The sequence below is a fragment of the Daphnia pulicaria genome, chromosome 1, assembly GCF_021234035.1.
Source record: "Daphnia pulicaria isolate SC F1-1A chromosome 1, SC_F0-13Bv2, whole genome shotgun sequence".
Lineage (NCBI taxonomy): Eukaryota > Metazoa > Arthropoda > Branchiopoda > Diplostraca > Daphniidae > Daphnia > Daphnia pulicaria.
Genome location: NC_060913.1, coordinates 31,864,470 through 32,006,381, shown reverse-complemented (window position 1 = coordinate 32,006,381; position 141,912 = coordinate 31,864,470). Strand labels below are relative to the sequence as shown.

The 141,912-nt window shown below is 40.8% G+C and overlaps 12 protein-coding genes and 1 long non-coding RNA gene across 17 annotated transcripts; 9 read left to right on the top strand and 4 right to left on the bottom strand.

The window, feature by feature from the left end:
- The first annotated feature begins 12,336 nt into the window (after positions 1-12,336).
- Positions 12,337-14,263, top strand: LOC124320887 (DNA-directed RNA polymerase II subunit RPB1-like). Its single transcript, XM_046783791.1, has 6 exons — positions 12,337-12,989; positions 13,060-13,133; positions 13,205-13,259; positions 13,318-13,353; positions 13,420-13,544; positions 13,602-14,263. Exons 1-6 carry the CDS (start codon positions 12,425-12,427, stop codon positions 14,097-14,099), a joined length of 1,353 nt encoding a protein of 450 aa, XP_046639747.1. The 5' UTR covers positions 12,337-12,424; the 3' UTR covers positions 14,100-14,263.
- An 8,949-nt stretch (positions 14,264-23,212) lies between these two features.
- On the top strand, positions 23,213-33,303 carry LOC124329805 (lachesin-like). Of its 2 annotated transcripts, none has more exons than XM_046788667.1 (10): positions 23,213-23,358; positions 27,897-28,183; positions 28,517-28,650; positions 29,498-29,660; positions 29,896-29,918; positions 30,133-30,319; positions 30,537-30,710; positions 31,257-31,373; positions 31,664-31,834; positions 31,898-33,303. In XM_046788667.1, the coding sequence occupies exons 2-10, from the start codon at positions 28,099-28,101 to the stop codon at positions 32,299-32,301; spliced, it is 1,458 nt and encodes a 485-aa protein (XP_046644623.1). In that variant the 5' UTR covers positions 23,213-23,358; positions 27,897-28,098; the 3' UTR covers positions 32,302-33,303. The 2 variants fall into 2 exon arrangements, with proteins under 2 accessions (XP_046644623.1, XP_046644622.1); XM_046788666.1 differs by having other exon boundaries at positions 27,894-28,183.
- Positions 33,304-45,036: 11,733 nt separating this feature from the next.
- Positions 45,037-82,340, top strand: LOC124321775 (mucin-19-like). The gene is made up of 7 exons (XM_046784249.1): positions 45,037-45,139; positions 47,399-59,085; positions 76,679-77,654; positions 77,698-77,740; positions 77,824-78,036; positions 78,646-79,469; positions 81,069-82,340. The coding sequence occupies exons 1-7, from the start codon at positions 45,128-45,130 to the stop codon at positions 82,338-82,340; spliced, it is 15,027 nt and encodes a 5,008-aa protein (XP_046640205.1). The 5' UTR covers positions 45,037-45,127.
- Positions 82,341-104,824: 22,484 nt separating this feature from the next.
- Positions 104,825-107,155, top strand: LOC124321007 (succinate--CoA ligase [ADP-forming] subunit beta, mitochondrial-like). Its single transcript, XM_046783921.1, has 8 exons — positions 104,825-104,986; positions 105,165-105,439; positions 105,519-105,681; positions 105,741-105,843; positions 105,903-106,064; positions 106,122-106,265; positions 106,330-106,610; positions 106,677-107,155. Exons 1-8 carry the CDS (start codon positions 104,927-104,929, stop codon positions 106,839-106,841), a joined length of 1,353 nt encoding a protein of 450 aa, XP_046639877.1. The 5' UTR covers positions 104,825-104,926; the 3' UTR covers positions 106,842-107,155.
- Positions 107,156-107,285: 130 nt separating this feature from the next.
- LOC124321006 (zinc finger protein 3 homolog) lies at positions 107,286-111,589 on the top strand. The gene is made up of 12 exons (XM_046783919.1): positions 107,286-107,583; positions 107,986-108,114; positions 108,168-108,258; positions 108,403-108,596; positions 108,732-108,823; positions 108,890-109,091; positions 109,194-109,520; positions 109,590-109,748; positions 109,811-110,119; positions 110,179-110,289; positions 110,361-110,538; positions 110,594-111,589. Exons 1-12 carry the CDS (start codon positions 107,452-107,454, stop codon positions 111,115-111,117), a joined length of 2,448 nt encoding a protein of 815 aa, XP_046639875.1. The 5' UTR covers positions 107,286-107,451; the 3' UTR covers positions 111,118-111,589.
- A 130-nt stretch (positions 111,590-111,719) lies between these two features.
- On the top strand, positions 111,720-112,181 carry LOC124312718. Its single transcript, XR_006910633.1, has 3 exons — positions 111,720-111,859; positions 111,925-112,028; positions 112,094-112,181. It is a non-coding gene; the product is annotated as an uncharacterized LOC124312718 (long non-coding RNA).
- A 74-nt stretch (positions 112,182-112,255) lies between these two features.
- Positions 112,256-113,931, top strand: LOC124321077. Its single transcript, XM_046783985.1, has 6 exons — positions 112,256-112,408; positions 112,474-112,633; positions 112,697-112,917; positions 112,986-113,108; positions 113,204-113,352; positions 113,438-113,931. Exons 1-6 carry the CDS (start codon positions 112,406-112,408, stop codon positions 113,703-113,705), a joined length of 924 nt encoding a protein of 307 aa, XP_046639941.1. The 5' UTR covers positions 112,256-112,405; the 3' UTR covers positions 113,706-113,931.
- A 136-nt stretch (positions 113,932-114,067) lies between these two features.
- Positions 114,068-115,490, bottom strand: LOC124321076. Its single transcript, XM_046783984.1, has 3 exons — positions 114,601-115,490; positions 114,397-114,542; positions 114,068-114,335 (listed from the first exon to the last, which is right to left on the bottom strand). The coding sequence occupies exons 1-3, from the start codon at positions 115,376-115,378 to the stop codon at positions 114,150-114,152; spliced, it is 1,110 nt and encodes a 369-aa protein (XP_046639940.1). The 5' UTR covers positions 115,379-115,490; the 3' UTR covers positions 114,068-114,149.
- A 1,870-nt stretch (positions 115,491-117,360) lies between these two features.
- On the bottom strand, positions 117,361-118,875 carry LOC124321263. Its single transcript, XM_046784179.1, has 4 exons — positions 118,073-118,875; positions 117,855-118,000; positions 117,762-117,775; positions 117,361-117,702 (listed from the first exon to the last, which is right to left on the bottom strand). Exons 1-4 carry the CDS (start codon positions 118,818-118,820, stop codon positions 117,531-117,533), a joined length of 1,080 nt encoding a protein of 359 aa, XP_046640135.1. The 5' UTR covers positions 118,821-118,875; the 3' UTR covers positions 117,361-117,530.
- A 3,061-nt stretch (positions 118,876-121,936) lies between these two features.
- LOC124326127 lies at positions 121,937-125,526 on the top strand. Of its 3 annotated transcripts, XM_046784793.1 has the most exons (11): positions 121,937-122,034; positions 122,147-122,418; positions 122,480-122,947; positions 123,040-123,099; positions 123,410-123,521; positions 123,590-123,852; positions 123,929-123,972; positions 124,047-124,255; positions 124,324-124,456; positions 124,525-124,703; positions 124,773-125,526. In XM_046784793.1, exons 2-11 carry the CDS (start codon positions 122,394-122,396, stop codon positions 125,074-125,076), a joined length of 1,797 nt encoding a protein of 598 aa, XP_046640749.1. In that variant the 5' UTR covers positions 121,937-122,034; positions 122,147-122,393; the 3' UTR covers positions 125,077-125,526. The 3 variants fall into 3 exon arrangements, with proteins under 3 accessions (XP_046640749.1, XP_046640741.1, XP_046640758.1); XM_046784785.1 differs by having other exon boundaries at positions 121,940-122,418; XM_046784802.1 differs by lacking the exon at positions 123,040-123,099 and having other exon boundaries at positions 121,940-122,418.
- A 112-nt stretch (positions 125,527-125,638) lies between these two features.
- LOC124345115 (solute carrier family 25 member 40-like) lies at positions 125,639-127,429 on the top strand. Its single transcript, XM_046798280.1, has 8 exons — positions 125,639-125,875; positions 125,951-126,144; positions 126,213-126,504; positions 126,561-126,659; positions 126,717-126,814; positions 126,882-126,960; positions 127,042-127,152; positions 127,238-127,429. The coding sequence occupies exons 1-8, from the start codon at positions 125,770-125,772 to the stop codon at positions 127,324-127,326; spliced, it is 1,068 nt and encodes a 355-aa protein (XP_046654236.1). The 5' UTR covers positions 125,639-125,769; the 3' UTR covers positions 127,327-127,429.
- On the bottom strand, positions 126,994-130,360 carry LOC124344960 (TRAF3-interacting protein 1-like). Its single transcript, XM_046798265.1, has 10 exons — positions 129,968-130,360; positions 129,741-129,858; positions 129,496-129,669; positions 128,814-129,430; positions 128,693-128,738; positions 128,598-128,633; positions 128,325-128,526; positions 128,044-128,254; positions 127,766-127,968; positions 126,994-127,698 (listed from the first exon to the last, which is right to left on the bottom strand). Exons 1-10 carry the CDS (start codon positions 130,100-130,102, stop codon positions 127,539-127,541), a joined length of 1,902 nt encoding a protein of 633 aa, XP_046654221.1. The 5' UTR covers positions 130,103-130,360; the 3' UTR covers positions 126,994-127,538.
- Positions 130,361-130,773: 413 nt separating this feature from the next.
- LOC124328657 (neuronal acetylcholine receptor subunit alpha-10-like) lies at positions 130,774-141,397 on the bottom strand. 2 transcript variants are annotated; one of them, XM_046787459.1, is made up of 12 exons: positions 139,921-141,397; positions 136,845-136,958; positions 136,667-136,737; positions 136,486-136,573; positions 136,289-136,419; positions 136,081-136,200; positions 133,635-133,851; positions 133,243-133,377; positions 132,088-132,623; positions 131,804-131,999; positions 131,509-131,704; positions 130,774-131,444 (listed from the first exon to the last, which is right to left on the bottom strand). In XM_046787459.1, exons 1-12 carry the CDS (start codon positions 139,955-139,957, stop codon positions 131,366-131,368), a joined length of 1,920 nt encoding a protein of 639 aa, XP_046643415.1. In that variant the 5' UTR covers positions 139,958-141,397; the 3' UTR covers positions 130,774-131,365. The 2 variants fall into 2 exon arrangements, with proteins under 2 accessions (XP_046643415.1, XP_046643421.1); XM_046787465.1 differs by having other exon boundaries at positions 131,804-131,996.
- Positions 141,398-141,912: the final 515 nt, after the last annotated feature.

Here is a 141,912-nt window from a genome sequence, read left to right as displayed (position 1 = left end):
TTCGTTAAGTGAACGACTTGGAAACTACCCAATCAACGTTGCCAAATGACACGTGACAATGTTTCTTAGCCAATACAGAGTAGAGTTTTCTAGCAATAAACGCCAGACCTCTTTCTCTCTTTCATTTTTGATGAGAAAGAAGTGATGCGAACTACAACTTTTGTTAAGACGATATGGCAGCGCTGTAGCCAACAAATAAAATCTCTTTTTTTTCAAACTTTTTGCAGCCGAAAATTACGAAGAAAGTCATGGCGTTAGAAAAATCTCCGATCTTCGTATTTTTTAGTATCAATTGACTTGGACATTTCGTATATTGAGTTGTAAAATCAAGTTTATTTAATAAGACACTAAAAAAATTTTCTTCTGACATGCGTCGTCGTTTTTCCGTCAAGCAAAATACGTAAATTCCCTATTGTTTTTAGACTTTGTTTTCCTACTACGATTACATTTTCTTAAATCTGGCAATGCCACAAAACGAAAAAAAATTGTTCACTTAACGAACCCCAGTGGGTATTTTCTAAGGGGTTTCAAGATTAACCACCAGTTTCGCTAGTGAGGGAGGCTGATCGCCTCTCAGGGGCAATTTTTAGTATTTTTAACAAGCGATCTACGACTCAAATAGACCGAAATCCCGGAGCGGCTTTCCAGATCTAAATCCGGAAAAGGCCTTACGAATATATAAAAAAATATAATCATGTTCGTCTCTGCAGGTCGGATTTACCTGTGTCTGCAGAAAGACGAAATGCCCACCCGTTTACAAGATATTCAGCGTTAAAGTTTGGGTTTTTTAAATTATGTCAGAAATGGGTGGTATTTTGACATCGCTTTTCTGAAAAGCGGGGGAGCTATAGAAAAACTACTTGTACAAAAAGGTTTATTGCTATCTCAACCACCAAAATCCAAAAGGAATTTTCTTTCCGGATTTTATTGGTTGAGATATGACTAATTTACTGAGAGGCTCATTTTTCCCTTTTCCCTCTCTGCCTGGCAGCCATTTTTTTGTACTCTCCGCCACGCCCCTTGCGGAATCCAGCTTGGTTCCACTAAATATTAAGGCCCATGTGACTTCTATTGGTCTAAAATTAAGGCCAACAGATAAAACCTTCTGCTTGCTTCCGCAAGGAGCGCGGTGGAGAGTACAAAAAATTTTTAGTAATTTTATCGAAAACATTCAATCGGCTCCCATGATGCCAGCTAGAAGCTAGTTTGAAATTTTGAACGTCGGATGTTACGATACTTACCGTCAAATCTCCTCCCCCCTCTGATCTTGATTTAGGAAGATGAAAAAAAGGCCAGTTTTTTCTAAATAATATGTCTTGCTTAACAGAGCAACCAAAAGGCAACCACGCAAACGAAATTTTCTACTGGAGACTATCAGACGCATTCTTTGACTTGCAAGCGCCCAATAGGTAGGCGCAGAGTAGATTTCCCCTGCATTTTTTTTCAACCTCAGGCTTTCTGACATCGTTAGTCGGCTACTGAGAGACGAGGCCAGCAGTCTGATATCTGCGGTTCACCATGAGTTCATTATCATCAACCTAAAAGCAATATTTAAAAGTTATGAAACACTTAACAAAATTAAATAATTCAATCAAGATTATTGATCTATGGGGTTATAAGAAATAGATATTATAAATGAAGGAAAACAACAGAAGTTTGTGCTGATTATAGTTATTTATTAATACCAGAATGAACTAATGGTTCCTTTTGTATTATTATTTTTTTATAACTTTCTTTCTTACAATTTTTAAACTGTATGATTTCATCTCTATGGAAGTGTTCAATTGCAATTAGTACTGGAAGCACTTCTTTCGAATAAGGTTCCATATTTTTTTATGATGGAAACCCTTGAAAACCTAAATTTTGCCTTTTAATAATTTGATAATAATCATATATATGGGATGGCGGTTATGAGAGGGCTTAATGCTGAATGCTCGCACTTTTTTTGCACGGTGGGATTTATTCCTCAATAATTCTAGAAACTCTCGATAGATTGGATTAAATTAACTCACATCTTGATGTGATTCATGTCGCATTATAAAGAGTCAAGATTGGTGAAAGGTACTGACTTGCCTTCCCTGCCGTCCCATCGGCCAAAAGTCAGTCTTGTCGACGCATATTTTATCGAAAAATATAAAAAATTTAGAAATTTTTTTTATTTTATTTTTAAAATACCATTACCTCTACCATAGCAGGGATACTGCAGGCTGCAGTGGTATCTACCTGCTCCTCCTCTTAGAGAAAAAAAATTTCCCGGACCGAGATGACGCTCTATCACACAACGTGTATTATGCACGTTGTAGTGGCCCCATCTCCCCAGATCCAGGCTCTGGACGTATGCTGTGAAATTGGGGCCTGTGGTGACCCTAGGTCCATTTAGGGTCACCACGCCTAAATCAACTAGGTGATTCATAAAAATCGTGGCAGCCTCCCTTTTATTGTCAGCAACGTAGTTATCCCTGGTAGAGTAGCTGACCACAAAGGGATCACCTGAAAAAAATGAGAAATAGCTAATAAATAACAAGATAAAAATAAATTAAAAAAGTAATAAACCTTGAACGGTTACTGTCGTAAGATAGCCCTGTTCCGTTTCGACACTGCGTACGATGGGCGCTGTCCCGACTTGGTGAGTAAGGAAGTTGAACAAGTCATATGAGACCATCATATGACATGTTAAGTGTGGCTGGCCCCGTCCAACGGGTGGAGCAGCTGCGCCGGATGGTAGAATCTCCCGTCTAATGGGCGGAGCATCAGCGCCGGATCGTAGAGGCTGGCCCCGTCTAACGGGTGGAATTATATTTTTAAATGCTTTACCCGACACTGATGTAAAAGAAGACAAACTACTTGGAACTTCAAGATGTTGAACTTCATGAGATGTCTCCAATACTTTAATTTTACTGCATGGTACAGACTGTGCAGTACCATGCGAAATAAATGGTCCAGAAAAGAGAAAAGTAATACGCGAACCATATAGTGAATTTTTATTCGTATACTCAAGTTGTCTACGACGTCCATTGTGATAGTAATAAGAAATGTTTTAAAACTGGCGCCAACCCAACAAGAGGATCAAAAGATTCGTGTGTCCAATGTACGAAGCCGCCACCTATTTTTCTTCAGACGAGTCTGTTGAAACAAACTGAAATGAATGAAAACAGTTATCACATACACTTTAAAATTAACTCCTATTGATCAAACAGTGTTCTTCTGATCAGTGAGCAGATGACTTCACATTAAAAATAGGTATTCACACCTGATTGGTAGAATTCAAAATTTGCTCCGTTTGCTAGTTGCCCAGCTGAGGATTTTGTGGTGGTCCTCTTGGGATGTCCAATGATTCCGATAACTCCAGATCCGGCTGGTATCCGTGGACACACCAGCAGAGATCGCCCCTCGGGCATTCACCATGTTCTCGGAAATTGGCGCACTCAACCCGGCGGAACCAGGGCGGAGGGACGATCATGGCTGGGGCAGGGGCTCCGACCGGCGGCAAATCAAATCCGGGAGCCACGACAGGGGGACGAGAAGACGGACGTCTCGACGGTGATCGACTGCGATCGTTTCTTCTGTTGCTCGATCCGATCGTTGCATGATCTCTAACGCATCAAACAACGAATCTAACGCAATCAAATGCTGTTGGATCAAGTGGGATCCTCCCAGGGAAATTCCATTTCCCTACTGATTCTTTTGCGGGACAAGGCAGCTGTTGCTTACTTCGCCACTAATGCTGCTGCATACTGACGATGCCGTAAAAACCACAAAATAATTTTTTAAATAAAACTGAGCAGTATAACTTTTATTAAATCTTTATGGAATTCATCAGGAGTTGCAGCTAGATTTAACGTTGCCATTATGTAATGAAAGCTATAATTTCAAAAGCGGAATTACCGATTCAAACGAAATTAAACGTAACTCTTCTATCAGTTGCGGTAATACAAAATAACTCAAGGCCATTACTACCTTACCTGAACGTTTTCGAGATATTGACTCGGTTCAACCTTAGCAAGGCTAGACAAAGCCAAATGGATATGAACGATAAAATTTCGTTCGTAACAATTTGATCTTGCCAATCATTGATAAGAGTTAGAAAAACTGTGTAGGGAAGGGTGGTCCTTGAATAGTACTAACGTCTGAAAAATAAAATATTACATGTATTTTCTGTATTTTCTGGCTTTTGATTTAAGCACATTCAAATTTATGATGGCCGTCTCGGTGTGTAGTACCCCGGGGTAAAAAATTCCCATCCTTATTCTGTGTGCGCCTGATTCAGCTTCACACTTCTACTGAAAAGGGCTGTCAGACAGTCAGTCGCTTTCCCCTTCAAGACGTGTCAAGTTGTAGGCCTATTAAGACTGTAATTTTGAAATTAATTTCAATAATTTTTTTTCATAATTGTTATTAAGAGCTTTTTTTTAAATTTCGAAGAAAATAGAACAAAGTGCTTCTTCGTCTGACAAACCCGATTAAGATCCATAAAAAAAAATTTATTTTTTTTATGTTTTTTTATCCAATTATGTGTTTTTGATAGTTGTCTCTCTTTTTTCTTTCTTCTCTTCTTTTTTCCCTTCTCTTTCTTTCCTTGTTCTTTGTTTTGTTCGTTTTCTTTTTTCTTTTTCTAACTTGCAACGTTTCCCTCGGCGGACTTGCATTTGTGGAGTTGGATTGGGATCGGATTGAAAAACAAAGCTACCAGGATTCATGAGCTTAAATGTATTTCAATATGTAGGCTTACAATTCTGAAAAAAACCTTTAGATATCTAGCAGTGGAGAAAGTGGGCCGTATCTTCTTCGAAACCTAATTTTTCCCGTATTCCTATATTCGTTTCGTTGAAGACTGGTTTAAAGTCTCTATTTAATAATTTACCTTATGTTTTTTTTCTTTGCTCGTGTTTTACAGAAAGTTTTAAGACTTTAGTGGGGTAGCCGAAAATGCCAAGAACTCAGCGACATTTCAAGCCAAAAGAAGGAGGAGGAAAAAAACAGCTGCCGGTTATAATCACAAATGTTCTGATATTAAAGATAAACTTCTCGCAAAAGAACCTTCTCTTTCCAGTGACTTGTAGTTTGAGCCAGTCGTCATAGCTTCCACCTTTGTCAAAATGATATTTCACACTGTTAAAAAAAGGTCCGAATTCAGGACTTTAAAAAGCCAAATGACGGGTACGCCAGACAGACACCCTAAAATCGGGCAATAAAAAATTTATAAAAAAAGAAAATAAATAAATATAAAGAATACAAGGTAAAGCCCTTAATACAGACCCAGCTATACCTTCTGGTCGACTATAAATGCTCTTAATTTGTAGCTCTAATCAAAGCTAGTATAGTTTAAAAACGAAAAACAGCAAATAAATACAGCAGCTATCATTCTGTATTGTCAAAATAAATGAACAAGCACGAGAAACAAGCAATAATGAAATTCAAAACTTCCAAAGATACAAGACATTTTCAAAATCAATAATGGAAACGACAATAAAACAAACATAATAGAAATGCATTAGAGCAATGATCGTTGCAACTGAAAACAATAAGAAATAAATTTCAATTCTATACTCTAGTCGTCTTGTAGTTACATTAGATGTTTCTTTCTTCTTGTCTAGCTTGAATATCATTAAATTGTTAAAACAAAGACGTTTGTATTGTAAAAACGTTACTCCTTCGAATCAACAAAGTTACAGATGGCTCCCTCTAGACTGTTTCATTTTACACTTTTTTTTTAAATTTTGAGAGAGACGTTTAATATATCTTGCGCCTAGGTAAAAAAATACATTCCATGAAAAAAATAAAAAAAAAAAATATTTTTAGCACCCACGCCGACGAAAAAACTAAAGAAACAGAACAAAATTAGCCTTTTTTTGCAAAATCTCGGGTTCAATCAAATATTTTCAACCCGACGCTTAATGTGGAAAAAGGCGTTTTTATCGGCGTTCCCAAAAATCCAATTTTCGTCGGATTGCAAAGAATTTTTTTTTGGCCGTAGCCATTGATGGGTAGCATAACGCTGTTTTTTTTGTTTTATTTAGATTTTTCCTATCTATAAGGACAGGGTCACTTTTAACTCGAGCCCTAAGTTTGGGAACGCCAAAGTCAATTGTGAATTGAAAATAGTTTTAATTTTTTTGCCCGTGTTTGTCCTTTTCTTCCCCCCTCTTTCCACCCACGCCAGGTTGTCGCCACCTCATAAGCGCGTTTTTCTCTGTTTAACAGAGAAAAAGGCGCGCGGGGTGGAAATGGGGGGGAAGAAAGGGACTAGAACGGAAAAAATAATAAAAACTGTTTTCAATTTACAATTGACTACATTCAATATCACGATGTGTTAAAAACGGAAACACTTTTTCGCGCGGAAAAAACGGGTTTTACGTTAGATTTTTTTTTGCACACTAAATTTATTCATAATTGCACCAAAATTGGTAAATTCAGAGAATGAAAGATTTACAATTTCAAATTTTTAAAAATCTTAAATTTCCACCAGAAAAAGTGTTTACACGGGTTAAAAAAAAAAAATTCAAATAACTTTTTAAACATGTTCTACACGATATTTTTCACAAGGATTTTGAACAAAATTAAATTTTATGGTATAAACAGTGCTCACGACCGAAATAACGGTTAATAATTTGTTTGGGGTCAAATGGCTTATTTGACTATACTACAATACTTTTATATATATTCCCACCCACTGAGGGGGTTGTCGCCCCCTCATAAGCGCGTGTTTTCTCTGTTAAACAGAGAAAAAGGCGCGTGGTGTGGGAATGGGGAAGAAAGGGACAAACACGGGCAAAAAAATTAATGATATTTTCAATTTAAAAATGCCGTACATTATATATGACGCAAAAATTCTGAAAATGAAGAATGTTGTTCAGCTAGTGAACTTCTTCATTTCAAAGTTTTCCGCGTCTTCCTAGCTCTACCCGTTCTGTAGTTATTTCCCTTCAAAGTACCCTAATTTGCATATAGCTCTACAGAGCGTTCCCAAACTTAGGGCTCGAGTTAAAAGTGACCAAGCCCTTGATAGGAAAAATATAAAAAACATCAGCGTAATGCTACCCATCATGGCTACGGCAAAAAAAAAATTCGTCGCAATCCGACGAAAATTGGATTTTCGGGAACGCCGAGAAAAACGCCTTTTTCCATAAGGTTCTCTCGCGCGTTCCCAAACTTTAGTTAGGTACTGTATCATTTTCTATTAGTTCACTGCCACATTCAATCACTTCACCGGCAAGTTGTTACATTTCGCTGTTGCCTTCCGAATAAAAAAGATCCAAGTCCTGATGATAATGCAATGCGTGTTAATTGAGAGTTATAGCGAAGACGAGGTTATTTAGCTGTGAAGGAGCCGCTCCCTCCCTCCTTCACCCCCTCACCGGGGATGACGATGGGCAATATTGCTCTGGACTCAAATTCTGAAAGAAGTTAAAAGGAAAACATCAGTGAATTGCAATTTATTATTAATTTAAATGAAGAGTTTGTTTTTACCTGAACCTTCTTTCGTTCCCCTAGATTTCTTAGAATTGAGAAGTTGCAAAGCACGTTTTTTGTGGGCTCCTGGCAGCCTTGATAATGTGTTTTGCAGAACTGTTCCACTTGTCCCTAAAATTCTCAGCAGTTTTTTTTACCAAGTACTAAGTCTACATTTTCCATGAAAAGCTAAACAAATAAATACATGTAATAAAAATTAGCAAGACATTAAGAATATCCAAATAAGGTAACTTACTTCGAAAAAATGTTTCAAAAATGGGCAGGTTTTCTTGATGAAGCTTTCCAGACAACCTGCTTCAATTCTCTTTTCCGTCTAGTGAAAGTTAGTCTCGGTAGTGTATCAACAGCATTGCTGAAAGGTTCAAAAGACTTCTCGCTTCTACCACTCGCTGGTTGCCCCATGAATTCAGCACGTCTCATTCTCTGCATTATCCTCTTTAACTTGATATTGTCAGGTGAAATGCCTGATTAGTATTGCAATCCACTTCTATAAAGTAAATAGAGAATAAATAAATATAAAAAAATAAGAAAGGGAGTAATACTAAAATTGGGAGTGTGGATGGTGTGGATGGAGTTTACCGCAACACCCATCTTAACAATGGTACCAATATAATTTTGCAACCAAAGAAACAAATCCATATTTTGTTAATGATGGAGACCTAAATTTCACCATAAGATAATTCGATAATGCCCATAGAGACTTGTAGTTTTCTGGCCAGTCGTCAAAGCTTAATGCAACTTTGTCCTGATTATATTCTAAGCTTCATATGTTAAATAAACAGCCACCAGGCCTACTGAGACGACTTTTCAGACTGATGTCAATTTCCTAATTTGGAGAAGGTTGAAACTTTGATTCAATGTTAGCGCCAATTTATTGCCAACCTCAAGTTTCGCTACGTTTATTGTAAGTTGTACAACTTCATTCTGGACTGTCGGACTGATGGGGTAGCTTCGATAGGGCGGAGATGAAATTGTAGGCAGCGGTTGCTTCCATTAAGCTCATGTCTGACAGAACCAATGGGAAATAAAATCGCTGTCCATCGCGAACATTGTTTTTCTTGTTAGGTTTCAAGTAATTATTCCAAATGTCAGCCATTACGAAGAGGTGTCGTATTTGTGTCTTACGAAGGGCTTGGGTCGTATTTGAGTTTTTTGCGTGTCTTCAACTAGGTTTTTTACAATCCCTTGGAATGCTTTGTCGTTGCTTGAAACTGATCTCAGAACTTGAATGTACCGTCTGATGGCTTAATGTTGTGACAAGAAAAACAGTACTTTATTGTTATCAACTTGTCCGTGTTGTGCTGCAAGTAATCTGTCTTGAAGAAGCTGAATAACATGCTCACTTCTATGATTATAGACATTGCAACCTCGGAATAATTTATGATACGATTAACCCACTAAAATATTTTGTAATTCCCGGAAGTTTTTAAATTGCTAGTATCTGTAACTGTGTATTGTACTGTAATACTAAACAGTTAAGTGTGCAGATTGATCTTTGTGTCTTCTTTTTGTCTTCCAGTCTTCCAAAATTATAATTCCCTTCTTGTTTCCATTCTCGACCTGCAGCTGTCATTGTGGGGCATTTATTGTTTATCACTTGTATGTTGAACGCTAGAAGGCTTAAACCAAGGATCTCGAAGCCATATTGTGTCTCCCACTTGATTTCTGTATCTTGAGCCGAAAATACTGTTAACACATGTTAAGCTTTGTTAACAATGGCTACTCATAGCGTTGGTTTAGTCAAATATTTATGTAAATTCCCTGGCCTCTGGCCTGTCTTTTTATCTTTCTTTTATCTTCATTCTTCAATTTTGTGTGGTTTTATCCACAACTCTGGATTGAGTTCACATTCGTTTATATAGTGGACACTGGGAATGACATTGGGTACTTTTTCTTATCCGCATACTTGTAGTGCTAGTTCTACTTCTATTGAAAACTTCCAGGAAAAGGTGATTAGAACTTTACAGAAAGTTATGCAAATATAGCTGTTTTGTATTTATTGCAAAATAATATTTAAAAAATACATTTAACAAAAAAAATTAAGTTTTGCTACAAAAAACTTTTTACGGTAATAAACCTAAGAAATGTAACGTGTTAGTTCTACTTGTAAAATAAACGAACGTTAATCTGGCATAATTACGACCACAAATGAAGCTTCATACTGGTAATGATAATCATATGTGGGAATATACTCAAGGTGGCGTTACCGCAAAGCATATGTTTATGAATTAGCGAAAAAACATTGCGATTATCGTAAATTAATTCAATTCATTTTTTTTAATGCTAAACGATGGAAGAAAATTTTCAGAAGAAAAAAATACGTTCAGTTATTTTCAAAATAAAAAATGCAATATTGATCGATTTATTTAGCGTGTTGTGGCATATGGTTTCCATTCTGGTAAACTAGGTTCAATCCTACTTAAAATTTCAATTACATATTTTTGTCATATTGACCTATCACGTAGTATTTTGTAAATTCATCGCATATCACTTGGATAATTTCATATTCTGTCTTATTGAGTTTCATATTTCAAATCACAATAATTTCAATTTTCATCATATTTAACAATTTTGAATTTTTCTGCAGGGTACTTTGCAAGTACACATCACACACAAAATCACGAGGAGCACAGACCTTATCTGAAGAAACGATGTTTGTCGTTAGAAGTGAGGAAGTTGTGCCCAATGAACATATTCAACTAGCCAAAGCCCCGCCAGTCTATAATAACACAGTAAGAAAGTAATCACATTTCTTAGCCGAATAGGATGCTTGTATTTTAATTATAATACTGTTGAAGAACTGGAGATGAAAATCGTTATCATTGCATTAAAAACTAGTAAATCGTTGCTAGAGGGGTTGAAGTCAGCATCATATTTTGGGAATCGATAAGCGTTTGATAACTAAGATCAATTTTGCAATGTCATCTAAGAAAGGTGTATAAATGCACGACACAAAAGAAATAGTATACCAAGATCGATTAGCTTGGTTATCGGATGGAAATGGGTCGGCCATTAACATAACGAAAACAGGAACAACGAAACGGGATGGAAAGTAGACGAGGTCGACAACGTGTAAAGAGCCCATCCATTGCATCATCAGAACATTATCCAAGTATGGATGCTGCAAGGATATTTTAATTTACCTAGATTCAGTGAAATTCTGATAGTCGGTGATAAAATCATCGTCGTAGCAGGTGTATTTTACGTTCCTTCCACTGACTGACAACATTTCTTTCAATTTCCCATTTCAAATTAGTTCAGTAGCATCTACAGTACCTACCTAAAGTTTGGAAACGCGCGCGCGCGAGAGAGAACCTTATGGCGTTTAGCTTTTTTTCTCGGCGATTCGAAAAATCCAATTTTCGTCGGATCGCGATGAAATTTTTTTTGGCCGTAGCGATTAGGAGTAGCAATAAACTGAATTTTTTTCAGATTTTTCCTACTAAGGGGAGGGTAGGTTTAAAATGGATCCCTAAATTTTGGAAACACGCTATAGTGCTCCATACAAATTAGGGTACTTTGAAGGGGAATAACTAATGAACGGGTAGAGCTGGGAAGACGCGGAAAACTCTGAAATGAAGAGCTACACAAGCTGAACAGAAGTCTTCATTTTCAGATTTTTCGCGTAATATTTAATCTAGTCAATTCTGAATTGAAAACAGAATTTATTTGTTTGCCCGTGTTTGTCCCTTTTTTCCTCCCCATTTCCACCCCGCGCGCCTTTTTCTCTGTTAAACAGAGAAATCGCGCGCTTATGAGGGGGCGACAACCCGGCGTGGGTGGAATGGGTGGGGAAGAAAGGGACTAGAACGGGCAATAAAATAAAAACCATTTTCAATTCAGAATTGACTAGATTAAATATTACGCGAAAAATCTGAAAATGAAGACTTCTGTTCAGCTTGTGTAGCTCTTCATTTCAGAGTTTTCCGCGTCTTCCCAGCTCTACCCGTTCATTAGTTATTCCCCTTCAAAGTACCCTAATTTGTATGGAGCACTATAGCGTGTTTCCAAACTTAGGGATCCATTTTAAACCTACCCTCCCCTTAGTAGGAAAAATCTGAAAAAAATTCAGTTTATTGCTACTCCTAATGGCTACGGCCAAAAAAAATTTCATCGCGATCCGACGAAAATTGGATTTTTCGGATCGCCGAGAAAAAAAGCTAAACGCCATAAAGTTCTCTCTCTCGCGCGCGCGCGTTTCCAAACTTTAGGTAGGTACTGTACTTATTTCTTCAATGATTTTATTTTTCATTAAACTTTTACTTCTTCTATTTTTACCAGACAGAAGATTTAACTCCACTCCTCTTTACCCTCATTTCAATCGAAGTAAACGCCTAGCCTTTTATTCTGTTACTACTCACTACATTATTCCCTTAGCAAGGTGTATAATGTACGTGTTGCCAGGATAAACATACGTTGAAGTTTATCGGGTGGAAAGCACTAGGAATTTCAACCTTAAATATTATTGTGTAAATATTTAAAAGCTACGGAAGGGCTGGACTTTGTACATAACACACGGGAGAAGGGAGCGTGTTGCGACGTGACAGACCTGAGCTAGAGTTTTAAATTTGTTGGGTTTTCAACCCCGTAAAAAGATCCAGAATTTCGTTTCAACAAAATGTAGTACCGGAAAACAACTTCCCTAACAAAGAAATGTCTAGTTCTGTACTGCTAAATATAAATATTTATGTGCCCTAGACCTTCAAGGAAACGCATTTGAAGATATTTTCAGAGTTTACACAGACGGGGAGGTATACTCACCCGCGCACTCACCCCCCACATACTGTTAATTGTTTATTTAATGCAGATGGCCGGAAAGGGAGAAAAGCAACCGGGGCCTCGGATACAAAAAGGGGAGAAGATCAAGTCATAGAGGTAGCAAAGATTTCACGCGGCCAGTTCTCTGGATGTCTTGGTGCACGACAGAAGCTCAGTCTTGATCTCAACCAAAAAGATGGGCCGTCCTCTCACCACTCGAAAGGTCGGATTAATCGTTTTTCTAATTTATATCATTCAGGTCAATGCCGAGCTGATCAGCGATGAATCGGCTGAAATTGGCGACACCAGTCAGTGCCCCAACAGCTACCTCAACAAAGATATGAGCTGGTTCAGACAGAATGCCCAAACTCTGCTCTTCATGGAGCATCTCGCGAAACGAGCCAGTCAAGACAATCTCTTTGACTGGAAGAAAGAGCAAGTATCGGACAAGTACAGATCGAAACTTCGAAGCTTGGAAGACCAGTTTGTCATGCCGGAAGAGATCCCCGATGACTGTTACGAAAAAATGCCCATTCCGCAGAAGATTTCTCAGCGCATTTCCTTTTTGGAAGATCGTTTGGAGGGTTGCGGAGCGGCCCAATCACAGCCCTGCCCTTACGCTGATGAACCAGCCGTTGGCGGGTACGGTTCCGGTTTAGTTCTCCGTCGTTTGTCCGCCATCCAAGCGGAATTGATGCGCCAAAAGAATGTCATACGCTTGATGAGAATGCGTCTGATGGACGTTAATCGCCAATGCGAAGGTAATAATGTCATTGAATACTCATTTTTAAAACTATTTAGTTGTTTTAAATGTGTCATTAATTCATTCAGATTTCATGGCTGCTCCAGAGAGAAATAATTACGAAAGTGATTGTTCTGGTGGAGTTCTAGAACAGGATAGAGACGTATGAACCAAATTTTAAATTTTATTTTAAATTGTTTTCTTATTAAATGTTTCATTGATTGCTGAAAACAGACTTCTCCTTGTAAGACTGCACCTCCTGGACCGCCAGGACCACCAGGTCCTTCGGGTAAGTTATAAGCTTCAATTTAACTTTATTTATTGCGAATAATATTTTTTATTCGTAGGACCGCCTGGTCCAGAAGGACCTCCAGGACCACAAGGTATAAACGAAGAAATGTGATACTTGTTTAACAAAATAAATTAATTGTAACGGTTCTGATCAAAAGGTCTTCCGGGTTTGAATGGCTTACCTGGTGAAATGGGTGCTAAAGGAGAGCCGGGCGGAAGCGAATGCGGTTCAACACGTAGCCCATGTGGACAACCGCCTATTCAACCACATGTCCCGCCTTTGGTAATTCATTATCAATTTATTCTTGTATCCATTCTGATTACTTTGGATTCTCCACAGATTCCATTTCAAATTCCTCCGCCGCTGTGCAGTCAACCACCGTGCAGTCCACCAAAAACTATGCCGTTTTATCCGAATCCGTGCCAAAACAAGCCAAACTGTTCTCCCTTTTACCCCTTTACTTCCAGTTCTTACGCGTCAATGCCTTCCTATTCCCCTTCATGGCCTTCGTATCCTGCCTATTCTTCTTACCCTTCTTACTCCCCCAGCTACGCCCCCAGCTACGCACCCAGCTACGCTCCTAGCTACGCTCCTAGCTACGCTCCTGGATATACTTTACCATCCTACGCTCCTGGTTACACTTTACCTTCCTATCAAAGTCAATCTCCTTCGTCCTTACCATCACTATCGGGCTTACCACCCGGTTACCCCGTGATCGATCCTGCGAACCCAAATGCAAATCCTAATAATTTCACCCAAGCACCTGTCAGTACGACAGTTGCTCCAGATACTCCATCGGATTCTTCCGAAGACACAAATGATTCAGACGATTTTTAATTCTTTTTAAACACAAGCTATTTGCTATTCCTTGAGTCAATTTTGACTGACCAGCGCGCGTTTTTTACTCGAAAACCAATGAAATATTTGGGATTTTAAAACAATAATTAGTGTCTTGAAATGTAGTGTATTGTTTTACTGTGAAATGAAATGATTTTTCAAACAACGATTGCAATTTTTATTCACATTTTGTCACACTGCATGTTCGTGGTCTATTGTTCATGGTTTTTGCAGTAAATTTTTTATTAATTACTAATTTGAATTCGTAGGTTTTTCCAGCATCTTAGTAAGTCAATGTGTGTGCTCCCTGGCAGAAAATCACCAGAGGCTAGAACTCAATTTCTCAATTAAATAATATTTAAGTATATTACACATTTAACTTGATCTGTGCCATGCCAAAAGCAGACGAATTTGCTCAAAATTTAAACCTATCTATCTCCCACTCTGTCTACCTCGGACACTGGATCACCTAAGTCAACAGAAACGTAGCTAGGCTTTTGAAGAGCTCACCAAATATGGACTCAACAATATTCTTCTCAGTTTTTTCCCCCCATTCTCCCTCTCTCTCCCCCATTACTCCTCTCGCCTCCCTTATTCTTCCTCTCGTCTTCCTTATTCTCCCTCTCGACTCCCTGACGACGGCTTCCATTGTCAGTTGCCTTACACAAGGTGTAATTTCTGCTACTGAGTCCCCGAAATCTGATGCCCTGGGCCTTCCGCATCAATCGACCATACCTTCCTAAGCCCAAGCCACCAGAGTTCACTGGTGGCCAGCCGTTATCAGCACCCTCCGACCGCATTTCCTTTGCCGTAATGGAGGAAATTCTTGAATATGGTGCTGGTGACCTGGTTTCCGCCTCTGTTCGACGGAAAACAATAACTTCTATATCGATCTCAGTATTTTCATTGAAAAATCATTAATTCATTTAAAAAAATATGAATAAAGTCGATTTTTTACGTTGATTCCAGCTCTATTTATGAATCTAAGTGAAATAAGCTAATTAACAAGATATTTGTAATTATTTTAGCGTTTCTTTAACTTCTACTAAGGATTTCGGTTTTTTTCAGTTCGTTCATTGAATGTGAATAATGAATAAGTCGTGACCTCATCGGAGTTTTTATGCCAATCGCCAGTTTGGAATGTTCTCGTGTAATTTACGTATTTTATTATCATGTACAGCACACATCCATTTTTGTTTTCCCCACCCTACTAACCCTCATTGTGTGTTACTTGGTCCGATTTATATTCATTCAGCCTATTCTCCCTCTCCCTCTCGCCTCGGTCCTTTTCCCTCATTCTACCTCTCTCTTCCCCATTCTCCCTCTCGTCTCCATTATTCTCCCTGTCGTCTTCCTTATCCTCCCTCTCGACTCCCTGACTATGGCCTACATTTTCAGTAGCCTATAACAAGGTGTAGCCTCTGCACTCTGATGCCCCCTCCCCCGGCCAGACCCAATTCCAAAACTCCCACTACCCGCCAACAAGAGTAAGGGAGACCGGACCCATATTGAACAGTTCCGGTTTTTCCCCCATATCTCCCATCCCCTTACGCGAAAGAAAGAAATTTCTTGCAAAAACACGCGAAAATAGTTTTCACACACCCATGATTTTTTTCAGTCACATTTTTACCCATGTCACATTGCATTATCAATTAAAACTACTTCATTCATTCATACGCGTCGCTTGATTGGCGACCTCCGTTGCCCTTGCGGTTTCCCACCGTCCAGTCGTGCTTGCTGTAGCTAGCCTGTGCTTCATTCCAATTTCCATTGCATTTCAGTATCTTCAAACTAGTAAGTAATTTACATTTTGTTGATTTGAGAGTTTGAAATGAATTTCCTAGCCTTTTATTACTTTGCATGCAAATTTTAAATTTACTCGTGCTCATTCCAAGGTCATTAGGTGTTACAGCCTGCCTTGCAATTGATTTCACCCAGTGCAGTTTCGATTGCCACACTAAAGCAGATTGAAGAGTCTGTTCTGCAAGCGTGTCTTCAACCTAGTAAGTAATTTACATTCTTTTTTGTTGATATTGAATCATTTGATTGGTTATGGCTTTTCCCTCCTCCTCTTTCCTCATGTAGTCATCTCTTTATTATTATCTTTCGTTTATATTCGTTATTTTTCTTTATGTGCAAATAAAATGGTAACGAGTGTCACGGGAACAATCGTCACGTACGGCCCAGCACTAGTTCTATACTAACTACACTAGTTCTATACTACTCTCTCTTTTTATTTGGTTGCATCGTGCAATAGAGCACCGGCCGGAATTGTCCACCTCCTCGACGACCATGAAGAAGAACGTGAACAGTGACAACAGCGAAGTGAACGACGTCTACAGTGTCAGTTCCCTGCGCTCCGACGAATGCGAAGAGGGGGCTAGCCTTAAGGATCTCAACTGCTCCTCCAGATCGTACAACACGGTCAACCTGAGCGGCGGCAATGATGCAGACAAGCCGTCCGGCAGAGCCACAAGGGCGTCAAAGGAGAAACGGGCGACGAAGAGTGTTCGGAAGGGACTAAAAAGTCCATCAGCAAGAGGTCAAGCAGAAAGAAAGATGGCGACGAAAAGTCGAAGAAGAATGAAAAGCCTACGTTCTCCTATAATGCCCTGATCATTATGGCCATCCAGAGCAGCGCCGAAAAGCGCGAGTCCACCAACGGTATCTACGAGTTCGTTATGAAGAACTTTCCGCACTACCGGGACGGCAAGCAACGATGGAAGAATGGCCTCCGCAGAAGTTTATATAAACACAAGTACTTCGTCAAGGTGCCACGCTACAAAATTGACCAGGACAAGGACAACTACTGGAAGCTCGATCAGTCCAGCCCAAAAAATCCTCCCCTCTGCCTCAGCCACTTAGTGCTTGTTCATCAGTTTTTTCCAATTCTTCTAAAAATATCATGAATTTATGCAAAAATGCCGTAATAAAAAAGACATAACAAGACCGAATGCATATGCTAATTTTTTCAACAAAAAAGAAAAAGCCAAATCGGAATACAAAAATGAAGAACCTGATGATGAAGGTAGACGAAAAATTTTTAAAATTGTGCGTGAAAATTCATCATCTGAAGCTGCAAGGCATTACTGCGGTAAGAAATCATTTTAAATTTATTTGCCTATTTTTTAATTGTTTTTTAATTCCTAGGAAAGCGAAGACTACACTTAGAAGATGTCTTAAAGGAAGAAGTGAAAGAAAAAAATAATGCCAATGGTTGTTCCTGCTGCGGCATGTATGGAAATTTAGCCTTCCAATGTGTGAAAGGTTACAACAACAAGTATTCTACATGCAGCGATTTATGGGCATCTATATACTCGCTGCTTACTGAACAACTGAAAAGTTAAAATTCAACACTACTAACAGGGACAGTGTCCCTGTTAGCAATTGTCCCTGGGACACCATTCCATCATGATGGAATAATTACATTATTTTATTTATTGTAACAAGTCCAATACTATTTTGTATATGTTCTATATTAATTTATTTGTCTTTCAATAACTATTCATTTTTTTAAATGGTTGTGTAACTAGTGCTAGGGAAAAAAGGACCTATTGCACGTCTTCCGAAAATGGGAAGTGGCTACCGCATTCCAATTAGCGGTGTTTTCGGACAGATTGACGTGAACAGCAAAGGACATGGTGTCTGGTGCCAGGACGATGGTAATCAAGGGCAAGTTGCTAATGTGGATATGTTTCGATAAATTTGCCAGGGATGGAAAGAAAACGGTCCACCAATAAAATCCGCTTCTTGAAAATGGGTTTTACCTCCCCGAAGTGTTCTGCAATCGTCGTCAAATGTTTTTTGTGTAGTTCTCACAACGAGATCGTCGTCTGGAACAGCAATTCCTGTCTCTTTTTTCACAAGAAACTGTAGTCAACAATGCTCCGTAATTTTTTGTTTACATTTAATGTTGTACAATCAATAATTGTTATTATTATTATTTTCAGGAAAATTAAAGCTTTTCTTCGAGAACAAACTGGACTTGTAAATGGAATTCATATAATCCAAGAATATGCTGCTCGCGGTTCAATTCTCAGCACTGATGAAACTCAAGTGAATCACGATCGCGCAGCTCCCGGTGAAGATGATTTACATCTTCAATTGGCTTACGTTTCTTCACTGTTTGTTTATCATTTCGCTGCAAATTGGAAAGTCGGTTACATGATGAACTATCCCGGCGATTATAATGGAAAAATTGCCAATTACGTATGTTATTTTAAGTTATTTGTATTTTTATTAGTTAGTATTTTATAAATGTTTTTTTTTTAATTATATTGCAAACTTGAAGAAACTTAGAAAGCAGGAATTTATCCATCGTCTGTCATTTTCATGAGTTGTGGAATCGAAGTTTCTGGAAATAGCGAAGAAAATTGTTTTGGTGTTCCGCAGAACTTTACCATCTTTACCGGACAACAATTGCTAGAAAAAAATCGTGATTATCAATTGTTAAAACAGTTACCGAACTCTGAAGAACCGAACGTCGATCGATTTCTTACTGCTGTTTCCAATAGTAAGGAAATAAAGTTTGTTTTCAATTTATTATTTTTATTCATTCCTGAATATCTATTTACTTTAGATGCATCTACTCGTATGACTAGAATTATTAAGTATCGCTAAACACAGGGGACATCCAAAAAGAAGAATTAAATTTTTGTTTTGTTTTCCTTTTTTTAAATCAAGATTTATTTTTTTAACTCATAAAGCGTACATTTACAACACGAAAGGTTATTGCAGCAATAAATGTTTCTAAGTTTTCAATTTCCATTAAATTTCTTATTTCTTAAATTATCAAATGGCATGATAAAAAAACAAAAGCAACGGAGGAAATAAATATCAACCCCGCTTATGTATCAATCCGTGTCGAATGGTTTTAGCAATCCGTGTAAATGTGGCAATCCGTGTTGATAGGAATAGGATGGGTAACACACCCGCTTGGTGGTGATTAGTACAGCCGCTACCCGCTAGAATGGGCTGCAAGCGAGTGTGTTACTCACTAATGCAAAACACTTAGGAAAATATGCAAAATTGGGGCCTAGAATAACCGATTTTCTTAGAATATCGGTTATAACTTCTAAACGAATGTCCTCTTTGGAAAAATACGAATGATTGTGATAGAATGATTATTTAGCTATCGAATGGACCCAAGGAACCCAAGAAAATACTGTTTAAAAAAAAAAAAAAAAAAAAAAAAAAACATTTTTCCCATAAGCGGCTGTGTTAAAAACGGAAACACTTTTTCGCGCGGAAAAAAATTGGGTTTTACGTTTGATTCTTTTTTGCACACTAAATTTATTCATAATTGCACCAAAATTGGTACAATCAGAGAATGAAAAATTTACTACAATTTCACGTTTTTTTTAATCTTTAATTTCTACCAGAAAAAGTGTTACACGGGTTAAAAAACAAAATAAACATTCAAATCACTTTTTAAACATGTTCTACACGATATTTTTCACGGGGATTTTAAACAGAACTATATTGAAATGATATAAACAGTGCTCAGGAACAAAATAACGGTTAATAATTTGTTTGGGGTCAAATGGCTTATTTGACTATACTACAATACTTTATATATATTCCCTACGCCGGGTTGTGGGTGGGAACCGTGCCCGTTGAGGGCGCCAGTGTTCTTTGTGCAAAAGATATCGCCAATAAATAAGTATTTCAAATTGTATAACTAATTAACAAGGCATGAGTAAAACTTAAAAATTGCACACGATATGCGCACAATCAAGAGCTATCAATGAGCAAAAAAAAAATTTCGAAGTTAACATATTTTCGCAAGGGCCTTTTAAAAAAAACGGGGGTACCGGTGCCATCTAGCAATCAAGCTCTTAAGCTCTTTTAATATACGAGCTTCAAGGTAAGAGATAGTTAGGCAGCTATGTCAAAGGAATAGAAATAAGAGAGTGGTCACTCTTTTTCTTTACACATCACTCTTTACAAAAGCTTAAGAGGTTTGGTTCCTAGGTGGCACTGGTGTTCCCCAAATTTCAAATTTTTAAGAAAATCGAAATATTTCAATAAATATAAATTTTAAGCATAGGACCATTAGGAACATTGGCAATTCAATACATAGTAATTTGTTTATTCTTATTCCAATATCCGTGGGGGAAAATGTACATGGTCTACATAGGAAACGTCGTGGAGTTCAATTCTATAATTAAGAGTTATCCACGCTATCCATGCAACTGTCGAGTCTGTTATTTTGCTACCATCAGGCATCAGCTACAAAGTTAAAAGTCGGGTGTGTATTTTTTTTTAATTCGATCTTTTTGTCGGCATTTTTGCATGACTAAGGAGTCTGCTTAAGGTAAAATAAAATTAACACAAGGAAGTTATATATTATGTTACTTATTTGAAATTTTAAAAAGATTATCTAGGTTCACAAAAGCGTGAATTGAAAAGACCGGAAATAATGACCGTCAAACAAATTGCCACATAAAAAACTTTCGGCAGGTAGTATATGTAAAGCTGCTGGAACTAAAGCTGGAAATGGAAAAAAAAATCTACTGAAAAATCTACGAAAAATACCTATGATCTAAAAATCTTAAATAAAAGAAATAGCGTTTTTTTAATTATTATTATTTGAGTTTAGTGGACACTTTTAGAACTGATTTTAAAACTGACTCAAAATCTAGCGCATCAGAACTAATGAGCTAATCGGGAAAAAAGGGTAGACATTTAAATGTTATTTATTTGCATTTTGGAGACATGTAATTCCATGAGAATGTATTACGTTTTTAGACTTCTTTATCATATATAGGTGATGGTAGCTTGGTACCATATATATACATATATACAGCATATGCTATGTTACTGCATAAATGTTCATTCTGTTCAGTTTAAGAAAAAGTTTCACAACATTTTGATTCTCAGCGTCTCCTTTTATTTTCGCGGTACGTAGGCTATATATTCTCGATTCTCGCGTATTGTTATTATTATTATTAATTTATTTCAACAAAAGCTTATGAAATGCGCTGAACAGATCCACGCCGATTCACACTCACCAAAGCACAATCGCTGGTGAATACGGTCCTCGATGGAACTTAGTCTCGCATCTTTCAGGATACGTGGAGGGTTTTGATAGAAACGACAAAAGTTAGTCCGGTACACTGGCGTGGCTCTTCTTTCTCTTTTTGTGTGTCGAGTCGAGAGAACAATTGCCGATCCAATGAAATCAAGGGGAAGGAGAAGGGAACGCTAGTCGTCGACTGCTTTCGAATTGGCTTCCCTCCTAACCACAATTGGGGGTAGGAAGATTGTAGCGGGAAGGGGAGGGAGAGAGGGGGCGCCTCGACTCGAACCTAAACGAGGCGCCATTTGACGATCGACAAGCGGCGCATAACAATGAAGATGAATCAAAAAGAAAACAGAAGCCAAAAAAAGGCAAAAATCAAAACAACGGGAAATGTAGAAAAGGAAGAAAAAAGATTTTCGGTCGAGTACATGCTACAACACTAGTATAGCCCAACGCTCTGATGCCTCGCAACCAAAAAAGGGTTTAATGGTGTGCGGACTTAGTTGGAATGGAAATGAAGGAAAATTTATTGACAATCCCAATGGGGGAGCTAAATAATCAGTTAAAGATTTATTGAAATAGGTCTACTTTTTAAAGCGAGAACGAGCATAAAATTGTAATAACATTTGACCAGTATTTGACATTCACTAATTGGTTTAGACTTTTTGGGAATGCGGTAAGAGCCTGTGTAACAGTCGGATTGACCATTATGTAAAAGATAAAGAATAAAAATATTCATCCTAATATTTCACCTAATTTACTATTTGGTGTGGCCGTGTTGGTGATTTTAGACTTGATGCTGCAACCGTAGGATCAAAATCTTTTATGACCAAACTCCTTTGAATAGACAAAGTAGAAGAGAAGCGAGCTAGAACGAAATATATAACAGACGTTTTCTATACAGCTGGCAAGTCCTGGTTTCTGATTCCGCATCTATATACGTAGGCCTATATATTATACCAAACACTTCGTGTACTAAAGCAGGCCTATACAACTTGTGCAAGCGATAAAGAAACGGGTTAGGGTGCATTGTCGAAATACGACACAGTACAGTTGCAGCACCGTCCCATCGCCTTATGGTTTTTGGTGTGCAACAACTCTGTCGAAATCCCCCGGCCGTTTGCTTGCAAAACAGTCGATTCCATCATGATTTGTTGCCGACTTTCTTTCTTTCTCTTTCTTTAAAGCCTGAGACGAGTGAGGGCTCTGCAAAACTGATCGTTCGCCTCCAACCACCACAGATTGGGACCCGGTATGGTAGGAGCGTGCAGACGCATCGGGAGCTGGAGCATATGCTTTCTGGTTGCCATAAAGCAGTGACGTGCCAGGAATCGTTGAACGGCCAGCTTCCCTCCATTTTCCACGTTCCTATAGCGTCGATAAGATTGGTCAACATCATCAGCCACCCTCCGTTGTTTCAGGTTTGCTTTTATTTTTGATTTAGATTTTCTTGTTTTAATGCTTTCTTTATTCTTCTTTTTATTTGGCGTTGCTGCTCGCTCCGAGTTGCTTCCGCCTAACTCTACCGAATCAAAAGCTTAGCGAATTACTAGGTATATAGAAAACGACGTATATTCACAAGTTTGCCGGATACGGAACTCAATGGATTGCAACCTGCAGCTGCATCGAACAGGTCACGATGACTTTTTCAATACGTCTAAGATATATACATGGTTGTTGGTTCCATTATTGATCAGATGATCAATTCCTCTGATTGTGAATGACAGGAAGACATGGCGATGACGTGATACGTTGGTTCTCCAAAGTTTTATGTACTGGGTCAGTGAGACGGACGAGGAAACGGGGAGAAGGCGTTGGGATCCAGCGGTGTGGATTTATATCGATGTCCACGTAATTATGCACTGGGATATCTACTTTTCTTATTCGTATAGCATAATACAGTCCGCCTTAGATTCGACGGGGGTATGTCGAATGCCCTTCCCCCCTCCCCCCTCTCCTCTACATTCTCCCACTGCCGCCTTCCGGTTTGTCCCTGGACAATCCAAGTTGATGTTGCAATATGCGCGCGCTGCTGGGGCTTTTCCCCATCGGTAAACCCATGTGAAGATACGTAGCGCATCTGACCCGTTTCAAGTCAGTCGCTTCTCATCTGTTATGAGACAAGGAAGCCCCGATCAAACGTTCAATATTCCGCCTGCCAAACATGAAAAGAATCGAGTGCCGGCATTGTCACCTTTAGCAACCAGTTACGCTCGCAGTCACTAATTCGACCAGGTAAGTGATAGCTTTCATGGTGCCAGATTTATCGCGCAATTCAAAAAAAGTGCGGACGTAACAAAAAAATTCTATTTCAAGTGCTACGTGACAAAACGTGGACATAAGACCTTTTAGCGCGTGCTGCTGCCTATTAGACTGTAAGAGATCTTGTCGCTGCGTATAAGTGCTTCGCTTAATGAGTAGTTATGCGAGTTGCACTCAATCAATCGTGTCTAATGAAATACGAGGTGGCCGAAATGATAAGATAAGAGATGAAAGGGTTGGCTGCGTTCGTGGAATTCCGGAGTATGAGTTTGTGACATTATTTGACATTGCTCGTCTCTTGCTTTGCTGCTTCCCAAGTCTGTCGACGCATCAGCGACAGCAAAAACCTCCGCGTGTCGGTTTACGGACTTCAATTAGACAACTGTTCTCTCTCTGCCTTGGTGTTTGTCCCATCCGAGTTGGCTTCGCCCACTCTCCCACTCTTGACGACGAACAATTGAACATTTCCCTTTTACCGTTTGAGTAGTATGTTCACCTCCGTTTTCGACTAGTTATTCGTTTCCCTACATTCTTGGGAATTGTATTTTTTCCCCCCCAATTTGACAAATAAGCCAAAGGAATTTTTAAAAAGAAAATCTTATGTTGGTAGATTTTCTTAACTCGACGCTCTCCCAACCCCTCTTTCCTCTGGTTATTAGGCCCTACCACGAACCTGTTTAAGCCAATTGATTTGTTATTCAAAGTACGTCGCGGCACGCCGCTGCGCTCGTCGCTCATCATCTGTGCCAACACCTTGGGCGACGGCTTTTCTAATGTTGGTTTTATTTGTCTCTTGTTTGGGTTGGTGGTTATGGAAGTACCACTGGCATCATCATTTCCCTTTTTAAGGCCCGACGCTTTTATGCCTCATATAAAAAAGCGTGTGGATTTGCCTTGAAATAGTTCCAATAAGAAAACAACTGCGTTCCCGCTCTTCGCAAAACCAGTCTTCTTCCTCCTCCCCCCCCCCACCCGCTCTATCTACTCCATTAGCTAACTGGATTATAGATGGAATCCCCGATGGAAAGATAACACAAGCCCACACATACATACATCAACGGTAGCAAGCAGCACGCGCCAGAAGCTGAGCGTCTTTGAATTCAGAGCGTTATTGCCTATCTACTTTTCGTCGCCGCTGTGTGTGTGTGCGCGTCTTATTCGCGTGTGTGCTCGCAACAGGTTGCATTATTATGTTCCCCTCATCTTATAAATAATTGACGAGTTTGTTTTATTCTTTTTAACTGGAAAAATTGAATATTCGTTCCGCGACCCTCTTTTTCCTCTGTCCCTGTTGAGATGAATGCAAATACTGTTAGTCTGTTCACTTATCCCAGAGCCGTCCTGGGGGAGAGACTGTAAGCACAAAGGGAACTAGAGGACCGTAAAGCTGAGAGGGAACGTCAGCAACAACAAAACAAGAAGCGAAAGAGAAAAAAAAACCTTCCACTTGCCATCGCTTTTACCGCTTACTTCAACGTCGAGGGGGGAAGTGTTGCCGAATTTGTTTTCTTTACAACATACAACCACAACAAAGGGATGCAAAAAATAAAAATCAACAACGAAATTGATTTCTTCTTTTAAAAAAAAATCAGTTCTAAGGCTTACATAATCGATAGACTTTGCAATACGGCGGTATTGAACATTGATTGGGAGCTGATTCTTGACCATCAGACCAAATGTCATTGGTATCACTCGACCTTTCACTTGCGAGTCACTTTTTCACTTTTTTTCTTCCAAAGGTAAAACATCTACCGCTGAAATAGTTCAGGTTCAACTGTGCTGTGCTTTCGGCGAAAAGCATGTCGCTTTTAACCAATTAGATTCGTTCGTGGAAAACAAAAGAAATGAAGGCCCAAACTTTTTTTTTTTAGTTCTCAACTGGTTATATTTTTGTTTTTTAAAGCGGAACCAAAATAGAAATGTCTCGGTAAAAGGGAAGTGAAAAAATAAAAGACCAACAACTGTTCGCATTCCCGATCAAGACGGGCGTGGCGATATTACACAGAATCATAGCGAAAGAAAAGGAGGGTTGGGGGCTCTTGTGTGTTTGCGTCTGAAGAAGGAGGAGAGACAAGCTGGTGGGGCGTTTATAAACGCTGGAGAAAAAAGAAAAGAAAAATAGAAAAGAAAGGGGGAGAGAAAAGATTCTATGGCTCAGAATAAGAGGACCCTTTGACGACTGAGTGTGCATATAAGGAAAGTTGCGCGTCACGGAACTTGGAACTTGGAACTCGTCCGCGAGTTTTTCGCCGGGGAAAAAAAAAGAAGTGGAGAATAAGAGACTGAGAACAGCCCAAAGATATAGAAAAGAGAAGAAACTCTAAGAAAGTCTAGTAACGTGTCGATCGAAAGTGGCCTAGCGATGAGAACCCGAGCCACTTGTGACGCGCTCCGGCTCCTTCCAGGCATTGAGCTTGCCGAGTTAAAACTGAAAGTGTAGCCTGTAGGAAAAGAAAAGAGGGAAAAGGAGAAGAGGTGACGGGGATGAACCATCTTACTCAGACAACTCTTTTTTTCCTTTTATTTTTTTTTGTCTCTCTCTTTTTTTTGCGTCCGGAAGCGGGAAAAGGATTGTTCACTTTGACAGACCAAATCAATTTACCCGACTGATCGAATATTGTCCTTAACTGTTGAAAGCTTAGTTCTATATAGAGACGGGTAGAGTTGCTGTCGACTGCCGCTTTCTTGTGATCCTTCATCGCTACATGTCTCAAACTGTGCGCTCTATGCTCTCCACACTCTCTGATGTTGGGCGACCGTCTCCGCTGATTACCACCGATGGTCGGCAAACCATATCTTGGCGGCATTAATCGTGACTGTGTACCATGCGACACAGGCGAGCTGCGGGTGTAGGACTTATAGCGATCCTCCCAGCAATCCTGAACCATAATCTTATGCAGCAGCATACCTTCATACTTTTCTAGTCGCCCTATTAACTTTTGGGCAAAGGGGGCAAGTCCTTTTTTTTTGTGCTCGTTGGCTTTCATTTTAAGAGTCACAAAAGCTGAAAGGGAATATTGAATCATTTCGGGTTCTTTCCCGCCTCTCTCATTGGCTCCTCATCTATATGGCCCCGGTCAAGATGCACTTGGGATTGATATAATGCTCGTTCCCTTTTGTCTTTTCTGACTTGAGAAATCCTCATCTTTCATCTTTTCTTTTTTCATTTTTTTTATTGTTCGCCGGACTATTTCAAAGCCTTTTTTTCATCCGCCTGCTTGTAAAATTTTGGTGAACCGTTTTTTTAGAAAACTGCCGTAATTCACGTTATACATTATAAACGCCAGATCACCCAGATGCGTCGTTTGGCGGATATGCGGATCGCCCGCGCCAGACATATAGGGACGAAAAGAAAAGACAAATGATGATGAGATGCCGTTTGTTTGGTTTTCTTTGTTTTCCATCCCCATCTCGGGTGTTAAATGACGCCAGTTTTTCATCACTCTCCGACGAGGGAGCTATAGTGGTGCAGACTTGAAAGTGGAAGCGAGCGCAACATCAGCCTCATGCATAATGCGCATTCACGTTCTTGTTGCTGCCTCGTCCGATCTGACAGCATCACGAGATGGCCCTATGCTGGTCCCAGGATCGTTAATAACTGTAATAAGAGCTTATAACCACTCTGGGTGATATTCTAAAGATCTCATAGACGTCTATCTTAGCTTCGTCTGTTAATACTTCCTTTATGTGTATAGCGGCCATTTATCGGGGTATAATGCTCCGTGCGCTCAGCCCAGCCGAGCCCAGCACCTTATATACCAAAGTATAGTAAATACATAGTATTTTAGATGGGCCCATAAATGTAAGGGAAAACGGCGCGGTGTTTTAGGAAGAGAGGCGGTTAATCGCAGCGGATCGTTATAGAATACATACATCCAACGAGGACGACTTGGGGGTACGTATGAAGACAAAAGGAGAGCGGATCGATTTCTTGTCTTTCATTACGACCCGCTTGACTGATATTGACAACATATTATGGCGTGCGCGGGAAAGCTGTGGCGGGAGACGGTTGCAAGAAGTCTTTATGGCAGTGTAATTTCGTTTGAAGCGCGCGGCCGTCGTCTATTATTCGGGATGAGACAGAAAGGCGAATATTATAACTACCCGAACAATATAATATCCACTGTATGAATAACCAATACGTGAACGACATGAACTGAAGATTGTAACACACGGCCTTTCTTGGATTTCTATATTTACCACGTAACAAGAAATCTGTATCGACCGAAGTTGAAAGGAATGGGCGGCTGACCTTTATCTCGGGCGCAACTTTCTCCTTCCGGAACCGGAAGTGAAAAATACAGAGAAAGCAGAAAAATAAAATAAAATAAAGAGGAGTAGCCTAACACGAAAAACTAGATTTCATTTTTGATAATAATTGGACGCGCCGTCGCTAATTGGGAGAGGAAATTTGAAACTAGCGTTTTTCAAACTATCTTAAGTGTATACTCTTATTGTGTTATAATTAATTATCTTTTCGTTTTTCTTTGCCGTTTCACACTTGTAAGCAGCCGGAAGAGTTGCAATCGTTGAGGCGTTCAGAGCTTACACGACTTGAGAGATTTCGCCATTAGCTGTCGCTTATTCTCTTTGGCGCCGACGTGTGAAAAGAGTCTTTCAGACAGCCAAGACACACAACTCACTCATCTCTTTGTTGGTGCGAAAAAGCAGACGAAAAGGAGTGACGACAAGATCGACCGCTCGTCGGAAATCATGGCCCAGCTGTTGGCTTCCAGCATCATCACTTGGATCTGGATCGGCACTTTCTGCTTCACTGCTACCGCTCCTTTGATTGCTGGTGAGTTTATCGCCTTTTCTCAGTCTCTCTCTCTCTCTCTGCTCTCTGCTCTGTCGTCCCACATTGAGGAATCGGCAGCATGGCGGATTTTAATTGGGACGGGCTCAACTTTAGCCGGCGTTCACGCGCTACTGGAGGTGGGGGCAGAGACTCTAGCACTGGAGACTTTTTAATGCTCCGGGAAATTTCCCAGCAACAGCGACGATTTAAAAGATTTATTTAAAGACTCCCGCGCGAATTTTGTTTGAATTTTTTCAGCATTTTTATAAACTTCAACCTCTCTCTCGATCTCTATTTTGTTATGAAATTTTATTTTTATCTTTTTTTTTGGAGCGGGTCGTGTTCATTCAGATGGCACCAGTTGGGGCTTCGAACCCGAATTCACTGACAGCATGACCAACGTGACAGTTGCCACTGGCCGGGATGCGGTACTGAGTTGCAGCGTCACCAATCTTGGTGGACACAAGGTAAAAAGAATTTGAGAATAAAAGGAATCCTTTGAGCTTTTTTTTTTCTTTTATATATATATATACTTTATACACTGCCGGCACACATATACGAGGTCTCTATAGATTATAGATGGACGAGTAGGTCCATCGCGGATATATAAAATATACGGCAACCTTATCCAACTAGCTAGTGTGTATATACAGTCAGTACAGTATATATAATACATATAAGATGGAGCCAACCGTAATGGATTGTGCTGAGCGCCGGTTATTGGATCGCAATAGTGTTTACCGTAAAAAATCGACTTGCGGTCAAAAACCATTGCGGTAAAGTGCTTCTTCCTTTTTTTCCTTTTTTTTTTCCTTTTTTGATTGTTGAAAAAGTTCACTGGGGATTTGAGAAGGGCGCCCATATTCGTCTTTGCGGGTGTGTAACTGTTTGCGACAGAGCCCTTTGATCTGACCTCCTCGACCGTGTTGTCACTGTCCGTTTCCGGTCATTCACATATTAGCCATTGATTTGATTGCTTCCTATTTTTTCCCTTCTTCTTCTTCTCTCAGTCAAAGTCTTTCGTTTTTCTCTGCTCTCTTTCAAATCCAATCAGTGTAGGTGTAACAAACAGTCCGCGTTTGTTCATAACGAATGATTGGATTTTTAGACCGCGTTAATCGTGCGTACTCTATGGAAGACTGAACATTTTGTGTGCAATAAGACGCGGTAAAAGGAGTTGCCCTCGTCCTTTGTCTAATACGATTTTTCTTTTTTTTTTATTTGTTTGTTTGTTTGCCGGGTTTTCTGGTTGGCGTCTGTGTGGGTGTTTGCGGCGGCCCGGGGTATTGTTGGTCTGTGAACGGACGATAATAGGTCGGTTGGGTGAAAGCCGACACCAAAGCCATCCAAGCCATCCACTTGATTGTAGTGACGCACAATCCGCGCGTTTCGGTCGAGCACATCGGCTCCAGTCAGTGGAAATTGATCATCAAGAACGTCCGCAAGGAAGACGCCGGGTTCTACATGGCCCAAATAAGTAAGTCCGTTTTTACAGCACACCCTCCCCCCCATCTCGGCAAGCAAGCCTATTTTGTGAGTCCTTTTTATTCATTTCCTATCCGTCATTTCCATCCCTTTAAGACCCTGTACACTTCCCCTTTTTATTGCGCCCTTGTTGCCCATGAAAATGTACATATTTATTTATTCATCATATAACGACCTTATTCTCTCCCTCGCTAATCACGCGCTAACTTGCAAATGACGCCCGGAAGACACCGACCCCATGAAGAGTCAGGTAAAACCTAATTTAAGATATACAATAATGCCTCGTTATTTATTCGTTTCATTTCTCGTGATTTTGCAATGCTATACGATGAAATTCAAATTGTCGTCATCGAATTTTTAAAGTTACTGGATTCGTTTTTGGGCCAAAGTATTTGTGGCTTCCATCTGTCGAGCTTATACGTATATCAATAACGCAAACGGTAAATCTGCAATTCTGATTTCAGGTGACTTACCTTGACGTGACAGAACCGCCGGACATTATCGACGAGCGGACGCCGGGCGAATTGCGAGTTCGGGAGAACGAAGCGCTCAAGTTGACATGCGAGGCCAGGGGGAATCCCGCGCCTCGGATCACCTGGAAACGGGAAGACGGTCACGATCTGCACCTGACCAGTCGAGACGAACATAAAGGTCAGTATTCAGTAGACGTATGTACACAGAAATGAGCGGATAGATTTGTGTGACTATTATTCATTATATGCACCGCGGGGTGGGATCAAATGGAAATATAAATTCGTGCAGTATATAAGGACGTTCAATGTAGACGCTGAGAATTTCCACATGTGCGTCTGCATATTGCATAATACTAGGCTGTCTCTTTTGTCGATGGAAAATGGTGTATGTGCAGGGACTGGAGGGTCCTTTCGGAATAAAAGTCACGGAGGCCCGTCTGTCTACAGCGTCGACGGCGAAACATTGCGGATCAACCAAGTCTCCAAACGCCATATGGGCGTCTACTACTGCATCGCCTCCAACGGCGTCCCGCCGTCCGTCAGCAAGCGGGTCGCAGTCACCGTTTTGTGTGAGTTCATTATTCGTTCATATCTGATTTATTTATTTCCATCGTTTTTCGTTGTTTATCTGGGATGTGTTTAGGGAGGTTTTCAGGGCTCCTGTCTCACCACATTCCAATAACCAAACCACCCGCATTTGATGGGGTGGAGAAGGGCGGGATGGGGGAGTTTGGTTTGGTTGTGGATTGGATGATCGATATTTTCTATAGGTAGTCAACGAAGAGGGCGGAATGATTTTGGCCCTTTTTTATTTTATTTTGTCTTCGTCTTCAGCCTCTTTCAATGTTGTATAGCTCTCTGTGCGGTTCGTTGCTCCCTCTCTCTTCCTCTATCCCCCCCAGCTCACCCATTTTCAATCGCCAAGCCTCCCGCGCGCTCCCCTGTCGATGCGTCGTGGAGGGAAGCGTGAAGGAAACTAGCGGGCGCCACCGCCACCAGAAAAGAAGGGAAAAGTCTACGCGACCAACGACGACGACGACGGCGACGACGGCGAAGAAGAGATTATATTGATTTGATGTGATTACCTTTTTTTTTTTTTCTTTTCTTCTTTCTAGTCGCTCCGACAGTAACGGTGGACAATCAAATTGTGGGCGTGCCTTTGGGGAACAACGTGACTCTGGGGTGTATCGTCGAATCCTCTCCAAAATCGATCAACGTCTGGTACAAAGATGGTAAATAGCCCGGCAGCAGCCTCATTTCTTTTGCACTCACTCAATCTGCATTCCTCATTCTCGTCTTTTCGCCTTCAGTCCTCTGAAGCAATTCCATCCCCCTCCAACGCTTTGATTTCTTTCAGCGCCCTGCTCAAGTGACCCGTAACCTTCCCGCTTTGTTTCAAATTGGATCGACAAAAGGAAACACTTTTCTTTTTTTTTTTCCATATTGGACCATATTTGCTGCCCCCGACTTGATTATCATCCTGCAACTCGAATGATTTTTCTTTTGTCTTTTCTCAAAACAGACAAAATGATAGCCAATAGCAGTCGACTGAGTTACGAGGAGAAGGTCGAATCGTCCTATCGAGTCCGCATGATCCTCACTATTGGACACTTCCGCAAAACGGATGTTGGCAAATACGAGTGTCGTTGTAGAAACGAGCTCGGAGAAGCCGAGGGAACCATCAAACTGCACGGTATGATATCATCGACGGAATATTAACAATTTTGGCTGAATTGATTTATTTATTAAAATTTAGATTTGAAGCCGCTGATTACGACGACGACTCCGCCGCCGATTTTTATGATGGGCGAGAACGACATCTACCCGCTGATCATCGGCACGACGGCGTGGACTCACGTCCTGCAGCGGGATCGAGTTTTGACCACCACGGGCCGGCCTCAAGATCGTCCCGACAGCGTCGGCGATCTGCCGACGCAACTGATCGGCGACGCCGAATTCCTTCCGGCCGGATCGGCATCCAGTAACAACCACAACCGACACGGTCACGAAATGATGAAGGCCACATTGCGACCGCGCTCGGGAGGTCACTCTTCCTCTGCAGCCTCGTCCACCAGGTTGGCCGTCGGCCGTCAATCCGCCGTGAGCGCAGCAGCCGTTGTCATGATGACGGCCACCGTCATCGCCCTGGTGTTGTCATAACAAAACCCCCGAAAAATCTGTTACCGTTACTCGCACTCTATAGCTATATATAACGCTATTTGTACGATATGTCATCATCATTCGCCAAGACAACTGATTCATCATTCCTCTCCTCTTTTGATTGTGTCGAGCCTTTTCCCGCCACCCGATCCGATCCGGACACACATGAACAGTGACAGCGTTATTTCGGACCATGCAACATGAAGCAACCGACAACTGGCGTACAGTAGTGCCATCAATGAGTTGGGGGTCACCGAGTTTATTATATCAGCGCAATCAAAGAAGGTATCGATATATTATTAATTATGCGCGCAGCCATCGTCGTCAAATTTGCCGACAGTATTAGGGAGAAACAACCCGGAGGAACGCCGTGCATTTTATTTGCCGTAATGTTAGCCGCGTTTGTTTTTCCCCTGGTTTGGCTGTGTGCAGCTGGTGCTGTTCTTGTACATTCATAAATCACTTCTCCTTCTCTCTCTCTTTTCTCTCTCCATTTCTTTGATTCTCTCCGGAGGATAAAAAAGAAGAGTTGCTTCTCTTCATACTTTATTATTCGAGATTGTGCGTAGCACTTTGGCTCGATCACCACACACATCAGCATCAACCAAACCATTTCGATTTTAGCGGGACCGCGAAGCGACAACATTTCGATGACGTCGAAAATTTTTATTTGACTACTTTAAATACGGCGCCCTTTTTTTTATTTACACCTTTCCATTGCCACTCATCGGTTTATCTTGTTCGTGCCAGTTTGGGAAAAAAAATTCAACACATCTGGGCATGTTTTGAGAGAGAATGATGTCAATCGCTAATAGTCCCGTGTACAGACAAAAGTATATTATTCAGTCTGTACTTATTAGACATTGAATTGGCGCGTGCGATTTGATCCTCATGTACAGTTATAAAATCATCGTCGCTTTTCTCTCTCTTTCTCTTTGTGTTGTGTAGACTTGTTCTCCTCGTCCCTTGTTATTCTTGTAATATATCAAAAAAATCTCTTTATATCATCTGTTTGTGTTGGTGGTTGTGTGTTGCTGATGGCTGTTCGATGGTATAGCAGCAGCAGATTGGTGGGAGAGAGGGATAGCTATGTAGTGGGAACTACCCTGCAAGGAGTATATATATAGTAAGCATGCCGCCTAAAAGGTTGGGCCCCGGCTGGATCATCGATATAATAACGTCACCGAAAACGGCCATCTTTCATCAGTTGATTGCTTTTACTCAGTGACTGGCAGAACGGACAAACAATAGCCGCACGGGTCGGGAGCGCTCCTGTCGCCGCTCCTTGCCGGCACACACACACACTGCTTGAAGGGGAAAGGGGGGGGGGAGGACCGGAGGAGGGGGCTGAACAAAAGAAAGAAAAAAAAGACGCAAAACTCTTTAAGTACAATATATATATTACTTGCTGCTGTATAGATGGAAGAAAAAAGAGAAGAAGACAAATTCGACAAATTCCTCCCTTTTCTTTCTCTTTTTCCTTGATTCTTTTTTTTTTCTCCTTCTTTCCTTGCTTCCTTTCTTTAGTTGCTATTCAGTCGAGATGGGAGACTTCAATCCATTAGACCGCATCGTATGCTCTCTCTCTCTTATATTGTACAAGTCCTTATGGCGTCTTTTATAGCAAACCCAAATTGTATGGAAAAAGAAAAAGATCCCACCGCTGTACCTATGTATGCTATAAATATATATATATATATAATAATACTGCTCTTGCTCTTGGCCGAGATGGAAACAAGAGGAGAAGACGAACGAGAGTCTTGACAACTCGAAAAAAACAAATACACTCGATATCAAAATCGTCCCTCGTGTTCATCCTGCCCTTTTCACTTTTCGCCATCAAAGGTATGTCTATACACACACAGACAACGCAGCAGTTAATGCTCCTATAGAATGCACACTGTATAGGATTGGAGCTGGTGTCTTTGTCACATGTATGTATACATACGGAGTTGGAAATCCGGGTTGGATAAGTGGGCATTATAAAGAATCTTTTGATTTCACTTTCTTCTTCTCTTTTATATTGTTCTCTCAAAAACATTAATCTTGATTTTGTAATCCGCAAATTTAGCGGAGGATTTCTTTCTGAGCGACGACGACGACGACATCAGAGGCAGATCTCATTTTATACCCACGTGCTGCTGGTATAGACTACTTATCGTGTTGACTCTCGACTTGAGAGCCGACGCGGTTGCCGCTGTTGCTATACCCGCTCGTGAGGAGGAGCGCTACATATAATACAGGCCCAGCAGAAAAATGAAAGAAAGAAAAAAAGAGTGTTTTGCGGGGGTGCGAGATCAGAAGAGCCGAATAGAAAGAGAAATAAGAGGGAGCGCCATCAAGCATGAGAAAGTGAGAGAGATGAGGAGGACGTTGCTGGCTGCGCTGCTGCGGCTGTATAGGTTATACTTGATGAAAGAAGGAACGAAGCAACAGAGGATTTCTATACCAATCTATATACTGTATAAAGTACATCTATATATATAACCTTGTGTTATCTGGCCGTTTGCTAATCAATCGAGAGAAGACGACGAGAGCGCGCCAGCAGCCAATCGGCTAATGGAATATGTATAAGATATTCTTTGGGCGCCAATCTAATATAACCGGACTGTTACGTCGCTAGTCAACTGTGTGCGCCCTGTGTGTACAGGAGGGCGGAATAGAGGAAAGGATAGACCATTCTCTCCTCTCCTGCTGCTGGATGGCCACACAATAGAGCGCAGGAGAAAAGAGACTCGACGCCATCCATTCCGCTTCATTGTAGAGTCGACTGGCGTTGCGTCGGGGGAACTCTGTTTCTAAACACAACCGCAAAAAGAAAAAAAAAAGGAGAGAGAAAAAAAAAGGAAAGGAAAGAGAATGATCTAGTATAATATAAAGCGAAAAAAGGAAAAATGAAGGAAAAAAAGGAAAACAGAGAGAAAGGTTATATAGGGCGAATGCGGGCAACTAAGAAACAGCAGGCGCGGACGCCGCCCCTGACTATATACCAAGTATGGTATGGTCACAGCTGAGGCATCTGTTTGTTTGTCGTGGTTGTGGTGGTTCGGCTGTTGCAGACCGACTCGTTTATCTGACACACACACAAAAAATACAAAAAATAAAAAAATAAGCAGGGCCGGTAAAGAAGGAGAGAATGAGCATCGGGGCATCGCAGAATCGGGACTTTGCCGTGTTGTGTGCTGCCGAGAGAAGAAAATCCGGGAAATCCGAAAGGAGAGTGTGCCAGCAGCGCGTTCGGATGACTGAGCATCCATATATACCGCCGCGACTGTAGATTAACATTAAGGCCGACAAGACGAATGAAACCTATTGGTCCTGTGTGATGGGGAGAGCCACCAGCCGACCACAGCAAATGCGCGGGGCTGCTGGCCGAACCAAACTATAGATGTGGGAAGCGGTTGAGGGTGTGCTGCCTATTGCCTACATAGCCGCGCCTGTATAGCACGGGGCTTTTTATACAGTCAGCACAGCACCGACGACAATATATTAGAAAAAAAGGATATCTAATTGCTCCCTGTGTGTGTGTGTGTGTGTGCATGTGCTATGTGTTGGCTGTCGAGAGCGGAGCGCTCGAGTGTGCATGTGCGCGTGAGGAACGACGCTTGATGAATTCCAGTGTAGCCGCCAGTTTCTGTACATGCGGCAGGGGGTGAGAGAGTCTATACTGGATAGTATGGACACAGATGTTGGCGGCCAATCCTCTGCGTCTAGCTGCTAGTGACTTGGCCACCAGCTGAGACAACCGACGGCGGCCGGCCGGCGCTCGCTGTGTCGATTGCCATTTATTTCGGTCGGTCGTTATCCGTCGGATTGTGACGACTGCGGTCGTGTACGTGTGCTGCTACGTGGTCGTCTGTGGAAACTCGGACGTGAAAACACCAGGCAAATAGTTATGTTCCGGCGGCTGATATTATTACACCCGAGATATTTGTGATTTCATGATCAACAACTAATAACTCGAGGCTTTTTATCGTTGGGGATCTGATTGATATTCAATAAACGAAAAGAGTTATGTCTTAACCAGCAGCTCCCGGTGCTAATGAATTGACGCTATCTAACGATATATGCCGCAGTAGTGTAACATTCGAGCGCGCTACAACCGATTGGACATGCGATTTACAACTTGGTGTTAATGGTGTTCCCGCCGCATTTTCCCGCGGTTAGCGCTTTAATCACATTTTGGTGTGGGGAAGCAGAGAGAGAGAGAGAGAGAAAAAAAAGGATCTAACGGCTCATGGATTGATGGATTCATCGCTAGATATATTATAGACATACAAAAAAAAAAACGTTTGGCGCGTCTCGGGGGGGAAGTAAAAAGGAATAAGGAAAAGAAGGGAAAAAAAAGACTAATTATCTATGGACACCCGTGCTGCTCGTCAGCTCGTCCTTATCTCGTCCATTTTTTTCCCGTCGACTGGTTTCTTGGACCCACGCAAAATCAGTCATGGCAGCGCTCTTATAAATGCGTCCATTGACATGTGTATATAGGACTTGGATATACGTCAACGACGACGGGAATGAGTGACTTTTATCGTCTCGTTTTGACATCATAGGCCTCATTAGTAACCGCGGACATAAATAAATGTTTCAAACCGCCGACCCCCTCCCACCCCCACCACAGGCTGTATGAGCCAACCGCATTCACCGCTCACCAGCAGCACACGTCATCGTGTTTGTAATAAACCAAGGAGAGAGTTTTTGAAGGGAAGGAGATCTGATAATTGGATGGCATGAGCAAGAGAAGCTGAGCCATTTTCCAATTCGAACTATTACAGAGTTTAATCACACAAAGTAGATTATATATATATAGCAGCCGTCGTGTTCTATTTATATGTATATGGAGTTCCGTGTATAGTATAGTATATAGCCTTGTAGTTTTGAGACTTTGAGTCAATGTGCCAGCTCTACCAAGAACTTCTTCCCTGACCGCTTTCTGTTTGTACACACAGAAGAAGAAGAAGCCGGAGCGAAATTCTGGCGCATCTAAAATATTGTGGTTCAGTATGCTACACGACGAAGCAGGCCAGCAACAGCACCAGACATGTATAGTACAGTATACACAGGCTTCTTCTTGAGCGGATTGATAGTCGTCCGAGATCTATCTGGCTGCGGTCGGGTCAAAGTTGACGTGATTAATAGCTGCCGATCGGCTTAAAGTCGTTTGGCAGATAGCCCCGCAACTGAGAGAACAAGAGTCTGGCTGTCGCATCTGCTTATTCGTTTCTAATGTCCCGCTCCCTATTTATATATAATTCCCCATTTTTATTTCCTATATAAACCGCAATCCATGGCGGTTAACTTTGATTCAATTACTGGGGGCGATCGGAATCGATTCCGACGGTGGATGTCACGTGGAGTAACTTGTTGTTTGCTCCTCCAATCTCTCGTTGTCGCGGTTGATATCTCGCGTTGCTGTGGGTCTATCCGAGGGTTGAATGATTGACAGCTGTGCCTGAAGAGGGGTAGAAAAAAAGGGAGGCACCGGCGTCATGCACGGCAAGTATTAAGATCGAATAACAGCACCACACACCTCCGCTCTTTCCGTGTTGCTAGAGACGCCATGTATAATTAATATTGAGTGACGCTAAGGGTTTTGACGGAAGTTTTTCTACACTATAGTTGACTAGGTCGGTGGATGCGTGAATCTATTGAAGTACCGTTATGAAGAACGCAATATATTTATTATTTCATCGTTAAAAATGAAAATAAACGCAAAGAAAATTATTTTTCTATCAGGGCATGGTGGATTGAAAAATCAAGGATTGTATGTAGATTGTAATGTATACTGTATTCCATCGGCAAATAAAAAGTCAATCAATATTATACGTCTAATTATAGAGCCCTTGAAATGGAAGGGCTGGAGCTTGCATTTAAACATGTAAATTGTTATTATGTAAGAATGTATAAAAGAGGAACAAAAAGTGTATGCACATTTGATTGTTCGCTCTCTTTAAACTCGACTCTGACAATCCATTAAAAAGACTTTGTGATGCTCAGAGTTTTAGGGCACACATAGGGGGTTTTCTATTAATGTGTTTGTATATTCATTCGGAGGGGTTGGGCGACAGGCGGCTTGCTGGTGGACTGATCGGATTTCAGAGCGCTCGTCAACAGCTTGGCAAACAACAGCCCTATATATATATTCAGGTCTATATAGGCCGCGCTTCCGCCTCGATTCCGTATCCGCACGACGTCGATCGGCTAACGATTACTCTGCCAGCTGATGAGGGGGGACGTGAAAGGAAAGCTGCATAGATTATGACGATGCTTTTTTAATTACGAGCGGATGAATAATCCGTGAGCAGGGATCGCGACTAATAAGGGAGCAATTCGTGCGCCCACAAAAACACCCCAAAACAAGAAGAATCTCCAGCTTTTTCTGCTGATGGTGTGGTGGGATCAGTCGGATTAGGTATCCATTTCGAGTTCCGACTACATAGAAGGCTATAGAAGTTCCAATTTCTAGGTGACTCATCCAACTAACAAGAGACCAGATGTCCAAGCAATACGAAGTAATATATACATTTTTTTTTCTTAACTGTTTTTTTTTTGTTTCTTGTTTCCAATTATTCTATAGGTCATTTAAAGTCCTCATAGTATTTAGTACATTATGTGGCTGTGGCACCACCAGTAAGCGCGCACTTATCATTAATAAGTGCGCTCGCAATATAATATTGAGCCGACTCATTGCATCATTGTGTTCTACTTCTACTATAGCAAATTAATATTTTTGGTTTGCGTTAAAATATAGTAATTACATGATGGCACTTGAATCCGAGACGAAATTTCTGTACTCTACAATTACGAAACAAATAACTACAAGTATCGTGCAATCGACTGTTCGCAAATGCAAGTGTTGTACCAGTTTCGATTTAACCGCCATAGAAGCGATATAACGTTTGCCGTTTGGCATTGCATATAGGAAAGGCGAGGAAAGGTATACATTACCAACCAGAAATTTGGAAACTCGCGAGAGAAGCTTATGTAAAAAGCCCATCTAAGCCAAGAGAGAAATGCCGTTCTATGAACTCGATGCCATCAAGTCGATGGGGTCGTTATGTTCTTCCTTATGTAGATGCCAGATTGCCAGCATAGCTTTTTTAAACACATAAAAAAATAGCGCCGGAAAATAGCAAGGTGCTGGGTAAAGCCATACTTAAAAATTTTATTGAGCAGGCAAATTGTCAGGGCCATTAACTATGGTTATCCGTCTCATATAGCGGAAGATTCTCTCGGTAGCGACGTCGTCTTGATAGGTCGCTTAGGACATGCCTTCTTCAAACGCAATTCCGCCCCCTACAAACAAGAAAGCTAAGCAATTGTACCTAAATTTTACGATGCAAACTGTTGCGGGGACCAAATATATATTTTTTTAAATTAGCCTGCTTAAATTTAATTAGTTTGAAACATTTTAAGTGGAAAACAATTAAGACAGCAAATCAAACCTGTAAAGATTAAGTAATAAGGTAATAGTGCCCAAACCTATCAATTTGTTGTAAATTTCAAATGGATGGCGAGTGACACATAGTGTTGTCACACACCCAGTAGGTGGCAGGATTTGTCGTCAGGCAATCAAGACGACGACACAAGCTAATGGAAGTAACCATGAAATACAGATCTGTATCTATAGGGGAGACTGGAGTAAAACGGGACACCGGGTCAAAAGGGACAGTGGGGGGAAAAATAGTAGATGTTAATAAAACTTTAAAATTTTTTATTATGTTATGTAAATCTGTATAATCTACTTTGGCATGAAATTTGGTTGATTTTTGTCAATAACTGCATGAGTTATTGACAAAACTAAAAAAACGGTTTTATTTTAGAAATTTTTGTCTCCGCCATTTTATGTTTATAGAAAGAAATAAACGCTAATGGCATGTAAATTTAATATGGAAATGAAGCTGATTCATTTCTTGATCGTTTAAAACAAAAATTAGAATTTTCGATCAATTCCTTTAGACAGTATAAACTTTAAAAAAAAAGAGTCAGAATCGGGAAATCGGGACAGCTGTTTTTGCCTAAAATGGGACAGTTACGGGCCAATCAGCGTACAGCATTTTAAAGAGGCTTGATTTCCTGACCTGGCAACGCAGGATATCCTACTGCTCCATAAGGAATTTTGTTATATAAGAAAAAAAATTTATTAACAAAATAATCAAATTGAAACATTTATAAACTCAAAGAGTCTATGCAGTGGAACACTTTTTAAATTTTTTTAAATTTTATTAATGAATTTTAAGGCGAAAACGGAGGACGTCCCTTACCACCCACCCCAGTGTCCTCACTTACCCCAAAAAATAGGCTCCTCCCATAAATCTGAGTAAACTTTAAAGGGTTTTATGGGGAAATGGTTTATTATAAAATTATAAAAAAAATATGGGGGATACATTACAATAGGGAATACATAAAATTTTTTTTTAAAGAAATTAAATGATCAGTTGGGGAGATATAGGGGGCAAACGAAAACCGTCCCGTTTTACTCCAGTCTCCCCTACTTTCATTCTTTAACGTTGAGACCGATAACTAAATGGCTAAAAGTAAATGGCTTTGAAATTACTCTATATGATTGTATTTAAAGTTGACGAAGAAATGATAATTTTTTGGTAATTTTAGAAGAAACGGTTTACTCTGTAACGAATTTTAAGATTTAACAAGCGTTTTAACACACAGAGACCGTTTTGGGTGTTTTTTATTTCGCGGAAATCGTCGCTGGGGGTTCTGAAAACTAACAAATAGATGGTTTTGGTGAAAAATCTTTCGCTAAGTCGATTGGTAAAAACCGCAATCGTGTAGCTTTTTTAGATTGGGAGATATTTAAAAAAACTGGGAGGGGTAGCCGAAATTTTGGCTTTTTTTCAGTTTTTGTGCAGCAGTTTTCGGCAGTTTTCTCGTCAACTGCTGAAAAAAGTCAAAATTTTGGCTAACCCCTCTCAGTTTTTTAAAAAATATCTCCCGAACTAGTGAAATAGGAAATTCAACTATTGAAGCTGGGCGAAGCCCTCCCCCCGTAGCGTCATGTGTGACACTGCAAAAATTTTAATTTTTTAGCCATCGCGAGCCCTTTATTATTTTAATATTGAAATATACTATATAATATATAATATTGAAAACCGACCAGGTAGCTGCATAATCGTCGTTCACTCATGTCGTTAATAGGCATTGTGCAAAAACTATGTTGGGTGACTGAACCATTTTTTGGAACTTCCCACGACAAAAAGGGAAAAGGGTTTTTTTTAGAAAGGTTAATTTCCTCTAGATTTCTAAAGTATTGCCACTTTCACGTAAATTGTGTTTATTCATTATCTATTTATTTTAAAATGTTTTTAAAATTCTCCTCTGCACTACCCGACCCCTTTACATCTCGTCTTTATCATGCCTGCTTGCTGTCTAAAACAGCACCCCAACCCCAAAACCCCTACGTGTAAATTAAACTTATCATTAACTTAGTTGTTATACTAATTGTTAAAAAAAAATTAAAGTATAGCAGAAATACCTGTATCAACAATGATTATTAAATTATACAAAATTTAACGCTAAAAGTTTAGAAGCCTGTATCTAGTGAACGGGAGGTTTAATTCTAAAAATGTTTATACAAAAACGTAAAGAAACAAACATCGTGGCATAATCGTCACTGTGATTTGTTGGTTTCAGGTGGACTGACCACAGATGTATTTTTCTTTTTCGATAATTATATTCTGATGAATAATTACTTTCGTAGAAAAGTTTGAAGAATTTTCATCGTTTTTGAAACTTCAGTGTCGTTGTTTTTGGTTGTGTATGCATAGTCACATGTGTGCATGCAAATGTGTAGCTGAAATAATGTGTAGCTCAAATGTTTCTAACAAGTGCAGTAGAATTGAACTGAACTGCAGCAAGTATGCTAAGCTATACCATTCCCCAGGCAGGTGTTCTTCAGCATATTGGGTTATTTTCCAAGCCCAATAGTGCGTATTACTCCATGATTAAAATGCTTGACACGTAAACCTAACGTATAATCTAGTTTTTTAAAAGTAGTTAGTTGAAATCAAGCTTATTTTTATTTTTTGGGACCAGAGTCATCAATATAATGTAATTTAAAAGATAATGTAAAATAATGTAAAAAGCCATCCTTCTAAAAAATTGTGCCTTTATTGAATTTAACTATTAAATTTATTTTTGTCTGGTAATCTATTCCTTCCGTTTCTTAGCTAAACTAGAGATTTTGAAAAATATAAAAAAATCAGCTCAATCGTACCCCTAATTGTTACGTCCATTGAAAAAAAAAATCGTCGCTTTCCGAAGAAAACTGTATATTTTGGAACGCCGAAAAAAAGCCTTTTTCCATAAGGTTTTCTCGTGCGTTCCAAAACTTTAGGTAGGTAGGCCTGTAATTAATAAAATAAATTGCTTAAGTGTTAAACAATTTAATTTTTCTTTACGGATAATAATATTCTGATAAACATTTACAATTTACTTTCGTAGAAAAGTTAGAAATATTTTCATCGTGCTGTTTAGGACACTTCAATGTCGTTGTTTTCGGTTTTGTGTGCATAGAAATATGTGTAGCGGAAATAATCGACACAAGTGTTTCTAAAAATTGGGTCTTTTGCAGTAGAATTGAACTATAGCAAGTATGGTAAGCTAAAAATTCTCCAGGCAGGTGTTCTGCAGCTCAATCCTACCCCTAATTGTTAAGTCCATTGAAAAACAAAATCGTCGCTTTCCGAAGAAAACTGTATATTTGGGAACGCCGAGAAAAAAGCCTTGTTCCATAAGGTTTTCTCGTGCGTTCCCAAACTTTAGGTAGGTAGGCCTGTAATTAATAAAATAAATTGCTGAAGTGTTACACAATTTAATTTTTCTTTACGGATAATAATATTCTGATAAACATGTACAATTTACTTTCGTAGAACAGGTTGAAATATTTTCATCGTGCTGTTTAGGAAACTTCAATGTCGTTGTTTTCGGTTGTGTGTGTATAGGAATATGTGTAGCGGAAATAATCGGCACAAGTGTTTCTAAAAAATGGGTCTTTTGCAGTAGAATTGAACTATAGCAGTATGGTAAGCTAACCATTCCCCAGGCAGGCGTTCTGCAGCAATGGGGATAAATTTCCAGCGCAACCTTAGTAAAAAAACATGTCCAAACTGTGCTTATAAACCCATGAATAATATGCTTGACACGCGAATCTAGCGTCCCTAGTTTGGCTCCAACTTTTTTAGAGTGAAAGTCTAAACTAGACTTTTTTTTTATTTCTTCGATGAATATTTCTCAAAACAGAATTTTAATCATTTACTTCCATTCACAGACAAAAAATTATACAAATGTCTATAACGTCTTTTCAAAATAAATATTTACGTACCTTAACTACTTAAACTTTCCACACTGCTGAAAGCTTATGGGAAACGGGTTTTTGGAAAAATCGCAAAAAATTCAAGTCTGTGTAAGAGTATAATGGCCAATGCTAATCTTATGGTAAACATGACTAATGAAAATATTACAATTAACATAATTGCCCATAAAAGAGAAATGAATATCCTTTCTTTATCATATTTTTATTAAATTTAAAAATATAAATCTAAGTCTATATTAGAAAAAAATAGAGCAGACAATGTCATACGTTTTTGGAGCGTAAAAATTCTTATTGTTCTCATTACTATACCGTTTGGACGATTTCAACAATTTTTTTAAAACGATGCGGAATTTAAACTAAAAAAACTGGTAGATTTTTTAAGGAATGCTACTCGTTGTTTACATGTCGTAAATCGAGAAGTGCCAACTTACCCAGTAGGAGAGACTTGAGTATGCCGGGACACCGGGTCAAGAGGGATGTGAGGGGACAAATAAAAAATATTAATTAATTAAAATTTTTTTTAGTGTAACATGTAAAAACATGTTATCTAATTGGGGTTGAAGTTTGGTGTGTTTTTGTCAATAAATGTTGGAGTTATTGACAAAATAAAAAAACGGCTTTTCGCTTGTCAAATTTTTCACCGCCAAAAAAGGTTTAACGGGAAAAATACAAAAAAATGAATACTATATTTACATGGATAGAAACTTTGTTCATTTCTTTATCGTTTACAAAAAAATGTGAATTTTAGACCCATTATTTTAGGAAATATGGACATTTTAAAAATAGAGATGTTTTGGGGAATTTGGTACACTAAATTGCAGTTGAGATTGGCAGGGAGATTTGAGGACGGAGCTAAGCTATTTTTTCATAAAATGCAAATCTCAATTTACACGATAATTCATTAATCTTTTTTACAGACATATAGAATCGATGTAGGGGAACACGATTTCAATTTTTTTGAAAAATTTTAAAAATTTTAAGGCTTATAAAGCAAACTTCCAACTCTCAGTGTCCTCACTTACCCCTCAAAATAGGCTCCTCCCACAAATTTTTGAAAACTTTAGCCGTCTTCTACTGGTAAACGGTTCAGGCTACTCTAAAATTAAAGAAGGCCTAAAATATAGGCCTTCAAACAAAAAATGTGATATTTATTTAATCAAATTCATATTTTTTGTTGGACATCGACAGCAGAATGTAATAATAAATTTTTTAGTAGCAACATGGGCTTTCACACCAGTTTTGTTGAACTACTTTTTATCTACTTACTTTTTCAATGCGGCAGGTACTCCAAAAGTGGGAGGGTACATAATACCAATTACTGAAAACCTGTGAAGCTCCTTCTGTTTACGTTTAAAGGTAGTCTGCATTGCGTTGTAACCCCAGAAAATATATATAAGAGCCGTTATCTATCTGGATAAAAATTATTACATGTTGTGCTTTCTCAGTTAGAGAGTAAATAATATAGTCTCTACAAGAAATTCAGAATTAAATATGAATTGTCTGGTATGTAAAAGTAATTTTCCCTACTTAATTAGCTTTATACCGTAATGCAAATTAGGACTTGTATATTAGTCTTTTGTATTTTTTAACGAGAAAAATAAGTCGATTAAAAAAAGTTGCATAGAAGTTATCATGCATGCAAAATGTCTATTTTTTATGGTTTAAAATCCACTTTTCAGAAAAGACAGTATAAAGAAGCCAAGTGGCTGATTGGTGGGGTGAAACCGGACCCATCTTGAACACTGCTCCTAGTTGAACAAGGCCGGGGAAAATAGAAAGAATAGTTTGAAACATTTCATTTTTCTACAGAAGTGATAAATTAACTGTAGCATGATGTTTCACGAAATCCCGTTGTTATTTCTTGAGATACATATAATATATAGCTAGTTATCCCAATTAATGTGCCGTTGTGCCCAAGTGTGACGAGTGAAAAACTCAGGCCATTCATTCGTACAAATTATTCCCACAAACATTTATTTTTTAAAAGTTTGATAGTTAGACGTAAATCATATTTTTAGTAAAATGTCATTTGGGACAAGAAAATTGGTCTATCTTGACGAGAGATTATTTTGTCATCTACATCCAAAGAAGTTGCAATTTTCATTCTCTATCAGTAATCTTTCTCAGTTTAAAAAAGCCATCCGCCACTGAAACAGCCCGTTTTTTTATTTTTTTTTATTTTGTGGAAATTATCGCTTGGGGTAATAAAAATTAACAAATAGACGGGTTCAATGCGAAATTTTTCGCTTAATCGATTTGTGAAAACCGCAATCGCTTAGCTATTGAAGTTTGGGAGATGTAAAAAAACTGCAGAGGGTAGCCAAAATTTTGACTTGTTTCGGTTTTTGTGTAGCAGTTTTCTCGTCAACTGCTGCAACTAAAAATAATCCAATTGTTTTAAATGATGGCATACCCACCTCTTCAGACCATTTCATATTTTTTCAAAACTCGGCATAGAAGCCGAGATATGAACGATTAAAATTTTGGAAAAATTCCTGAAAATTTCTTCTTTTTTTTGCCATGCCAGCCTTCATCCTATAAGCCACCTAGCGCTGTCAATAAAAAAATTTCCCCCTCTTTGCCTTTAGGGTGTTACATGCACCACCGACACCATGCGCCCGACCCCTTCTCGCTGGTGTAGGCTGACGTTATGAGGGAAGCCACCCCAACAGACCCTAAACGCAAGAGGGACCCTTTCCCTTAAAGAGTTTTCTTTCGCATCTTTTGGAACAAAAAAATCTTTCTAGCTATTTTCAAAATTTTTTTTCTCGATTTTAGAAAAAGCTGGTTTTCATTGAGACGTGGGGGTAAGCTCTACGGAAATGTCAAGTGTGCATGATTTTTAGATCTTCTTTCCTCCTCCTCGAGAAAAAAAGAAAAAAATTCTAACTCTAGCCGTTCAAAAATGATTGCAGTTTGTATTTATGATACACAAAGCGCCATAAGAATACAAGCCAAACGAGGGAGGTGTTTTCAATTGGCTGGTGGGTACTGCATATTGGTGGACAGCATATCGGCGTGCTCATTCGGTCTTTTTTTCTTTCTAATTTTCTTAGGGATTTTTTATGAAGAAAAAAGGGTCACGCCGGTATACTTTCTGCCAATATATTCATCCCACAGGTTGCTCAACCCCTCAAATTTTGATGTTTTAATCCCCCTCCCCCCCAAAAAAAGATCTCGTCAAATTAAGTCACGTCGAACAAAGAAGAAGCGACTTCTTCTCCCTTTTTTGCCACTCCCATATCCACTCCTCAATTTGCAGACGTCCTTCATCCAAATCACCGCAAATCACCCTTTTTTGTCGCTTTTAGACCTGAATAAGTGGGTTGTAGGCAGCACGAAAAGTGTCATTTAGATGATGGTCGTCTGCAAATTGATCATGCTTAAAGGACCGCCCACCAAACATGGCGGGAATCTGTTTTTATTTGGGGGGGGGGGGCTTATCTCAACCTTGAAGAGAGATGACGTGGGGAAATTATTATTTGAAAAGTAAAATAATAATAGCTACTGTGAGAATCAGCGTGAAAGAATGATGTGAGTCAAGTTTGTTTGATTTCCTCCATATCCCATATTGATGCAAATAAGACTATTATGTGCAGCATCGGATAGAACTCGAATTTTGTAATTTTTGTTTGAAAAATGATGACTAGTGTTTAAATTAGTTTACAAGTGATGGACCCTTAAAGAATTTACATATACATTATGAATGATGACGTCTTTTACAATGATAAAATTAATATAGAATTAAATTTATTTTTGTAGTTGGCATTTGCAATCATTTCAGTCGTCTTGGCAAATCCAATCGACCGACTAGATTTTATGAAAGATAAGCTGACAAAAGAACTCGATAAAACATCAAGCGTCAGTAATTATATGGTGGTACCCGATACCCGACAGATGACAGTGAAGCCAGTAACCACGACAACAAAAAAAGCTATAGATAATAAAAATACTGTTAAAACAACAACTAAGAAACCATCAACGACAATGAAAACCACTTCAAAAACCACTACTAAGCCGAAGTTATCCATAACAACACCAAAAACTTCAAAAACAACAACAAAACCAAAAATTGAGGCCTCAACACAAAAAAAATTTACAACAACAGGAAAATTAACAACAACAAACAGAAAAACTACTTCAAAAACTACAAACGCAAAATCGACAATTATTACGTCTAGTACTATTAAGCTAGCTGCCACAACAGCAAAAACAACAACCACTAAATCATTGGCGACAACAACATCCAAGTCCACAACAAAAGCAAAACCAACAACTAAATTAGCCACAACATTGAAGCCTTTGTCAACAAAAGTAACTACAACAGCCAAATCCACAACAGCAGTGAGATCAACGTTCACAACCAAACCGCCAATCACAACAAAATTAACGACAACCAAAAAGCCTTTAACAACTTCAACTAAACCAACAACGTCAACAAAAGCTTCCACCACAACCAAATTAACGAAAACGACAGCTACAACTAAATCAAAGTCTACGACAAAACCGTCGACCACAGCAATTAAATTGACAACCACAAAGCCTACAACAACTACAACAAAACCAACTTCAACCAAACCAAAAACCACAACTAAATTAACACCAACTACAAAGCCTTTAACAACTACAACTAAATCTACGTCATCAACCAAACCGTCGGCCACAAGTAAATTAACTACAACAACAAAGCCGACAACCACTACTAGACCAAAATCAACCAAACCATCAACTACATCTAAACCTACATCATCAACGAAAACAAGGACCACAACTAAATTAACGACAACCTCAAAGCCTTTAACAACTACAACTAAACCAAAAACAACCAAACAATCAACCACAAGTAAATTAACGACAACAACAAAGCCTTCAACAACTACAACTAAACCAAAGACAACCAAACCATTAACCACAACTAAATTTACGACACCCACAAAGCCTTCAACAACTACAACTAAACCAAAAACAACCAAACCATCAACCACAACTAAAAAAACGACAACCACAAAGCCTTCAACAACTACAACTAAACCAAAAACAACAAAACAATCAACCACAAATAAATTACCGTCAACCACAAAGCCTTCAACGACTACAACTAAACCAAAAACAACCAAACCATCAACCACAACTAAATTGACGACAACAACAAAGACTTCAACGACTACAACTAAACCAAAAACAACCAAACCATCAACCACAACTACTGAACAGCCAACATCCACAACAGCTAAGCCTACAACAACTAGGGAGGATCCGACGACAACAACTACTGAACAGAAAACATCTACAACAGCTAAGCCTACTACAACTACGAAAGAACCGACGACATCAACTAATGAAAAGCCAACATCCACAACAGCTAAGCCAACCACCACTACAGCTGAGACAACTACCACTACTGAACAGCCAACATCCACAACAGTTAAGTCCACTATAACTACGGAAAAACCGACGACAACAACTACTGAACAGCCAACATCAACAACAGCTAAGCCAACAACCACTACAGCTAAGCCCACTTCAACTACTGAACAGCCAACATCCACAACAGCTAAGCCCACTACAACTACGGAAGAACTAACGACAACAACAACTGAACAGCCAACATCAACAACAGATAAGCCCACTACAACTACGGAAGAACCAACCACAACAACTACTGAACAGCCAACATCCACAACAGCTAAGCCCACTACAACAACGGAACAACTCACGACAACAACTACTGAACAGCAAACATCCATAACAGCTAAGCCAACAACCACTACAGCTGGGACCACTACCACTACTGAACAGCCAACATCCACAACACCTAAGCCCACTACAACTACGGAAGAACCAAAGACAACAACTGCTGAACCGCAAACATCCACAACAGCTAAGCCAGCCACCACTACAGCTGAGACCACTACAACTACTGAACAGCCAACATCCCCAGCAGCTAAGCCAACAACCACTACAGTTGAACCCACTACAACTACTGAAAAGCCAACATCCACAACAACTAAGCCCACTACAACTACGGAAGAACCAACGGCAACAACTACTAAACAGCCAACATCCACAACAGCTAAGCCCACTACAACTACGGAAGAGCTCACTACAATAACCACTGAACAGACAACGACTCTTACAGAGTCAAAGACAACAGCAGCTGAACCAACAACTACCACGGCTAAACCCACGACAACAGCTGTTGCGACAACCACTACTGCAGAGAAAACGACTACTTCTGCTGAGCCAACTTCAACTACGGAAGAGCCCACGACAACAACTACTGAACAGCCAACAACCACAACAGCTGAGCCCACTACAACAGCTGTTGAAACAACTACTACTTCAGAGCCAACGACAACTTCTGCTGAGCCAACGACCACAACAGCTGAGCCCGCTAAAACTACAGAAGAGCCCACAATCACAACTACTGAAAAGCCAACATCCACAACAGCTGAGTCAACAACTACAACAGCTGAGCCCACTACAACAACCACTGAACAGACAACGACTGATACTGAGTCAACTACTACAACAGCTGAACCAACAACTACCACGGCTGAACCCACGACAACAGCTGTTGAGACAACCACTACTGCAGAGGAAACGACAACTTCTGCTGAGCCAATTTCAACAACAGAAGAGCCCACGACCACAACTACTGTACAGGCAACAACCACAATAGCTGAGCCCACTACAACAACCACTGAACAGACAGCGACTGTTACTGACTCAACAACTACAACAGCTGAACCAACAACTACAACGGCTGAACCCACGACAACAGCTGTTGAGACAACCACTACTGCAGAGCAAACGACAACTTCTGCTGAGCCAACTTCAACAACAGAAGAGCCCACGACAACAACTACTGAACAGCCAACAACCACAACAGCTGAGTCCACTACAACAGCTGTTGAAACTACTACTGCAGAGCCAACGACCACAACAGCTGTTGAAACTACTACTGCAGAGCCAACGACCACAACAGCTGAGCCCACTACAACTATAGAAGAGCCCACGACAACAACTACTGAAAAACCAACATCCACAACAGCTGATTCAACAACTACAACAGCTGAGCCCACTACAACAACCACTGAACAGACAACGACTGTTACTGAGTCAACAACTACAACAGCTGAACCAACAACTACAACGGCTGAACCAAAGACAACAGCTGTTGAGACTACCACTACTGCAGAGCAAACGACAACATCCGCTGAGCCAACTTCAACAACAGAAGAGCACACGACAACAACTACTGAACAGCCAACAACCACAACAGCTGAGCCCACTACAACAGCTGTTGAAACTACTACTGCAGAGCCAACGACCACAACAGCTGAGCCCACTACAACTACAGAAGAGCCCACGACCACAACTACTGAAAAGCCAACATCCACAACAGCTGATTCAACAACTACAACAGCTGAGCCCACTACAACAACCACTGAACAGACAACGACTGTTACTGAGTCAACAACTACAACAGCTGAACCAACAACTACAACGGCTGAACCAACGACAACAGCTGTTGAGACAACCACTACTGCAGAGCAAACGACAACTTCTGCTGAGCCAACTTCAACAACAGAAGAGCCCACGACGACAACTACTGAACAGCCAACAACCATAACAGCTGAGCCCACTACAACAACCACTGAACAGACAACGACTGTTACTGAGTCAACAACTACAACAGCTGAACCAACAACTACAACAACTGAACCCACGACAACAGCTTTTGAGACAACCAATACTGCAGAGCAAACGACAACTTCCGCTGAGCCAACTTCAACAACAGAAGAGCCCACGACAACAACTACTGAACAGCCAACAACCACAAGAGCTGAGCCCACTACATCAGCTGTTGAAACTACTACTGCAGAGCCAACGACCACAACAGCTGAGCCCACTACAACTACAAAAGAGCCCACGACCACAACTACTGAAAATCCAACATCCACAACAGCTGATTCAACAACTACAACAGCTGAGTCCACTACAACAACCACTGAACAGACAACGACTGTTAGTGAGTCAACAACTACAACAGCTGAACCAACAACTATAACGGCTGAACCAACGACAACAGCTGTTGAGACAACCACTACTGCAGAGCAAACGACAACTTCCGCTGAGCCAACTTCAACAACAGAAGAGCCCACGACAAACACTACTGAACAGCCAACAACCACAAGAGCTGAGCCCACTACAACAGCTGTTGAAACTACTACTGCAGAGCCAACGACCACAACAGCTGAGCCCACTACAACAACCACTGAACAGACAACGACTGTTACTGAGTCAACAACTACAACAGCTGAACCAACAACTATAACGGCTGAACCAACGACAACAGCTGTTGAGACAACCACTACTGCAGAGGAAACGACAACTTCTGCTGAGCCAACTTCAACAACAGAAGAGCCCACGACAACAACTACTGAACAGCCAACAACCACAACAGCTGAGCCCACTACAACAACCACTGAACAGACAACGACTGTTACTGAGTCAACAACTACAACAGCTGAACCAACAACTACAACGACTGAACCCACGACAACAGCTTTTGAGACAACCACTACTGCAGAGCAAACGACAACTTCCGCTGAGCCAACTTCAACAACAGAAGAGCCCACGACAACAACTACTGAACAGCAAACAACCACAAGAGCTGAGCCCACTACAACAGCTGTTGAAACTACTACTGCAGAGCCAACGACCACAACAGCTGAGCCCACTACAACAACCACTGAACAGACAACGACTGTTACTGAGTCAACAACTACAACAGCTGAACCAACAACTATAACGGCTGAACCAACGACAACAGCTGTTGAGACAACCACCACTGCAGAGCAAACGACAACTTCCGCTGAGCCAACTTCAACAACAGAAGAGCCCACGACAACAACTACTGAACAGCCAACAACCACAAGAGCTGAGCCCACTACAACAGCTGTTGAAACTACTACTGCAGAGCCAACGACCACAACAGCTGAGCCCACTACAACTACAGAAGAGCCCACGACCACAACTACTGAAAAGCCAACATCCACAACAGCTGATTCAACAACTACAACAGCTGAGCCCACTACAACAACCACTGAACAGACAACGACTGTTAGTGAGTCAACAACTACAACAGCTGAACCAACAACTACAACGGCTGAACCAACGACAACAGCTGTTGAGACAACCACTACTGCAGAGCAAACGACAACTTCTGCTGAGCCAACTTCAACAACAGAAGAGCCCACGACGACAACTACTGAACAGCCAACAACCATAACAGCTGAGCCCACTACAACAACCACTGAACAGACAACGACTGTTACTGAGTCAACAACTACAACAGCTGAACCAACAACTACAACAACTGAACCCACGACAACAGCTTTTGAGACAACCAATACTGCAGAGCAAACGACAACTTCCGCTGAGCCAACTTCAACAACAGAAGAGCCCACGACAACAACTACTGAACAGCCAACAACCACAAGAGCTGAGCCCACTACATCAGCTGTTGAAACTACTACTGCAGAGCCAACGACCACAACAGCTGAGCCCACTACAACTACAAAAGAGCCCACGACCACAACTACTGAAAATCCAACATCCACAACAGCTGATTCAACAACTACAACAGCTGAGCCCACTACAACAACCACTGAACAGACAACGACTGTTAGTGAGTCAACAACTACAACAGCTGAACCAACAACTACAACGGCTGAACCAACGACAACAGCTGTTGAGACAACCACTACTGCAGAGCAAACGACAACTTCTGCTGAGCCAACTTCAACAACAGAAGAGCCCACGACAACAACTACTGAACAGCCAACAACCATAACAGCTGAGCCCACTACAACAACCACTGAACAGACAACGACTGTTACTGAGTCAACAACTACAACAGCTGAACCAACAACTACAACAACTGAACCCACGACAACAGCTTTTGAGACAACCAATACTGCAGAGCAAACGACAACTTCCGCTGAGCCAACTTCAACAACAGAAGAGCCCACGACAACAACTACTGAACAGCCAACAACCACAAGAGCTGAGCCCACTACATCAGCTGTTGAAACTACTACTGCAGAGCCAACGACCACAACAGCTGAGCCCACTACAACTACAAAAGAGCCCACGACCACAACTACTGAAAATCCAACATCCACAACAGCTGATTCAACAACTACAACAGCTGAGCCCACTACAACAACCACTGAACAGACAACGACTGTTAGTGAGTCAACAACTACAACAGCTGAACCAACAACTACAACGGCTGAACCAACGACAACAGCTGTTGAGACAACCACTACTGCAGAGCAAACGACAACTTCTGCTGAGCCAACTTCAACAACAGAAGAGCCCACGACAACAACTACTGAACAGCCAACAACCATAACAGCTGAGCCCACTACAACAACCACTGAACAGACAACGACTGTTACTGAGTCAACAACTACAACAGCTGAACCAACAACTACAACAACTGAACCCACGACAACAGCTTTTGAGACAACCAATACTGCAGAGCAAACGACAACTTCCGCTGAGCCAACTTCAACAACAGAAGAGCCCACGACAACAACTACTGAACAGCCAACAACCACAAGAGCTGAGCCCACTACATCAGCTGTTGAAACTACTACTGCAGAGCCAACGACCACAACAGCTGAGCCCACTACAACTACAAAAGAGCCCACGACCACAACTACTGAAAATCCAACATCCACAACAGCTGATTCAACAACTACAACAGCTGAGCCCACTACAACAACCACTGAACAGACAACGACTGTTAGTGAGTCAACAACTACAACAGCTGAACCAACAACTACAACGGCTGAACCAACGACAACAGCTGTTGAGACAACCACTACTGCAGAGCAAACGACAACTTCTGCTGAGCCAACTTCAACAACAGAAGAGCCCACGACAACAACTACTGAACAGCCAACAACCATAACAGCTGAGCCCACTACAACAACCACTGAACAGACAACGACTGTTACTGAGTCAACAACTACAACAGCTGAACCAACAACTACAACAACTGAACCCACGACAACAGCTTTTGAGACAACCAATACTGCAGAGCAAACGACAACTTCCGCTGAGCCAACTTCAACAACAGAAGAGCCCACGACAACAACTACTGAACAGCCAACAACCACAAGAGCTGAGCCCACTACATCAGCTGTTGAAACTACTACTGCAGAGCCAACGACCACAACAGCTGAGCCCACTACAACTACAAAAGAGCCCACGACCACAACTACTGAAAAGCCAACATCCACAACAGCTGATTCAACAACTACAACAGCTGAGTCCACTACAACAACCACTGAACAGACAACGACTGTTACTGAGTCAACAACTACAACAGCTGAACCAACAACTATAACGGCTGAACCAACGACAACAGCTGTTGAGACAACCACTACTGCAGAGCAAACGACAACTTCCGCTGAGCCAACTTCAACAACAGAAGAGCCCACGACAAACACTAATGAACAGCCAACAACCACAAGAGCTGAGCCCACTACAACAGCTGTTGAAACTACTACTGCAGAGCCAACGACCACAACAGCTGAGCCCACTACAACTACAGAAGAGCCCACGACCACAACTACTGAAAAGCCAACATCCACAACAGCTGATTCAACAACTACAACAGCTGAGCCCACTACAACAACCACTGAACAGACAACGACTGTTAGTGAGTCAACAACTACAACAGCTGAACCAACAACTACAACGGCTGAACCAACGACAACAGCTGTTGAGACAACCACTACTGCAGAGCAAACGACAACTTCTGCTGAGCCAACTTCAACAACAGAAGAGCCCACGACAACAACTACTGAACAGCCAACAACCACAACAGCTGAGCCCACTACAACAACCACTGAACAGACAACGACTGTTACTGAGTCAACAACTACAACAGCTGAACAAACAACTACAACGACTGAACCCACGACAACAGCTTTTGAGACAACCACTACTGCAGAGCAAACGACAACTTCCGCTGAGCCAACTTCAACAACAGAAGAGCCCACGACAACAACTACTGAACAGCCAACAACCACAAGAGCTGAGCCCACTACAACAGCTGTTGAAACTACTACAGGAGAGCCCACGACCACAACTACTGAAAAACCAACATCCACAACAGCTGATTCAATAACTAAAACAGCTGAGCCCACTAGAACAACCACTGAACAGACAACGACTGTTACTGAGTCAACAACTACAACAGCTGAACCAACAACTACAACGACTGAACCCACGACAACAGCTTTTGAGACAACCAATACTGCAGAGCAAACGACAACTTCCGCTGAGCCAACTTCAACAACAGAAGAGCCCACGACAAACACTAATGAACAGCCAACAACCACAAGAGCTGAGCCCACTACAACAGCTGTTGAAACTACTACTGCAGAGCCAACGACCACAACAGCTGAGCCCACTACAACTACAGAAGAGCCCACGACCACAACTACTGAAAAGCCAACATCCACAACAGCTGATTCAACAACTACAACAGCTGAGCCCACTACAACAACCACTGAACAGACAACGACTGTTAGTGAGTCAACAACTACAACAGCTGAACCAACAACTACAACGGCTGAACCAACGACAACAGCTGTTGAGACAACCACTACTGCAGAGCAAACGACAACTTCTGCTGAGCCAACTTCAACAACAGAAGAGCCCACGACAACAACTACTGAACAGCCAACAACCACAACAGCTGAGCCCACTACAACAACCACTGAACAGACAACGACTGTTACTGAGTCAACAACTACAACAGCTGAACAAACAACTACAACGACTGAACCCACGACAACAGCTTTTGAGACAACCACTACTGCAGAGCAAACGACAACTTCCGCTGAGCCAACTTCAACAACAGAAGAGCCCACGACAACAACTACTGAACAGCCAACAACCACAAGAGCTGAGCCCACTACAACAGCTGTTGAAACTACTACAGGAGAGCCCACGACCACAACTACTGAAAAACCAACATCCACAACAGCTGATTCAATAACTAAAACAGCTGAGCCCACTAGAACAACCACTGAACAGACAACGACTGTTACTGAGTCAACAACTACAACAGCTGAACCAACAACTACAACGACTGAACCCACGACAACAGCTTTTGAGACAACCAATACTGCAGAGCAAACGACAACTTCCGCTGAGCCAACTTCAACAACAGAAGAGCCCACGACAAACACTAATGAACAGCCAACAACCACAAGAGCTGAGCCCACTACAACAGCTGTTGAAACTACTACTGCAGAGCCAACGACCACAACAGCTGAGCCCACTACAACTACAGAAGAGCCCACGACCACAACTACTGAAAAGCCAACATCCACAACAGCTGATTCAACAACTACAACAGCTGAGCCCACTACAACAACCACTGAACAGACAACGACTGTTAGTGAGTCAACAACTACAACAGCTGAACCAACAACTACAACGGCTGAACCAACGACAACAGCTGTTGAGACAACCACTACTGCAGAGCAAACGACAACTTCTGCTGAGCCAACTTCAACAACAGAAGAGCCCACGACAACAACTACTGAACAGCCAACAACCACAACAGCTGAGCCCACTACAACAACCACTGAACAGACAACGACTGTTACTGAGTCAACAACTACAACAGCTGAACAAACAACTACAACGACTGAACCCACGACAACAGCTTTTGAGACAACCACTACTGCAGAGCAAACGACAACTTCCGCTGAGCCAACTTCAACAACAGAAGAGCCCACGACAACAACTACTGAACAGCCAACAACCACAAGAGCTGAGCCCACTACAACAGCTGTTGAAACTACTACAGGAGAGCCCACGACCACAACTACTGAAAAACCAACATCCACAACAGCTGATTCAATAACTAAAACAGCTGAGCCCACTAGAACAACCACTGAACAGACAACGACTGTTACTGAGTCAACAACTACAACAGCTGAACCAACAACTACAACGACTGAACCCACGACAACAGCTTTTGAGACAACCACTATTGCAGAGCAAACGACAACTTCTGCTGAGCCAACTTCAACAATAGAAGAGTCCACGACAACAACTACTGAACAGCCAACAACCACAACAGCTGAGCCCACTACAACAGCTGTTGAAACTACTACTACTGCCGAGCCAACGACAACTTCTGCTGATCCAATGACCACAACAGCTGAGCCGACTACAACTACAGAAGAGTCCACGACCACAGCTACTGAAAAGCCAACATCCACATCAGCTGATTCAACAACTACAACAGCTGAGCCAACTACAACAACCACTGAACAGACAACGACTGTTACTGAGTCAACAACTACAACAGCTGAACCAACAACTACAACGGCTGAACCAACGACAACAGCTGTTGAGACAACCACTACTGCAGAGCAAACGACAACTTCTGCTGAGCCAACTTCAACAACAGAAGAGCCCACGACAACAACCACTGAACAGCCAACAACCACAACAGCTGAGCCCACTACAACAACCACTGAACAGACAACGACTGTTAATGAGTCAACAACTACAACAGCTGAACCAACAACTACAACGGCTGAACCCACGACAACAGCTGTTGAGACAACCACTACTGCAGAGCAAACAACAACTTCCGCTGAGCCAACTTCAACAACAGAAGAGCCCACGAAAACAACTACTGAACAGCCAACAACCACAACAGCTGAGCCCACTACAACAGCTGTTGAAACTACTACTGCAGAGCCAACGACCACAACAGCTGAGCCCACTACAACTACAGAAGAGCCCACGACCACAACTACTGAAAAGCAAACATCCACAACAGCTGATTCAACAACTACAACAGCTGAGCCAACTACAACTAAAGAAGAGCCCACTACAACAACCACTGAACAGACAACGACTGTTACTGAGTCAACAACTACAACAGCTGAACCAACAACTACCACGACTGAACCCACGACAACAGCTGTTGAGACAACCACTACTGCAGAGCAAACGACAATTTCTGCTGAGCCAACTTCAACAACAGAAGAGCCCACGACAACAACCACTGTACAGGCAACAACCACAACAGCTGAGCCCACTACAACAACCACTGAACAGACAACGACTGTTACTGAGTCAACAACTTCAACAGCTGAACCAACAACTACAACGGCTGAACCCACGACAACAGCTTTTGAGACAACAACTACTGCAGAGCAAACGACAACTTCTGCTGAGCCAACTTCAACAACAGAAGAGCCTACGACAACAACTACTGAACAGCCAATTACCACAACAGCTGAGCCCACTGCAACAGCTGTTGAAACTACTACTGCAGAGCCAACGACCACAATAGCTGAGCCCACTACAACTACAGAAGAGCCCACGACCACAACTACTGAAAAGCAAACATCCACAACAGCTGAGTCAACAACTACAACAGCTGAGCCCACTACAACTAAAGAAGAGCCCACAACAACAACCACTGAACAGACAACGACTGTTACTGAGTCAACAACTACAACAGCTGAACCAACTACTACCACGTCTGAACCCACGACAACAGTTGTTGAGACAACTACTACTGCAGAGTCAACGACAACTTCTGCTGAGCCAACTACAACTACTGCTGAAACCACAACAAGCACGGTTGAGCCTACTACCACCACTGATGAATCTATTACAACGACTACTGAGGCCACAACCACAACAATGGAACCCACTTTGAGCACAAAAGAGCACACGACAACAACTGCTGATTTTACAACCACAACAGCTGCACAAACCTCGACAACTGTTGAGGAAACGACTACTGCAGAGTCCACAACAGCTGAAACTACTTCCACCACGAAAACTTCTGAAGGACCCACTACCACAACAGCTGAACCTACTACTGCAACTGTTGAACCAACCACTACTGAAGAGATAACCACAACTACTGCAGACCCAACATCAACTACTGCTGAAACCACAACAACCATAACAACAGAACCCACCTCGACACTTTTGAGGAAACAACTACTGAAGTGTCTACAATCCCAATAGCTTAACCTATCTCAACTAGAAATGGTCCAAGATAACCACAGCAGAACCCACAAAAACTTCGAAGGAACCAACTACAATAACAGATTTAGCTTTCTTTCGTTAAATGAATTCACTAAAATGGAACTAGAGCGGTTATCAGTAAGAAATACATTTCTTGGTAGGAAAGGTTTTGTAACAATTGTTGTTGTTGTAAATGTTTTTAAACATTACTAACAAAAATATAACAATTGGATACACATTTAATTACTAACAACAATATAACAATTTGATACACATTTGATTAACTTATCCTTCTTTTTCTTTGAATTTCTTTGTTTTTAAATGGATTTAATTATTTACTGGGTAATAAAATAAAAATATAATATTTCAAATGATGTCTCGCCAGGTAGCATTTGATATCATTTTTATGTCAATTTGATATTCTTATGTCATTTTGACATCCATGTCATACTTTCGACATAAAATTGACATGATTTTTAGACATCTTATATATGATACGTATTTGAAATATTTTTGATATTGCATTATGAGATATAACATTTCTGATATCCAAATGATGTGAGGTTTTATGTCAATAAATTGATATCACACTCCGCACGTCCAAACAACGTAAAATTGACATCCTTTATTATTACATTTATTTGAGATTTACGAAGTACGTGTCAAAATGATGTCTAATATTCGATATCATTTTGAATGTCTAACTGACATGCCAGCACAGCTGGTCTAATATCCGTCTATTCGACGTATGTTTATCCATTCTTCGTCGTGTCTATCTTTCGTCGAAAAAATACGACGATACTACGTACTTTTCACGTCTTTCTTCGATATTGTGATATTGTCTACTTTGTATGAATTTAACTGTCTTATAGAAGTAATATTTTAACATAAACTGAATCTACTTTTCCTGGTTACAAATTACGTCCATTAGATGACCACAGTGGACGATAAACAGACGGACGTAGTTTGGACGTCCATTAGATGCAAACATACGTCAAGTTTTTTTAAGTTCATTTTAGTACAACAAATAGACGGCCAATGGACAAACACCAGAATCAAAGCTAAAATTTTTCTATCAGTTGATAGAACTCATAAAAACTAGCCTTTATAGAGTTAGCAAACGTCTGAAGTTGCCAGTTCGCTGAAATTATGAAAAAAAAATTGGGCGTAAACTAGTAACAGTTTTTTCATGGCGGCTTATGTAGTTTTGCCGGTGTCAGTATTAGTTTTATGTTTCCCATTCAACCGAAGAGGCAACCGGCCCGACACAACCAGCTACCGCCCCTGGCCTCCCCACAACCCGCTCCCTAGTAGTGGAGAACCCCACACACTACTTAGAGAGCACCAGCAGCCACCGACAACGGCGGACGCAGTACACACGCCGGTAACCCTCTATACACGCCGCCACCACGAGTGTGTTCTCCACTGCTCACGCAGAGGGTGACACCACTCAGACAACGACACGTGTTCGCTCTCCACTGCTCACGCAGAGGGTGGCAACACTCACGCCCAGTCACACACAAACACGCCGCCGTCACGAGTGAGACCCACACACAGGACAAAAAGTCCACACCGATGCCTCCCGCCTACGTGGTCTCGGATTTATCCTCAAACAACAACAAACAAACGGAGATTGGAAGATGGTCCAAGCTGGGTCACGTCTCATCGTCCCGGCCGAATCCCGATATGCAATGATCGAGCTAGAATGCCTCGCAGTGGCTTGGACCATGAAAAAATACAAGAGTTTTCTCGAATACCTCCCATCATTTGAAGTCGTACTGGACCAACGGCCATTAATCCCAATCCTCAACGACTACACACTGGATCAACTAGATAACCAACGCCTCCTCCGCCTATGACTGCAGATGTCTCAATTCTCTTTCAACGCCCGGTGGGAACCGGGTAAAGAGAATGTTGAAGCCGACGCTCTATCTCGTTCACAAGTCGACCAACCAACGGAAGCCGATCTGTCGGGAGAAGGACCAACATCCTACACGGCCCGTACAGCAGTCGTCAACATGATCGCCGAATGGAGCGGATCGAAAGAGGGAACGACGGACATGACCCTGGAGGGCATCAAAGCAGCAGCAGCAATAGACCGGGACCTTCAAGACCTACAAGAAGTTATCATGAATGGATTCCCAAACGAAAAAACCAACTTGGCCGTTAATCTCCGTCCTTTCTGGAACAAGCAAGAGAGCCTAACAATCGACGACAAAGACGACATGATTGTATGTGGCGCAAGAGTCGTCATCCCACGAGCCAAAGTCCCGGACATATTGAAGACACTAGGTGGGATGCACCAAAGCGAATCCAAAATGCACCAGCGCGCCCGACTTTCAGTCTACTGGCCCAATATGGACGTCGAAATCTCGAACGCCGCCAAGAGTTGCGATAGCTGCGCCAGCCACCTCCCATCACCACCAGCAGAGCCGCTCCGCCCACACGAACCAGCAACAAGGCCCTTCCAATTTATCCATGCCAATATTGGAGAAGATGACGGCCGATATTTCCTTGTGATCGTCGACCAATTTTTCTGGATTGCCAGACGTGACGCTGTACGAGGACAAGAACACGACAGCCAACCGCCTAGTCAACAGCTGCCGGCCGCTATTTGAAACCATGGAAGCGCCAGTAGGATTCTGGTCCGACAATCAGCCATTTAAAGCAGCCTTTTTCCAGGATTTCCTCGATAAATTCAACGTCTCCTGGAACTCGTCGTCACCCTACTACCCAAAATCCAACGGCCGAGCAGAAGCAGAAATAAAATAGATCAAGAAACTCGTCTGTGGCTCCCAAAACCGATGGCAGAGTAGATCCAGACAAGCTGGCCCAAGCCCTGATGCTGTTTCGGAACGCCCCCCGCTGCGGCGGTGAACCACCACCAGCCGAAAGCGTATTCAACCGACCGATTCGCGACGGTCTTCCGTCGCACCACCGCTCCTTCATTAACGAATGGTAAAGAGAGCCAGAGGAGCTGGAACACCGTATGACTGCCAGCCGGGAGAAAAGCAGAGACTTCTATGACGCCACTGCCAACACTCTCGCAGCCCTTAAAGTCGACGATCACGTCCTCATCCAAAACCCAGACACTTCCCGATGGGGCATTCTGGGCAAGGTAATCGAAGTCGGACCAAAAAGGGACTACTTGGTTCGTACCGAAAACGGAAAAGAATTCCGTCGGAACCGCCGCCACCTCCTTTGCCGAGTCCCCGTAATGCCCGGAACACCCGGACCAACGACGACATGCGCAGAAGCAGCGAGAGGCCAACAGGCTGCACCAATTCAAAATCAAAATGTCAAACCAACTCCTTCAGAACCACCGGCACAAGCACCAGCTGATGAATTGGCCTAACAACCACCAGCCCGTCGGATCCGCCAAACACGACCCAAGAACACACAGGCCACCCGCCAGCAACCCAAGCGGTCCTGCCGCAAAACGGATTGACGCCAACGATATCAAGCCCGTAACAAACGTAACAAAGAAAACAAACTCGAGAAAACCGCGATGAAGAAACCCCCACCGCACCCGATTCAATATATGATCAAGTGTACGTGTGAAAAAGTGTAAATGATATTACGCCCCGTATTCCAGTTTTAACTTTTAATGTATGCAACCCCCCCCCCCCCCCAAAAAAAAGGGGAAAAGGGCATGTTATATTCCCTCTCCGTCAGATGGCCTGCCACATTCCCCCCTCCGGGATGGCCCCAAGTTCTCCCCTAGTGTGATCTCAAGAAGATCAGTATGGACACACCCAACGAGTTAGTAACAAGCCGGTGCAACCCGTGCTTAATACACAAGTCTCACACTAGCCCCCCTCCCGTCTGTCTCAAGTCATTACAAGTATAACACAATTAAGCCTTTTTTTATTGGCGGACCAACTGTTCTCAATATTATGATTGCTCCGGTCTAAGCCCATGTCACTGAAAGTAAACACCTGTTCAACAAATGAATGAAACAAGTGCCTTCTTAGTCCCAGTTCCAGTGATAGCACCTTCCTTGATTCTGCCTCCTCCATCCACTGCAACGCCAAAAACTTGTCCCGACTGGAACATAATTCCAAAAGGATCAACAAAGTAATTTCGTTAAGCAAGTTTTCAAGTGACTTCATAAAAATCGTCAATCGTTCTTATTTTCGGGGTAAACCCTTGTTGGTTGATGGGCTTGGGTATTCATATACCAAAAAAATCTGTGAAAAAATGCAACCGTAATTTGGCGCTGTCGAATACGGATCCCGTGCAAAGGAATGGTTGCCCAGAAAGGTAACACTTTCACACCATTGTTCAGTCATGTTTGAGGTGTGAGAAAATACATCAAGGTCAAGGCTTCCATCACAGCGGAAGCTAAACAAAAGGCGCAAGGAATCATTTATGATTCAGCACTGAAGATTTTGGAACCAATTTTAATCGACCAATTAGATAAGAACGGTACGGACGTACTTCATCCAGATCCAAATTTTATTGTTCGGTCAATGAATCGGGTACGACAATCGTCTCGCCCACCAAATCCAACCAATCTTTTCTCCGATAAATAGTATGTATACTATTTACTTTCTACTATTTAACCTTGATTTTCTGTCTCTTTAACGTTTAAAAAAATTCCCGAAGGACATTACCGAAAGAACCTTGTTTTGTTATGAACTGTCCAACTATAAATAAATTGAATTTCAAAAGCTTTATCGTCTTTATTATAATTTTTGTTTTTTCTCTTCTCGTTTCTCCTCAGCTAATATTTCATCCCTTAGTATTACGATTTTTTTAATGTTTAAAGATGTAAAAAGACTAAAATTATGTAGGAGAATAAATTTCCCCTGAATGACCAGTCTCTCTGGTGGTGGTAACCATAACTAACTACTTGTTCATAGGGAAAATTTACACGGCTCTGTCTTTTTTTCTTTTCAAATCTTTATAAAATTAAAAAATAACAAATCGTAGTACCTAAAATGTAGAAAACTATTCCTTCGACTTTTATTAAAAATTAGAAGGTCGCAAGTCTAACTGACAATTTTTTAATAATTTTTTTCCAAACAGGGCTCTTTTTGGGAAGCGCCATAAGGAATATGCGGCCATCAGCCCAACTTTCTGGCGATAAAGTTGGGAAGGTTGATTCCAATTCCAGGGGGTACGGAAAAGTTAATAAAGGGTTTGCGCATTATTTCATGTTCTTTTTTTTCATTCATCCCCAGTTTTGTTTCCAACCTCTACTCAAAAAATTTTAAGATTATTGCAACTAGGTTGCTAATTGAAAAATATAAACTGGAGGCACTTAGCGCAATAAGACGACATGTAAAAGCGGCTAAGGTTGGTACAGTGTACCAACTTTTCCGGTAAGTACAGTACATGGTAATGTAATGTAGAAAGTTTGGAAATATCAGTAGAAAAATGGAAGTTTTCTTATAGGGAAAGGAATTTAAATTTAAGATAGGCTTTGTATACCACAGGGGTGGAGCTTGTCCAAGACAAAGATCGACAAACATTTACTGATACCCTTTACCAGTACAATATGACCCCCAGTTGTTGTACAAAGTGGTCTCCAACCACTACCCTCCGTTAAAGTCAATGTTGCGGCTCAACCATAAGACATAAAACTATAACATTTGGCAGTATTATAGGCGATTGGATTACTTATGCGATGCTATGAACAACTTGGTCAAACATTTGTTTGGTTTTTTTCTAATAAGCGTGAACGCGCAGAAAAATTTGAAAATTAGGTAAAAGTCTATTTTAACAACCCACTTTTTACTTTTCTTAATGAAATATAGTTTAGTAACCTAACGGGAATGAGCCCGAGCGTAGCGAGGAAATATAGGGGTTTTGGGCGGGTAAAGTATAATAAAGTAAAGCAAAAATACCATAAAATATATAACCGCAATAATATATAACCGCAATACAGCATAGTGTAATTAAAGTATAATTAATACAAAATCTGCTCAAATACACATTACTTTACTAAATTTAAACCCATGAATATCTTACTTACCTCTGGATCAATCAACAAAGCAACTGAACTACAGATAACAGATTATAAAATTCTTATTGGCATATAAAGATTATCCAATTTTCTGCAGTGAGCACTGACTTATTTTCTTTTAAACAAATAATCCGTGATGCACTACTTAGACGTTAATTCTTTGAAAATTAAGTCATATTTTACTTGTGTGAGTTGCTACACTATCTCGGTCAAAAATCGAACTGATGAAATGACAATGAGCCTTCGTCTGCTACAAAATTTTTTTAGATGTTGAATGATTCACTTATTTGAACCTGAGAAACACAAACACACACAACTTTAAAACTTTGGCAAATTTCGTAAATAAAAAGAAATTATGACTATATATATGAGACTGGCAGTAGATAACAATTAAAAATATAAAATTAAAATGTTTAGTTTAACAAGTCAATGAAGTGAAATAACAGTTAAAAATATAAAAAGTCAACACAGTGCTGCGTAATTCATAAACATGGAATATCCATCCTCTTTTTTCCACTTACTGTGCAACATGAATGAGGCCAAATAACCAGCAAACATGTTTTTGTTTCGATTAGTTTCTGGCAAACTTTTCTTTGCTAAATTCCATAGTCCTAATAAAAAATTGCTTAATTTATTTGATACTAAGAAATTAATAAGTATAATACCATCTATTTGATTCGTATGCGCACCAGTAATCGGATCCTTAAAATTAACGCTGTGATTTACTGTAAGGTGTTTGTAATCATTATGATCCCTAGTAAGTAATATAGTATATAGTATAGTAATGTAATTCAAATTATGATTAAAATCGATTATAAAATAAATAGAAATTACTGGATGTTGTCATATGACTTCCAACAGTCAGAAATTATGGTGGTTCCATGCTTAATCCACTCTTTAATGACAGCTAGCAAAGTGGTTGCAGTGCGATTTTGAACAACCACTAGAAAACAACTTCCTGTTCCTCTTTCCACTCCATCAAAAACCCAAACACCATCAACTCTTTTTCCACGATTATATTTCCCTATATAAAGATGTATGTAATTATATCAAACAAATGACAACAACATATAAATAACACTATACTTTTTCCAAATTTAGATTCATCAATTTCTACTACTACACCAACTCCTCCAATTTTCTCTGAATTGTTAATTACTATATCCTCCGCTACTTCACGGCAAAAATTAGCCCAATCAATGGGAGTTCCATGAGCTAAACAAAAACGGTATAATGTAATACAATAGAATAGTATAGTATAATAATTAACCTACCGAGACTCAATTCATGTTCAATGAAATTAAGAGGCAATTCGTGCCACCAGTAGTAAGTTAAAGATAATATTTAAAAAATAGTTAAATGGGACCCAAAAAACCAAGAATTAGTCCGAATTGAATATTTTTTGTCACATTTTTTCCTTTTGATTTTACTACCATTAGCAAAAAGCGTGTGATTACATTTGAATATAATTCCGTCAATGGCATTGGTAAACGAAATCTATCAACAAAATATTAATGTCTGATCTTTGTAACAAAAATAATTTATTTACTATACTGAGCTGTCCTTTGCAATTCTTACAAATAGATGCATAGGTATTATCTATAAATCCAATTTCCACCAAGTATTTATATAAATCCATGGGTGATAACGAACCACATATCATAACAAGTTGAAATGAAGTCCTTCGAATTAATTCAAATGGAATGATTGATTTGATTTGTGACGGCTTTTTTTACACTTTGTATAGAATCCATTAAGCCCAACTCTATAATTGTTTATAATTACACTATTTGAAGGGAAAAATTGCCATGAACCATTAGACGACATCTTTCCAGAACAATGACAAAGTTGTAACTAACAAAATAATATCAACCCAGCACCAAGTTAACTTCCTTTATACTTTACTAAATAATTTTATTAATCTTATTTACATATAATCACATAAAAAGTTTGAACCAGTCCCGAAACACGACCCTCTAGTTCACTTATCTAGAACTATACCATTGAGCTATGAAATGTTATTTAAAGCCAGCATTCTTTGTCTTTATATCACCAAAATCAATATTGTACTAAATGGCAATGTTGCATTAATCTGCCAACGTTCATAAAATTTGTTTTCAACCAGTACAATACCAACCTTCATACGTGTGTGTTCATCCGCGGAATTGTGCCATTAAGTATAGTATAAAGTATAATAAATCAGTATAATCCAATAATTGGTGTATTGAAGTAAAACTACCAGTTTCTATAGAGAATAATGAGGAATTAAGTAAAATCAAATTACAAAGTATAGTAAAAAGTGGGTTGTTAAAATAGACTTTAATCGAACATTATTGTAGCTTTTTTTAACTGCAATGACTTTGGATGTTTTGGTCCAAAATCAATGAAACTTTGTGCGAAGTAGCTTCACATCTAAGAAAATGTTATAGTAAAAATATAGATTTTTAGATTGATTTTTAATATTTTTATCCACCCTGCAACCCTGTTCAACATGGGTCCGTTCTACCCTATCGTTGGATTCGTTTTTTGTCCATAGAAATATTTTAAGCGGAAATAATCATCGCAAATGTTTCTAACAATTGCTCCATTTGCAGTAGAATCCAGGCAGGTGTTTGGCAGCAACTGGCTAAAATTTCCCAAGAACAAACTTAGTAGAAAACATGTTCAAATAGTGCTCATTTCCTCATGACTAATATGCTTGACACGCGAGTTGAACGTCATTAGTTTTGTCGTAAATTTTTTCAAAATGTTTTTTGATAAAATTTATTCTACACTATCGATCTATTTCTTGACTTAAGCAAAAATATTTCTTCAAAATACTACAAGGGAAAAAAATCTTATTATTCGGTTAACTTTGCATCCATGCATAAAAAATTGCAGGTTTACAATGCCTTTTGATAAGAAATATTTACAAATAATTAAAAAAATAGTAGGTATAAATATATACCTACGCACTGTAGTGTGGGTTGGTGGGACAATTGTTGGAAAATTTTCTTGATACAGATGATGATTGCCTATGATGCCGTGTGCCCGATTTATCGGCTTTTTCTATTGGTCCGCCAGAACATGTGACTAGTCGACCAAATAAAAAGGTCGTTAAAAAATCACACTCGCCGTCAACAAACGTTGCAGCAAAGTACCGTCAACCCACAGTCGAGAAGTAACAATAATTTTATCTCTGCGGAACCGTTGCAACTTTCCAAAGCTCGAAAGTCGAATCGAAGATGAAAATAAAATCAAGAAAGTGATAACTTGTTTGTGTACTGTCATACCATTTCTTTAATTGCCAATGTTTTGAATACGCAAATAACTATTATGACTAAATACCATATTTTACAATAATCTTAAAATCCTACTTTTCTAGATCCGCCAGCCCCAAGCGGTCCTGCCGCAAAACGGATTGACGCCAACGATATCAAGCCCGTAACAAACGTAACAAAGAAAACAAACTCGAGAAAACCCCGATGAAGAAACCCCCACCGCACCCGATTCAATATATGATCAAGTGTACGTGTGAAAAAGTGTAAATGATATTACGCCCCGTATTCCAGTTTTAACTTTTAATGTATGCAAACCCCCCCCCCCCCCAAAAAAAGAAGGGGAAAAGGGCATGTTATATTCCCTCTCCGTCAGATGGCCTGCCACATTCCCCCCCTCCGGGATGGCCCCAAGTTCTCCCCTAGTGTGATCTCAAGAACATCAGTCTGGACACACCCAACGAGTTAGTAACAAACCGGTGCAACCCGTGCTTAATACACAAGTCTCACACAAGCCCCCCTCCCGTCTGTCTCAAGTCATTACAAGTATAACACAATTAAGCCTTTTTTTATTGGCGGACCAACTGTTCTCAATATTATGATTGCTCCGGTCTAAGCCCATGTCACTGAAAGTAAACACCTGTTCAACAAATGAATGAAACAAGTGCCTTCTTAGTCCCAGTTCCAGTGATAGCACCTTCCTTGATTCTGCCTCCTCCATCCACTGCAACGCCAAAAACTTGTCCCGACTGGAACATAATTCCAAAAGGATCAACAAAGTAATTTCGTTAAGCAAGTTTTCAAGTGACTTCATAAAAATCGTCAATCGTTCTTATTTTCGGGGTAAACCCTTGTTGGTTGATGGGCTTGGGTATTCATATACCAAAAAAATCTGTGAAAAAATGCAACCGTAATTTGGCGCTGTCGAATACGGATCCCGTGCAAAGGAATGGTTGCCCAGAAAGGTAACACTTTCACACCATTGTTCAGTCATGTTTGAGGTGTGAGAAAATACATCAAGGTCAAGGCTTCCATCACAGCGGAAGCTAAACAAAAGGCGCAAGGAATCATTTATGATTCAGCACTGAAGATTTTGGAACCAATTTTAATCGACCAATTAGATAAGAACGGTACGGACGTACTTCATCCAGATCCAAATTTTATTGTTCGGTCAATGAATCGGGTACGACAATCGTCTCGCCCACCAAATCCAACCAATCTTTTCTCCGATAAATAGTATGTATACTATTTACTTTCTACTATTTAACCTTGATTTTCTGTCTCTTTAACGTTCAAAAAAATTCCCGAAGGACATTACAGAAGGAATCTTGTTTTGTTATGAACTTTCCAACTATAAATAAATTGAATTTCAAAAGCTTTATCGTCTTTATTATAATTTTTTTTTCTCTTCTCATTTCTCCTCAGCTAATATTTCATCCCTTAGTATTACGATTTTTTTAATGTTAAAAGATGTAAAAAGACTAAAATTATGCAGGAGAATAAATTTCCCCTGAATGACCAGTCTCTCTGGTGGTGGTAACCATAACTAACTACTTGTTCATAGGGAAAATTTACACGGCTCTGTCTTTTTTTTTCTTTTCAAATCTTTATAAAATTAAAAAATAACAAATCGTAGTACCTAAAATGTAGAAAACTATTCCTTCGACTTTTATTAAAAATTAGAAGGTCGCAAGTCTAACTGACAATTTTTTAATAATTTTTTTCCAAACAGGGCTCTTTTTGGGAAGCGCCATAAGGAATATGCGGCCATCAGCCCAACTTTCTGGCGATAAAGTTGGGAAGGTTGATTCCAATTCCAGGGGGTACGGAAAAGTTAATAAAGGGTTTGCGCATTATTTCATGTTCTTTTTTTTCATTCATCCCCAGTTTTGTTTCCAACCTCTACTCAAAAAATTTTAAGATTATTGCAACTAGGTTGCTAATTGAAAAATATAAACTGGAGGCACTTAGCGCAATAAGACGACATGTAAAAGCGGCTAAGGTTGGTACAGTGTACCAACTTTTCCGGTAAGTACAGTACATGGTAATGTAATGTAGAAAGTTTGGAAATATCAGTAGAAAAATGGAAGTTTTCTTATAGGGAAAGGAATTTAAATTTAAGATAGGCTTTGTATACCACAGGAGTGGAGCTTGTCCAAGACAAAGATCGACAAACATTTACTGATACCCTTTACCAGTACAATATGACCCCCAGTTGTTGTACAAAGTGGTCTCCAACCACTACCCTCCGTTAAAGTCAATATTGCGGCTCAACCATAAGACATAAAACTATAACTTTTTGCAGTATTATAGGCGATTGGATTACTTATGCGATGCTATGAACAACTTGGTCATACATTTGTTTGGTTTTTTTCTAATAAGCGTGAACGCGCAGAAAAATTTGAAAATTATTGTAGCTTTTTTTTAACTGCAATGACTTTGGATGTTTTGGTCCAAAATCGATGAAACTTTGTGCGAAGTAGCTTCACATCTAAGAAAATTTTTAGTAAAAATATAGATTTTTAGATTGATTTTTAATATTTTTATCCACCCTGCAACCCTGTTCAACATGGGTCCGTTCTACCCTATCGTTGGATTGGTTTTTTGTCCATAGAAATATTTTAAGCGGAAATAATCATCGCAAATGTTTCTAACAATTGCTCCATTTGCAGTAGAATCCAGGCAGGTGTTTGGCAGCAACTGGCTAAAATTTCCCAAGAACAAACTTAGTAGAAAACATGTTCAAATAGTGCTCATTTCCTCATGACTAATATGCTTGACACGCGAGTTGAACGTCATTAGTTTTGTCGTAAATTTTTTCAAAATGTTTTTTGATAAAATTTATTCTACACTATCGATCTATTTCTTGACTTAAGCAAAAATATTTCTTCAAAATACTACAAGGGAAAAAAATCTTATTATTCGGTTAACTTTGCATCCATGCATAAAAAATTGCAGGTTTACAATGCCTTTTGATAAGAAATATTTACAAATAATTAAAAAAATAGTAGGTATAAATATATACCTACGCACTGTAGTGTGGGTTGGTGGGACAATTGTTGGAAAATTTTCTTGATACAGATGATGATTGCCTATGATGCCGTGTGCCCGATTTATCGGCTTTTTCTATTGGTCCACCAGAACATGTGACTAGTCGACCAAATAAAAAGGTCGTTAAAAAATCACACTCGCCGTCAACAAACGTTGCAGCAAAGTACCGTCAACCCACAGTCGAGAAGTAACAATAATTTTATCTCTGCGGAACCGTTGCAACTTTCCAAAGCTGGAAAGTCGCCTCGACGATGAAAATAAAATCAAGAAAGTGATAACTTGTTTGTGTACTTTCATACCATTTCTGTAATTGCCAATGTTCCGAAAAATATTTTGTTTGAATACGCAAATAACTATTATGACTAAATACCATATTTTACAATAATCTTAAAATCCTACTTTTCTAGATCTAATCCCTTTACCAACCACAAACACAACAACTTTATGAGAAAATTATCGATAAAGGACTCCGTTCTATATCGATACAAAGCAATTATATTAATCTACAAACGGCTTTGTAGATTTTTTAAAATCGCAAAATGGGATCTTTTAGTTTTATATTCTAACATCCAAAAAAACAATATAAATGTTAGTTTAAATTAATGTTTTCACAAGATAGAAAGCGTCAAATAACCACATGGATCCCAGAAAAATAGCTTTATTGTTGAAAATAAAAAGAATAACAAAAATAAATTTTTCAGAATCGATTTTGAGTTCACTGTGTGTGGAGAACTTTTTGTCTACTTAAGTTTCGAATACAGCAGGTACTCCAAAAATGGGAGGGCAGTCCATATTACCAAGTAACGCTAACGTATAAAGCTTCATTTTGTATACGTCTAAAAGTAATCTGCGTTGTGCTGTAACTCCATAAAATATATAGGAGCTGTTTTAAACTCGATAAAGTTAATTCATATTGCACTCAGTAAGAGGACAACCAGTTTTTATCTACAAAAAATTCGGAATCGAATATGAATTATCTGGTACGTAACAATTAGTGATTGCATGTTATTTTTCATATAATACTTATGTGAATTAAGATACACTTTAAGCTATTTTTATGCGGTAGTGAAAATTTGAAGTAAATTTTAACACATTTGAACAACACAAATTCCTCGCTTCCCCATCGTCCATAATCGTATCGGTTTCCGCTTTTCGTTATTCTGACTTCAACTAAATATTTTTTTGTGTGTGGGGTCGTGTTATAAAAACGAAGCCAGAAAGACAAAAAGAGAAACCATAACTTATTCTTTAAATATCGTTCGGAAGGCGAGAATTAGGGAAGACAACCTTTCCTTCCCTTCCCTTGCCTTTCCCCCGTCTTTTTGTACCTTATATGCAATCTTGGGATCTTTGTGAAACTATTACAATATTTTAATAGCTTAATACTCTTCTAAAAGACGATTTTTTAAAGTAAAATTGCGTTCAAAGTTCTGTGGAAAGTAGTATACATTGCACTTTTTGTGATTCGCGTACATATATGTAAACATAGTATAAAAAAGATCGAAAAATAATGAAAAAAATAAGTCGTTGGTAAAATTTTCTATTAAATTCCGTAATACCGAACATATTTAAATTATTTTAAATTTGATAGAGATGAATGATGACAATCTAGTTTAAGTTTCTATTTTAATTAGATCAAATTACCAATAATGTTTCTAAAAAGTTTCTGGTTTTTTCTCAAAGCTCCGTTACCAAATTACTTGTTTCTTTTAATGCTATTAAGCCACTTATTTGATGAAATTTAATTTTAATTTAAAAAGAATTGCCCCCCTCTCCCTTTTTTTTTTACTAAATAAAATGTGAAATAATAATTATTTTGATCTTGGATTTCACGTAAAAATATAAATAGTTTAAATAACCTTATTTGCAATTTAAAATAAAATCGTATATTTAAATAGAAAAAAACATTTTGGGTAGGAAAAAGTACGAAAAAAAACATAACTTTACCAGACCGTTCCCACTTTGTACACCACCCCATATTAGAAAGCAGCATTAAAAATAGAAATAATTGCAGTAAAATTTTTCTTTCGACAGATTATATTTGTTTTTATTTTCCTCTTTTGGTTTATAAAGTTCAAAACGCATTTTACGAATTATTTTAAAAAATGAAAAAAACAGTGGAAAAAACTCGCAATTTTTTTCTCTTCTTGGTGAAATTGTTCATATTAATTACTCAGCTTTTTAGTTTAAATTATTATAAAACGCTAGGCTATCTAAAAGTAAACAATGAACAAAAAAACATTTTACTCCTTCATGATTTTTTCGCAATCTCGATTTAGCAAACTTTTTGGGGTAAAAACAATTAAACTTTAACGAGGGGTGAGTTTGGATAATAAATAGGCGTGTTAGGGGAGGGTCAAAGTAAATATTCCAATCAAGACGATGGTTCAAAATCGATTTGAAATAAGTAAAAGATCGATGCAAGCTAAACTCCCCCTTTCTTCTTGCATCCATTGTTAAAAACTTCATGCATAAGAAAAGTTTTTCGTTTTCCAAAATTAATTTGAAAAAATATAGTGTATTTGTTCCTTAATTAAATACCTATCAGCTCAATTTTTAGTAATTTTAAAATGGACAATTTTTTCCATTTTCCAATCCCGTCTAAAATGGGACAGGCGCACTGCGCAGTGTTGCCGCGAGCGCTGAGTATTCTCTCTGCTCAACCACTCCGCTCGCGCTATAGCAGAGTTTTTTGAGCGAACGTTTAGCTCAAGAATTTTGAGCTATAGGCTAGCGCCGCTTACCGTTAATTCGACTCATGCGCCATCTCGTTAGACAACTAGATGGTTAAAGATAAACGGTTAACGTTGAGCGGTGAACTTCGACGGTATAAAACCAATGAATTCATTTTTACTCATAACTGTTGAGCATAAAATTTTAGCGCTGCGCTCAGACGCTCAGCTCAACACTTAAAGCACTAATCAAAGCGCGAGCACCCGCCATCTAGGATAGCACCAGTAAAGCGGAGCTAAGAAATCGATAAGCGGGTGGCAAGACTGGATAGATGGCTGTCCAATATCACCTTGGCAGAGGCAAAAACTTAACACAAATTTAACACCCAAAAATTATGGCTATCTTGTAATATAGAAACAAGAAAATCAGGAGGGGAGGGGGAACCGAAATGATTAATTTCCAAATAATTAACAAATTTAATAAATTTGTTTTTATTTTGTTGCAACAAATTCATCAAATATGGATTAAATCAAAAATTTGTTTGAGATACCCCGCCATCCTCCAATACGAATAATTTTATGTGTACTCTACATTGAAACTCAATTAGAAAATTTTACCTGGGGAAAGCATAAACATTTTTAACACAAATAACTTCAGCTAAAACTAGTAGCGCCTTATTTTATCTCGCAATACTTACTACTAAACTCTGTTAATTTCAGCAAACAATTTTCGAATGCTTTAAGTTTTTCGAATAATTCAAAGTGGAGAACAAATAACAATTTCAGGTATTCTCTTTTCTTTTTGATAATTTTTTTGAAACTTTAAAAAGTGGGCGATTTCAAATTTTAAGAATCGACGTAATGATAAATCTGAATAAAACCCTTATTTTTTTTTATTCCTCCAGCTAAAATCTCTGAAAAATTGAAAACCCTCAAATTGGTCTCAATGTTTGCTTTGGTGGTACAGTCGAGTTCATGCGCGGAAGGATTCAAAGTTTAGACAGAGGAAAAGTTAGCGTTAATTAAAGATTATCTGGACTAGGGTGTTTATTATTTCAGGTGTAACGTTCCATTAATATTTATAACTTGTTGAACTAGGTTGATTTTATGCAAGACCATTATGTAAATGACAAACATTGTGAAATGAGAATTATGACGTCTTTTTCCATTGGACAATTCATAATCATTTTAATAAATATAACATTGCTTTTTAGGGGGCATTACTAATCATTTCAGTCGTCTTGGCGAATCCAATCGACCGATCAGATTCTTCGAAAGATAAGCTGACACAGGAACTTAATAAATTATTAAATGTCAATGATTATTTGGTCGTACCAAACAACCGGCAAGCAACAGCGACCGCAGAAACAACGGTAACCACAACTACAGTGAGATCAACGTTAACAACCAAACCGTCAACTACAACTAAACCCAAAAAAACCAAAGCGACAAAAACGCCAAAGCCGACGAAAACGCCAAAGCCGACAAAAACGCCAAAGCCGACAAAAACGCCAAAGCCGACAAAAACGCCAAAGCCGACAAAAACGCCAAAGCCGACAAAAACGCCAAAGCCGACAAGAAGAACCAGACCAACTACTGAACAGCCAACAACAACAACAGCTGAGCCCTCTACAACAGCTATTAAGTTAACCGCTACTACTCCAGAGCCAGTGACAACTTCTGTAGAGCCAACGACCACAACAGCTGAGCCCACTACAACTACAAAACAGCTCAAGACAACAACTTCTGATCAGCCAACATCCTCAACTGCTAAATCAATAACCACATCAGCTAAGCCCAATACAACTACAGAAGAGCCCACTACAACAACCACTGAACAGACAACGACTGTTACTGAGTCAACAACTACAACAACTGAACAATCAACCACAAGAGCTGAGCCCACTACAACAGCTGTTGAAACTACTACTGCAGAGCCAACGACAACAACAGCTGAGCCCACTACAACTACAGAAGAGCCCACCACCACAACTACTGAAAAGCCAACATCCACAACAGCTGATTCAACAACTACAACAGCTGAGCCCACTACAACAACCACTGAACAGACAACAACTGTTACTGAGTCAACAACTACAACAGCTGAACCAACAACTACCACGGCTGAACCAACGACAACAGCTGTTGAGACAACCGCTACTGCAGAGCAAACAACAACTTCTGCTGAGCCAACTTCAACTACAGAAGAGCCCACGACAACAACTACTGTACAGGCAACAACCACACTAGCTGAGCACACTACAACAACCACTGAACAGACAACTACTGTTACTGAGTCAACAACTACAACAGCTGAACCAACAACTACAACGGCTGAACCCACGACAACAGTTGTTGAGACAACCACTACTGCAGAGCAATCGAAAACTTCTGCTGAGCCAACTTCAACAACAGAAGAGCCTACGACAACAACTACTGAACAGCCAACAACCACAACAGCTGATCCCACTGCAACAGCTGTTGAAACAACTTCTACTGCAGAGCCAACGACAACTTCTGCTGAGCCAACGACCACAACAGCTGAGCCCACGACTACAACTACTGAAAAGCCAACATCCGCAACAGCTGAGTCAACAACTACAACAGCTGAGCCCACTACAACTACAGAAGAGCCCACTACAACAACCACTGGACAGACAACGACTGTTACTGGGTCAACAACTACAACAGCTGAACCAACAACTAAAACGGCTGAACCAACGACAACAGCTGTCGAAACAACCACTACTGCAGAGCAAACGACAACTTCTGCTGAGCTAACATCAACAACAGAAGAGCCCACGACAACACCTACTGAACAGCCAACAACCACAACAGCTGAGCTCACTACAACAGCTGTTGAAACAACTACTACTGCAGAGCCCACGATAACTTCTGCTGATTCAAACACCACAACAGCTGAGCCCACTACAACTACAGAAGAGCCCACGACCACAACTACTGTAAAGCCAAAATCCACAAAGGCTGATTCAACAACTTCAACAGATGAGCCCACTACAACAGCTGTTGAGACAACCACTACTGCAGAGCAAACGACAACTTCTGCTGAGCCAATTTCAACAACAGAAGAGCCCACGACAACAACTACTGAACAGCCAACAACCACAACAGCTGAGCCCACTACAACAGCTGTTGAAACAACTACTACTTCTGCTGAGCCAACGACCACAACAGCTGAGCCCTCTTCAACTACAGGAGAGCCCACGACCACAAATACTGAAAAGCCAACATCCACAACAGCTGAGTCAACAACTACAACAGCTGAGACCACTAAAACAACCACTGAACAGACAACGACTGTTACTGAGTCAACAACTACAACAGGTGAACCAACAACTACCACGGCTGAACCCACGACAACAGCTTTTGAGACAACCACTACTGCAGAGCAAACGATAATTTCTGCTGCGCCAACTTCAACAACAGAAGAGCCTACCACAACAACTACTGAACAGCCAACAACCACAACAGCTGAGCCCACTGCAAAGGCTGTTGAAACAACTTCTACTGCAGAGCAAACGACAACTTCTGCTGAGCCAACGACCACAACAGCTGAGCCCACGACTACAACTACTGAAAAGGCAACATCCACAACAGCTGAACCAACAACTACAACGGCTGAACCAACAACAACAGCTGTTGAGACAACCACTACTGCAGAGCCAACGGCAAATTCTTCTGAGCAAACTTCAACTACAGAAGAGCCCACGACACAAACTACTGAACAGCCATCAACTACAACAGCTGAACCCACTACAGCAGCTATTGAAACCACTAATACTGCTGAGCCAACGACAACTTCTGCAGAGCCAACGACCACAACAGCTGAGCCTACTACAACTACAGAAAAGTTCACGACTACAACTATTGAACAGCATACATCCACAACAGCTGAGTCAACAACTACAACAGCTGAACCAACAACTAAAACGGCTGAACCCACGACAACAGCTGTTGAGACAACCACTACTGCAGAGCAAACGATAATTTCTGCTGCGCCAACTTCAACTAAAGAAGAGCCCACGACAACAACCACTGTACAGGCAACAACCACAACAGCTGAGCCCACTACAACAACCACTGAACAGACAACGACTGTTACTGAGTCAACAACTACAACAGCTGAACCAACAACTACCACGGCTGAACCAACGACAACAGCTGTTGAGACAACCACTACTGCAGAGCAAACGACAACTTCTGCTGAGCCAATTTCAACAACAGAAGAGCCCACGACAACAACTACTGAACAGCCAACAACAACAACAGCTGTTGAAACAACTACTACTGCAGAGCCAACGACTACTTCTGCTGAGCCAACGACCACAACAGCTGAGCCCTCTTCAACTACAGGAGAGCCCACGACCACAACTACTGAAAAGCCAACATCCACAACAGCTGAGTCAACTACCACAACAGCTGAGCCCACTACAACAGCTGTTGAAACTACTACTGCAGAGCCAACGACCACAACAGCTGAGCCCACTACAACTACAGAAGAGACCACGACCACAACTACTGAAAAGCCAACATCCACAACAGCTGAGTCAACAACTACAACAGCTGAGCCCACTACAACAACCCCTGAACAGACAACGACTGTTACTGAGTCAACAACTACAACAGCTGAACCAACAACTACCACGGCTGAACCAACGACAACAGCTATTGAGAACACCACTACTGCAGAGCAAACGACAATTTCTGCTGCGCCAACTTCAACTGCAGAAGAGCCCACGACAACCACCACTGTACAGGCAACAACAACAACAGATGAGCCCACTACAACAACCACTGAACAGACAACGACTGTTACTGAGTCAACAACTACAACAGCTGAACCAACAACTATAACGGCTGAACTAACGACAACAGCTGTTGAGACAACCACTACTGCAGAGCAAACGACAACTTCTGCTGAGACAATTTCAACAACAGAAGAGCCCACAACAACAACTACTGAACAGACAACAACCTCAACAGCTGAGCCCACTACAACAGCTGTTGAAACAACTACTACTGCAGAGCCAACGACTACTTCTGCTGAGCCAACGACCACAACAGCTGAGCCCTCTTCAACTACAGGAGAGCCCACGACCACAACTACTGAAAAGCCAACATCCACAACAGCTGAGTCAACAACTACAACAGCTGAGCCCACTACAACAACCCCTGAACAGACAACGACTGTTACTGAGTCAACAACTACAACAGCTGAACCAACAACTACCACGGCTGAACCAACGACAACAGCTATTGAGACAACCACTACTGCAGAGCAAACGACAATTTCTGCTGCGCCAACTTCAACTACAGAAGAGCCCACGACAACCACCACTGTACAGGCAACAACAACAACAGATGAGCCCACTACAACAACCACTGAACAGACAACGACTGTTACTGAGTCAACAACTACAACAGCTGAACCAACAACTATAACGGCTGAACTAACGACAACAGCTGTTGAGACAACCACTACTGCAGAGCAAACGGCAACTTCTGCTGAGACAATTTCAACAACAGAAGAGCCCACGACAACAACTACTGAACAGACAACAACCTCAACAGCTGAGCCCACTACAACAGCTGTTGAAACAACTACTACTGCAGAGCCAACGACTACTTCTGCTGAGCCAACGACCACAACAGCTGAGCCCTCTTCAACTACAGGAGAGCCCACGACCACAACTACTGAAAAGCCAACATCCACAACAGCTGAGTCAACAACTACAACAGCTGAGCCCACTACAACAACCCCTGAACAGACAACGACTGTTACTGAGTCAACAACTACAACAGCTGAACCAACAACTACCACGGCTGAACCAACGACAACAGCTATTGAGACAACCACTACTGCAGAGCAAACGACAATTTCTGCTGCGCCAACTTCAACTACAGAAGAGCCCACGACAACCACCACTGTACAGGCAACAACAACAACAGATGAGCCCACTACAACAACCACTGAACAGACAACGACTGTTACTGAGTCAACAACTACAACAGCTGAACCAACAACTACAACGGCTGTTGAGACAACCACTACTGCAGAGCAATCGACAACTTCTGCTGAGCCAACTTCAACAACAGAAGAGCCTACGACAACACCTACTGAACAGCCAACAACCACAACAGCTGAGCTCACTACAACAGCTGTTGAAACAACTACTACTGCAGAGCCAACGATAACTTCTGCTGATCCAAAGACCACAACAGCTGAGCCCACTACAACTACAGAAAAGCCCACGACCACAACTACTGAAAAGCCAACATCCACAACAGCTGATTCAACAACTTCAACAGATGAGCCCACTACAACAACCACTGAACAGACAACGACTGTTACTGAGTCAACAACTACAACAGCTGAACCAACAACTATAACGGCTGAACTAACGACAACAGCTGTTGAGACAACCACTACTGCAGAGCAAACGACAATTTCTGCTGAGCCAATTTCAACAACAGAAGAGCCCACGACAACAACTACTGAACAGCCAACAACCTCAATAGCTGAGCCCACTACAACAGCTGTTGAAACAACTACTACTGTAGAGCCAACGACTACTTCTGTTGAGCCAACGACCACAACAGCTGAGCCCTCTTCAACTACAGGAGAGCCCACGACCACAACTACTGAAAAGCCGACATCCACAACAGCTGAGTCAACAACCACAACAGCTGAGCCCACTACAACAGCTGTTGAAACTACTACTGCAGAGCCAACGACCACAACAGCTGAGCCCACTACAACTACAGAAGAGACCACGACCACAACTACTGAAAAGCCAACATCCACAACAGCTGAGTCAACAACTACAACAGCTGAGCCCACTACAACAACCCCTGAACAGACAACGACTGTTACTGGGTCAACAACTACAACAGCTGAACCAACAACTACCACGGCTGAACCCACGACAACAGCTGTTGAGACAACCACTACTGCAGAGCAATCGACAACTTCTGCTGAGCCAACTTCAACTACCGAAAAGCCCACGACAACAACCACTGTACAGGCAACAACCACAACAGAAGAGCCCACTACAACAAGCACTGAACAGACAACGACTGTTACTGAGTCAACAATTACAACAGCTGAACCAACTACTACCACGTCTGAACCCACGACAACAGTTGTTGAGACAACTACTACTGCAGAGTCAACGACATTTTCTGCTGAGCCAACTACAACTACTGCTGAAACCACAACAAGCACGGTTGAGCCTACTACCACCACAGATGAATCTATTTCAACGACTACTGAGGCCACAACCACAACAATGGAATCCACTTTGAGCACAAAAGAGCAGACGACAACAACTGCTGATTTTACAACCACAACAGCTGCACCAACCTCGACAACTGTTGAGGAAACGAGTACTGCAGAGCCCACAACCTCAACAGCTGAAACTACTTCCACCACGAAAACTTCTGAAGGACCCACTTCCACAACAGCTGAACCTACTACTACAACTGTTGAACCAACAACTACTAAAGAGATAACCACAACTACTGCAGACCCAACATCAACTACTGCTGAAACCACAACAACCATAACAACAGAACCCACGTCGAAACCGTTGAGGAAACAACTACTCAAATGCCGACAACCCCAATAGCTTATCTACCAATAAACTATCTCAACTAGATAATTGTCCAGGACAACCACAGAAGAACCCACAAAAACTACGAAGTAGCCCCCACTACAATAACAGCTTTTTCTTTCTTTCGTTATATGAATTCACTAAAATGGAACTATAGCAGTTATCAGTAAAAAATACATTTCTTGGTTCTGAAGGTTTTTTTAAATGGTGAGATATTCGGATATAAAACATTACTAACAACAATTTAACAATTGGATACACATTTGATTACTAACAACAACATAACAATTTGATACACATTTGATTAACTTCCTTCTATTTCTTTGAATTTCTTCGTTTTAAATGGATTTCATTATTTACTGGGTTATAAAATAAAAATATAATATTTCAAATGATGTCTCTTCCTTCGGGGGCTGGCTAACCTCGCCTAAGAGGAGAGACCCGTGAGTCGCTAGAACAATTGAATAATCTCATTCACACACACTCAAACTAGTAAGGTCTTATTTTAGACTGCTCCTTTGGGTATCGGGTCTAGAGTCAATTCCCTTGGGCATCCGCTCACCTTGTATTTCCGTTGTATTCTGTGTATGGTGTCGATCTCCGTCGTGGGTCAGGACTTATATTTATATTGTGTTGCGGGACTTAGAAAATATTTCCTCGAATAAGGGATATTTCTCTAAAAATCAGGATTCAGATCATATCTGTCTACTGATTGGGAGTTGCAGCCTTGCTGGGAGTTAGAGACGCCCGGCATCCAGACGTGATTCCTCGAGTACCCGACGACGCTCCGTCCAACGGTCACCTCCTACATTCAGCCCACCTCTGATAGCAGTTCTTCGGTGTGACTCTGTGTCATAGTCGGCAAACCAAAAGCCTTGCTAATCGTCTCGATAACCGGTACAGTAACACTTAGTAACCGGTCTTATTTGCTTCTGTACAGATCTGAACGAGTTCCATTCGTCCTAGACGCATCGTCACTACACCGCCTCACTTATCTTCCTAGAAGTAAGTAACTGGAGAATAATATCCCGTCTAACGGTTCATCCATTGAACCGCCCAGAGAAATCTGGTAGAGAATTGTCCCTGATAATTCTACGTGGTGAGTGTAATGTGTGTGAATGAGACTATAAGCGTTTTCGATTGGACTTGGATCTTCCTTCAGTAATCTTTCTTTATACATGTGTTAAATTAACTAAAATAATGGTCAGACTTCTTTGTAGCTCTGGAAACAGCTCGAGTAGGCCTACATTCCCTCTTGCGTAAAACACAATTTCGACTGTTTTTTTTTTCATTGGCGGACCAACTGTTCCGATGATTATTACTCCGGTCGAAGCCCATGTCACTGAAAGCCAACACCCGTTCAGTAAATGAATGAAACAAGTGCCTTCTTAGTCCCAGTTCCAGTGATAGAACCTTCCTTAATTCTGCCTCCTCCATCCACTGCAACGCCAGACACTTGTCCCGCCTGGAACATAATTCCAAAAGGATCAACAAAGTAATTTCGTTAAGCAACTTTTCAAGTAACTTTATAAAAATCGTTAATTGTTCTAATTTTAGGGGTAGACCTAAACCCTCGTTGGTCGATGGGCTTGGGTATTCATATACCAAAAAATCTTTGAAAAAAGATTCATCCGTCATTTGGCGCAGTCCAATACGGCCCCCTGCAAAGGAATGGTTGCCCAGAAAGGCAACACTTTCGCACCATTGGTCAGTCAGTTTGTGGTGTAAAAAAATACATCGAGGTCAAGCCATCACAGCGGAAGCTAAACAAAAGGTGCTAGGAAGCCTTTATGATTCAGCACTGAAGATTTTCGAACCAATTTTAATCGACCTGGACGTACTTCTTCCAGATCCAAAACTTGTTGTTTGGTCAATGAATCGGGCACGACAAGCGTCTTGTCCCCCGAATCCAACCAATCTTCTTTTCGATGTCCAACACGAATTTATTCCTGAGGAATGAATGAATTCGTAAAATACAAAACTTGTATTTTTGCAACTATCCCACTTGTTTTTTTACTACAATTTTGAAGGACTTCCTTCACGCGGACATAAAAATTGGAACGGGGGAAAAGGTTCGGCGCCATCTCATATTTGCAACAGAGCGACAGATAGAAATATTAAGAACTTCCGGTCGCCTTTATTTTGATGGTACTTTACATCACAACTTCTTTTCAGACATGATGAAGTGTTGATTCTTTTGATCTTTTAAATAGATACTTTTAGGCTGGTTAAAAAAGGGCCCTTCAAGCAACTTTTCTCAATTCATGATTTCATCCGTAAGGATGATATGATGAAGCAATTCCTCTTATGTTCACATTGATGTCAAGAAGGACAGCTTCCAACTACCGAAAAGTATTCAAATAAGTGTGTCGCATTATGGGTCCAAAAATGGCAGTCACCGAAGTCGTCTCTGATTTTGAGCGTGCTATTTGGAGGGGGGGGGGGGGTAGAAGATGTTTTTCCTTCAGTAAAAATGTACAGTTGTTGCTTTTCACTGGACCCAGGCCGACGTGTTTATACGAGTTAAGAAAATTGGGTTAGTGGGGTTGTATAATAAGCAGGAAGAGGGTGTTGACTCTGCATCTAATCCCATCCGAAAAAATTCACAAAGTTTTCAATGGACTATGGGAAGAAGCTAAATCCCTTCATTTGAGCCAAGGCCAACATCTTTTAATTGATAATTTTTTTAAATATGTTAATACTCAATGGATATTTTATCCTGTCTTGACAACCTAGTGGTATTGCTTTAATAAAGTAATTAGAACAAACAAAGATGGCGAGGGATGGCACAATAGAGTAAATAGTAGAAACAGACAAGCTGGGCTTAACTTGTATATGAGATTATCTCTGTTTATTTGAAGGACCCAAAACTGTCCCTTTGCATTGCAAGCTTTTAAATCAAAACATAGAATTAAGAGACCAAAAATCGCTACCAGTATACTCCAAAAGAAGTTACACTCTATCTGGTCGTCGTACAAAGCCAAGGAGTTCAGGAGTGAAGAACTCCTAGAAAAATGTTTCCTGTTGTACACTAGCAACAATTAATACGAAATAGACGAGGATGTGGATGATGAAAAAGATGAGGAGTTTTCTGACTGCGATTCTGATTGAGCTGTATTTTCATCACATTGTAAAGTGTAAAAAATATATATTTGTATTTCCATCAAATCTACTTTTTTTCTATTGGCCGAAATGGTAGAAAAGTTGGGGCGAAATGGTTAATTTTGGACGAAATGGGAAGGCCACTTCGGCCTAATTTGGGCAGTTTGGGCAGTTTTTTGTCGGACGAAGTGATCAAAGACCGTTTTAGATACTTGATTCATTTGTTATTATTTTGCAAAAAAATTTAAAGATTTTACCAAAAGTGTTTTTGGAGGGTAAATACATGATTTTTTGTGTTGATTAGAACAAAAATGTTAAATAAACGTTGCAATGTAGGGTTATATAGTTGTACACTGTTGTTGTTTTCTGTTGTTGTAGTTTTTAACATACGCGATCTCCAACTCAACCAGACCAAGATCCACCTTTTTTCTGGAGGTAGTTTCCGGATCGCAATCCGGAAAGCGACTTTAAAATATGGACTACGTCTATTCTGTTTATAGCTGCAAGGCGATTCCAACGGAATAAATTCCGGATTTTTATCTTTTTTTCGTTTCCGAGATAATCGGAATTTATATTCGTGAAATATCTAAAAATCCCAAAGTCTCTCCCTCAGTCCACATCGATTCTCACTGTGTATTCGGCTCACAGACAAAAAGCTAATTGATAAAAATTGAACCCTTTCATCCCTTTTCCAGAATCCAAGAGGATGTTTTAAAATTCGGTCGTATGTCCGAGAAATCACGATTTTCGTGATAACCCGATTTCGACCCATTTTTGAGGTTTTTCATTCGGCGTTTTCGTTTGCATTATATGTGCTTTTCGCTCCCTTTCTGTCCACTCCTTCGCTTATTCCCTGTTTTCTATGTATCAGAGGCTTGTATATCGATACAGATGGGACTTGATACATAGGAAAGAATGGCTTACTATGTGCAGTCGACGTTTTTCCCCCTCCCTAGCAGACGAATTCGATTGCGCTGCCTGCTCCCTTCGGCGAGCTTCGGAAACTTTGTTTTACATTCTCTCTGCTTCGGAAACTTAGTTATAAAATAGGGAAATTAACATTCTCTCTACATACTCTCAAGTAGGTCCAGTATGCTGATGGTCGTGTCATCACCGGTGCTCGTCGTCGTGATCCAATGAATCATCATCTGCGTCATCTTCACTGATGGCTACCCATTCCTTACCGTATCAACTTCAAGATGTCTCAACGCTTGTGCTCCCTTCTACCTATCTAGCCTCATCTCTCCTCGTACTGCCAACAGTCATCCTAACTCATCATCTTGTAAAGGTCGACACAACGAAATCATTGTGTCACCAATACGAAGAACTTAAATACTATGAGGCGACTTTACTCACAATGTCAAAGTGAAGTGTCTAAGACCGACGGGAATAATTAAGGCTTAACAATGTATTGATAACGGACAGATCATACAATAAGGTGAACTAATAATATTAAATAGTGAGACGATAAATAAGTGAGACAATACTACTTGTATGGAGAAAATGTGGTAGCGGGCTGAGCGGTTAGGCTTGTCGAGAAACGGCAAGTTTCGAGGTACAGTTGGAAATGGCACTTAGCTTAAATAACAGGCACTGAGCACAAGGGAAAATATAACTAATACAATACCAAAAAGGAGAGTGCGACTGGAACACAATGGTAGTGTGAATGCCGTGGGAGAATGCAGTCCAGAATAACATTTACATACAGTTTTTATACTAATTCTGGCTGCACGGTTAGCATAGGCCTAGAGAGGAAGTATAGGGAGCAGACATGTTTAGGCCTAGAGAGGATAGTATAGGGAAACGTGAGCAGACACGTTAAAACATGGTCATACGTCGTCTGCTGTCAAGCACTAGTCACGACTGTCAACCGGCTCCCAAGTTTTTTCGATTTTTCTCATATAGTTCTATACCGTTCATCACCAAACTTTCACAAAATCAGCAATCATCACATCGTCGTCAATTGTGTATCATCCTGCCCTACTCTAGCCCACCTGGATATTATAAAATTACGCTCCCTGTACGTCCCGGCCACAGGCCTGTCATGGACATAGTCGACGACGGTGGCGCCTCCCAGGCGTCACAGGTGTCGGCAATCGGAATCTCGCCCGGGACAACAACAACTGTCAAAATATGCAAAACCTGCAACACGGAGTACACCAACTCAAACCGCACGTACTGCAGCAATCAGTGCAGATTCCACCCTGGTAACTCCACATCCACTATGAACTTATCTCATACTTTTGTCTCACAGTCGCCCAGCGTCCACTCGAAGAAAAGAAATATGAACGCTCGTTCCCCCGACACTTTACAGCAGCAATTGTCAAAAAAGGGGAAAAATGCAAGGCAAGCTGCCAATGCCTTCCTGGCCGACCAATCAAATCTAAACCTGGAGGCCTTGGGTAAGCCTGAACTCATTACGAAACTAAACTCTTGCATTACTCTCCTCCGTGAACAGTGCGAGATATCAGATGCCACAGAAGAGGAATATGACAACTCTGAATCAGTTTTAATCGACGAAATTGATCAGCTGACAGCAGAGTTGTCTCAGACCAAAACTGAGCGAGACTGCAATCTAGGAAAGCTCCAGGCCGAAATTACCAGCTTAAAAGTTACTGTGGCCGACAGAGCTCTCGAAGCCTTTCTCTCTGCCCAAACAAAGCCTTCTTACGCAGACGTTGCTCGGGAGGGCACGGCCTCCGTTGTGGTTGCCGATTACGCCGACGGAAGGAAGCCAAATCAACCACTCTCGGTATCCGCCCTTGAAACTCTTTTAAATTCAGAAACCACCGGCCTAATTCCCCACCGCGTAAGACACAGAGACAACCAAGAATTCATCACGTTTGATGATGCGGCCGATGCCGCCAGGGCAGCCAAGCTATTTCAAGACAACCCAAAGTTTAAGGACATGTTCAAAGGCGTTAGGAAGATAGAGTCATTACACCCTGTGGTCATTTTGTTTGCTGAGGTCTCAGATTTAGATGCGCTGCGACAGGAACTAGAGCACCGAAACAAAACGTTTCGCGGACAGATTCACGACATTAAGACCATATTTCGAAAGCAAGGGACTAATCTGGGACACGTAAAAATTCTTTTGAAATCCGAGCGGGCCAAAAAAGCAGCTCTAGACAAAAAAAGAGCTGCTTTTTTCGACGAGTCCCTGCGTATAGTCGACATCGATTTAAACAGAGAGGTAAGGCGCTGCTTTAAATGCCAGGGATACGGCCACACCCAACTGATTTGCAGAGCCCAACACCCAAAATGCGGCAAATGTTCAGGAAGCCACCGCACATCCGAGTGTCCAGTACCAGACAACGACCCAATCTGTGCAAACTGTGGTGGCCCGCACCAAGCCGGCCACCGTGGCTGCCCAGAGCAAGTCAGAGCCGTCGCTCGCTACCGAGAATTTCTCAACCGTAAATGGTAGCACCATCCAAATTCTCCACTCCAAAGAGTAGCCTCCGCTGTCTCCAGATTAATCTACGACATTCAAAACTGGCATCCCTCTCTCTCTCGCAAATCCTTCTTGACTTTGACATAGACATAGCGTTAATACAGGAGCCGTATGCGTTAACAGCTGACCCACCACAAATAGCAAATATCCCACCGGGCTACTCCTCCCACCATCTTCTCTCTAAAAACGATCACGCATTTGGAGCCGCGATTCTCACGCGAGACTCCTCCATTCCCAGAGCCACGTCGCTGCTCCCTCTCTCAAATAATTTCACAGCTGGCATAGAAATCAGCACGAAATCAGGTTCCATAAAGCTCTTCTCCGTATACCTCAGGCCGTCCCTCCCAAATTTCGAAGCCGTAATAGAGCAACTGTTCTCGTCGGAGACAAATTCGCTTTCTCTGTTCTCGATGGACACAAATGCCCATAACCAGCTCTGGTTCAGCCCGACTACAGACAGTAGGGGTGAAGAGCTTGAACTTGCCGTTCACCGACGCAACCTCAACATAGCAAACATCGAAAAAGCGGACCTTGAATTCAAGCCAGCCGGCACAAGTTTTGTCGATCTAACTGTATATGGCGACCTCATCAAACTCTCAAACTGGCGATTCCTGCCACTTCCTTCTCTCTCAGATCATCCTTTCATCTATTTCGAAATTCTCACAACCATCACCAAATCACCCAAAAAAAGAGGAAGCAACAGCGAGAAGGTCCCTAAACTAACTAACATCAACAAACAGCGATACCTGTCTCTTCTCCCCCTCGAGCTCAATACCCACTCTCCGACAATTTCTCATCCGTCCGTCCCCAACATCCTTGTAGAAATAGAGCAAATCTCTGCGGCTATAGTAAAATGCGCCAAAGCAGCCGCACTGCCAGTCGTAAGAAAAACGGCAAATCGGTCGATGCCATGGTGGTCTCGGGAGCTCTGCGCGTTACGCACAAAGGCACGCAAGGCCTACAAAACGTGGTCCATTTCACGGAATGACCACGACAAACAGATCAGTCGGAGCTGCTCGGCAGTGTATCAGAGGGAGATACGAAGAGCCAAATCCCTAGCATGGCAAGAGATTCGGAAAAACTCGTCTCCGACTGAATTATTTGCGGCAATAAAATCCGCCAGCGGAAAATCCAAATCGACAGGGGGCCCTGCTTTCCTCACCATAAACGACCAAAAAATCACAAACCCAACAGATATCTTAATGCACTGTGCCAACCATTTCTTCCCTATAACCACAATTTCAGAGCCATGTCACCAACGCACCGAGCACTTAGTAACAGAGTATTTAGCAAAACCTGACCACATCTCAATCCCGCCCATCGCAGAATGGGAATTTGAGAAAGCAGTCTCGTCCCTCAATCCCAAAGCGGCGGCCGGATCCGATAATGTATCAGCTGGTCTACTTCTTCTCTCTATGCCGCTGATTCGTGCGCGCCTCCGTCTCGTTTTCGATGCCTGCCTCTCCCTATGTTACTTCCCGACTCCCTGGAAATCTGTCAAAGTCTCGATTCTTGGCAAGCAAAACAAACAGGACTATTCTCTCCTTCAGAGCCTTAGACCCATTAGTCTCATTTCAAATTTTAGCAAACTTCTTGAAAACATTTTACTGAACCGCCTAAATTGGTTTGCTTCCTCGCGTAACTGGCTCAGTCAAAATCAACATGGATTTCGAGAGGGGAAATCGACTGAGTCGGCGACGCTTTCGCTAGTTTCGTTCATAGAAAACGGCTTCACGGATAAATTATACACGGCATCGGCTTTCTTAGATATAAAGAGCGCTTTCGACTCCGCCTGGCACCCCGCCATCATTGAGATGCTAATAAAGCGCAAGTGCCCCCACTATCTCTGCTCAATCGTCTCCAGTTTCCTTGCCGAACGTACAGCAACACTGTCAGCAAACGAAGCTAGCCTAGAGAGACCAGTAACTCTCGGCTGCCCGCAAGGAGGTGTCTTGTCACCTCTGCTATGGAATCTCTTGGTGGACGACATCATACGCAGCTCTTTTCCATTTCATGCCCTCATCACAGGCTATGCGGACGACACAAACCTCGCAACCCAACACAAAGACCCAGGCATGGCCACGAATCAACTTCAGACTGCCGTGGAAAGAGTGAGCCAAAAACTTTCGGAAGTCAAGCTGTCGCTCAACGCATCCAAAACGGTGTTTATGCTGTTTTCAAAAAAACGGATCCCCGTCTCCCACCTATCTCTGTCAATAGGGGATCTAAAAATTTCCCCCTCCCAACAAACCACTTTTCTCGGCCTCTTAATTGACTCTAACCTAAAATGGCTACCCCACTTAATTCACAAATGCTCCGCGGCCAAACGCGCTCTTTTCTCAATTAGCTGCTGTCTTCGCCTCACATGGGGTTTTGATAAAAATCGCCTTCGCTTTCTCTACCAAGCCGCAATCGAGCCAATTGTATCATATAACTGTGCTGTATGGATCTCTGTTCTACGTACCAAAAACGGCAAGAGGAAAGCAAGATCGTTTCAGCGTCAAATCTCTCTTCTCCTCACTAAGGCATTCAAATCCGCCCCAAACGACGCTCTGCTTGTCCTCTCAAATCTCCTTCCCATAGATCTAATCTTTACGGAACTCGCCGCCTTCCGGCTTCTATCAAAGCGAGAGTCCGAAACCTTCCCCTCCTCATCGATCTCCTTCATAACCAGCGTTTTTCCAGACATATTATCCATACCTTCGCCGAATCAAACTTCCAAGCCTGTCTATCCCTCTATCCCACCTTGGTCATACAACATAAAAATCCATCGTCTAAGTAGCTTAGATCCTATTTCTCTTAACTCTTGGCGTGAAGGATACGTCCGCATCTACCCTATTGTCTCCCCATCCAAAAACAGGGAAGGTTACGGATATGGTATAGTCGCTGCCGACCATGATTCGGTCAAATCGATCGCTCATCTCACGCTGCCACACTGCATCGACAGACATCAAGCCAACTCGCTCGCGATCAACGAAGCTCTAAAACTGGCAACCGACCTATCTTCCAGCTACACCCGACTCGAAATTTTCCTCACGAGTCTATCAAGCCTCTCTTTCGCTCTCTCATCTCGAAGGCTAGATCGAACCGACGCGTCAAGCCTCCTCCTTCTCCTGAATATTCAGTCGCAGGCCGACATATTCTATGGAATAGACCCTGAGGCAGAGGGGCCTAAACTGGCCAGTTTTTGGGCCATGGAGCCCATCCAGACGATCCAGCCCTTTCAGTCGCTAGCTATTTCCCCCATGCCCATTTCTCCGACCTTCTCAAATAAAGCCATTAGAGCCAAGATCCGGTCTCACTCTCTCCCAAAATGGAACACAGAATGGCAAACCTCCCATACAGGTGCTATCACCAGGCTTTTCTTCCCGGACATATATTCTACAAACATTCTACGCGGCAGAGACATCAATCACTTAACAATCCAGATCCTGACAGGCCACTCTCGCCTAAACGGCCATCTTCACCGCATGAAACTCATCCAGCATCCAGCGTGCTTATGTGGAGCTCCCATCGAAACGGTCCAACACTTCCTTTTCTCCTGCCCGATCTTTAACCCACAAAGAACAGACTTCACTCTAGCCACAACGGACTGGCCACCATCACTCTCCGCCATCAGCCAATCTGAAACGCTATGGACAATCATGATCAAGTTCATCAAGCAGTCCCGTCGGCTAGCCAAGCCACAAATAAACTCTTAAAGAGGGACTACCCCCTCTCCCTGTTTCGCCTGTTCATCACTCTCTTTTTTTTTTTTTTTTTTTTTTGGGTCGATTTGATGCTTCTTTTTTTTATTATTATTTTTTCTCTCTTTTGACTTTAAGTTATCTTCTTTTTTTAAAAAAACTCGTTTCTATCATCAGTCCCGCCTCCCCTCTACCCTCGATTCTGCACCTATAAACGGTGGTATGTCTTGAGGGGCCGTTTCCCGCCGCTCCGGGCGGCCGCACCAAAATGTGCGGCTCCGGGCCGGCGGGGACGGCAAGAGGGGAGGCGTGTGTCGTACTGTCATCTCCCGCCTCTTCTCTACTTTCAATTCTGCACCCATAAACGGTGGTATGCTTTGGAAGGTCTTTTCCGCCGCTCCGGACGGTCGCACCAAAATATGCGGCTCCGGGCCGGTGGGGAGGGCAAGAGGAGAGGCCGGTCAGAAATCAGAATCATTATCAGAAATAATCAGAATAATTATCCATCTGCTCCCAACCACCCCACTCATCCATCCCAGTCAATCAACCACCTAGCTGAACTAAACCATCCTGCCCTAACACCTCTCTGAATCTCACCTTTGTACAGATTGTATATATGCTGCTCAGGCAGAAAAACTCAAAACCGAAATACACCCGGGCTATAGTCGCTGCCTGCGACCCGCGCCCTTTTATATAAAAAAAAAAAAAAAAAAAAAAAAATGGTCAGAGCGGAGACGGACGAAAAGGGGGTTTGTTATTGAAAAGCGTTGAAGGAAAAAGGAAAATATATTTATATAGTGTCATAAAAGATAAAAGTACGCCTAAAGTTAATATAGCAAAAAGGGAAAGGGGATAGTTAAAAGGGAAAGGGATGGGGCGAGTTGGCGGCAGAGATGGGGCAAGTTGGCGGCAGATTCAAATGGTAGCAGCCTCCTCTGGTATGATATGGAGTATAGCGGAAGCGACATCTAGTAGTCGACGTTAGAGATTGTCTTGTAGAAAGGGAAAGTAACAAGGGAAAGGGGTGGGGCAAGTTGGCGGCAAAGATGGGGCGAGTTGACGGCAGATTCAAATGGTAGCAGCCTCCTCTGGTATGAAATGAAGTATAGTGGAAGCGACATCTAGTAGTCGACGTTAGAGATTGTCTTGTAGAAAGGGAAAGTAACAGAAAACGGGAGTCGACCGAGCGTTCTGTTACATCGCTCCCGGCCCTATGAGATTACGTCACGGAATCTAAACAGCAGACGGATCGTATTCGGAATGATTCTGATCATCATCCAAATAGTAAGATCCTTTGAAGTGGTCAAATTTTTCTCTTAAATATTGCAGCAGTCTCGAGGCTCCGCAACAATTTGTAGCAATGCAAATGGCCACGCTGAAAATAAGGGCACAAATTAGAATGACGATAAGAAGGAATAGACGGAAATTCCCAAAAGCTGTGTTGGTTTTTTCAATCGCCGTAACAATGATGGTGGATGCACCAATGGTAGTATCTTGTGAAGATCCTTTTGCCGAATGTTCGTTAATTGAGGCCGTCAGGTCGGCTATGATATCCATTGGGCTGGTCTGTGAGTCAGCATACGCAGGATTTGAACGTTGATGATATTCGAAGAAAGTAACATCAGTATAGCGAAAAGCGTCTGCTAAATCACGTTGAGGAACGACGAGAGAAGTCTCAACCGGCTCCCAAGTATTATTGCGGAAGGCGTGGAGACGATCATTAAAATTCACGGTCGCGCTAGTCCAATAGCAGGGAGTGAAATTTGTCAGTTCCCATCCGGTCCGGCTGACAGTGAAATTTTTGAAGCGATGATGTGCGCCATAAATAGTGATTTCAGTAGTAAAGTTGACAGGAATGGTTGTGCAGTGAATAGTTGACACATCCGGTGCTGTTGGCACTACTTGCGTATGTTTGATGTGACGTTGTTCTTCGGATGATGCGAATTAAATCGTTTTCTTTGATGAACAGTTAATAATGATGAGGAGCAACATGATTTGGGATTAATGGAATACGCGTTTAACATATGCAGCGTAGTTGTAAGTAAAGGAATTTTAAGTATAGGAATAAGTAATAATAGATAAGTAAGTTAAAATAGTAAGAGGAAAAGAGAGAAAGAGAGGAAAAGAGAGGCGCGAAAAGAACAAGGCGACAAAAAGGGACATATTTTTATCATAGGAAAAAGTGAAAGGTATTATTAACACTATATTGAGGACACCTGGCTGTTTCCTTTCCCCCAAAAATGTTTTACCAAAATACGGAGGAGAAAAATAGAGAAGGTAGAAAGGCAAGTGTCTGGGGAGTTGGACATTTTTTCCGCGAACTTATCGTTGGATGGAAGGGCCAAGGAAGTAAACAATATAACGATGGGACATATGGAATTAAGTAGCTTTTCAGCTTTCGACGAGTGGAGGAGTGTGTTGAGAGATGTGGAAAAAAGGTGCATATAAATATATATCCACCCAAAAGATGACAAAGAGAAAAAATGTTTCAAGTTCGTTGACGTTATTTGTGTGAAAGTGATATGTGAATATATGTGATTTCATGGATAGTAGGGTGTTTTTCTTTTTGTTTTGATTTGTTTCGTTTGTTGTTGACATACATTGTTATACATTTAATTGTAAAATTTTGATTTGATTTGATTGATTTGATTGGCAAGTATGCATTAATTTTTTTATTGTTGTTTGCTATTTTTTTCAGTATTTTGATTATTCTTTTTTCTTAAATCATTTTTTTTCTACTATTTTTTTTGTTTTATTTTGTTTTTTATTTATTTTTCAAAGGAGAATTAACGAAGTTAAAAGGGAGAGTATCTCTTAAAGCGGAAGACCCTAGCTCTATTTCATTATAAGTTTCATTTCCGAATTGATGAGGATTTGCAATTTTATCATTTGAAATTTGGTGAATCTCATTTGACTTGTTCGTCAACAATTGCACTTTCTTATCAATGATAAAATAATACTCAGAGAAGTTACAAGTTAAGTCTACACCAAAGTGAATAAATTTAGATCAGTCCAAATGAAAAGAGGGGGGAAATCAAATTGCTTGAGCACGTAGCTTGAAATATCAGATCACTTAGATCTTATTTAAACATTTTATTTATTAAAAGAGGGGGGAGTATTGTACCTGTGAAGAAGAAAAGTAGCCAGGCTGAATTAAACACAAATAAAATTACTATAGCACTTAGCTTATTTGAATTCCCCTAAGCACTTAGCAAAGACGAAACAACAACTGCAAATGGCACAAAGCGCATGCAGCAAAAAAAATGTGTTTTAAACCAATTTTAGCACATAGCTAGTGGTTTAACACGAAAATATCTAGCACATAAAAGTAGCAGAAGATTTTCTTAACTTATTTAGCACATAGCTTTGCAAGTTAATTTTACAAATTAAAATATTGAAGCACTTAGCAACTGAGTTATAATTTACTGGCTTAGCACATAGCGACACACAGCAACGTTTCAAATTTAAATATTGAAGCACTTAGCAATGGAGTTATAATTTACTGGCTTAGCACATAGCAAAAACCCAGCAATGGATTGTTCATTTTGATTTGTTTTTTGTAATTCTGTTGGTTAATTTGTATCTCTGATTTTAATAAATTATTTGATTTTCTTTTTTTTTCAATATTTTGGTGTCTTTTTAATATGTTTGTGTGTGTTTTTTTTCAATCAGTTATTTTTTGTTGTTAGTTATGCCACTACATGCATATTCTGTCAGGGCAGTCTTTGATTTCATGACCCCGTTGACGACAAGAATAACAAAGTTGCCTTTCACTACCGAATTGTGGCGGAAAAGGGTGATCCACTTGTTGAAGCTGTATATTAGGTTGATGGGGCGGCTGCTGAATAGCCTGAGGGAATGTGCGGGGGGGCTGCGGAAACTGCGGAACAGGGGGTTGGAGGGAAAAGTCTAACAGTGGAAAACTTGGATTTGGATAATGGGAAGGCTGACTGTCAAAAAGGTATGTTTCCCTTCCGACGGGTTGTTGAAATCTAGCGTTTTGCCATTGCTTATTAAAATTATTTCTGGGAGCGGAGGTTTGATGATTTTGCTGATTATATTGCCCAACGCTATTCTGATTAAGAGAAATATTTGTTTCCATGTTTGCTTGCGTTAGGCCTCGAAGGTCAATGATCGATTCAGTTAATCGGTCCAATCGATTATCAAAATTTGAATTTTGGACCGAATTATTATATACATTTGCCTCCGCAGGCTTATTTCCCATTTTAAGACTGGTTGCAATGGCACAAATTGTTTCGTTTTGTTTTTCTATTGCCTGAACTATGAGAGAATCTTTCTGATCGTTAGCTGCTACTGCGTTGACAAATACTTTTTGGTCTTTGCTGTGCTGGTCTAACTGTACTCTTTTCGCATATTTCTGAGTTACTGCTACAAGTTCCTCAAAAGAAAAGACTTTTTTGTAGCGTACAATATGTTGTAGCTCATGCTCTAGGCCTTGCAAAAATTTCTGACGGAGAAAACGTAGCTGAGTCGCTTTTTCTTCCGCTGACTCAAGTTTGTTTGAAGGATAAGCGCGCTGATATATTGTTTTTAAACGAAACGCGTAGTTCAAAATATTTTCTTTAGGCTTTCTTTGTATTTCATCGAATTTAGTCTGATAATAGTCGGAATCTTCGTCGCCATGAAAGTTTTCTTGGAAATAGGATTTTATACTACTATATTCTTGGGTGCCACTTTCCATTATATTCTGTAATAGGTCGTATGCTTCTCCTGACATTTTAGTCGATAGCATATTGACTATATCTGCGTTATTCCAATTTGACATTGCGACTACGTTGTCAAATAATTTAATCCAGCGATCAAAACGAACAGCTGGACTTCCAGTATAATTTCGAATCTGATTCAACATGGTCATAGCTCCTCTTCCTTTATGAGTATCCGAAAAATTTTGGCTTGGTCTATTGGGACTACTAGCTTTTTTGGGAGAAGGGCTTCTTATTGAAGACGAATTATTATTGCCTTTTGGTTTGAGGCTTTTAATAGTGTCACGAGATGGCTGATATTCAACGAAGAAGGTTGATTCGTCGGTATCTGATGATTGTGTGTCAGACTCTCTTGGTCTATAATCGTTACTTCCTCTACCTGCCCATCCGCTGGGATTTCTTTCGTCGCTTCTTCTTTCATAGTCTCCTTCCTTTCTAGCCCTACGGGGAGGTTCATCGACTGTTCGATGTTGCTCGAAAAAGCTGGGTTTTGGGTGAGTGGAATCGGCAGCCATTTTCTCCTTGTTATATTTCCCTTTATCGATTCTTTCTTTCCCCCCGTAACTTGTATATTCGATGCTAGTTTTACTGGGCTCTGTTGGTCTATTTGATTGCTCGGCGTTGCAATTTCTCTCAACAAAGTCTCTATCTGTATTTGGATTTCTGCTTTCTGTTCGTGCAGCGAACGAGTCGGATCTGCCGATATTGCTGCAGAAATTAAATACTTTCTCCGATACTGTATCTTCGTCTGGGGAAGATTTTTGATTAACTTCGTTTGTCGCGCAAGCGCCTGATAGATAATTGGGAGTGTCGATGTCGGAAGAATGCGCTCCTGATCTTGGGTAACTAGGCTGAAAAGGCGCAATAAATTCACTCCCAGAAACGACGGGAAAATACGGCAATCGCTCAGATTTATCGTGCTGATTGTCAGGTTGTAACGAAAAATTAACTTTTCTTTCGCTGCGTGGTGGTAACAACTCAATATCGGCGATAGCTGTTTGAGTGGGTGGTAAAGAGAGAAAATTCCCTGCTGTTTCGGGACCCAAACACGACTGATCGTTTCCAATTTGGTATTGAATATCCCCACTTCCTGTAGGAATTCCCAAGTCGCGTTGATGAATTCGATTATCGTTATTAGCTCGGTCACTGCACAATTCGCATATACAGCTAAAAGGGCTGTCGTTTCTAACGCTCGAGTCCAAGTCCCCATCGGCTGGTCGTTTAAACGGATTAATCTCGGAAGGATTTGGAAAACCGGAAGAGGAAGAGGGAAATGGGAAAATCGGTCGAACGGATTCCTGATAGCTGTTTTGAAAAATTCCCGAAGTGGGGAAATATCTGTTACTACTGGCCCCTTCTTCAAGATAACCGTAATTGACTTTATTATCTCTGAGCTCGTCGTGTAATTTGGGCGGGGCTTTTATAGTTCGTTCGTCACCAAATACTCGTATTTGCTGCGAATTGATTGTATTTCGACCGTCTTCGTTTCCATGGGAAATGGTTTGTTTAATGGGAAATTCGATAATATCCTCAACTGATTCTTCCTCTCCCCCTACAGCGATACTATGCTTTCCCAGTTCACTTATAACGTTATCGAAATGAATATACGGTGTGTAAGTTATCGGGTTATGAATGGCCTCGATAGTCGAATTATTAAACGCTACTGGCGTGGGCAAAACTGTGGGGGGAAGATTGCGTATCAGTCCACCAATACGATTAAGAATTTCAAAAAAAGAATCTTCTTCTTCGGCAGCTGATTGACAGTCGATGCCGTTAGAAGTCGTGATTAAATTGTGATTAGTTACTGAAATCTCCGCGTTATTGTGAATAAAAATTGTCTTTTTTCAGTATTTTCAAGAGGAAAATTTGAAATTTCGTTTACAGTTAGATCTTCTGGTATTTCAATATACTGGCACAACCAGTATCGGTTGTGCCAGAAGATTTTTTAATTTTACTTATTTGCCCCACACTATTTTGATTAGACTGAACGGTCTCTGGTGATTTAATTACTGAAGGAACAGAAATAATCGGCTCAATTTCTTTTGGAGAAATGGAACGGTCAAATGCAAGCTTCTTAATCGGAGAAATAGTCGATTCAACTTTAGATTTTTTCGGCGACGGGGAAAAAAAACTACCGAATTTTTCAGCAAAAGATTTTGAAGTTCCCTTATTTACGTTTCGTTTAAACAAATATTCAGGATCGGGAATACTTTTTAGTTGGACATAATTCTTATTTGATCGAGTATGTCTATTAATAACACGAGTGTCTACTGTTTGGCGCTTTTGAACTGTAGATGCGAGCGGAGTGGAAGTAATCGGGACAGAAAGAGGAAGTTTAGTTGGAAGAATTGGTACAGTTTTATCAGTAGAAATATCGTTTAAATCTTCCAAGTTTTTACGAAAAATACTTTTAGTCTTGGGCCTAGCACCGTACGATGACATTGTAAGTGAGTTCGAAAATCGCTGCCACCAGATGTAAAGGTCGACACAACGGAATCATTGTGTCACCAATACGAAGAACTTAAATACTATGAGGCGACTTTACTCACAATGTCAAAGTGAAGTGTCTAAGACCGACGGGAATAATTAAGGCTTAACAATGTATTGATAACGGACAGATCATACAATAAGGTGAACTAATAATATTAAATAGTGAGACGATAAATAAGTGAGACAATACTACTTGTATGGAGAAAATGTGGTAGCGGGCTGAGCGGTTAGGCTTGTCGAGAAACGGCAAGTTTCGAGGTACAGTTGGAAATGGCACTTAGCTTAAATAACAGGCACTGAGCACAAGGGAAAATATAACTAATACAATACCAAAAAGGAGAGTGCGACTGGAACACAATGGTAGTGTGAATGCCGTGGGAGAATGCAGTCCAGAATAACATTTACATACAGTTTTTATACTAATTCTGGCTGCACGGTTAGCATAGGCCTAGAGAGGAAGTATAGGGAGCAGACATGTTTAGGCCTAAAGAGGATAGTATAGGGAAACGTGAGCAGACACGTTAAAACATGGTCAGAGCGGAGACGGACGAAAAGGGGGTTTGTTATTGAAAAGCGTCGGAGGAAAAAGGAAAATATATTTATATAGTGTCATAAAAGATAAAAGTACGCCTAAAGTTAATATAGCAAAAAGGGAAAGGGGATAGTTAAAAGGGAAAGGGATGGGGCGAGTTGGCGGCAGAGATGGGGCAAGTTGGCGGCAGATTCAAATGGTAGCAGCCTCCTCTGGTATGATATGGAGTATAGCGGAAGCGACATCTAGTAGTCGACGTTAGAGATTGTCTTGTAGAAAGGGAAAGTAACAAGGGAAAGGGGTGGGGCAAGTTGGCGGCAAAGATGGGGCGAGTTGGCGGCAGATTCAAATGGTAGCAGCCTCCTCTGGTATGAGATGAAGTATAGTGGAAGCGACATCTAGTAGTCGACGTTAGAGATTGTCTTGTAGAAAGGGAAAGTAACAGAAAACGGGAGTCGACCGAGCGTTCTGTTACAATCTGACCGCATCCTAAGAAACTCCGTTGTTCCATCAACTCTTTACGACCTTGTTCCTCCTTCTGCACGTGTAGAAACACACGGCAGAAGGGCGTTCACCAACTATGCACCTCTTGTATGGAATAAGCTCCCGGTGCATGTTCGCTCCTCCTTTTTTCTCTCTTCAGCTTTCGCACTGCACTTAAAACTCACTATTTTCGCCCCGCATATTAATCTGATTTCCCTGTGTCAGTCTTGAGCCAAGAGGCGCGAGAAGATATATTATTATTATTATTAAATGGCTAGTGGGTTGGCTAGTGTATCCCCGGAATAGCTCCTTCCCTACGTCATGGGGGTGGAGATCAATATCGCCATGCAAAGCCAAGCTTCTGGAGCTCGCCGAAAGGAGCAGCGCAGTTGAATTCGTCAATTAGGCTAGGTAAGCCTAGACGCCCAGGTAGCTACTTTACTTTAGGATGATTCCATATGAAAACGACCAAAACCTGTGGCGACCATCTCACCGATTTGATCGCCATTAGGCTTTTTCGATTCAAAACAATTAAAAAAAATTCCTATAGTGAATTTGAAAAAAAAGTTCGCCTGGCGCGTTCGCCTGAAAAAAAAATTCATATTTTGTTTTAAAAAATGTGAAAAAACTCGAATTTTTTACAGAATCTAGGCATTCCATCTATTTTGTTTTAAAAATATAGAAAAAACAAGGAAAATGATTATAAATGGAATGACCTGCACAGAATTGAACCTAACATTTCTCTTATGAGAATCAACCGTTATACCCACTAGGCTGCCAATTGCTAACTCTCAGTGAATCGTGGTGGAAACAAACGAAAGATTTTGCTGAAAACAGGAATTTAAAATCATACTTTCGTAAAATGGCAACGCATGTGGCATAGGTATAGCTGCCACAGGCAGCTGAGGGTCGGTGAGTGGATCGAACAAAATTTACACCCAGGGTGAATCACAGCTCTGTGGCCGTAAGAAGGCTATGTAGAGGACCCATCAAGACGACGCGGACGCCGTCTCCGAGAGAATCTTCCGCCATTAGAGTCGGGTAACCATATAGTCTGGGAGCTGGGTGACCAAAAAATGTTTTTTCTTTAGCAAAAGGTTTGAAGCTAAAATATGGTTAGGGGGGTATGATACACACGAAAAGCCAAGTCTGTCGACTGGCGGCCGGGGCGTTCAAGCGTGACGCGATCCCGAAGTCGGCGGGAACCGTAAAAAAATACACTTTGTTAAGAAAATCTGAAATATATCTTAAAAAATAGAGGGATATCAACTTTATTTAATTTCCGACAGACAGACGTCATAATCTGGGGCCTTGGGGCCATCAGACGTCGGTGTGTAAGAAATTTTAGGAAATTTCAGTAAATTGTGAAAATGGCAACGCTGCATCCTAAGCGCCTAATTTTAAATAGAGAGATTTGGGGAGGATCTGTGAGTTTTTAACTAAGTAAATGTGAACAGAAAATGCATTTTTCGGTTTTTTTAATAAGATTATGCATTAATTTGGTTGAATCGATCACTTTTTGATTATTTGGTTTGTGTTATTGGCAGTTATAATTTCTTCCCTATATATTCCCAGCTTTTTTTCTGCTCCTCTTTTGTGAGCGCATATCGAACGTCACGGGAAACCCTTGACTAACAGACATTATTCTTTTCTCCCCTTCTCCGTGGTTATGTTGACCATCCGCCGGCCTTGGCCGTTTCCGCAATCGTCCACCTTGTAGGCGTCATTCGGTCATCCGCGTTCCAGTGGCGCAGGGCGTGGTAAATGGCCACCAATGCAGAGATGAGCGTCTTCCCTTCGCCGGTCGAAATTTGTCCCATCCGTCGTGGCATCCGTCCGGCTTGCTGCTGTTGATCATCGGAAGAGACGAAAGCGACGATTGCAGTGAGTTGAACGTCTCTCGGCACGTAGTCCTTTTTATCGTGAATCACTCGACAAGCAACGGGAAGAAAATAGTCCACCTCCAATCGCGCCTCCAATGCCTTGTCGCTTGGGTCTCTTTTTTCGGCGTCCGTTTTCTAGCGTTATAATATTCTTGCCGTTTGCTTTGTATTTTTCCCGGATGCATTTGATAAGCTGGGCCATTTCACTGCTATTGCCGATGACTTTGCACGACTCAGAATCTCGGCTCATGGTGGTCAAAATGTCCTAGACACTCAAATCGACTCGACTCGATTTTCTCATCTCTTTAGCGATTATCTCCATATTTGACAGCAAAGTCTTTCACCTCCATCAAATTTCTCTGCAAACTGTCGTCAATCAAAGCCATCCACCGATCTTTAATCCAGGGGTATCGAAGCAAATTCTTCAGGATGTTTCTTAATTGTGTGTTATCGTTCGACTTATCTTTGAGTTTCGGGTGGCGGTGAACGACCAAACAAAGAAAGTGGTCGGTTCTTTCCTGCCCGAATTGGACATCAAGGACATTCGTCAGGCGAAGGGCAAGGTCGGGCACCGAATCGACGGCCAGCTGGACGTAATAGCGTATCACAGATGGCCAATCGTTCAAAGAAGCGCGCTTGAGAAACGGCCCAATATAACGTCTTCGCGCGTGTAGCAGATAATGTTAAGTGCCGTTAACTTGTTTGTCATCAACTGGTTTGGCATACCCGCCATTTCCTGCCGGATCCAAGGCCGGATCTTCTGGTAGAAAATTGGCAAAAACTACTCTGGCGCTCCGGACGGTGCCCACCATATTAAACAAGTGGTCGGACGAAAGCGAAACTCTTCATTTTGATTTGATCCTCTTGGCACTTGTCGGTAAGTTGGCCGAGTAAATTCTCAATGGCGAAAATGGCGAGCATGTCAATCCACGGGTGAGGTCGACATCCAGTCGAGACGGATAGACACAAGTCGAGCGGGAATTCTTCAACATCTTTGAAGAATTTGCTTGTCTGCTGGACGGACAATTCTTGATTCGCTTCGTAGGATTTTAGTGAAGAAACGACGATGTCACGTATCCAGCAATCGAAATTGATTGGAAATTGATGTACGATTTTTCGTCTTCGTTGAAACTGTCGTAATCGGTGATGGAAAAAATTAACTGGGCGTCATTTAGGGTGCAAGTCTTGTACTGGCCCTTCCGTCCTGAACTTGGCCAAAATAAGAATTCGTTTCGGCACCCAGCAGGTTACCAGGGATATCCATACACGTAAGCGGAGAACCGGAGAACAACCCATGCTAGGACATAACCACGGAGAAGGGGGGAAAAGCATAATGTCTGTTAGTCAAGGGTTTCCCGTGACGTTCGATATGCGCTCACGAAAGAGGAGCAGAAAAAAAGCTGGGAATATATAGGGAAGAAATTATAACTGCCAATAACACAAACCAAATAATCAAAAAGTGATCGGTTCAACCAAATTAATGCATAATCTTATTAAAAAAACCGAAAAATGCATTTTCTGTTCACATTTACTTAGTTAAAAACTCACAGATCCTCCCCAAATCTCTCTATTTAAAATTAGGCGCTTAGGATGCAGCGTTGCCATTTTCACAATTTACTGAAATTTACTAAAATTTCTTACACACCTGATGGCCCCAAGGCCCCAGATTATGACGTCTGTCTGTCGGAAATTAAATAAAGTTGATATCCCTCTATTTTTTAAGATATAGTTCAGATTTTCTTAACAAAGTGTATTTTTTTACGGTTCCCGCCGACTTTGGGATCGCGTCACGCTTGAACGCCCCGGCCGCCAGTCGACAGACTTGGCTTTTCGTGTGTGTCATACCCCCCTAACCATATTTTAGCTTCTAACCTTTTGGCTTTTGCTAAAGAAAAAACATTTTTTGGTCACCCAGCTCCCAGACTATTAGTAAATGGCTCTGGCTCTGCTTGCTATTTTTTGGCATTTTATTTTATTTAAATTTTTGAAAACCACAACGATTTTCCGAACCTAGATTTTTAAATTAAATGTATTTTATTTTGAAAATACGTCAATTTTTTTCAAAGAACACTGTTTACTTGTTTAGTGTTTACGTTTATTCGTTTAATAACTTGTTGAGGTTTGAGGCCAACCCCCTCTTTGGGGAAAATAGCGCAACGGTACTCGGTCGTCAGAACAGCTGTTTGCCGACTGGCGACTGTTAAGTATCACAATTCACAAGAGCATAAAAATTAAAAAACAAGAAAAATGGCTACACTTTTGCATAGAATTGCCGTTGCCGTGGAGAAATCTTTGCAATCTGGACGGGTACTGTTATTTAATGTTATATATTAATTTATTAGTAATTAATAAGAGATTTTTTATCGATATCTGATAAGATCAATCTCTAGCACAAATTTGGTAAATTTTGCTATCAAGAATTGAAGTTGAGCAGAAACAAATGAAAATAAGAAATAACAATAATTTTTATGTTTCTTCTATATAGATTTTGCGTGCTACTACGGCTTACGCCAAAGCATCATTGGCATTCGAACAAAGGCGGAACTTAAATGTTCACGAATATGTTAGCTACACTCTACTGCAACAAGAGGGTATTACAGTTCCAAAATTTGGTGTAGCAAGGTCCAGAGAAGAGGCCCAGAAGATAGTTGAAGAGCTAGACTGCCTTGATGTGGTTGTGAAAGCCCAAGTATTGACTGGTGGAAGAGGAAAAGGACATTTTAAAGGTGGCCTCAAAGGTGGAGTTAAAACTGTATTTTCGTAAGTTTTCATTTTTCCTACCTTGCGCAATCTTTATATGTTGATTTGTTTTCATTTTTTTATTGAATAACAATTTCAGGGCTGAAGAAGCAGGAGATATAGCTTCAAAAATGATTGGTGATTTGCTGATTACAAAGCAAACTGGTGAAAAGGGCAGAATCTGCAATTCTGTTATGATTACTGAAAGGAAGTATCAACGAAGAGAATATTACTTTACTATTATGCTGGAGCGAGCCTACGGTGTAAGTTTATTTTTCATTTGTTTATTCCAACTATAAACTTATCAATATTTCTGGAACAGGGGCCAGTCCTTATTGCATCCACACATGGTGGCATGAATATTGAAGAAGTAGCTCATGAAAATCCTGAAGCCATTATCACTGAACCTGTTGACATTATTAAAGGTTTTTTTAAACTTGATTAATAATTTTACATACTTTTACATTTTCTTGCTTCTCCTTAGGGCTAACAAAAGAACAAGCACTCTTAGTGGCTGACAAGTTGGGTTTGACTTCAAAGCGCGAAGAAGCCGCTGATATGTTCATTAAATTGTATAACCTATTCATTAAATATGATGCAACCATGATTGAGATTAATCCATTAGCTGAGGATCAGGACGGGAAATGTAAGGATCAGTGTTATGTATTTTAAGTTCTTTTATAACTATCCTTATTATAACCAGTGATGTGCTTGGATGCAAAGATGCGGTTTGATGATAATGCTGATTTCAGACAGTCGAGTGTGTTTTCATATCGAGATTGGACTCAGGAAAACTCACAAGAAGTTGAAGCTGCAAAGTTTAATCTTAATTATATCGCTCTTGATGGTATCTTATGCAGTTATAAGGCAAATACCAGACAGTAAAAAAAAAAATTATTTTTCTCACACAGGTGACATTGCCTGCTTAGTAAACGGTGCAGGACTTGCAATGGCAACTATGGACATAATTAAATTGCACGGAGGAGAGCCAGCCAACTTTCTTGATGTCGGTGGCGGGGCAACTTCAGCGCAAGTTAAAGAAGCCTTTAAAATTATTACGGCTGATCCGAAAGTTCATGCTATTCTGGTCAACATTTTTGGCGGCATCATGCGTTGTGATGTGATCGCAGAAGGAATCATAATCGCCGCAAACGAATTGAACATCAAGACGCCAATTATTTGTCGGCTTCAGGTATTGAAATTTCACTAATTCTTCATTATTGGAAAAAAACTAAACCAAATAATTGTTTTGTTTCAGGGTACAAATGTTGATGAAGCTAAAGTTCTTATTGCTAATTCTGGACTAAAGATCTTGCCCTGTGACAACCTTGATGAAGCAGCTAGGCTAGCAGTCAAACTATCAAGCATTGTTTCATTAGCAAAGGCTGCAAGATTAGATGTCAATTTTGAAATTCCCATTTAATAACCATTGTTTTAAAATGGGATTCTATTATAGGTCTCTAGTAGATTCAATCATCCTATAACCTCATTTCTCCAGTGAAGCAAGAGATCATGTATGTATAACAAGGCACTGATTGTTTAGTACTGATATGGAAGCAGTATGTTAATACAGTTACTGATATCTTCTTATGAAACAAATAATAGATTTGCTTTTGGAACAACATGATACTAAACATCTCAGCATAATTTCTGTTCTCAACTTCACATCTCTTCTATCTTTGTTTGTTCCTATTGTAAATTAAAACTATAAAATACATAGTTCATAGTGCTGTGAAATATTGGTTTAATCGTCATCGCTATATAATTAAAAATATTAAAATTTAATGAAAGACTAATGATTGGGTCATTGGTTCTATTTAGTTTTATGTGGTATGTAGGCCTACCGGTATGCACTGTCTGACCGCAAGAATAGGCTACTAATAAAGTGTCATATTTTTCTGTTTCGTGAAGATAGCCTACTTCCGTTAAGTTATGATAATCATAATCCCGATTATGTAGCAGTCCTGGAAAGTTATATACTATCAGACATTCAGACGAGAGAGGAAACAATTAAATTCGTCTGCTTGGAAAACATGGCGACACTTGAAAAGTCGAACATTTGTCGCCTTTGTTCTGCAGATTTTGACAATGGAATTCATATATTTGAATCAAATAATTCTTCTTCACAACTGGATTTAATTATCAACCGATATTTACCTTTAAAGGTTAGTGAGCACTTCATGTAATTTCATAACTTAAATAGGCTTTTTATTGAGTATGTTGGCGATGCAAAGCGCCATTATTTTGAATCGTCGGACTTCTGTGCTTCATGTTTTGTTTTATTACCCGTTTTATAGTGCTTCATGTTTTGTTTTACCAGTTTTACATACATATATATATTATTTCATTTAAACAACGGTAAAATAGTTTCCTAAAATTGTATACAAATTGTTATTCTCATCATCATTTAAGTACAGTCTCATCTTGAGAAATTTTTGAAATGCATTACAGAAGGAATCAAGTATAATCTGTGATGATATTGATTATCTATTGTAAATTATGTGTGATGTGTGTATGTTAGTGTGTGTATATTTTCAGAATGGTATAAAGAGCATTGCATTACTTAGATCCTTGATGATGGAAAGCTACCCCGGCAGATTTGTCTATCATGCAATCAAGCAGTGAAAGATATTTCAACATTCTTTGATGTGTTGACAGCTGGACAAAGAAGATTGCGGGAACTATGGAAAGAACAGGTACACAAGTCATACAGCCCTGCTTTGATAAAATCCTCATTTTATGACTTCAGGTTGAAGCACTAAAGAAGGAAAAAAAGCAATTGGAAAGAGCTGAGAATTGTACAGATATAAACAGTGATGCAGAACTAATCTTAAATCTTGGTAAAAACCAAATTGATGGAAACGCACCATCTCTAATTTTTCCCACATATATTATTTTGAAAATATGCCTTACAAGCTAATCAACAACATGTCAGTTGATCTACTATGTTAATAATACTATTGCCGTTTGTTACTTTTAAACAGATGACCAACCGCTATTCGATGGCAATCATACAATTAGCTTAGCCATGGAGGGTAGAAAAACACTACGTCGAAAACCAGGACGTCCTCGGAAACCAAAACCAACTGAAGTTGAAGTTGAATTTCTAATTTCGGACAATCTACAAAAGTCCAACGAAGAGCAATCGGCAACAGAAGATATCGTTGATCCCGAGCAGGTGAGCGTACGCAAAAAGGTGGCCTCTATTTTAAAATCAAATGTAGATAAGCTTGAGGCATAGGATTTTAATACGTTTAGTGTAACTGTTTACAACTGGGAGAGTTACAACTATGTTTTTAAATTATCGTTTTAGGCTCTGGAACTGATGTTTAAAGAAGCGGAAGAAAAACGACTTACTTCAGGAGAACTTTCTCGCATGCGCCGTCGCCGACGACTACCACAAAGGTTTTGAATGTTTTTAAGACTTGTCATACATGCAGTATTTAATTCGCAAGTTCCAATATCGAACAGATTTCCAGGTGAAGTACAAGGGAAAGAATTAGAAGCAATCTTAAAAGACGAGGGGGTGATTGAACCAGATGAAGAAATTGAAGAAAATCTTGCAGAAGAAGAAGACGCTGAAATTGAAGCAATTGATCTTCAGTTGAATCGAGAAAACCAAGATGAAATTCAAAGAGAGAGCGACGAAGAAAATGCCATTACTACGATTGCGGTGAGGGACAATTTTTAAGTTTTTACGCCAAGATACGGATCTGTAGTTAATTTACAGTGTATGGATAACAAGAAAGTCTTCTAACATGTGTTTAATTTACAGGAAGGAAGTGAAGGCGAAAGTTCAGTGGCCCGCAGTCATATGCGCAAAAATACGCCGAAACCAAAGATGAAGGGTAAAGTTGGCCGACCCAAGAAGCGACGCTTTATATGTGAATATTGCGGAAAGTCTTTCCTCCATTCTGGGCATTTTGAACACCACATTCGCACTCGACATGAACAATCCCAGTTTGTATGCCTGACGTGTAACGAAACGTACGTTACAAAGGAAGAACTAGTGTTGCACCAGAATGAAGTCAAACATACAGGAGAAGGAATTTCGGAAGTTCAGAACATGGACGAAATTGACGGAGATTTAGATGAGTCTCAGGTTAGATTCCACAACATTTTCAGTTTTAGTGACAGTTAAGTTGTATATCAATCTTGAAATACAAAACAGGGCACAGAATTTAAATGCGCATCATGCGAAGTAGTTTTCCCGCAGCAATCTGCCCTGACGAATCACATAGTGGAACAACACATCACGGAAAACAACAACGTGTGTGATGTATGTGGCAAGACGTTCTCGCACCCGAGCTCGGTCGTCTACCATAAAGAGGTAATTTGTGATCTCTGTTAATTCTCGTACATTACTGCCAAGGTCGCGTTATTTATTCACAGGTGGTTCATAGTAAAAGTGCGTATGTGTGTAAAATTTGCAACAAGGGCTTTAAACATAAGCAGCTTCTGCAACGACATAGTTTGGTGCATTCAGATGATCGGCCTTTTGTATGCGATGTTTGCGGCGCAACATTCAAGACTCGGGCGAATTTATACAATCATAGTAATATTCACAGTGAAGAGAAGCCTTACCAGTGCACATTTTGCGACGCCAAGTTTTCGCATAAAACTTCTTTGATCCTACACACTCGATGGCACACCGGTGAAAAGCCATACGCGTGTAAATTCTGCGACAAGAGCTTTTCCCAGGTATTTGTAAATAAATGCGCAGAAATGTCATCTGTTGTCTAATTCCCTCATTGGTCCAGGGAGGAAATCTTCAAGAGCATATGCGAATTCACACAGGAGAGAAACCCTTTGGCTGTGATGTTTGTTCGAAACGTTTCACAACATCTTCACAGCATCGGTTACACATGAAGGTGAGAATAATTATTTATCATTCTTTTGAATCTGATCTTTATGCCACTATTTTTTTATCGAATGGGTTCAGAGACACACCGGGGAGCGACCGTGGAAATGTGAATACTGCGGGAAAGATTTTCTTCACAAAGATTCCTGGAAGTGTCACCTTCGTCGGCATCGTGGTGAAAAGCCCTTCTCTTGCCCTAACTGCCCTCGGACATTCACCGAACAATGGGCACTTAAAAAACACGTCCGACTTCACACCGGTAAACAATTGATCACAAAAAGTTAAATACTTCTATTTACGCTTTTATTTTGCAGGAGAGAAACCTTACTCATGCGACATTTGCAACAAGGCCTTCTCTGACTTGTCTAATCTACAGAAACACAAAAAGACTCACAAGAATCAGCAGTCATCAATGGATGACGTTACTATCACAACGGCTGCTTCCGCCTCGAACGATGAATCGGAAAATGCACTCTCTGCCCTGACTGATGGACAACACATATTTTACGTGACAACTGATCAAACGCAATTAGTACGATTAATTAGTACGATTAGTTCAGAAGAGAGCGGCTTGATGTCAGATGGCACTATTCAGTATTCATCCATGATGGAAAATGGAGTTGCTATGGTACAACTGGACGAAGAAGAATCACGGCATTTAAATGTCGAATTGCAAACAGATCAGACTGATGATTCTGAAAGCGTCTTGGCCATTGTTGGAGATGATAACACCGACCAAGTGCGTCAAGCTATCGAAATCACTACTGAAGACGGTCGGCGTGTCACTCTGCTCATCCCGGCCAATGGTGATTCATGTGAAATAGCTCCTGACTATTAAATATTACGTCAAAAGTAAACTTGTTCTGCCATTGTCAACAATCCGTATTGGATCAATTAGTTCAATATTGTTAAACTTGAAATCTGACAAGCCAATTTTTGCACGGGATCTTTTGATGCATGAAGTTTAGTGTCATTTGTACTCCCTAACCAATTATGTCAATGACGGACGACATATTCGTAAGTTAAGTATCAAAAATCCTTATTGCGCCTCGAATCCTTTGCTCCAAAATCGATACTTTACTTTTCTTTTTGGCATTTCCAAGAGTGATTGATGCCCAAGTTCCAAAATAAAGTCCACCAGAGCTACTACGCAATATTTCGTCTTTGCAACTTTATTTCGTTGTGGATTCAATCTACTCTTAATTCAACCAACTTTTCCATCGTCAGCCGATCGCCAGAAAACTTTCCTTCGATTTCCCACCTATTGAAATAGGATTCAACGAAAACTTCCAATAAACAAAATAATTCAAGTTTTTTGTTTTTTTATTGTGGGGAGGGAGGGGTCTTACTCGTGCGACATTTCATCGAATAGTAACCAGTATAAAAGCGGTGGCCGTAAAGCGAAATACTTAGTGTAGTCGCAATTTTCCACCTCTACAATGGGATCGTTCTTTAGGATATTGATTTTCCTTTCGTATTTTTTAGGAACAATGTTGGTCAGTTCACGCGTTTCTATTAGCTTGTTAGAGAAAGAAAGGCAGCAATTGCACGGACTGCAGTTGAGAGCTTCTGCCTTTAACGTAATCTACAGCATATTTACCTTTCCAAGGTTTGTTTTCCATGATTAACATCTGTTCAATTCCAGTTTCCGCCGTGTCTCTCTATCGAAAAGAAGCCGTCAGGAAATGTGACGTATTTTGGTATCTGCCACGATATCGTTAGTTGGATCGCGGAACATTTTCATATGCAGTGGGTTTCGTGTTTTCTATTTATATCAAACCCTTCGTCAGCAATTATTATTGTTAAAATTTAAGGTTGATTTTCGTCCCGACAGATAATACGGATATAGTCCGACATGGAATAATTCCTGCGCTCATCAGCCAAATTGTGAAAGGGGCAAGTATTTTCTAATTAAGATAAAACAACAGATATACTATAAGTTTACTTGATAAATAAAATTATTCGTATAGGAAGTGGATATAATACCATACGCATTTGCTCCTACAACGTCGCATTTACTCCAACTCGATTTTACCATCACGCTTCGAGTAGAGGATTACAATTTGTTACAGCAATGGCCAAAAGAAGAGAGTCGGCTTACGGCTTATATTAGACCCTTTTCATTGATGGTAAAAACAAAAGGTTATTTTTCAAACTAGAAAACTCTGTCAAGTTTTAATTTTGTTTTTTCTAGGTTTGGATTTTGTTCCTTATTTCAACCGGAGCGATGATCCTTTGTATGTCTATATTGACTTATTATCACCAACAATGGAGTGAAAATTGGAAGTGGAAAAGTTTCACAGATAACATTGATCTTCATGCAAATTACGTCATTACTGTTATCACGGGCCAAGGTATAGCCTAGCACATTAGAAACGGATTAACCTCCATATTAATTTGATTCCGATCGAATAAAGGCAATCACATTTCTTCAAAAACAAGATTTTCCCTACGCCTTGTGGTAGGTTTGTGGTGTCTGACTATGGTAGCCCTGGTAAACGCTTACACGAGCACTTTGATGTCATATTTGACGGTGCCCAAACTTAAACCGATTGTGAACACATTAGCCGATTTAGCGGCTAGTCTTGATACCCAAGTGACAGTGGATTTCGAATCGGACCCGTCAAGGATATTTTTGGTATAGATTACTACAACACAAAGTTCAATGTATATGATTCCTTATTAATTTTAAGTGAGTTGTTACAGGATGCTTCAGTGGGTCCAAATGTAGTTATTGGCGACTTCCTTCGTAATAATCCGCAGTTTCTTGTCAAAGGAAGTCTAGAGGGATTGAAGAATGTTTTAAACGAAGGGGCTACATATTTCGCGGTAAATCATTTAACTCTCATACTCGTTTTCACCAAGAAACAAAAAATCATGTCGTGTTTTATTCTTATAACTTTTTACTCTTTCTGTTAATTAAGAATCGCGCTGTTGTATATTACTTCATGGCGATGGATATGAAAAGCCACGGCAAATGTCGTTTGACGTCATCAGATCCCATTCCCTACATCCGAACTTACTCATTTGGGTTACCCAAAAATAGCCGACACAATGCCATCATCAATCACGAGTTGGAAACGATTATTTTTCGACCGGAAAAAAAAATTCTTCTACGTACTTTTAAAAAATATTGTTTTGTTTTTTTTTTCCCGCAGTTTGGAGTATTTACTGGAAAGTGGCCTACTTCCTTTCTGGTTAAAGCGGTACACACCCAACATCGATAAATGTTTGGTAGGTAAGACGAAACCACAGAGACGGATGATGCCTTTCACACTGCTGGATCTATCCAGCGCTTTTCTATTTCTGGGCATCGGTGTTGGATTGTCTTTTTTCACGTTCCTTCTAGAAGTGATGACGCAGTTTAAACGAAAGCAACAGAACAAAATTCGCCGTGTATTGGTTGCTCAGCCTTTGTTGTTATAGAACTTGAATTTCAATATTTACAGATTCAAGGTTCTTACAATTAATCGCTAGTCGCAAAAATTTGCTTTCACATTATCGCCATACTTGGTCAACACATTTTTAAATAATCTTTATAATTTCATATGAATGTGGTGCAATAGCTAATCAGATTAAAATTATTTTGCCATTTATCTAAGTCAGCAATAAATATAACGATTACGTCATTGACAAACAGAATATTGAATGACTTTTCATTATGACCCTTACGTGTCGTTATGTAACAATCTAAGTTCTCTGTTTCTATCACTCGTCCATTCTTATAGCTTACGTTGAAAACAAATTGATTTATTGATCAAATTATGTAGATTAACTATAAAAAATTGGACATAGTTATTTATTTCATTAAGCGTTGATATTATCAGGACAAAAAAGGAAAATGAAAGGAAAGTTCCGTCGTATGTATTATCAGCAATATTCCCAGTCTTTGTGATCTGGCGGTCGACAGGCCTCTGGGCATTTAGCGGGATAGAGTTCGCCACCTGCACCACCAATGTAATACTTGCCGTTACGTTTAGTTGGGAATGGGAATACTTTCAGTGGTGACGTCCGTGTCAAATGTTCATTCTGACACTGGTAAGAATCATGGGCCATCTAACAAAAACCGTTCAGATAATATCACGAATACAATGCACAATAATAAATAATAACTAACCACGTCATATTTAGCGGCCGGCCATACGATAGTGTCCAACGAGGCTTGGTCCTGCCAACGGATTTGATCCTGTCCGGCAAGCACCAAAGCTCGCATTAGACCTTCAATCAGATCTCTACGCCGATGAAGTTTGGCTCCCCACATTCCTACACATACAATAACCTATTAATTAACTGTCTAATACTACACAAACAATTCAATTACCGGCCAAAATGATGGAACCGTGCAACGTGTGATCGCGCATAACGTGGAACGTGTAGTTCGACTTGAGCCATTCTTCAACAGCGTCGACTTCCCTCGGCCAAATAATGCTATCGACATCTCGTGAAATGAATACATCGACATTGGGATCGAGCATGACCAAGTAACGGAACATTTTGGGATTCAATCCAGCGAGGAGAGCGGGATCGATGGGCATCGTTTTGTTGCCGATCCGCTCGATCATAAGAGGCACGCTGCACAGGTCGACATTTTGAAACTGACAATAAACGTCGCAGAGCTGATTGTGAGCTTCTTTCTCGGGTCCGCCTCGATCGCGGATGTTGTGATAAATCCGGACAACCCATCCAGGGTAATCTCTGTCGGCCGTCAGCGAAATATTCCTCAACAAAGAGTAGTAACGATTGGCGACGGAAGCGTTGTGAACGTTTCCGTACAACGTGTACGTGATGACTTTCTGATGCCTTCCGCGGATGGAAGATTCCGAACTGCACCACTTGAACGCGTTCGGATCGGGCCGAATCGATACGTTGCCCGTCGCAACTTCTTTGCCGCAGTTGCATAGCGACGAAATGTATTTCGGCGGTCCTTCTTCCGTTTGATTTGTTCCCGGCGATCTCCTTCTGCACTGGCGACTTTGATTTGAATTGGAATTGCTGCTCTGATTCCAGACGACGACGATGGCGACGAAAACCAGAGTCACGAAAGTCAATTGACGAGACTGGCGTGTCGCTAACTGAATCAGTTTGTTTAACGTTATCATTCTTACTAGTGCGTGAGGAGAGAAATTGCATGTACACTTTACGTTATTAGTACTGTGAGTTTACGCATACTCACAACGTTTCAGTAGAGACCAGCATGTTACCACGCCGGATGTTGGCTGCCGAATGAATATTGAAACCGAAATTGAAGACTAGCCAGCGAGGTAAATACCGACGTGGAATTGTGTAGGTATAACAGCTGACAGAAAAAGGTTGAAGAATTTTGAGATCATTCACCTGTGTGAAGGTTGTATATATACGCATCACTTTATCCCTTCAGTCTTATTTGAGGATGTCCGATTGTTCGACACATCACTGAAGCACAACGATGAATTTTAAAAATAGCTTTTTCTAAAAATAAGCTTATAACATAATATATTATAACTTTTCTACAGATAGAATCACCTATCTTTAAGTTTGCAGTTGAGTAGTATAACCAGTAGAACAAAGATACAATTTGTGGATTAATTAATATCATGACAGGAAAACAATTTCATTTAATTAATGGAAAAATGTAAGAACGATCGTATGTGAAGGGCCGTAATTGCAATGGCGGAGCGGGTTAGCGCTGGTCGCCGGAGCGCAGCTTCTGATGATGGGTATATAATCAATATATTCAGCGTTAGTTTTTCTTAAAATAGACTGAAAGGGACAAGTTAACGTGGTTTTATTAATATACCTAAAACAAACATGATACTTCAATTTGAGACTGATTGATTGTGATGTCAGCGGATGTAAACTAATCGAGATCATACGTTCTAGACAATAACAAGCAACATCTGTACCAGCATAATTTTACTTTTCTACAGTTGAATTACTTTTTTATTTGTCCAACTGAATTCGTGTAGGCCCGCATATACTGGATAGGCCTAGAAATATAATACACACAAGTGTTCTGCGACTTTCCGCATAACTTTATTTAGATTATGGTTCAAACAATACTGTTCCCTAATAGTGACATTGTCTAGAAATTCTTTCTAGCTAATTGCAACTATAATCCTTGCCATGGAAAAACATAAGACAAATTCATCCTTCTTGTTTGGTTTTTTCAAGTTCATCTGCTTCCATTTCAAGAGAATTTCTTGCTACACCATATACTTTTTCCCATAATAAAAATGTTGAATGACCAAACAGCAGATGCCTTGATGAGAATATTTGCCGTGAGTTTTTAAAGCAGTCAAATGCTAAATTCCGTTTACCGTGTGTTGCATGGCTAGAAATGCTGACAGATGTTACACATACATGGTACGAGTCAGCTGCCGTCTTTCTTCCCTGGGAAAATGTTCTGATACCTCTTTGTTTGTGAGAAAAGCGACCGTAATTACAAAAGTGAGTAATAATATAGCTCATCTTGCGTCATCTTGTCAATCAAACTCGCCGAAAACACGTAACCAACTCGCGGGACTATAAATAATGCATGGATTTTTTAAAAATTTTATTTCCGGTGACTTTTCCAAAGCCGAATGAGGAATCGAGTCGACAACCTTTCGACATGGACGTTATTTGCGGATGTACTTATATGTTAATCGATGTTAATTCATTGTAGATTATTATTTAAGTTCCCTTTCTAAATGTTTGCCAGATTTTTTTAACGCTACCGGATGTTACATATACTCGACTCATTCAGATTTTCTTTCAAATTTTTTTATTGAAATATGCGCTCTTATTATTGCAATCTAGTTCCGTGTTGCCCATCGCCTTCCACCCAAAATATACAGAAAATCTATACTTAGAAAAAATAACCGAAACTAACCTAGGATTTTCAGCAAGTTACTGGATAAGTTCCACAAATTTAGAAGCGCAACCCAGCGGACGAGTTGCAACAGGAAGCGAAATTATTCAGTGCCGTACGGCCTTGTTTATCGATTTCCGCATGTTCCCGATGGGTCGGAAAAGGCGGTGTTAAAATAGGAATGGTCAGGAATGCTCGTTTTAGTTCCTGCGTTGTGATAGCTATCGTACCAGCCATCTGTTGGAACTTGGAAGAGCAAGGGCAATAAAAAAAAAACGAAAAATTCGTTAAACCTGTGCATCATTTGCCTGTAGGCATAAAATAGGAACGTTTATCAAGTTTAAGTTGTGTGTTATTATGCGTTTTCATTTTTTGACTTATTCAATGAGAACATTTTAATAATGTAATTGACTTAAGTTGAATTAACAATGTATCCAGTCCTGGTGGTCAGGAGGACGACAGGCAACTGGGCAAACGGCTGGATACATTTCGTGACCGGCACCTCCGACGTAATAACTTCCGTTTCGTCGGGTGGGAAAGGGAAAAACCTTAAGTACACTAGTTTTGACGATGTACGGATTCTCACAGTGATAACTGTCAAAATTCAAGTCAAATAAAATAAAATAAAATGCGAAATTTATATGTCAAAATACCTGTCATGAGCCATCTGTTCCACAAACAACCACAACAGAAAGAAATTATAGTTGCAATTATTAGCATTATTAACTTAAAAAAAGTTATTTTACCACGTCATATTTTGCTACAGGCCACAGGATGCGATCCAGCGAAGCTTGATCTTGATGGAAAACCTTATTCTGCCCAGAAAGGACCAAAGCTCTTGCCAATCCTTCGATCAGATCCCTTCTTTCATGGAGCTTTATTCCAAACATTCCTATAAAAGTAATTGTTCAAAGAGATAAGCAGAACAATAGCTCAATATTTAATTGTATTATCTATATAGTACCTGCCAATATGATGGAGCCATGGCCCGAGTGATCTCTCATCAAATGGAACGTATAATTGGACGGGAGCCATTGTCTGACGGCATCGACCTCTCTGGGAAAGATGAGGCTATCGACGTCACGAGAAATGAACACATCGACATTGGGATCGAGCATGACCAAAAAACGGTACATTTTTGGATTGAGTCCACGGACGAGAGCGGGATCGATCGGCGTTGTGCTATTGCCAATGCGGTCGGCCAGCGCCGGAACGTCGCACAAGTCGACGTTCGGATATCGGCAGTAAATGTTGCACAACTGCCGGTAACCTTCGCTGTTCGGCTCGTCCACGAGATTATGATAAATTCGAATAACGTATTCCGGATATTGTTTGGCCACTGTCAGGGATATGTTCCTCAAATTGGAGTAGTAGCGTCTGAAAACGGAAGCGTTGTGAGCATTTCCGAATAGAGCGTAGGTCACGATACGTTGATGACGACCTCGCATGGATGACTCTGTTCCGCACCACTGGAAAGCGTTCGGATCGGCCGTTTCGTTAGTTGACGTTGGAATTTTCTTCCCGCAACTACACAGAGGGGAAACGAAAGCGTTTGCTGTCTCCTCCGCGTCTTCGGCGGCACATTCTCCTAATTCATTTTCCCCATTCGAGGCGTTTTTCGCGATAAATCCGAATGAAGCCATCGCCAGAAAAATGAGCGTAAACTGGGTGTTTTGTCGGTTGAATATTTGCTGCAGGGCTTGAGGGAACATTTTATAGACCTTGATTGAGCTGTGAGACGTTCAAATTTCACTTCCAGCTCTTCTGGTGTCTAAACCAGGACTGGACATCTACCAACAACCTGTGGCTGAGGACCGGCTGCTGATTCAAAAAGTGTAATTTCGTTTTCGTTTTCTTGTTCCGTTAAATTTGCTTTACATTTTTATTTGAATATTATTGCCCTTAATAAAAGAACAAAAACGTGTGACTTAAAGTATGGAATCCATACGTATATACAGTAGATCAATAAACTATGCGTTAATATTCGAAAAAATAGGCATCGTGATTGATACTCACGTTTTTGTATCAACGTGGAGTTGCCTCCACGTTTGCTCTTTAATTTATATTGGAAAACAGAGAAACCTTTTTTGCTTTCGTTTAACGATGTTCGCACAAAAAGGTTTCCCGCAACTATAGTTGTTTCAAGAAAAACTTTGTATAACAATTTAAGGCTTCGTGATTTAGAGGCAACATTTCAGACATGCATTCATTTGACATTTGGCCATTTAACATTGACTTATAAGCCACCTGCCGTGAACCATCTGTTTCGTATACGGAACAAAAGAATTCGAGATAAATCTTGTTCTATGAATAAAGTTATGTAAAAAAAATTTTAATTTTTTTTGGGGGGGTGGGATGTCGTTTTGTTATAGGAGTGGGGGTTATTGACGTTGCTTTACTTGATTAGAGCAGAATCAGCTTCGTACTGGAATTATTAACATATACAATTTGCTATTGGCATAAAAAGCCCTCACTATATTCGGTTCGTCATTGATATTAATCAATGCAGATTATGCATATGTGTTCTCGATACTAATGATGTTTTCAAATTGTAAGAGATGTGTTTGAGATGTGATTCGGGCAACGCCAGGAATCGTAAGCGTTGCAAAAATTTCCAACTAGACGCAAGCAACGAGCGTGACGTCATTTTGCTCCAATAATTTCCTCGCGTCGATAATTCTGTGCTGCATTACTTAACATGCAGCATCCGGATGCGCATGCAGTCTCTTTTGACACTGGAATTTCCTTCTCGCAATTACGTAGAGATAAAACGTGGTATATGTTTCCTCTCCTCCAGCGGCACATTCCAACAATAAAACAAAACCACTATAGAAGAATTTATAAGAAAAAGATATGGCAAGTGAAAGGCATGTGAACGTGCCGTTTAACGTTGTGTCGTTCCAGCCATGAATTCATTCGTTACACGAAATTCTGTACTCCCGGTATAGCATCCACGTAATTTCCCCCATGGGGATTCTGTCACAGACAACACTTTCGCACTCACAATCTAATTGCGCTGACTGAGAAATTACAGAGCACTCAGCAGCTACTCGGTTATTAGTTTTGAGATTTTAATCAAGACACTACCAATGACATAATTACTGCTTTCAATTTTCATGCGTAATGACCTCTAGTTCTCCTAATTTGACTTGTTAAGCTCTAGTTATTTTCTAAAGAATTTTTAAATCTTTCTTTATTCAGATTTTTATTCTTATGGATCGGCGAAAGTAAAAAAAAAATATTATTCCTTGTTCTCATATTATTCATAAGTTTATTTACATTGCAAATCGTGAACGGTCGTACACAGTCTTGGCTAAACTAGGCTAAAATAGTTTTACTTATACATTCCGTCAAATAAAAATAAGTAAGTAAAACGAAAATTTCTCGACAGCAATGCATGTAGGCCTTTTTTCTATTCTCTCTAACATCTCTATTATACGCGTGTTAACATTGATGTCTCTCAGCAGTTGGTGATTCCCATTCGACGAGTTGTTCCCTTAGATTTCCGGTGAAGTGCATTGATTTGTTGAGTGCTTCGCCCTTTGGCGATCACGGTGGTCCAAAACTTTTAGTCCACAGCGTGGAGAAAGACAAGAATCAGGAGGAACTTTGGGAAACGTTCTCTCTATAGTCTATAATCCTAGCTCGTCTACACTCGTTAACTTTCGCTTTAATTTATGTCGTGCGTATATGAATTGTTTTTCCAATCCTATTGATCCATTGATCCTATTTCAACTGAAATTACAAATAAAAGCCGTTGGACGGAATAGATGAGATGCTATTTATACTTGTCGTATTGATTATGCCTTTCTTGATTTATAGATCGCCACCTTGGTACTACCTTCCAACTTCAGGGACATACTGCGTCGTTCAGTTCCTAATGATTTTTACTTATCATATAAAGACAGAAGTCGATGATCCAGTCGCGTGCCCGGACGACGTTTACGGTTATTTATGGTCTTACGGAGCAGCGAGTCATAGCGGCGATACTCTGTGAGACTCCACCCATTGTCGACGTAACTTTCGTGCGTGACGTGCGGTACCAAAAGCGATCAGGTTTCACTTTGACACTGTATGGTTTTATTTCACCTTTGTTTGGGGAAGGATTTCAAACGGAAGTCGTCGTTGGGGGCTGAGAGAAAAAGATCCCGTATGATAAAAAAAAAAAAAAAAGATTCTTTCAATTCTCAACCGAAGGATAATTCAAAACATATGCCAAGAAAACTGGGTTCGGTTCCCCTTTGGCCCAGCCGGAACTCGTTAATCCTACCGCCGTGTCAGTTCCACAAAAATCCCCTACAGCACCCGGCCTCTAGTCCTAAAATATCAATCCCCCCTTTTTTTTTGAGCCCACGCGCTTAGTTTATTGTGACTTTTATCGTAAAATTATGTGCATCTTTCATTATGCATAAGATCTTAATTAATTTTGGTGTCACTTTCATTTAATTTAAAGTTAATTTTAAAATCGATCTGAAATGGAAGGTATTAGATTACTGGAAGTAGGAAATGAGAATTTGTTGTTGTTAAAAGCGTCGTGCATTCGAATGCTGGATCGATAACGGAGAACGCTTGGGGTAAACTACTAAAGGCAAGGGTGTGCCTGAAACAAGACACTCTTGTCCCTTTTTTGGGTGTATAATTCTAATGGAACAAAAAAGTACTCTAAAAAGAAGGGAGATGAAAGACACAGCGGAAAAGGAAACGGCGAATTGAGTGAATGAGACAATAAAAGCTTTGCTGAAGGAAATGCTATCGTAGTAGAGAAAGTCAGAAGCGGGTTTTGAGGCTGTGTCGGCTGTGTGCCCGCTCATAGAATTTCTTGGTATTAGTCTAACTCCAAATTCAACGCAGTACGGATTGGACTGACAGTTAATGCCCGAGGATATTGCCAGAATTTGAAAGTTTATGCTAGTCAATGAGAACAAGGTGAGTCACATTGTGTTGTGCAATAGGATATAAATCTCACTTGTATTTCACGTCACGTTTTGATCACTGACTGGACGATCGGTGCTGCGATTATTAATCAATCTTTGCCTAGCCGCTTTTACACAGTGTATATAAGGCTAGACAGTCGCGCCCAGAAATACCCGGTTGCTAGTGCTCTATCGTGTGTGGAGAGGGACGAGAAAAAATCTATTTCTAGCACGCCTCTTCTTCCCGTGCAGTAAACGATACGGCATTTGACTAGTCGAGCTTGAACTTCTGACCAGACTGATGTTGTGTGTGTGCATGTGAAAGGGATATTTTCAATCACTCGTCAGTTTTCAACAACCAACATTCCAAAGATGCAGGAAACCAGCCAAGATCAAGGTAGTTTCTCTCATTTAATGCTGTCAATTTTACCTCATAGAATTATTTTTTATTTCTCTAGATCAGATTATTATGACACCGGGGAAGAGGACAGCCAATTCTACCACTATTGTGGTGGAAAGGCGTCCCATAGCTATCAAAGACCAGCAAGAAAATCTTCATGTCGCAGGTGGGGCTCACAAAGGGATTGTTATTAACAAAAACACTGTGGCCGTTGAAGATGATCCAACACCGGCACAACTTTCATTGGAGTTTTGTGTGTACTTGATCAGTGCTGCCACAAACATGCACACCAAGGAAAGTCGACAACTCAGATTTTGGTTCAAGGAAGTGGTCTCTGAAAGTGATCAACCAAAGGTGGCTCAAGAATTCTTCAAACAATTGGTTGCCCCATTCGAATTTCCCAGGGACTATGTTGGATTCATCAAGAAAATCATGAAACTGATGCAACAAGATTATCCTACTTTACGAAAGATTGAAGTAGAACTGAAGCAGCTTGGACAGTCCAGTCAGCCACCACCTGATGCAGGTTTGCAAATTTGTGTTTTTTTTTTAATTTTTTACTTTTACTCAAAAGATGATAAAACAAATAAGGATATACAATTAAATTGACTTCTACAGCCAAACAGGGAACTATACTTTTATCTGTGGGAATAAAGGGGAAGCCTAAAAAGGTTAAAGGTTAGATTCTCTTGCTGATCAGCTCTGCACATTTCTGATTTGAGTATGCTGCATACATAGGCTGGATAGATCGATATAATTCACTACACAAATTTTGAAAAATATGCCCCACACATTTACCTGTATATAATCAGCGGGTCCCTTTACTCGTATAATCAAGCCCACTAATGTTGCGTGCGCGTGTGTGCCGTGTTTCACCAATCGCTAATAACCTGTAGCTTAATACTAATAATGATTAATGGCAACCGCAGTAGAAAAACCACCCACGAATCGAATGAAATAATAATTCTAAATTCATCATTTTGCACAGGTATGATGGATCAAGACGTGAGTCTTACCGAAATTGAAGTCACATCTTCGCGTTTATTGGAAATGATCGAGTCTGCCTATCCCAGTCCTCTGTCTGTGTCTGAAATGGCCAAGTATGTTTCATTCATTATCGTAAAAATTCCTTGGCTAGCGTGTTGATGTACACCCTTTTTTCTTTTAGACAAACGCACAGCGAAAAAAGTAAAGTATTTTTACTCCTATCGGAACTTCAAGCAAGTGGCATGGTGAAAACCGTGAATGGCAACGAATCATTCACCCGCGTAGTGCAAAACGAAAATAAAGTTAAAGTGGTTAAGCAAATGCCGAAAATCGTCAAGGCCAAGCAGCCCACTATCGCCATTATTACTTCTCAGTATTGCGAGAAACTTGCGGTTGACGCCATGATGGATGACCAAGAAACTTTTGTTCGCTACACGACCGTCGGTGCGTATTTATTTAATATTCCATTGGTAACGTCATACCTATTCGTGGTGCCTAACCTATTTCGTGTCTTTGTCAGGTGAATCAAATATCTACACGTTGGGTAACATCGGCCAGCACAGAGTAAGATCAATTGGAGATAGTCATGCTCATGTGATCATAAAACTGATTCGATTGCTCTGGACTTTTATTTGTAGGTGGTCTGTACAAAACTTCCCACCGTTGGCCACACACGAGAAGCCCTGATTGCTTCCGGAAGCACAACAACCCGACTTCTGGGGACGTTCCAGGCAGTTGAATTCGTAATTCTCGTGGGATTAGGCGGAGGAGTTCCTCATTACACGGACCATGCACGCCACGTTCGCCTTGGTGACGTTGTCGTTTCTTCGCCCATCCCACCAAACAAGTGATTGCCCAGTTTATTTAATCAATGAAATAGCAGTACTCATCGTTTGTCATCTTAAAACTCTCTAGAGATATATATACGTATTGTGAACTGGAACCAGTTAAAGAAGGGCAGACGCAAAGCACTCCAGTTTATGAAACGAAATCCTGGGCCCCGCCAACGCTCCTCCTACAAGAAATCAGCAGCCGCTTGAAAACACAAGTATAAATTAATATTGCAAATGGTTGCAGCAGAAATAATAATAAGTCAACATTACGCAATCTATCCAGGGCGAGGAAAATCCTAGTCAGGCAGTTTGGAATGATTACCTCACAGACGGAATAAGTAAACTGTCGAAAGATGGCGTTAACTTTGCTCGTCCTTCAGAAGACACTGATAAATTATACATGTCTCTTGGAGGATCTGACGTCATTGAGGTCACGCATCCCACTGGCTCTTCTGAAAATGGGTAAGCGTGTTTATTTTAAACAGCACTAATCTCATTTTTTATAATCGGTGAATTTACTTTCCTTTGTAGGCGCCAGACAGGCAAGCCAGTAATTCACCTAGGACCGATAGCTGCTGGCCGTCAAGTGAGCAAGGACGATCAACTTCGACAGGATTTTGCCACCCGCTTTGGAATATTGGCGTTCGACATGGAATACGATGCAGTCATTGAAAGCGTTTACGGCAATCGAAAAGATTCTTATTTGATTGTGCGTGGCATAGCCGACTACAAAGATGGCTCAAGGAAAAAGGAATGGCAACCTTATGCATCACTAGCAGCAGCTGCTTTCACAAAAGCTGTCATTTGTTCAATGACCCTTTCCAATGACGACTAAGTTACATTGTTTGGCCCTACTCAATTTGCCAAAATTCTATTGCCATTCAGTTGTTCTCTGAAATTTGGTGTCTCTATCTCTTCAAATCATTTGATCTGTTTATTTGTTAAGATCTGACATTCACAACCATACTTTTTAGCCGTTTTTAAATCGAGTCATCCAGCTGCTGCATTTTCCTTTGCTATTCCCAAATAACGTCCTAGTCCATACAACTATATTAGACTAATAGCCAGAACATAATATATTTGCATCACGCAAGCTAATTATTTTTAGCTATATAATATCTAGCTACAAATTGACGAATCATCATTCATTTTTAAATGCAAACATATTATATCCAAAATACAAATTAATGGTAGCTTTTAGGTGGAATTTATGATACGGCCTTTTTTTTCAAAATCGAATTCTGTGTAAGAACAGTATTATTACAATACAATTGCTTCAAGTCTTTCTAAATGTATCAAATTCTTTGTTTTCCCGGCTTCCCGCCCATCATAAGATTCAATCTGTGATATATGTATTCAATCTGTATCTAAACCGCTAGATGGCTCAGCAAACTGTAAACATGACATCAGTCTGAAGTACTGAAGTCTCGTGGTTCTTCTGAAACAGCAGCAGCGGTATGGTCTTACAGTAAAAGAAGTGGATTAAATAAGATTGAAACATTGAGAACGCAACATTGCGTACGTGACGATGGCAAAGATCACAGAATTTGACGTGGACGACCCTCGCTATCGAATCACCCCTTCCCAGCAAATGCTGTGTTCTTGTCTTGGTGCCCTTACAACATCAACACTTGGTAACAACAAAAGTCATTCTATAACTACGCTTTTTCGTGTGATAGTCACATTTTCCCCTTTCATTCAAATTTTAGTCACGCCGCTGGATGTCGTCAAAATCCGTCTCCAGGCTCAACAGAAACCAATGCTACCAAATCGCTGTTTCATTTATTGTAATGGCTTGATGGATCACTGTATAATATGTGTGAATGGTCAAGGCAAACAATTGAATGCTTCAATTGCAAAAGAACAGTGGTACAGGAGGCCAGGGCAATTTACAGGAACATTGGTATAATATGTCAAGTGTTTGATTTTAAGATTTAGCTGTTATATAACTAATATGTACTTTAACTACAGGATGCATTTGTAAAGATAGTTAAAGTTGAAGGAATTTCATCTTTGTGGAGTGGTCTCTCACCAACCCTTGTTCTTGCATTACCTGCCACTATGGTGTATTTCACCATGTATGAGCAGTTAAGATGTTTTATTAAAGATAGGCAGGATGTAGAAGGAAGCTTCTTCCACCAGCAACCTGTATGGCTGACATCATTGGTTGCTGGTGGAGTTGGAAGAACATTGGCAGTCACTATGGTCAGTCCATTGGAATTGATTCGAACCAAAATGCAGTCCCAAAAGCTCAGCTATCAAGGTACAGCTCAGAGCTCAAGGAATATTCAGTGTTACATAACATTATTTCATTAATAGAGGTGGGTGTTGCGGTTCGTGAATTGGTTAAAAATCGAGGTTTCTTCGGCTTATGGCAGGGGCTATCCCCATCATTATTAAGAGATGTGCCATTTTCCGGTAAATTTTAATCCTAAAATTTGACACAAAACTTCCTAACAACTCTTTTGTCCCTAGCTATATATTGGTCGTTTTACGAAACGTATAAAAAATTCCTGCCCTCGCCTGATATAACAATTTCGCAGAGCTTCGTCGGAGGAGCGTTGGCTGGAATGGTGAAATTCAACAAAAATACATGGTCATTAAACTTCACACTAATCAACTTTTTTGTCAAATATGCAGCTCGCTGCCGTTGTCACCCTCCCTTTCGACGTGGTAAAAACTTTGAGGCAGCTAGAGTTCGGAGAAAGTATACGCTCAGGTAAAAATGCGGATGGATAATTTAAAACACAGGTTATTTTATAGTATTTATTGCTGATATTTTCCATTCCACTTTTCACAGATGAGCCACCGAGAAAGGTCAGCACAACTAAAGAAATCATTCAAAGGATCTACCAGCAACGAGGAGTTGGGGGACTTTTTGCGGGACTAGTACCGCGAATAGCCAAAATAGGTTCGATTTCTTAATTGATACAAATTTCTAATGCACTTTTCTTTGCAAGGTTCAAAGGTTATCATCTTTTCTTGCCTTTTTGCAGCACCGGCCTGTGCAGTCATGATTTCATCGTACGAGTATGGGAAACATTATTTCAGTCGTTACAACAAAAAGATGCTCGAAAATACGTGAAACGACTTGCACGTCCGACAGAGAATCTAGTTTGTTGACATTTTTTTAGTGATGACTTGAGATAAAATAAAATGGAATGTTTTAATAAAGGCGTTCCATTCCACCTTTTCTTTATCTTAACGATTAGAGATCATATTATTATTATTATTTTTAAAATAGGGCTTATTTACTGTCAAAAATGTAAAGTCAAAACACCGGCGACATCTGAAAGATTAGCGCTTCTTTCCGAAATTTGAGATCACGAGCGAAACGTCTTTTTCTGTTTTGAGGACGGAAACTTTGGCCGTGTTAAGTCTCATCTGATGCTCGAGCACGACACGGTCCAACTGCTCCAACTCGGCCTGAAGTTTTTCAACGACGCTGTCAATCGATCTATTGAGCAGAAGAGAATTAGTTGCTAACGAGTCCGCACCGGTTGCCGAAGAAGTCTGCTAGTTACGTTTTTTCTCTTTGATATTCTTCCTCCAGCAGATCGGCTTCTCGCTTCCAAAATTGCCATTCCTGATGCACCGTCTCCATATCTTCGTGAATGAGCGGGATCAACTGGCCCAGCGGCAATGCGGCTTGCGCCATTTCTTGGATGAGACTCTTCAGATGCTGCACTTGGGCTGAAGAGCTGTCATGCTCCCTATTGCCAGACTCCTTTCATTCATTGCAACATAAGATATTGAAAGATAATTATATTTAAAATCAAAATCTATTTTGATTTCTCCGTACCATATCCGATAGGGGATCCCACTCTCTTTGGGCAGATAAAATTTGTTCGACTAGTTTACCCTGTTCACCGCCCATGAATTCATCAGCGCCAGCTTGAGAGAGATCGGCCGTGGCTTGATCAAACACAGCTGCCTGGACTATTCTATCTTCTTCGTCGTCTGACATGGGATTGCCTTCAATAATCACTCGAGGCACTTGGCCAGTCATAGGTCTGGAATGAACCGAAAACTTGTGACGCAACTGTCATGGCGCAATAGAGGAAGGAAGCCCTCCAAATATACCTGCTGTCCTGTTGAATGACTGAAAGTCTATCTCTTGAGGTCCTCGAAGGCGGACGCCGAGAACTTTTCGGCCGACTTCCGCTGGCCGGTCGCTTGAGTGGCAAGTTGGGACTTAAACTTCGATTAGGAATCGGCTTTTCGAACGCATTCAGGATGTTAGTTTGAGGTGGTGACAGCTGTGCGATCCTGCTGGAGATCATTTCTAATAGAGAAAATCAATAATGCACGGAAAATGTTTAAATACTGAATTAACTTTTATGCTCTTCATCATACCAGGCGGCTCCTGCGTTTCTGCCAAATCGTCGATCCCTATTGATTAAATATAAGTTGATAAAAAAATATATCAAAATTAATTACTATGCATGGACCTTCATCTTGTAGATCTCGAGCAGCCAAAGATTTTAAAGGTCGGATCTTTTTCAGTTAAAACAAGAAAACAAAAGAGTTAAGAAAGTAATTTAAATAATTATTTTAGTAGCATATCATTACGGTTGATGTATCCATAGGCTGTTCGATTGTAATCCCGCTGTCTATAGAAGGGAAATCTGGAGACACATGTAAGGATTTGTCATCGAAACCATCGGTCGGGATAATTATTGATGAATCTTTAACGGGTTCTTCGTCAACATTGTTGGAATAGTCCGGAGGATCAACGTTCGTCACATCATCGGCAATGGTTTCTTCGACAATATTTTTCTGATTTTGTTGCTGGGATCTTTCTAATGATCTACTGCTACGGGGAGTTGCTGTAGCGTCTTTCACGTTCCGGGAGCTGCTGTTGTTCATTTTGACTGAAACACTAGAAGTTGGCTTGGTTGATGATGTTTTGCTTGAGTTGTCTGGCTTCCTATTGCTACTGCTGGCACCAGGATCTTTTTTAGCTTCCTCAGTTTTACTATTGTTAGTCGTTGTTTTGTTAGGCAAGGCAGGCTTTGATGAAGAAGTAGAAAATTGACTTGGTTTGTTACTGCTGACTCCTGATTTGGCTACATCTTTGGTTTTATTCGTGTTGGGTGCTTGTCTGTTGATGGCATCTGATTTGGCTGTAGATCTTGATACATTGTTTTCTTTCGAAGTAGTGCCAGGTGGAACACTTTTCTTCAAAACTGTTATTGGAATTAATTACATTTTTAATAACATTATATTTAGAATTCTTTGAATCTCTATATACCCTTTTTCTCAGGTTTGGCTGACAAGGTGTTGTTCTTTTGTTGGGAATTACTATTTTGCTTATTATTTTCAAGCATCAGAGCCAAGGCTTGAAGTAAATCATTTGTTTTTCCAGCTTCAATGCCAGCGACAATCTTGGATGGCTTCACATTCAAATTCTGTCCAAGTTCAGATGCTGAAATAGGCAGTTAAATTTCAGTGAATATTAAAGAACCAGATTTGATTATTTTTAGACATCAATCTTACATATGTGGGAGATAAACTTTTGCAGGAACGCTATTTTGTCTTCTTTTTCCTTGATGTTCTCAGAAAGTAGTTCCTGTTTAGTGAAAACATTCTCCAGTATGCCATACTGACTGATGACCTGATATACACAATAAAATGGGAAAAAGGTTGACATCATCACACCCCAAAAATCAATAAGTCAAAACATGAAATAACACTTTGAAAAGCACTTGGAAGTTGGGACTCACGGCCGTGATAATGTCGTGAATAAACCGGAAAGGTGGACGTTTCAGGAGTTTATCCGTCAGCTGAGGTCGCTGAATGTACTTTCCCAGCTTTTGTTGAGTGCGTTGGATCACCGAGGGATCTATCTCTTCAACCATATTTACTCGCTGCTGCTGCTGCTGGCGGTTCAGGTGATGGAGAAACACTGACACTGAGGACGCGAGAGGAGCGAATAATCCAGATCAAGGCTGTGTTTTGTTTGGTACTTTTCCTGCAAAGAGATTCGCAGTTTCTATCGAAACACACGTCACACACGATATAATATATTCTGGGATGAATAAGTAATCTGTGTCCGTCTGACGAGCCAAGGTATGTGTGTGACGCTCGATTGGTCACCATGACGACCAGAAATCCAATTGTCAAATAAAATTCAGGCCGCGGCCCAGTGTGTGCAATGTTGTCGTCTAATTCTAGAAACAACCAACTCCTTTTTGATTGATTTTCCGACCACACAAAACGACCAGATTAGAGTCACACTAATAGAGCCCAGTTGTTCGTTAACGACGCGCAATTGCTCAAAAAAAAAAAAACCTCTTGCAATTATATTAAATTACATGTTGTGCTGGTCTGGGCTGTTGAACTCTTCTGCTCCGTCTGTTGTATATGTAATCCCGTATATCTCCGCCAGCAGCCGGGGAATCCGCCGGCAGCTGGTGGCCCTGTACACTGACAGGATTGACATCCCAATCCGTCATCAATTCTCGACTGTGGTTACAGTTGGAATATCATCTTAGTGAATATAACTCGTCGGCGAGCGGGGCAGAGCAGAGACTAGACCACACATTGTATTTATACAGTTATATCTTGACAGTTGTCTCATGGCACTACACAGCCCAGTCTAAAAACCCTCGGCACTCATCACTTATTCTGCCAAAAACTATGGAAGGGGGCGACAAGGAAAGAAAAAGAAAGAAAGAAAGAAAAAAATAACTCTCAAATCCTCTCCCGAAAATGTTGACAATGCGATTTAGACTCACGAGCGTGCGATACGCACCCCACCAGATTTTCTCTTTTTGCCTTTTTGTTTTTTGTTTTCTTTTTAAATTACATGGTATTACAGAGGAGATGTACAACAACTTATATATAGAGTATTGTTTGATATAATAACAACCAAAAAAAGAATCGATAATGATGACATCACTAAACGGAAGAGAAGTAACAAATAATTCAAATCAATAATCGATATTATTTTTTTGGCTTGGACAAAACTATGTATGGAATCACAATTTGACATTTCCCTTTTTTTTTTCTTTGCTTTTACAATGGATTTATTTTTTTATTTATTTGCCTCCGAGGAGAGCAACAACAACAACAACAACATTTAGATGGAACTTTGGTTTTTATTTTATTTTATTTTATTTTTACGGACCGTACGGGGACGAGGTGAGCACGACGCAGGTGGCGACGGTTGTGATGATGACGAACGTGAGCAATAGGATCCTGCGAACATTGACGAGAAAATTGAAAATCCAATGAAAAATCCAATAGGAAAAAGGCGAGAAACCTGTCGCAAACGAGGGCCAGCTGCTTCCATTCGAGCGCAATGGCCTCCCGGCGATCCTGTTCTTCCAGTCGGTTCTCGTTCCGCTCGACGGCCGTGGACACGCGGGCCATCAACTCGGTCAATCGTTGCTCGTAAATGCTGCCTTGGCTCAGGATTCCGAATCCGCCGCCAATTTCAGCAGACGACGACCCACTCACTGCGGGGGGAAAAAATAAAAAATCATAATTTTCGTTCATTCCTACATTTCTTTTCGATTGAAAGCCGGGAAAAAAAAATGTCAGAAATCAGATGGAACCTGGTTCGGGATTCAATAACGGCTGCTGCTGAGGATGCTGTTGATGGTGATGCGGGGCTTTGGGCGTTGATGGGACGCGGCGGGAATAGAATTTGGGCGACGGCGGACCGATGCCCAGGAAATCCAGATCGGCCGACTGGAATTTGTCGTTATAATCGGGATCCAAATAGACGTCGGTCGCTCTCGGCTCCAACTCCTTTCCCAAACGTTTTTCATTTGTATTACTTATCGATTTTTCCATTCAATTTTTTAATAGAGATTGAAAAAATCAAATATAAGTTTACCTGGAGTCTTAAGCGCAGTCGCTCCTGAGAATTCCGGCTGCTTGGGGGACCGCCATTGAGGGGCGTCGATGGGAACCAGCCGGAGGAGGATCTCGTGGCCGAGACGCCGACCGGTGGCTGATGTGATGATGACGGACGTCCTGCCCTTTGATGAACGTGACGGCCGCCTCCGCTGCCGCCGTGTTGAGATTTGCCGCAAGTGCAGCGGAGATCGGGGCCGGCCGACGTGCAAACTTTAGTCGGCGATTCGTTGAAGTTGCGGGAAGCCAAGCGGCTGGCCGGAATGGGATCTCCGGAAGCGCCGGAGTGATGGTGTTCTCCTCCGCCGCCTGAACTCGGCGTCGACGACGGCGACGAGTGTCTCTCGTCGACATCAAAGCGGAGCAAAACCAGCCGGGCCAGCCCGCCCAGAATGATCCGGCGCATGATGTACGGCACCTCAGTGCCTCTCAAGCCGCGGTGGTGAAGATTCAACGTGACCACCGACAGCCCCGAAGCGAACGACACCAAGCAAATGGAGACGCCGTAATACAAGCCTATATGCCGCGATTGGATTATTTAAAAAAAAAGGTAAAATGGCGCCAAATAATTAAAATACAAAATACAAAATATCGATCGTTTTATATTTCCGGATGATAGACACTATAGTTCTTTAGGGAATGGTAGATGTAGTACGTCGTCCTGATTAAAAGTTTTCCCTTGTTCCGTCTAGAAGAAAAATGTGTAACCCGTGTCGTCGTCGTCGTTTCATCATAGTAGAGTCTAAACGCCGCTAGCGGGCGCTGTGACGTCAACCGGTCATCAACCGGCGACACGACTTTGGGCTGCCTGCGACATCATATCGTCAGTTGGTGGAGTCTCCTATATACTGTACTACAGTTCTCACAAGATCTAATATCGACCGGCGAAGCGCAAACAGTGCGTTCACGCGCGTCACACACATAACCAGCTATAAGCTATAGCTCTGCTATATTCTGCGCTTCTCAAATCCCCCGACTTGAATTTTCTCCTCCTTTCTTTTGCCCATCAGCTGGCACGTGCAATAGACACACACAGCAGAGACATTAGAGATAATATAGACGTCCACAAGGCCTGTATAGAGATAGGCTACTATAATATGAAGTTAGAGCGAGATGATGAGAGATATATACTCACTGATGAGCGGAGTCTTCTCGGTTGGCGGCAAACTTTCCCTGATGGTCATGAGGAAGACAGTCATGGACAGCAGTGAACTGATGCCCAGGGTCACTTTCTCGCCGGACTCGGACGGGACGTAAAACACCAGTAAAGCTGTGCCGGGCAATATGATGGGACAAATAAACATTTGGAGATATTATTATTAATCTACTGCGGGGAATAAACGCAGTTCACAGCACACACTCCCCTCCTAACGCAAAAGATATTGCATCGGGTCCAGGAAGAGTCCAGGGTGTGGGGGAAAAAAATGTCATCAGACAGTCGTCTGCTTTTATTTGAGGATTGTGGGTGCGCGCGTTTTTAATGTTTAATAGAAAAATGAATGTCGTCGTCATAATAATAATACGAACCGATGCCGTTGATGAGCAGACAGGGCAGGATCAAGTTGAAGACGTAGAAGAGTGGGCGGCGCTTCATTTTGATGACGTAAGTGATGTCCGGATAAGGCTCCGGGCAGCAGCTGTAGTACTCCTCGTGATGGATGGCTTCGAAATCCACCAGGTCGAACTCGCCGTTCGTCTGGTAGTTGCTCACGTCCCCTTCGTCCGTTTGCTTCTTCAAATCGATCTGCCGATGATCATGCCGATGAAAATCACGCAAAAAGATAAATATATAAAAAGACCGTCAAGCGAATAATATTTATAAACGGACGATTATCTATTTTGTCTGTTATTTCTCTATTGAATTAGACGTTTTCAAAATGTCAAATATTCTGCGATGGTCCGTGTGACGACATCGATGGGAATCGGCAATTTTTTCGATTTTCCACCGTTGGGAGCAGTCTATGAGGGGGAAAAGGTTTTTTCCCACTCTCGTTCGTTCAGCGATGCGCGTTCATTTTCAATCTCTGATCTCGTGCTGGAGGGGGTGGGGGGACTTTGCCACTTGAGCAACTGCTGGGATGAGAGAGAGGACGAAGAATGTTGTCTATCCTGTGCGATCTCGCCAGTGTGCCGAGTCGCTCGTCATTTGAACTGTAGATATTATCCCATCGTTCGTTCGTCGTCGTAGGAGAGCTATTGGCAGTCACGGACCAATAACGTCACAGCACATCGCGATGATCCGCCATGCGGAAAAAAGAGGCGAAATAAATAAATTTCAATCTCTTCTTCTTCTTCTTTTTTCCCCCTTTTTGTGTGTGTGATTGAATAACTTTGTGAAACAAACGAAATGTCAACCACTCTACGATTTCAACCGTGTCGATTTCAAGAGCAAAAGGAACTCGAAAAGCTGAGCGACAATGAACGAAATGGCACGCGCATAACACATCAATCCCGTCAAAAGTCGCAGGAATAATTTCACACGAACTGCGTATATATATAACACGGCAAAAAAGAGCTGAAGGAATAAGAATATATGCGACTTATATGTTTGATCAGAAAAGAAAATAAATAAAAGAGCTGCTGCTGCTGCTGGGGCTGTGCATCGCCTAGCTGCATGGCGCTCATCAGCCATTCAGTCGGCGTCGGGATCCGATTGCCTTTCCCTGCTAATGGGATATTATTTATCAGACTGGCTTCTTGTCTCCTATTTTTTCTTTTTCTTCCGGATTGCGTTAGAGAGTAACGAGGACGAGGAAACGACGGAATAAATATCTCACGAATTCCTTGTTTATAGATGTCTAAACGTCTGATGGTTGTGAGGAATCGCCATTGATCCAATTTGAGTCGTCAAAAATGGCCAGACATTTATAAATCAATTGATAATAACTACAGCGCAGAAAGATATAGTATAGACACAGCCAAACAGCCAGCAGACTGCTGCAAGCGATAGACATTATAAGGCGCGTGTGCGTTTGGAGGGGGGATGAAAGAGTATACACGTAGGCCTACACACACAAACATACACACACAGTCAAATAACGGCGAATGAATGGCCTCTTTTCATTCGATTATTATTAGATGCGCATCCCTAGCGTCTAATATTTTTTCTTTCTTTTCTTTTCTCTTTTGGCAACTTGTATTCCTTTTCTCTTTTGTGTTTGTTTCTTTCTTTTGTTTGTTATTTCTTATATCGACAAAAAAAGAGATCACACATCGAGGTTTTCGGTGCTTCATCACGGAGCTAGGGAGTCTCGTCCTGCACGGGCGACTTTGGCTTACTGCTGGGCCCAGCAAACCAAAATAAAAACAACCGGACACTTTGAATCGCTGGCGGTAAATTTCAAGAAAAATGAATTCCCCGGCTTTCTGGCACACAAACACCTATACAGTCCTCCTATCCATGCATGTCCCTATATACATCTAATATATATTCAAAATAGGATAGACACAGCAGCTATAGTGCTGGCTGAGAAAGAAGACGCGAAATCCTTTCGACGGACGTGTCGTCTAATATATTAAGGAACAACACTGTCATATGGAAGCCCTTTTTTCTCTCTCTCTCTCTCTGGTGGGTGCTGCGCGCCTTATTTCTTGATACGTAAGTAGGTAATCTAATTTCCAGTGCATGCATACATGTAGGTCTCGGTCCTCGCCCAGCTCAAAGTGTTGGGCGCCTCTTATTAGACCCAGTTAGGAGCTCAAAGTATTTGTCCGACTTGCTGGCGTGGCTGAAAAAGAGCATAGAGTAAGTCACACCCTTTATTTCGTGTCACCCAGGAATTTCGTGACGAACGAGGAACACACGCGGCCCTTTTCTGGAACAATTTTGGTTTTTTTTGTCGTTTCAGTTCTCACGGCTTCTTCCCTATGCATAACTCCGTTTGGTGAATCGGCAAAGTTTTGATAATTATAGACATATAATCAAGATGAAAAAGGAGAAAAGAAAATGAGAAGAGTGTCTGATGTAATGTACCTGGAATCCGTCGTAAGTCCAGGAAGCCCATTTCATCTTGCAGCTCTGCAAGTCGAACGGGAAATACTCGACGTTGATGTCGCACGAGCTGCGGAAAATGCCGTGACTCAGCCAGACGACCTTTACAGCAGCAGCGGTGTCGATTATTGATTCAATTCAATTTCAAATAAAAAAGAAATAAATTCATGAAAGAATCAAATTCACTCACCTCGCCGTTGTCCGAGACGATGACGTTGGTGTTGATGACGCTGGACGTGTACTGGGCATCGGCGTTGTTGTACAGGATAATGTCCGGTCTCCAGACTCTCTGGTAAGGTATTCTCACCACGTGAATACCTCCTGGGTATTTTATTTTGAAATGAATTGAAATCTAATAATAATAGAAGAATGAAATAAATTTGTTACCGTAATCGGACGAGTTCCAGGTCAAGTGACTGTCGTTCCATTTCTGTGTCAGCCAACAGTTTGTCGTTAGTATTTGATTTCGTTCGTCCTGTTTGTTTTTTTCAAAAATAAAAACCGCGCGAAATTTAAACAAATTTGAATGGCGCTTTTTTTCGAAAGTGATTTCCATCCTAATACATACCACGTCAATGATTAAATGGAGTGACATGCCGAAAACCACTTGAAGGGCTTTGGTGGAATTGGCGACAGGACCTGTAACAATCGAATGAGAGTCAAATTCATATCTCGATTGCCACTGCTGTGCAGCAGCGTATATAAACCCGGAATCAAATGGGAGCGGATGGGAGCGGAAGACTTACGAGCGTTGCTGTCGTAATTGGCCATCAAATGGCGCAAGAGTCGGTACTCGTTGTGATCCGAGTGAACAGCTTCCGGCAATAGGAGGATGAGCTCAAGTGACAGCAGCAGCCAAGCTAAACTCACATACACACAAAGTAGAGATATAGAACTTATGTTGTTGCGTTTGTGTGTTGTGCGTCAATCACAGCAGGGAAACATTCAAAAACTTTGCAAATGGGAAATTTATAAACCGTCGCATCTCTAACCCGCCATTCGCTCCGAGAAAAAAGAATCAGCACAGCATCCCGAATGGGGAAATCAACTTCTTTGATTTACTTCCGTTTTGATTCTCTCCCCCCCCCCTTCTTTGACTGGCTGTGTATCTCTTATGTCTTAATATTTGCATCTGAATTTTGTGTCTACATAACGTCTGTCATTAATTAAGTCCTCGGGTTCGTAGTAAGTACGCAGCAGCACCATGCACTCATAGCCCGTCAGCTTCGTCGGATTCCTCCATGGTTGTCGCCGCGCTCGGTTCCCGGTTAAAATTTCATCATCAATTTCCCCCTCACCCGCTTATAGACATCTTCGTTATCGACGGACAGCTCGCCCGCCCTTCTAATTAATTGTGCAGCCATCGAAGCCGAATATTCGCAATCATCACAGCCATAAGATTTATTCGGTCTGCTCTCCTCCGCCCATCTCATCTTTGATGAGTAGTATTTGACATGTCAAATTAGTTACAGCGCCATATCAAATGGGTAATGCTTTAAAAAAAAAAGCTTCAAAGTATTTTCCAAGAGAAAAAAAAATGAATCAATTAATAAGTATCGTTTTTTATGTCATCTAGAAAGGTAGGGGGACACGCCCTTTTTATATGTAAATTTACTATAGATATAGATTATAGATACGCGTTAATTGCGGTGTGATTGGCAAGTCATCGACGCGCAGCACTCGAATCATTCACTTTCCTGGAGGTACTTTCAGTACAACTTTCTTTCTTTTCTAATCAATTCAGAGTAATGAAATTATGCAATGCGTTTGGCTTTGAAATAGTCGTGGAATTTTTTCTCTGTATAGTTCACTTTGGCTGCTGCTGCTGCTGCGCTGGTTACCGCAATTTCCATTCGCGCTAATAAAGAGACAAGGGTCTCTCTGCTGCTCCCCTTAAACTGCATTTGCATCGTCGACAAAATTTCGTTATCGACAAGTACGAAAAAATAAAAAAAAGGGAAAATGATGATCATCAAACGCCTGGAGGCGTCAGCGAAATAAGTTCAGAATTTTTTCTGCGATCGAAATGGCCAGAAAAAGAAAGAAAAAAAGGCAAATAAAATATATGGCGCTGTGGTGGTGGTGTAGTAGTATAGATTGATGGTGAGATGAATCATCAACACTATGTGTATATAACATGCATAGATGGATGTACATATAGACGCCTGTGGGCGTGTCGAGCTGATATTGCACAAAAATAATATTTGCTGGTCTCCGAAAAAAAAAGTCCTTTTACGTGGGGGCGGCGTGCATGGGTCTGCCTAGGCTAATACGCTCTATGGCTGGCTGCATCTAGTGTGTGCCGTCAAATGAGACGTGTAAAATAAACGAAACGGGATAGTTGGTCCGTCATCAAAACCGGATGATATCCACAGCAACCCCAACAGCCACCCCCAACACCACCCCACGACCTACACACACACATAGTCAGAGTCAAAGATTCTTATATTTATACTACTAGTACTTTACTCTGCCCCGCTGCAATATCAAAGAGATTTGCATATACCAACAAACCCTGTATAGCTCTTGCTAGCTATAATATAATACCACGGCCGAGGGACTCTGTTATAGACTTTATACCGCAACGACTTTGAAAATCCGAAATGTGTGTATCAAAGCAAAAAAAAAAAAAGAAAAGAAAAGAAAACAGAGATTAGATGGCGATGTCTAAATATTTTCGGTCTCGGGTTATTGGTTTAAACCCTCGCGCGGATAATATCGCAATTGAAAAAGAAGAAAAAAAGTTGCGGATGAGCTCAAAAACCGCGCCCTTATAGTACACACTATATATACTTGTATACGACGTAGAAATAAAGAAGTTGATGGGGCTAGTCACCAGCAGCATCAAAATCAAACGGATATAAAAACCCCTCGAGAGGAGAGAATACTATGGGCCTATTTAGGATTTGATGGACGAAGAAATATTCCCTTTGAAATCAGCGGGGGGAAAAAGAGGAAGATTCTCGTTTCGCGGGTTTGTATGTATACACATTCGAATGATTTTCATCAATCGGCCAGAAAAATACATGGTTTTCCTTCTACCACGATGATGGTATTATTTAGACATCTCTTATATATATATAATACAGACGCGCGGGCTGCTGCTGCTGCGGAATTGGATGCGAATAACAAATCGAAAAAGGGCCGCGGCGTGGTATTATAATACAGGATCGGGTTATATAGACGTGACTGTACAAGTCATACCCGCAGCATCGGCCGCCCAGCAGCAAAAAGAATGAAGAAAAGTCTGTTGTGACGACGACGACGACGGAAATATAACAAAGAAAAAGAATAGAAAGTATATACGGATAGAGCTCTTCTTTCTCTCATCATCTGCTGTTGCGCTGCTCACAAAAGATACAGGGCAAACAAAAGAAAACAACAACAACAAAAAAACCAATGGTTGAGCTGAGCTATATGAGCTATGTAGGCTACTACTGCTGGCCGAGCCCCGCTTGCTGTTTGGAGTACGATTGGATATATATATATATATTCTTTGTCATTAGATGTTTGTTGTAAATTATATTCGTTTTGATTATTGCGTGTCCCCATTTTCTTGTCTCCTTAATGAAGAATGTGTGCCATCCCTTCACAGACCAAAGCAAAAGCCGAACATTTATCTCGACACGGAAATCTGCACGTCTGGCATTAAAATCAAATGTGTTTAGCCAGCAGCCAATATTTTCGTAGTACCATAGATACATGATCTAAATGACTATTCTTTATATAATTCCAGTTCATTGCATAGCCTACACAACATGTATATGATTGTATAGCCCTAATATAATTATATAGACCGAAACCAAGTGGGAAATGATTTACCTGCTGTGCCGACTGCACGGAATCTGGACGAATGCATCGGCAGGAGCTGCTGCTAGAAATGCCAGACTTTTATATTATGACGTGCTGGTTAAAAGACCCGCGTGCGGTTATTGCCTTTTGTTTTTTTATTTCCTTCCTCTTTTGTGTTTTGTGTTTGTTTGTAATCAAATCACAGTTGACGATGTGTAGATTCTGCCTCTTTGTGGAAGATCTACAGAGTTCTGCGATCATCAATCGGCCGCTGTATAGCGAGAAGAAGGAGCTAGCGGAGCAGTATAGCAGCACAGGAGCCGTAAGAGGCTCAAAGAGTCGAAGAGAGAGAGAGAGGATAGGACGGCCTATATGGCCAGCATCATCTAGATAGACATAGATATCCCCCCGGAGAGTGACTTTGAAGTCAAGTGTCTGCTCTGATCTGCTGCTGCTGCATGTGGATCGAGTCGAGAGATATATAACTAATAGAAGAAAGAAGAGACCAGAGCACAGCAGCTCCTTGCGCTCCTGCCCGGCGACTATAAGGAGCGGTCAGGAGAGCAGATAAAAGCAACTGGAACGCAGCACAGCACAGCACACACGCACACCGAGTCAGCACAGATGAAATCACAAAACAAGACAAAAAAAGAAAAAAAGTCTCCGGTCCAGCAGCGCAGTACAGTAGCAGCCGGCCCCCTTATATTCCTGCGTCTTTTTACGGTAATGATCCACTCCTGGGCAGCAGCAGCAACTCACTGGACTCACTCATTTCCCCCCTTTTTTCGCCCTTCTTCCTCCACACACACCCCCCTCCTTCAGCAATGAACAAGCGGCACCACCACCAGTCTATAGACACACAGTATATAATATATATATGTGAGGGGGGGGGGGGGGAAGGATATAATATAACAGGCCGGGCTGTCTGTATAGTTGATGACTTGCTCGGCCGTTAGACAATCGCTTTTTTCTCTGTATAGGGGGAGAAATAACAGCACGGGAAAACAGCACTGGGCGATGAAATGGTTTTCTGCAAAAGGAGAAATATGCTGCTGCTGCTGCTGCTGCTGCTGGATGGAGGAACTGGTGTGTAGCGACTGGCCGTCTTGGCAAAGTTGGCCGGCGTATATATATATGCTGTCTCTGCTGAGCTGTGTCGTCTCTCTAGCTGCTGCTGTATAGCCTACAATATACTATAGAAGAGTGGCGATAGATATCTAGCTCAAATATTTCCCTCTAGCTCTCTTTTTTCCGCTGCTGGATGTTGTGGATATGCGGTGGCGGGCACATGCGCATCGGTAATAGGCGGCGCCAGAGCGCATCCGTGTCGCTGTTTAGTTAACCCGCCTTCTCATTTTTTTTTCTTTTTTGTTTTTTTTTGTGTTATATAAGAGACAATCCGGTATGTAATGGAAGGAGACATTTTTTTTGGTCTGCTCTTATATTTCATGATGAGATTGATATTCAATTTCAAATGATTCCGCGCGGACGGAGTGCTGCTGGAGAGAGGGAAAAGGTTTTCTTATTTTTTTTCACATCGTGTGTGTAATAGTGTACAAATAATTAATGCACAGATAATGAAAGGTTTAATTGAAAATTTGAAAATAAAAAATTTAATGGCGGGGTATATTGAATAGTTGATGAATGACGAATCGGTTCAGGTTGTTGACGTTAAATAATGACAGCGGATCAACATGTCATTATTTTAGACGATTTTAGATGTGTATTACACAATAAAGTCGTCTAGATAGCTTTGTTAATAATACAGGAAATGTATAGGCCACTATAGCGCTGACTATGTGTATGTATAGTCATTTCATGTTTGAATTCAAGAGAACCTGACATTGCCATGGAGTGGAATAAGATTTCCATTCTTGATTGGCTCCAAGAATTCTCCAAATAGTCGCGCATAACATTAAGGACCTGCGAGATTAAAGTCGATTCTAATCTTTCACGTCTTTTTCTTCCGCTGCTGCGCACACATTTCGGACCCGAAAGAAACTACAAGAAGAAGAAAAAAAA

Bases quoted from the DNA above. Each gene is read 5' to 3' on its own strand.
- LOC124329805 (XM_046788667.1), top strand. From the start codon at position 28,099: ATGGCCCAGCTGTTGGCTTCCAGCATCATCACTTGGATCTGGATCGGC. The intron at 29,661-29,895 runs GTAAGTCCGTTT...GACGCCCGGAAG, and splicing joins GTTCTACATGGCCCAAATAA to ACACCGACCCCATGAAGAGT. The intron at 30,711-31,256 runs GTGAGTTCATTA...TCTTCTTTCTAG, and splicing joins GGTCGCAGTCACCGTTTTGT to TCGCTCCGACAGTAACGGTG.
- LOC124321077 (XM_046783985.1), top strand. The intron at 112,918-112,985 runs GTATAGATTACT...GAGTTGTTACAG, and splicing joins ACCCGTCAAGGATATTTTTG to GATGCTTCAGTGGGTCCAAA. The intron at 113,353-113,437 runs GTTGGAAACGAT...TTTTTCCCGCAG, and splicing joins AATGCCATCATCAATCACGA to TTTGGAGTATTTACTGGAAA.
- LOC124344960 (XM_046798265.1), bottom strand. From the start codon at position 130,102: ATGGTTGAAGAGATAGATCCCTCGGTGATCCAACGCACTCAACAAAAG. The intron at 128,739-128,813 runs GTAATGATATGC...TAACTGAAAAAG, and splicing joins AGCCTATGGATACATCAACC to ATCCGACCTTTAAAATCTTT. The intron at 127,699-127,765 runs GTAACTAGCAGA...TCTGCTCAATAG, and splicing joins GAATATCAAAGAGAAAAAAC to ATCGATTGACAGCGTCGTTG.
- LOC124320887 (XM_046783791.1), top strand. From the start codon at position 12,425: ATGGGCCGTCCTCTCACCACTCGAAAGGTCGGATTAATCGTTTTTCTA. The intron at 12,990-13,059 runs GTAATAATGTCA...TAATTCATTCAG, and splicing joins CGTTAATCGCCAATGCGAAG to ATTTCATGGCTGCTCCAGAG. The intron at 13,545-13,601 runs GTAATTCATTAT...GATTCTCCACAG, and splicing joins AACCACATGTCCCGCCTTTG to ATTCCATTTCAAATTCCTCC.
- LOC124321076 (XM_046783984.1), bottom strand. From the start codon at position 115,378: ATGATAACGTTAAACAAACTGATTCAGTTAGCGACACGCCAGTCTCGT. The intron at 114,543-114,600 runs GTAATTGAATTG...TTGTATGTGTAG, and splicing joins CGGTTCCATCATTTTGGCCG to GAATGTGGGGAGCCAAACTT. The intron at 114,336-114,396 runs GTTAGTTATTAT...GGTTTTTGTTAG, and splicing joins CGGCCGCTAAATATGACGTG to ATGGCCCATGATTCTTACCA.
- LOC124321007 (XM_046783921.1), top strand. From the start codon at position 104,927: ATGGCTACACTTTTGCATAGAATTGCCGTTGCCGTGGAGAAATCTTTG. The intron at 104,987-105,164 runs GTACTGTTATTT...TCTTCTATATAG, and splicing joins AATCTTTGCAATCTGGACGG to ATTTTGCGTGCTACTACGGC. The intron at 106,611-106,676 runs GTATTGAAATTT...GTTTTGTTTCAG, and splicing joins CAATTATTTGTCGGCTTCAG to GGTACAAATGTTGATGAAGC.
- LOC124321006 (XM_046783919.1), top strand. From the start codon at position 107,452: ATGGCGACACTTGAAAAGTCGAACATTTGTCGCCTTTGTTCTGCAGAT. The intron at 108,115-108,167 runs GTACACAAGTCA...TTATGACTTCAG, and splicing joins GGGAACTATGGAAAGAACAG to GTTGAAGCACTAAAGAAGGA. The intron at 109,749-109,810 runs GTAATTTGTGAT...ATTTATTCACAG, and splicing joins CGGTCGTCTACCATAAAGAG to GTGGTTCATAGTAAAAGTGC.
- LOC124345115 (XM_046798280.1), top strand. From the start codon at position 125,770: ATGGCAAAGATCACAGAATTTGACGTGGACGACCCTCGCTATCGAATC. The intron at 126,660-126,716 runs GTAAATTTTAAT...TTTTGTCCCTAG, and splicing joins AAGAGATGTGCCATTTTCCG to CTATATATTGGTCGTTTTAC. The intron at 126,815-126,881 runs GTGAAATTCAAC...TCAAATATGCAG, and splicing joins GAGGAGCGTTGGCTGGAATG to CTCGCTGCCGTTGTCACCCT.
- LOC124321775 (XM_046784249.1), top strand. The intron at 77,655-77,697 runs GTAAAGCCAAAA...CAACTTCAACAG, and splicing joins AGCCCACGACCACAACTACT to ATGAGCCCACTACAACAGCT. The intron at 78,037-78,645 runs GTGAACCAACAA...CAACTAAAACGG, and splicing joins TGAGTCAACAACTACAACAG to CTGAACCCACGACAACAGCT.
- LOC124326127 (XM_046784793.1), top strand. From the start codon at position 122,394: ATGCAGGAAACCAGCCAAGATCAAG. The intron at 122,948-123,039 runs GTTTGCAAATTT...TGACTTCTACAG, and splicing joins TCAGCCACCACCTGATGCAG to CCAAACAGGGAACTATACTT. The intron at 124,704-124,772 runs GTAAGCGTGTTT...TTTCCTTTGTAG, and splicing joins ACTGGCTCTTCTGAAAATGG to GCGCCAGACAGGCAAGCCAG.
- LOC124321263 (XM_046784179.1), bottom strand. From the start codon at position 118,820: ATGTTCCCTCAAGCCCTGCAGCAAATATTCAACCGACAAAACACCCAG. The intron at 118,001-118,072 runs GTACTATATAGA...TTACTTTTATAG, and splicing joins TGGCTCCATCATATTGGCAG to GAATGTTTGGAATAAAGCTC.
- LOC124328657 (XM_046787459.1), bottom strand. From the start codon at position 139,957: ATGCATTCGTCCAGATTCCGTGCAGTCGGCACAGCAG. The intron at 136,959-139,920 runs GTAAATCATTTC...ATGTGAGTTTAG, and splicing joins CCGTGCAGTCGGCACAGCAG to CTTGGCTGCTGCTGTCACTT. The intron at 132,000-132,087 runs GTAAACTTATAT...CGTTTGGGAAAG, and splicing joins GACTGCGCTTAAGACTCCAG to GAGTTGGAGCCGAGAGCGAC.